This window comes from Salmo trutta, chromosome 28 (assembly GCF_901001165.1).
Source record: "Salmo trutta chromosome 28, fSalTru1.1, whole genome shotgun sequence".
NCBI classification, from domain to species: Eukaryota; Metazoa; Chordata; class Actinopteri; order Salmoniformes; family Salmonidae; genus Salmo; species Salmo trutta.
In genome coordinates, this window is record NC_042984.1 from 14609604 (window position 1) to 14739570 (window position 129967).

General features: G+C 42.7%; 7 protein-coding genes and 1 pseudogene across 12 annotated transcripts; 5 read left to right on the plus strand and 3 right to left on the minus strand.

Annotated features, from left to right (window-relative positions):
• Positions 1-6466: 6466 nt before the first annotated feature.
• LOC115165579 (CCN family member 2) lies at positions 6467-16173 on the plus strand. Its single transcript, XM_029718778.1, has 5 exons — positions 6467-6715; positions 7780-7996; positions 9178-9426; positions 12507-12730; positions 14581-16173. Exons 1-5 carry the CDS (start codon positions 6644-6646, stop codon positions 14929-14931), a joined length of 1113 nt encoding a protein of 370 aa, XP_029574638.1. The 5' UTR covers positions 6467-6643; the 3' UTR covers positions 14932-16173.
• Positions 16174-16488: 315 nt separating this feature from the next.
• Positions 16489-17789, plus strand: LOC115166477 (P2Y purinoceptor 1-like; annotated as a pseudogene).
• A 9315-nt stretch (positions 17790-27104) lies between these two features.
• Positions 27105-48178, plus strand: LOC115165581 (6-phosphofructo-2-kinase/fructose-2,6-bisphosphatase). 3 transcript variants are annotated; one of them, XM_029718784.1, is made up of 14 exons: positions 27105-27259; positions 34236-34361; positions 34501-34597; positions 34866-34932; positions 39344-39418; positions 39598-39654; positions 39760-39881; positions 40190-40397; positions 44876-45022; positions 45292-45396; positions 46989-47118; positions 47247-47309; positions 47398-47462; positions 47567-48178. In XM_029718784.1, exons 1-14 carry the CDS (start codon positions 27223-27225, stop codon positions 47624-47626), a joined length of 1359 nt encoding a protein of 452 aa, XP_029574644.1. In that variant the 5' UTR covers positions 27105-27222; the 3' UTR covers positions 47627-48178. The 3 variants fall into 3 exon arrangements, with proteins under 3 accessions (XP_029574644.1, XP_029574645.1, XP_029574643.1); XM_029718785.1 differs by lacking the exon at positions 27105-27259 and adding an exon at positions 27329-27584; XM_029718783.1 differs by lacking the exon at positions 27105-27259 and adding an exon at positions 31628-32954.
• Positions 48179-48550: 372 nt separating this feature from the next.
• Positions 48551-89659, plus strand: LOC115165580 (inter-alpha-trypsin inhibitor heavy chain H6). Of its 3 annotated transcripts, XM_029718780.1 has the most exons (18): positions 48551-49346; positions 52852-52887; positions 55755-55909; positions 72299-72409; positions 72711-72958; positions 73864-74033; positions 74193-74309; positions 74697-74868; positions 75105-75565; positions 75724-76888; positions 86728-86760; positions 87066-87083; positions 87260-87301; positions 87442-87465; positions 87579-87629; positions 87717-87830; positions 88075-88476; positions 88613-89659. In XM_029718780.1, exons 1-18 carry the CDS (start codon positions 49224-49226, stop codon positions 88870-88872), a joined length of 3702 nt encoding a protein of 1233 aa, XP_029574640.1. In that variant the 5' UTR covers positions 48551-49223; the 3' UTR covers positions 88873-89659. The 3 variants fall into 3 exon arrangements, with proteins under 3 accessions (XP_029574640.1, XP_029574641.1, XP_029574642.1); XM_029718781.1 differs by lacking the exon at positions 86728-86760; XM_029718782.1 differs by lacking the exons at positions 48551-49346; positions 52852-52887; positions 55755-55909 and having other exon boundaries at positions 72339-72423.
• A 160-nt stretch (positions 89660-89819) lies between these two features.
• Positions 89820-97685, minus strand: LOC115165582 (rab GDP dissociation inhibitor alpha). The gene is made up of 11 exons (XM_029718786.1): positions 97313-97685; positions 96379-96486; positions 96072-96171; positions 95596-95730; positions 95236-95434; positions 94934-95065; positions 94606-94705; positions 94106-94277; positions 93539-93683; positions 92948-93002; positions 89820-92828 (listed from the first exon to the last, which is right to left on the minus strand). Exons 1-11 carry the CDS (start codon positions 97355-97357, stop codon positions 92676-92678), a joined length of 1344 nt encoding a protein of 447 aa, XP_029574646.1. The 5' UTR covers positions 97358-97685; the 3' UTR covers positions 89820-92675.
• A 1717-nt stretch (positions 97686-99402) lies between these two features.
• Positions 99403-103953, plus strand: LOC115165583 (V-type proton ATPase subunit S1). Its single transcript, XM_029718787.1, has 10 exons — positions 99403-99569; positions 99843-99969; positions 100509-100583; positions 100782-100975; positions 101089-101126; positions 101268-101353; positions 101550-101794; positions 102176-102229; positions 102451-102682; positions 102900-103953. The coding sequence occupies exons 1-10, from the start codon at positions 99445-99447 to the stop codon at positions 103113-103115; spliced, it is 1392 nt and encodes a 463-aa protein (XP_029574647.1). The 5' UTR covers positions 99403-99444; the 3' UTR covers positions 103116-103953.
• Positions 103954-106194: 2241 nt separating this feature from the next.
• Positions 106195-115288, minus strand: LOC115165586 (transcription initiation factor TFIID subunit 8). Of its 2 annotated transcripts, none has more exons than XM_029718791.1 (8): positions 115112-115288; positions 114103-114262; positions 113813-113899; positions 113653-113715; positions 108292-108416; positions 108003-108150; positions 107674-107816; positions 106195-107004 (listed from the first exon to the last, which is right to left on the minus strand). In XM_029718791.1, exons 1-8 carry the CDS (start codon positions 115157-115159, stop codon positions 106864-106866), a joined length of 915 nt encoding a protein of 304 aa, XP_029574651.1. In that variant the 5' UTR covers positions 115160-115288; the 3' UTR covers positions 106195-106863. The 2 variants fall into 2 exon arrangements, with proteins under 2 accessions (XP_029574651.1, XP_029574650.1); XM_029718790.1 differs by having other exon boundaries at positions 113813-113911; positions 115112-115286.
• A 585-nt stretch (positions 115289-115873) lies between these two features.
• On the minus strand, positions 115874-117152 carry LOC115165587 (G0/G1 switch protein 2). Its single transcript, XM_029718793.1, has 2 exons — positions 117074-117152; positions 115874-116827 (listed from the first exon to the last, which is right to left on the minus strand). The coding sequence occupies exon 2, from the start codon at positions 116810-116812 to the stop codon at positions 116474-116476; it is 339 nt and encodes a 112-aa protein (XP_029574653.1). The 5' UTR covers positions 116813-116827; positions 117074-117152; the 3' UTR covers positions 115874-116473.
• Positions 117153-129967: the final 12815 nt, after the last annotated feature.

Here is a 129967-nt window from a genome sequence, read left to right on the forward strand (position 1 = left end):
GTCTAGTTTGAGAAACAGACGCCTCACAAGTCCTCAACTGGCAGCTTCATTAAATAGTACAGGCAAACACCAGTCTCAACGTCAACAGTGAAGAGGCGACTCCGGGATGCTGGCCTTCTAGGCAGAGTTACAAAGAAAAAGCCATAGACTGGCCAATAAAATGAAAAGATTAAGATGGGCAAAAGAACACAGACACTGGACAGAGGAAGATTGTAAAAAAGTGTTATGGACAGACAAATCTAAGTTTGAGGTGTTCGGATCACAGCGAAGAACATTCTTGAGACACAGAAAAAATGTCAAGATGCTGGAAGAGTGCTTGACACCATCTATCAAGCATGGCGGAGGCAATGTGATGGTCTGAGGGAGCTTTGGTGGTGGTAAAGTAGGAGATTTGTACAGGGTAAAAGGGGTCTTGAAGAAGGAAGGCTATCACTCCATTTTGCAACGCCATGCCATACCCTGTGGATGGTGCTTAATTGTTGCCAATTTCCTCCTACAACAGGACAATGACCCAAAGCACAGCTCCAAACTATGCTATAACTATTTAGGGAAGAAGCAATCAGCTGGTATTCTGTCTATAATGGAGTGGCCAGTCAACCTTATTGAGCTGTTGTGGGAGCAGCTTGACCGTATGGTACGTAAGAAGTGCCCATCAAACCAATCCAATTTGTGGGAGGTGCTTCAGGAAACATGATGTGAAATCTCTTCAGATTACCTCAACAAATTGACAACTAGAATGCCAAAGGTCTGCAGAGCTGTAATCGCTGCAAATGGAGGAAGTTTGAAGGACACAATTATTATTTTAATTAAAAATCATTATGTATAACCTTGTCAAAGTCTTGACTATATTTCCTATTCATTTTGAAACTAACTTCATGTATGTTTTCATGTAAAACAAGGACATTTATTAGTGACCCCAAACTTTTGAACGGTAGTGTACATTGAAATTCAGAGAGCGATTCAGACTGGATTTCTTCCAAAATATCATTGATGATCTGATGCTCTGTTTGTCATTGATTGTTTTGCTCCTTTGGATAAATAAAGCAATATTTTTTTCTTATTACTTTAATTAATGCTTTCAGTAGGACAAATAATGACATTACATTTATATTTATAATAAACTTGAACTTGATCTTTGTAATATCTTTGCTCTACTTGTATGTTTGAACAAGCATGGTATGAAGTATGCATACTCTATTGCATAACAAAACAATATTGCCTCAGGTTACTGTAGGCCCATTGTCTTCTGCACTGAAGCAAGGTCTCCTCCAAATGTCCAATGTACACTGTGATATGCGTCCCAAATGGGACCTTATTCCCTATGAAGTGCACTACTTTTGACCAGGGACCATTGCGCTCTGGTCGAACGTAGTGCACTAAATATAGAAAAGGGTGCCATTTGAGGCGGAATCAATGTCTCCTCCAAATGTCCAGTGTACACTGTGGGTTACAGCAGGGCTATTGCCTTGCCTATTAGCTTGGGGGCATTGCAAATCCTGTATTTCGTGGACAGTGTGAAACTAAAATAAAAAGGTGTTGAAAACAAAGTTTAGAGCAAACTGGAGTTCACATTTGGTCTGCTGTAACTGGCTAACCACATGACTCCCACCTGTGTTGGACATGCATCATTTCATCTGTGTCATTCTATTTTCAAACAATCTGTCTTTTCTTTTCCCTTCACTCCCCTGTCCCAGCCTTCTTTCTCCATGTGAACTGTTATCAAGAATTCTCATAGTTGAATGGAATGTTGGACCAAGGCATTTAAACGGCATAATGATGCCCAAGTAATACTCAACGTATTGTTCTTTATTAGATCCATTTCTTAACCAAAAATGTTTCAATGGTATGTAACGGTTATGGTAGGCCTATTTAATTCATACATTAAGTGAATGGTCCAGACTTTTGCAGAATTCTTCACCCACCCCAAGAAGATATTTCTATCTCTCCGGTCATACTGTTATGTTGACCGTTATAGTAACAGCCTCTTATTTAGACTAGATGTTAGCCTTCTCTGCTGCTTTGCTGTAGTTGCTGGGCAGTGCTACTCTTCACTACAGAATATCTGCATCCCAAATGGCACTCAATATAGTGCACTACTTTCGACCATAGTCCTACTATGGGTTTGGTCAAAAGTAGTGCACTATATAGTGAATAGGGTGTCATTTCAGACACAGATTTGTTTCCTCATGGTTCCTCAAGAGTGGAACCTCTCTGTCTCTTTCACAATGGGACTAGTCATGGACTTTCAAGTTCAGACCCATGCTCCAGACCATGGCAACCACAGGACAGATGAGGTTGGCATTATAAGAGGTGACTTAGATATCAATGAATTCGTTTCGGTTGCATCTAAAGTTTTGAAATTAAGAAATAATTAACAACTACCTGTTTTAATGTTATTTTCTAGGATTGACTGTCACTATAAACAGCTGTTTATATATACAGTACCAATCAAAAGTTTGAACATACCTATTCATGTAAGGGTTTTTCTTTATTTTTACTATTTTCTACATTGTAGAATAATAGTGAAGACATCAAAACTATGAAATAACACATGGAATAATGTAGTAACCAAAAAATTGTTAATTGTTTGATTCTTCAAAATAGCCACCCTTCGCCTTGATGACAGCTTTGCACACTCCTGGCATTCTCTCAACCACCTTCACCTGGAATGCTTTTCCAACAATCTTGAAGGAGTTCCCACATATGCTGAGTACTTGTTGGCTGTCTTTTCCTTCCCTCTTCGGTCCAACTCACCCCAAACCATCTCAATTGGGTTGAGGTCGGGTGATTGTGGAGGCCAGGTCATCTGATGCAGCACTCCATCCCTCTCCTTCTTGGTTAAATAGACCTTACACAGCTTGGAGGTGTGTTGAGTCATTGTCTTGTTCAATCAGATGGGATGGCGAATTGCTGCAGAATGCTGTGTTAGCCATGCTGGTTAAGTGTGCCTTGAATTCTAAATAAATCACAGACAGTGTCACCAGCAAAGCACCCCCACACCATCACACACCCTCCTCCATGCTTCAAGGTGGGAACCACACATGCGGAGATCATCTGTTCACCTACATTGCATCTCACAAAGACATTGCAGTTGGAAAGAAATATCTTACATTTGGACTCATCAGACAACGGACAGATTACCACCGGTTTAATGTCCATTGTTTGTGTTTCTTGGCCCAAGCAAGTCTCTTCTTCTTATTGGTGTCTTTTAGTAGTGGCAATCTGAGGTGCAGTTAACTCTAATGAACTTATCCTCTGCCACAGAGGTAACTCTGGGTCTTCCTTTCCTCTGGTGGTCCTCATGAGAGCCAGTTTCATCATAGCGCTTGATGGTTTTTGTGTCTGCACTTGAAGAAACTTTGAAAGTTCTTGATATTTTCCGGATTGACTGAGCTTCATGTCTTAAATTAATGATGGACTGTCGTTTCTCTTTACTTATTTGAGCTGTTCTTGCCATAATATGGACTTGGTCTTTTACCAAATAGGGCTATCTTCTGTATACTACCCCTAACTTGTCACAACACAACTGATTATACTTTTGTAACACTTTTTTTGGTTACTACATGACTCCATATGTGTTATTTCATAGTTTTGATGTCTTCACTATTATTATACAATGTAGAAAATAGTAAAAATAAAGAAAAACCCTTGAATGAATAGGTGTTCTAAAACTTTTGACTGGTACTGTATATAATATATATATATATATATATATATATATATATATATATATATATATATATGAATCAGCACATTTTCATCTTCCTTATGTTTTGAGATTGTGGTTTCGCTTTTCCTTTCCTAAACATATATATCTAAATGTTTATAAATGTTATATATATATATATATATATATATATATATATACACTGCTCAAAAAAATAAAGGGAACACTTAAACAACACATCCTAGATCTGAATGAATGAAATAATCTTATTAAATACTTTTTTCTTTACATAGTTGAATGTGCTGTCAACAAAATCACACAAAAATAATCAATGGAAATCCAATTTATCAACCCATGGAGGTCTGGATTTGGAGTCACACTCAAAATTAAAGTGGAAAACTACACTACAGGCTGATCCAACTTTGATGTAATGTCCTTAAAACAAGTCAAAATTAGGCTCAGTAGTGTGTGTGGCCTCCACGTGCCTGTATGACCTCCCTACAATGCCTGGGCATGCTCCTGATGAGGTGGCGGATGGTCTCCTGAGGGATCTCCTCCCAGACCTGGACTAAAGCATCCGCCAACTCCTGGACAGTCTGTGGTGAAACGTGGCGTTGGTGGATGGAGCGAGACATGATGTCCCAGATGTGCTCAATTGGATTCAGGTCTGGGGAACTGGCCCGACAGTCAACAGTCACCAGAGCTGCCCGCCAGTCAACAGTCACCAGAGCTGCCCGCCAGTCAGCAGTCGCCAGAGCTGCCCGCCAGTCAACAGTCGCCAGAGCTGCCCGCCAGTCATACGTCACCAGAGCCGCCCGCCAGTCATACGTCACCAGAGCCGCCCACTAGTCAGGAGCCGCCAGAGCCGCCCGCTAGTCAGAAGCCGCCAGAGTGGCCAGACTGCCCGGAACTGCCAGAGTGGCCAGACTGCCCGGAACTGCCAGAGTGGCCAGACTGCCCGGAACTGCCAGAGTGGCCAGACTGCCCGGAACTGCCAGAGTGGCCAGACTGCCCGGAGCTGCCAGAGTGGCCAGACTGCCCCGAGCTGCCAGAGTGGCCAGACTGCCCGGAGCTGCCCCGAGCTGCCAGAGTGGCCCGCCTGTTCGGGGCTGCCAGAGTGCCCTGCCTGTCAGGAGCTGCCAGAGTGGCCCGACTGTTCGAGGCTGCCAGAGTGCCCTGCCTGTCAGGAGCTGCCAGAGTGGCCCGTCAGTCAGGATCAGCCCGAGGGGCCCTCCTGTCCTCCGGCCCAGCCCGAGGGGCCCTCCTGTCCTCCGGCCCAGCCCGAGGGGCCCTCCTGTCCTCCGGCCCAGCGCGAGGGGCCCTCCTGTCCTCCGGCCCAGCGCGAGGGGCCCTCCTGTCCTCCGGCCCAGCCCGAGTGGCCCTCCTGTCCTCCGGCCCAGCCCGAGTGGCCCTCCTGTCCTCCGGCCCAGCCCGAGTGGTCCGTCTGCCAGGGTCAGCCCGAGTGGCACGTCTGCCCGGCGCAGCTAGCGGCGCCACCAAAGTGGGCGACGCCAAAGGGGGAACGAGGTCCACGTCCTGCACCTGAGCCACCTCCAGGATAGGTGGGTTGGGGAGGGAGGGTGTAGCACAGTGCCGTCGGTGACAGCAGCCACCCTCCCTTCCCTCCCTTATGGTTTAGGGGTTATTGTTTGTTGATTTTGTTGGGGTATTGGGGATTTTCTTGTGTTTTTCTTTTTTAAGGTGCATCCCGGAGTCTGCACCTTGAGGGGGGGGGTACTGTCACGTCCTGACCAGCAGAGGGCGTTTTGCTTAGTCTTGGTCAGGATGTGGCAGGGGGTTTGTGTTTGTTAAATGTTGGGTTGATGATTGGGACTTCCAATTGAAGGCAGGTGTGTATAGCTGCCTTTGATTGGAAGTCCTATATAGGTGTGTGTGTTTGTCTTTGGGGTTGTGGGGAATTGTTTTTGCACTGCGTTTTAGATAGCCTGCAAAACTGTTGTAAATCGTGAGTACCGTTCATTGTTTTGTTTTCCCTGTGGATGCTTTTTTTCATTTACCAATTAAAAAAATGAGTGTCCACACTTCCGCTGTGCCTTGGTCCTTCTCTCTCCTGTATGACATTTTCAACGACGAGTACGACTTATTTGGTGACATGACCGCGGTCCGCGAGTTGAGTACTGTATAATAGACTACTATGAATTAGTACATTTTCATCTTCCTTATGTTTTGAGATAGTGGTTTCGCTTTTCCTTTCCATAACATACATATATATATATATATATATATATATATATATATATATATATATATATATATATATATATACACACGTAAATGTGTGACATAACACACACACATATATATATATATATACATACATATATATATATATGGAAAGGAAAAGCGAAACCACTATCTTAAAACATAAAGAAGATGAAAATGTGCTAATTCATAGTAGTCTATTATACAGTACTCAACTCACGGACCGCGGTCAGATAAACACACATAGGACATGGAAACATTTGTAGAATTGCAGGAAATTTGCTTTAAAACAACAACAAAAATGTATTTTTCTCCCCTCAACTTCTGTTAAGCTGTTTAAACTTAGCAGCACACCAACAGACTGAGACGGAGGGAGTGAGGGAGGGAGGGAGGGAGCGAGGGAGGGAGGGAGGGAGGGAGGGAGGGAGGGAGGGAGGGAGGGAGGGAGGGAGGGAGGGAGGGAGGGAGGGAGGGAGAAAAGAAGGGGAGAAAGGGCTGGAAGTGTAAATGGATGACAGGGAGAAGGAGGAATGTGAAACATTCCTGATCTCGCTCCAGTGACTGTTTACACGGCGGTCAGCTCTGTGACATCACAGCAGAGACTTTATAAATGTCAGCCATGCAAAGGAATGAGTAGTTAGCCAACAGCAAGCAGCACTGGTAGCTAGCTAGCACCACTACCAACAACTTCATCACTTAGAGGTCAGACAGACAGACACAACAGAGCAGTCCAATCAACCTACAGTCATTTCAATGGAAATTTCAAGACAACTCAGTGACAATGTGATAGCCTTGGCTTTACTGCTCTGTATGGGTGCACTGCAGGTGAGGCCATACTGGTTTTCTGCTTTTCTCGTTGTGTGTATGGGGAGGTGAACTGTACCTGTATCTTACACCTGTTTCTCAGGATGTGGACTGTCTGTGGAGACCAATGTGACTACATTCCATTGATTGTATCCATTCATTCCATGGAAATATCTATCACAAGCTTCCAGGTGGCTGTGTTTGAAGATTAAACTAAATCTGTTTTGATAAAACTGATTGTTTGTTTTTATGTTAGTGTTGTTTTTATTTGTAACTTACTCTATAGCCAATTTGTAATATTTGTAACTTTCTCTGTAGCCAATTTGTAATATTTGTAACTTTCTCTATATCCAATTTGTAATATTTGTACAATAAGCTGTTCATTGCATGATGTACCAGTATTGTACACTGCATATTCCAATCCTAGAAATGGGCAACAAAAAAAAAGAAAATGTTTCTACACTTTGATCATCATGAATAATAATGATCAATATTGATGTTTTAAGAATATTGTGAATGTTTGATGTTAAATTGTATAGTTGCCATAGAGAATAGTTTGAGATGACAAATTATGTTTAAAACAATGGTAGAGTCCAGGGGGATGACATTGCTCCGTCAGTGAATAATTGAGACCAGTATGTCCAAAGACTGCCTGCTGTGAGTTGGCTCCATTATCTGCCTGTAATTGAAAACAGGAGTATTTTGACTAGACTGTGTTGGACATAGTGTACTAGATAGTGTACTTTGACTAGACAGTGTTGGACATAGTAGACACATTACTTCTACCAAATACACATGCTTACAGTTGGTCAAAGAAAGGATGTTTTATTTCAGAACATAACTGCAGCATTGTTTTAATTATGATGAAGTTGATGACAATTATGATGATGGCGACAATGAAGATATTGTTGATACTTATGATGGTGATAATAATGATGAAGATGATTATGATGACGATGATGACGGAGATAATGATGACGATTATGACGACAACAACAACAACTGACCAACAATTGGCCTCCTACTCCTCTTGCTCTAATCTCAGCCTGCTCTAAACTCTAACCTTTGCCCCCGTGTTACTCTAGGTGTGGTGTCAGCTATGCCCGGGACCATGCCAGTGCCCCAGCCCCGTGCCCCTGTGCCCAGCTGGAGTCCCTCTGGTCCTGGACGGCTGCCAGTGCTGCCAGGTGTGTGCCCGGCAGCAGGGTGAGGTCTGCAGTGATCTGTACGTGTGTGACAGCCAGCGAGGACTGCAGTGTGACTACAGCACTAGCTTCCCCGGCGACCCTGGAGAGTGTTCCAGTGAGTACCAATTGTTTATTGACTTTCAGTCATAAACAAACACAACAGTGCCACCCTTCCTAACAGTAAACAAGCAGCCTCTGCCCAAGCCAAATCCAGGCCTGAAAGATTCAGAGTCAGTTTAGACCAGGTGTGGTTTGCCTTTGCAGTCTGTGTCTGTGTGGGTGGGACAAACAGACAACTCTTTTCTGACACTAAACAACCAACTTCTGCCCATGACAATTAGCAAATAAAGGGAGAGGGTTTGAAGCTGCACTCTGTTTGACTGTCTGCATGTAAGAGAGGGACAAACACACACTCTGTTTAGGGCATTTACTCAGCCAGCTAGCCAGCCGCAAAGCGGAGGGGCTTTAGTTTGCCTGTATTTCAAAACACCTCAACCTCTATTTTCAGTGGTGGTGTTGACACACTTCCCATTGAGAATGATAGATTGCAGAGACAACACACACGGATTGCAAAACAGACTTCTCAGTCTCCCCAGGCCTGAGCTATGTCCCAAATGACAACCTATTCGCTACATGGTGCACTACTTTTGACCAGAGCAGTGCACTTAATAGGGAATAGGGTGCCATTTGGGCCACAGTCTGGTTTCCCATAACATCACATAACAACCCACAGGCTTGGTAGTAGACATGAGCCTCTTGTGTCCTTACCTCGCTCTTTCATAAGCTCTGTCACTCTCTCTCTCTCTCTCTCTCTCTCTCTCCCCCCCCCCCTCTCTCTCTCTCTCTCTCTCTCTCTCTCTCTCTCTCTCTCTCTCCCCCCCCCTCTCTCTCTCTCTCTCTCTCTCTCTCTCTCTCTCTCTCTCTCTCTCTCTCTCTCTGTCTCTCTCTGTTTGAGGTTTTCCTTTCCTAATTGTATTTCCTTCAGACCAGAGCAGGGGCCATGTTCCAGGGTATGGGTTAGGATTAGGGTGGGGATGCCAGTCCAGGGTAAGGAGCCTAAGAGGATCTCTCTGTCCTGTTCCCACATCATACTGGGGTTCAAATACTATGTGAAATCCTTTCAAATACTTGATCTGTGTTTGATTGAGCTTGCCTGGCTTGATGGAGCAATAAAATAGTCCCAGAAATACAAACTCTGCCCATCTGGACTCCAGGCAGGCTAGAACAAATGCTCAAACTATTTGATAGATTTGAAATAGATTTGAACCCAGCTCTGTTCTGTTCATACCCGTCCAGGTCAGAAGGAGTTGGGCTGTGAGATGAATGGGGTTTCTTACCTGGATGGCCAGGTGTTCCAGCCCTCCTGTGCCACCCAGTGCCGCTGCCTGGGGGGAGGTGTGACCTGCGTGCCCCTGTGCTCTGAGGACATCCGTCTGCCCAGCCCAGACTGCCCACACCCCCAGCGGGTACAGCTGCCTGGGAAGTGCTGCAAGGAGTGGGTGTGTGAGAACACGGACAATACTATCCTTCAGGATGCCATCACAGGTAACATCAAGCTTGGATAACAGTCATACACTAGTCTGGTCCAAGATCTGTTCGTGCTGTATAGCCCACTACTATGGTGGTTGTCATTGACAATACAATACAAACAGATCTGGCACCAGGCTTGTCATCCTCTGTTCTGACGCAGGTTTCTGCTACATCTTTAAACTGGACCATATTTAAAAGCCACTGTGTATTCCAAAGGTTATTTTCTGGTTTTAGACAAGCTACTTGACATACATAAGGAAATGTTCACACAATTGGATACCACAATGACAAATGTTATTTTATTGATCAAGCTGTAGGACAATATTAACTTCCCACAACTTAACTTCCGATGACGCTGTCCCACAGTGACTGTACACACATACCCCAACCAGAAGCCATATATTACAGGCAACATCCACACTGAGCTAAATGGTAGAGATGCTGCTTTTAGGGAGCGGGACTCTAACCCGGAAGCTTGTAAGAAATCCCGCTAATATAGGACTAATATAGGACTAATATAGAATCGTACTACACCAGCACCGACACTCGTTGGATGTGGCAGGGCTTGCAAACTATTACAGACTACAAAGGGAAGCACAGCCTCGAGCTGACCAGTGACACAAGCCTACCAGAAAAGCTAAATTACTTCTATGCTCACTTCGAGGCAAGCAACACCGAAGCATGCATGAGAGCATCAGCTGTTCCGGATGACTGTGTGATCACGCTCTCCGTAGCCAATGTAAGTAAGACCATTAAACAGGTCAACATTCACAAGGCCGCAGGGCCAGATGGATTACCAGGATGTGTACTCCAAGCATGCGCAGTCCAACTGGCAAGTGTCTTCACTGACATTTTCAACCTGTCCCTGACAGAGTCTGTAATACCAACATGTTTCAAGCAGACCACCATAGTCCCTGCGCCCAAGAACACTAAGGTACTGTAACCTGCCTAAATGACTACCGACCCATAGAAGTCACGTCTGTAGTCATGAAGTGCTTTGAAAGGCTGGTCATGGCTCACATCAACACCATTATCCCAAAAACCCTAGACCCACTGTAATTTGCATACCGCCCCAACAGATCCACAGATGATGCAATCTCTATTGCACTCCACACTGCCCTTTCCCACCTGGACAAAAGGAACACCTATGTGAGAATGCTATTCATTGACTACAGCACAGGGTTCAACACAATCGTGCCCTCAAAGCTCATCACAAGGCTATGGAACCTTGGACTAAACACCTCCCTCTGCAACTGGATCCTGGACTTCCTGACGGGCCACCCCCAGGTGGTAAGGGTAGGTAACAACACATCTGCCACGCTCATCCTCAGGGGTGCGTGCTCAGTCCCCTCCTGTACTCCCTGTTCACTCCTGACTGCATGGCCAGGCACGACTCCAACACCATCATTAAGTTTGCCAATGACACAACAGTGGTAGGGCTGATCACTGACAATGATGAGACAGCCTACAGGGAGGAGGTCAGAGACCTGGCTATGTGGTGCCAGAATAACAACCTCTCCCTCAACGTGATCAAGACAAAGGAGATGATTGTGGACCACAGGAAAAGGAGGACCGAGCACAACTCCATTCTCATTGATGGGGCTGTAGTGGAGAAGGTTGAGAGCTTCAAGTTCCTTGGTGTCATCACCAACAAACTATCATGGTCCAAACACACCAAGACAGTCATGAAGAGGCACAACAAAGCCTATTCCCCCTCAGGAGACTGAAAAGATTCCTCAGAGTCCTCAGATCCTCAAAAAGTTTTACAGCTGCACCATCGAGAGCATCCTGACTGGTTGCATCACTGCCTGGTATGGCAACTGCTCGGCCTCCGACCGCAAGGCACTACAGAGGGTAGTGCGTACGGCCCAGTACATCACTGGGGCAAAGCTTCCTGTCAGAGAAAGGCCCTAAAAATGTCAAAAACTCCAGACACCCTAGTCACCCTAGACTATTCTCTCTGCTTCCGCATGGCAGCGGTACCGGAGCGCCAAGTCTATGTCCAAGAGGCTTCTAAACAGCTTCTAACCCCAAGCCATAAGACTCCTGAACAGCTAATCAAATGGCTACCCAGACGATTTGCATTGTCCCCCCTCTTTTATGCTGCTGCTACTCTCTGTTTATTATCTATGCATGTCACTTTAACTCTACCTACATGTACATATTACCTCAATTACCTGGACTAACCTATGCCCCCGCACATTGACTCTGTACTGGTACCCCCTCTACTGTATACAGCCTCGCTACTGTTATTTTGCTGCTGCTCTTTAATCATTTTTGAAATGATATATATTTTTTTACTTGTCTATTTTTTTCTTAAAACTGCGTTGTTGGTTAAGGGCTTGTAAGTAAGCATTTCACTGTAAGGTCTACACCTGTTGTATTCAGCGCATGTGACAAATACAATTTGATTTGATTTGAGCTATGTCACTGACATTCACTGTCTGAGGTCTTTTATTGACGGATGTTTAGCATTTAATTGGGGTGAGTTTGGCCAAATGAAAAGACACAATGTCCAAATATAACCACAGCATTTCAATGGAAAAGTCTTTCCAGATGAAGATTCACATTATTGTTAAAATAATAAGTCCTCTTCCAGTGGACCATGTTTCCCATATGCATCCCATATGGCACCCTATTCCCTATGTAGTGCACTACTTTTGACCAAACCGATATGGTTCTGGTCACAGCGGACCAAAAACACAGCTGGTTATTATGACTCACAGATCCAACCAGAGTTAGGGAGTGATCTCCGTAGATCACACTGCTTTTCTGTGATACAAAAAGACAAAAAGTTCCTGTCCAATTTGAGGCCAATTGAGTCATTAAGAGACATTATGACATCTGAAACACACTGATACATTTTTTTCAAATAAAACTGGGAATTCATGTCAGATTAGTTTTTTGTCTCTGATTGAGTTAACAGCAGGATGTCGTGACAAGTCACTCATTCCTCATTGTCCTGTTTGTGTGCCTGCTCAAAGCGCACTGCTGTTATTCCCCATACTTATTCTTATTTTTAAGACAGCTGAAGCAAGCCTTCTTGAGGAAATTCATCATTCAGTCTCATCTCTCTCCTGGTCTCCTCTCTCCAGCCTCCAGATCAGACAGGTTGTGGCCAGGCATGTCTGGTCCCCAGCAAAACCCAGCCTTTAACTGTATAGACCAGAGTACAGAGTGGAGTGTCTGCTCCCGGACTTGTGATGCCGGGGTCTCCACTCGGGTCTCCAACAAGAACCCAGCCTGCCGGCTCGAGATGCAGAGCCGTCTTTGTAAGGTCTGGCCCTGTCAGCTACTCCAGCCACACAGAAGCCACATGGTGAGCCCATACCTGCCCATATAACCTCTCATAACCCACTCCCCAACTGGCCTACCTCACGTGTCATAGGTTATGTCAACAGGGATGTTAGGTTATGTCAACAGGGATATTAGGTTATGTCAACAGGGATATTAGGTTATGGCAATAGAGATATAAGGTATGTCAACAGGGATGTTAGGTTATGTCAACAGGGATATTAAGTTATGTCAACAGGGATATTAGGTTATGGCAATAGAGATATAAGGTATGTCAACAGGGATGTTAGGTTATGTCAACAGGGATATTAGGTTATGTCAACAGGGATATTAGGTTATGGCAACAGAGATATTAGGTTATGGCAACAGGGATATTAGGTTATGTCAACAGAGATATTATGTTATGGCAACAGGGATATTAGGTTATGTCAACAGGGATATTAGGTTATGCCAACAGGGATATTAGGTTATGTCAACAGGGAAATTAGGTATGTCAACAGGGATATTAGATTATGTCAACAGGGATATTGGGTTATGTCAACAGGGATATTAGATTATGGCAACAGGAATATTAGGTTATGTCAACAGAGATGATATGTTATGGCAACAGGGATATTCGGTTATGTCAATGGGGATATTAGGTTATGTCAACAGGGATATTAGGTTATGGCAGCGGGGATATTAGGTTATGTCAACAGGGATATTAGGTTACGTCAACAGGGATATTAGGTTATGTCAACAGGGATATTAGGCATGTCAACAGGGATATTTGTCACACCCTGACCATTTGGGGTGGGCATTCTAGATTTTGTTCTATTCTATGTTTTCTATTTCTTTGTGTTTGGCCGAGTATGGTTCCTATTCAGAGGCAGCTGTCTATCGTTGTCTCTGATTGGGAATCATACTTAGGCAGCCCTTTTTCCCCACTTTCAGTTGTGGGATCTTGTTTTAATATAGGTGTTAGGAGCCTGCAAGACTTTTTGTTCATTGTGTTGTTTATAGTTTTTTTCTGGTTCACCTTAAATAAAATGATGATGAACCCAACTCACGCTGCGTCTTGGTCTACCCAAAACGACGATCGTTACAATATTAGATTACGGCAACAGGGATATTGGGTTATGTCAACAGGGATTTTGGGTATGTCAACAGGGATATTAGCTTATGGCAACAGGGATATTAGATTATGTCAACAGGGATATTGGGTTATGTCAACAGGGATATTGGGTTATGTCAATGGGGATATTAGGTTATGTCAACAGGGATATTAGGTTATGTCAACAGGGATATTAGCTTATGGCAACAGGGATATTAGCTTATGGCAACAGGGATATTAGGTATGTCAACAGGGATATTAGGTTATGGCAACAGGGATATTAGGTTATGTCAACAGGGATATAAGGTTATGTCAATGGGGGTATTAGGTATGTCAACAGGGATATTAGGTTATGTCAATGGGGGTATTAGGTATGTCAACAGGGATATTAGGTTATGTCAACAGAGATATTAGGTTATGTCAATGGGGGTATTAGGTATGTCAACAGGGATATTAGATAAGATCAACAGGACCCATGCCATGCATATATGCCTCATATATGTGCTAAAATGTGTGCTCCTGTCACCTCGACTCTAATGAAATGTGTGCAGTCCTTTATTAAATGGCCGTACTGTATGGTCTGGAGTATGCTTGTGTTGGAAATGCATATGCTATGTATACAACATTGTACAAAAAATGATGTATTATGGTGTTATATTTTTTCTTCAGTAAGTGCATTTGAGTTCATTCCTAATTTAATAAAACATACATGCAACTCTATTCTCAGCAGCCATGAGCTCATCTAGTAGGCTAACATTGGTGATCTGTGTGTGTTTTTTCAGTCGGGCCAGCGCTGCGAGCCGAGCTACAGGTCAGTGGTGCCAGTGAGACTGGTGCACCAGGGCTGCTACAGCACACGAGTCTACCGGCCCCGGTACTGTGGCCAGTGTACCGACGCCCGCTGCTGCACCCCCTACAGGACCAGCACGGCCACGGTGGCATTCCGGTGCCCCACAGGCAGGCTCCTACACCGGGCAGTCATGATGATCCATTCCTGTGTCTGTCACTACAACTGCCCCTACTCAGCTTCAGGCCCCAATGCAGCTGTACCCTACTCAGCTTCAGGCCCCTATGCAGCTGTACCCTACACAGGCCCTTCACGCTCATACAGGAGCCCTGCCATTTGGGGCTAGACTTGCATTTCGATTCAATCCTTTAGCCCCCCTTGAGAACCTAGGGCGTCCACCGTGGCTCTCCACCTCAATATTTTCTGCATAGGGCTTTTGCCCAGGAGATCTCCACTTTCCTACTTACTGTAAGTTATTGTTGAGATCTAGAGCCCTATCCTACCCTCCTTCATGCACTGACACTCCCATACTGAGACATGGGAGCAACACTTATTCTGTGTCCCAATGTCCATACTGGTACACTACTTGCCAAATACATTGCTGAATACATGCCAATTACATTTCTTCCTTCTAAGTGGTATACAAGTATGGATATTGGAACAGAGCCTCTCTCTATCACGGCTGGATCCAGCAGGTGTAACCTATACTTCTTAGGATAGATAGGGAAAGTGAAATGGTCTTCTAGGTAATAAACTGGGACTGAGTTTTAGGGATAAAGCCCTGACATGACTGGACAAGCTCTGTCTGCACTAAGACCTCTACTCTATTCCATTTTATCACCTGTCATAGGGTGACCTCATGAGGAATAGAATAGGTCAATAAACCCTAATTAGCTAGGCTGGTCCCAGGTCTGTTTGTGTTTTTCTCTACTACGTGGTCATTGTCAAGCCAAAAATGTGGCATGACGTTTCCATAAGGAGTTGGCAAGTGAGCAGAAGCAGACTGATAGAGCTACTGTTCAGCATATGGAAGTGAAATACTGTAACACAACATGTCTTGTTTACTGATTGACCAACTGTAGTATCATATGACTAGACTAGATGACACCTGACCAGAGTCATTTGTTGCCTTTCTTGACTCATCTTAGGTCCTAGTGATTCTCCTGGACTCGTGACCTGACTTAGTTGAGTGGATAAGTGTTGTTACTTACATATTCGTGAATTTATTTTACAGAATGACACCATCCTTTGAGTTGATAGATACTGTATCTTGACATGCAAATTCCATCTGTTATATCAGTTTGTTTGTTTGTTTGTTTATAAATGTGTCTATTTTGTGTTCTTAGTCAGATGAAATTGTACTTTTATTTTCTATGTTGTTGTAAATATAAACCATTCTTATGCTTTTTGAAACGTACAATTGTATCGCTGATTTTATGCATTGTCCAAACTGTTTTCCATCCACAATGCCTTTTGTGTAAAGCTTGAGCTCATTTGTACATTGCATCTTATTCAATAATTATATTGCTATATTGAGATGTTGTTGTAATTTCTTCTGTAACTTTCCCATAAAACTCCTTATGATTGATTAGTGATTTGTGTGCTGATATTTCAACATACACACTGTAGAGTCCCAAAATCAGAAAGCCATGTAACTCCATTGACATCTAGTGGCTTCTATTGGACTCACAGTATCAGTGCAAATAGCTGTGTGATATAAAACTGAACAGGAAACTGACCGGCTCTAAATTGATGTCATTTATTTTGATATAAAATGACAATGTTGACCTTGATCAAAAAGTTCTGTTCTAGGCTTTCCACAAAAAAGCCTCTTGTTTCAAACCACCGTTACAAAACTGAATGAAATAAGGGGTCACTGTGTGTGTGTGGTGTGTGTCTAGACATGTATGATTTCCTGTTTGTAGTCAGGAAACAAGTCCCTACTGGTAATTTCAGAATTCTTCTGTATAGAGAGTCAGTGTTACAGCTTGTCATAGAGCAAATGGCACTTTCACACAAAACATTGTAAGAGAAAACCTACCTCTACCTTTTGCAATCTCAATGTGGAGCTCTGAGAATAACTGAGAAGTGGTAGGAAACTGAGCGACTGACTTCTTCATTCATCTTGAAGGAAATACTTTTTTTTCATTCAACCTCTATTCAGGTTATTCTCACCCGTATAAGATCAATTTCTGTGGGGGAGAGAAAATGAAGGCAAACTCTTCCTGAGGACAAGTTAACAAGGCCTTTTCACAGAAATTCTTACCTGCAGTGTATATATCAGTATTCATCATTGGTCTTGTTGCTAACTGTTTGGGACTAAAATTATTGTTCGCGAACTGGAAGAAATTCGGAAATATCAATGTTTTTGTTCTGATCCTTGGAGTGGCAGATATTCTATATTTGATGACACTTCCATTTCTGGTTGCGTACTACTCAGCAGACAGTCACTGGAAATATTCTGCAAGATACGATTCTGCTTCAATTTGAACTTGTATGGAAGTATTGGTTTCCTCACATGTATTAGCCTATACAGGTACCTGAGCATTGTCCACCCACTGAGAGTGATGGGCAGGATAACTGGGGGTCACTCTGTAGTTATCACTGCTGTAGTTTGGGTTTTAGTCTGCATACTGAGTCTTCCTGATGTGTACTTTGACAAAACAGTACCCAACTCTTCTTCAGGGACAAAAACATGCTTTGACACCACCTCGGACTGCTTTACCAATGATTACCTGAACTACAGTATTGCATGGACAGTATGTGGATTCTGCATCCCTCTGCTCATCATATTGGGTTGCTATGGACACGTGGCTGTGGTTCTCTCCACCAAAACCAACATCAACCAAGTGATGAAGCAGAGATGCCTAAAACTGGTGTTCCTTGTGACTTTACTCTTCTCTGTTTGTTACACCCCAGAATCATATATTCAGGAATCTAAACCTGAAAACTAGGATTTTGAAAAGAGAACAGATGTGTCAGGATTGGTTCACTGGCATCTACATTGCTCACCAAGTCAGCCGAGCCCTTGTATGTCTAAACAGTGCCATCAACCCATTGGTCTACCTCCATAGTAATGATGCTCTTCTCATGCAGATCACCAGACTTTGGGAATGAGCTCAACAGTCTGTCCCTCAGATATTCAACCATCGCATCCAGGGACAAGCTTCAGCACCATTATGAGTTCAGCACAGCATTCTCATTGCAATACCAGACAGAGCTTTGTTTGCGTGCTCTCATTTCTCCCCCACTCATTTATCTATTTCTGCTGTGTTTATTACTGTGCATTGATTAACTGTAAAAGCACGTTTGGCAGCGATTCCAGCTGTGAGTCTTTCTAGGTAAGTCTCTAAGAGCTTTACACACCTGGATTGTGCAACCTTTGCCCATTATTCTTTTCAAAATTCTTCAAGCTCTGTCATTTGGTTGTTGATCGTTACTAGACAACCATTTTAGGGTCTTGCCATAGATTTTTAAGTATATTAAAGTCAAAATTGTACCTTGGCCACTCAGGAACATTCACTGTCTTCTTGGTAAGCAACTCCAGTGTAGATTTGGCCTTGTGTTTTAGGTTATTGTCCTGCTGAAAGGTGAATTCATCTCTCAGTGTCTGTTTGAAAGCAAACTGAAGCAGGTTTTCCTCTAGGATTTTGCTTGTGTTTAGCTCAAGTTGGAATTTTTTTTTCCTGAAAAACTCTGCACTCCTTAACAATTACAAGCATACCTATAACATGATGCAGCCACCTCCATGCTTGAAAATATAGAGAGTGGTACTCAGCAATGTGTTTTATTGGATTAACACAACACTTTCTATTCAGGACAAAAAGTTCATTTCTTTGCCACATTTCTTGCAGTTTTACTGCAACCTTGTTTCAAACAGGATGCATGTTTTGGAATGTTTTTTTCTGTACTGGCTTCCTTCTTTTCACTCTGTAAATTAGGTTAGTATTGTGGAGTAACTACAATGTTGTTGATCCATCCTCAGTTTTATCCTATCACAGCCATTAAACTCTGTAACTATTTTAAAGTCACCATTGGCCTCATGGTGAAATCCCTGAGTGGTTTCCTTCCTCTCCCGCAACTGAATTAAGAAGGACTCCTGTACCGTATCTTTGTAGTGACTGTGACTCCAAAGTGTAATTAATAACTTCACCATGCTCAAAGGGATATTCAATGTCTGCTTTTGTTTTACCCATCTACCAATAGATGCCCTTCTTTGCGAGGCATTGGAAAACCTCCCTTGTCTTTGTGGTTGAATCTTTGTTTGAAATTCAATTCTCGACTGAGGGAACTTACAGTTAATTGTATGTGTGGGGTACAGAAATGAAATAGTCATTCAAAAATCATGTTAACCACTATTATTGCACACAGAGTGAATCCATGCAACTTATTGTGTGACTTGTTAAGCAAATGTTTCCTCCTGAACTTATTTAGGCTTGCCATAACAAAAGGGTTGAATACTTATTGACTCAAGACATTTCAGCTTTTCATTTGTTATTAATTAGAAATAATGTCTACAAACATAACTCCACTTTGCCATTATGGGGTTTTGTGTGTAGACCAGTGACACATTTTTTAAAATGTCTTTCCATTTTAGATTCAGGCTGTAAGACAAGAAAATGTGGAAAATGTCAAGGGGTGTGAATACTTTCTGAAGCCACTGTATATGCATAAAGCCTCTTCTGTGTTAAAGTGACTTGACTCTGTTTATCATCTATCCTTATGCTTTGTTACAAATGCTCAGTCACTGTAACGGTCGTCGTATGGAGTAGAACAAGGCGCAGTGGGTTGAGTGCTCATATTTACTTCTATTTAACACATAAAGAAAACGAACGAACGAACGACAGTCTTGCAGACTAAACAACTTCCCACAAACCCCATGTGAAAAAAGGGCTACCTAAGTATGACTCCCAATCAGCAACAACGATGTACAGCTGTTCCTGATTGAGAGCCATACCAGGCCAACAAAGAAATACACAACCTAGAAAATCATAGAAATACAAAACCAGAACAATACCCAAAAACCCCGGAACATCTAAAACAAACTTACATAATTACATATCCCAACAAACCCCGAACCACATAAAACAAACACCCCCTGCCACGTCCTGACCAAACTACAATAACAAATAACCCCTTTACTGGTCAGGACGTGACAGTCACTCTCCCACCATTGCCCCTTGTACCAAATGGTGGATTGGACCTATCTTTATATGTGCAGACAGCTATATTGGTACGTGTTCATTTACAAAACCATATTGGATAAACTCCCTCTCTACATCTGTAGCCTGCTCACCTCTACCACTAGCAGTTACCAGACCTGGTCTGCTAGGTGGTTGCTACTTAAAGTCCCCAGGGCCTTTACCGAGTTAGGCAAGAATGCCTTCTGCTATTGTGGACCAGAGGCATGGAATAGTCTACAATATATGCTTCACCTAGATGTATTAGTGCCCTTAAAGGATTTAAAACTCTGATGCAAGACTGTTCATGAGGAGTGTAAATATTTCCTGTAGACTGGATTGTGCTGTTGATGTGCTGATTGTATTGCATGTTTTACATGTAGTAATGTTGTAATGATTACTGCTGCCTTCTTGGCCAGGTCTCCCTTGCAAAAGAGACTGGGTGTCAATGAGCTTTTCCTGGTTAAATAAAGGTTAAATAAAACAAAATAAACATTGTTTTCCATGTATGGTAATATGTATGAATTGACTTTCCTGGTTATTCATTGTATCTAATAGATGTAAATATATTGTAAATCACATGATGCCACTGAGGGGAGGCTCATAATAATGTCTGGAATAATAATGCTGCTGAGGACGGGCTCATAATAATGGCTGGAATGAAGTGAATGTGTGTTCGATACCATTCCATTGATTCCATTCTAGTCATTACTATGAGCCCGTCCTCCCCAAAATATTCGTAAGAGTCTATTGACACAACCGTGTGTCAATCTAAGTAACATAATAAAGAAATCCACATCACAATCCATCAGCTTAAACTAGAGATACTGTATCATTGCATGGGCTGCATCTCAATACACCTCATCCACCTATATCGGCCTTCTGCATCTGCAGTGGAAGGTGGCCAAGCTACAGTGGTGTTTGTCAGACCATGAGACATACCGAAAATCGGTCTGCATCCGAATGGTTTGGTCTACAAAACTACACTGAACAAAAATATGTATAAGGAAATCAGTCAATTTAAATGAATGAATTAGGCCCTAATCTATGGATTTGACATGACTGGGAATACAGATATACATCTGTTGGTCACCAATACATTTTGTTTTAAAAGGTAGGGGAGTGGATCAGAAAAACAGTTAGTATCTGGTGTGACCACCATTTGCCTCATGCAGCGTGACAAATCTCCTTCGCATAAAGTTGATCAGGCTGTTGATTTAGGCCTGTGGAATGTTGTCCCACTCCTCTTCAATGGCTGTGCGAAGTAGCGGGAACAGGAAAATGCTGTTGTACACGTCGATCCATAGTACCCCAAACATGCTCAATGGGTGACATGTCTGGTGAGTATGCAGGCCATGGGAGAACTGGGACATTTTCAGCTTCCAGGAATTGTGTACAGATCCTTGTGACATGAGGCCGTGTATTATCATGCTGAAACATGAGGTGATGGTGGTGGATGAATGGCACGACAATGGGCCTCAGGATCTCGTCATGGTATCTCTGTGCATTCAAATTGCCATCGATAAAATGCAATAGTTTTCGTTGTCCGTAGCTTATGCCTGCCCATACCATAACCCCACCGCCACCAAGGGGTACTCTGTTCACAACATTGAGATCAGCAAACCACTCGCCCACACGACGTCTGCTATCTGCCCGGTACAGATCAAACCGGGATTCATCCACGAAGAGCACACTTCTCCAGTGTGCGAGTGGCCATCAAAGGTGAGCATTTTGAGGACAACGAGTAAGCAGAGCAAGCAGATTAACTTCCCTGAGACGGCTTTTGACAGTTTGTGCAGAAATTCTTTGGTTGTGCAAACCCACAGTTTCATCAGCTGTCTGGGTGGCTGGTCTCGGGCGATCCCGCAGGTGAAGAAGCCGGAAGTGGAGATCCTGGGCTGGCGTGGTGACACGTGGTCTGCGTTTGTGCGGCCGGTTGGATGTACTGCCAAATTCTCTAAAACAACTTTGGAGATGGCTTATGGTAGACAACTTAGCATTCAATTATCTGGCAACAGCTCTGGTTGACATTCCTGCAGTCAGCATGCCAGTTGCACCGTCCATCAAAACTTGAGACATCTGACAACTGCACATTTTAGAGTGGCCTTTTATTGTCCCCAGCACAAGGTGCACCTGTGTAATGCCCATGCTGTTTAATCAGCTTTTTGATATACCACACCTGTTAAGTGGATAGATTACCTTTGAAAATAAGAAATGCTCACTAACAGGGATGTAAACAAGAAATAAACTTTTGAGCGTATGGAAAGTTTCTGGGATCTTTTATTTCAGTTCATGAAACATGGGTCCAACACTTTACATGCTGTGTTTATATTTTTGTAAAGTATATTATGAAAGGGGGAGACTCTCAACATGATGGTGTTCTCCATTGTGCTCTACGACCCCCACAAGTGTCATTGGACTCGTCTGAAGGTAACCCATACAAAAAAATGAAAGTATGGAGGTAATTTTGTGCCAACAAAAATAAGGGGTTAAATATTCCAAAAAACTAAAATATTTCCTGAGCTTTCTTATTCTCCTAGATATAGAACAGACATTTCAAAACCTTGTTCCTTGTGATTTCCTTTTTTATTGTATTTTTTGGCCATTTATGAATGTGTTATTCAATGCGTTTCTACGGCCTATAGTAGTAAAGGTCAAATTCAATATTTTATAAAATCATTTTAAAATAAAAAATGTTTGATCAAGGCACAAGGCGAGGCCCAAATGCACACACAGGAGGCAGATGGTTGGAGCCTTACAATGTTTATTAATCCAAAGGGGTAGGCAAGAGAATGGTCATAGACAGGCAAAAAGGTCAAACCCAGATCAGAGGCCAGGAGGTACAGAGTGGCAGACAGGCTCGTGGTCAAGGCAGGCGGGTACAAAGTCCAGAAACAGGCAAGGGTCAAAACCGGGATGACTAGAAAATGCAAAAAGCAGGAGAATGGGCAAAACACTGGGATAAATACACTGGGTAAAAACAAGCGACACCTGGAGGGGGTGGAGACAACAACGAGGACGGGTGAATCTGATCAGGGTGTGACAAAAGGGTTATCTAAATCAAATAGCTACATGATACATGGTATGACCATCTTAAAACAATTCCATAGGTTAGGTTAAGGTGCCAATTGTGTTTTAAATATATTATATGTTAAACTGATTTAAAGCAAAGTGTAGACTGTATTGGTTTATGGCACATGGTATTGAGGTTACAGAGCAATGTGAAATCACAAAATGCTGGTAGCCCTTTCCTGCAGTTACATGACCTAGTGGCCTCATTGGTGGAATGTTATTAATATTGTTCATAATTTCATAATTAATAGACATAAAAAAACGCTTAAAATCCTATATTTCTTTGTCAAACGGTTTTGTTCTATTTCAGTCTTCTGTGATGCATATGAAGTGTAATATTGGGATGCAAACTCATAACTGAATGCATTTCAATGCTATATCTGACATGATATCGGTGTCTTCTTTTTTTAAAACGAAATAACCATGTAAGTGAGGTGTGTACTTTCGTTTCAAAGTAGATTTGTTTAAGACTACCAGGAAGCACTCTTTGTGACCCTGATTTAGCCGACTGCAGTAAAAAGATAATGCATGTGCAGAGGAACAGGAAACAGACTAACTGCCAGCAGAGTTTTTAATATAGGTGTGAAACTCCATTCAAAATGGAATATTATTATAATGTGGTGATCGGCTTTAAATGTGGTGAAGGTTTAAAAAGAACACATGATACTGTATATATTCTAAAGTGAAAATGTTAATTTAAAGAAGACTTTTGAACGTATTCTTATTTCATGAAACATGTATCTCATCCTTTATATGTATGGAATCAAATGTTACAATTTATACTGTATTACAAAATGTATAACATTAGTTCAAATACATGGCGAAGGTACATAATTACAATAACCCAACAAAAACTTGATTCAAAAGATGAATGTAATAATTACACATGACTTACATTTTTTACATATTAGAAAGGTTCTCTATGTAAAATACCAGACACTATGGAAATCCCATTATATCAACCTTCAGGTTTTTTCAATTGCTTTCCCTATATCTGAAATACACTGCGTTACTTAACAGGAATGACAGGCCCACTGTCACTACAATCCATACATTAGAACTGATACATGGGAATACATTTGAATCCATAAACTAAGAATGTACAGTACTTCACACACCATAGTTCCTTATCACTTCGATTCACATTTTGCTTAGAAATGTTCTGCAATTTGATGTGACATAACTGTTCTGCCAAGAATAGCCTTGTGTTCCTCAGTAAGAACATTCGGTAAAGAACACACTCTAGTGCTTAGCAGTCATTCGGCAGCAGACAGGAACACGACCTATTTACGCTGCAGGATGTGGCAAGGTCCCAAACCATCTCTAATGACGCACGGTAGTATTGTATAGCATACTATGTTTAGTTTAAACAAAGATCTCCTAGATTAGAGTGAGAAGTGCAAGACCAGATACAGCACAGGAAAAGCTTCATAAAAGGGATTAAAAATGATTGAGGGCAAAAACTAAGTGAACCAGTGCTATTCAAATGTCACTGTACAAATATATTTTCTCTGAAAATTTGATAAATCAATGTCATGACCTCAAGCAAAAATAGTGGTGTAATATTACAAGAACAAAACTTGTGAAGTGAGATAAATTACTGTGCATTCAGGTCAATTACTGTGAATTGAGATCAATTACTGTGCAGTGAGGTCAATTACTGTGTATTGAGGTCAATTACTGTGCAGTGAGGTCAATTACTGTGCAGTGAGGTCAATTACTGTGCAGTGAGGTCAATTACTGTGCAGTGAGCTCGATTACTGTGCATTGAGGTCAATTACTGTGCAGTGAGGTCAATTACTGTGCAGTGAGGTCAATTACTGTGCAGTGAGCTCGATTACTGTGCAGTGAGGTCAATTACTGTGCAGTGAAGTCAATTACTGTGCAGTGAGATCAATTACTGTGCAGTGAGGTCATTTACTGTGCAGTGAGATCAATTACTGTGCAGTGAGATCAATTACTGTGCAGTGAGGTCAATTACTGTGCATTGAGGTCAATTATCTATTGAGTATCATCAACCATTTAAGTAGTTGGATCTGTTTGTTTTATAAATGGAAACCATCAATAGTGTTTAGGCCTATGGCATAAATACTAGAACCCCTCTGAAAATCCATTGTCTCTGTGCTTATCCTATGTCCGGGCCTCACATACAGGATACTGTAACCTTTGTACTTTGCTGAGGAGTCCATCACTCATGAGGGTCCTCGTTAATAAACCCGACGGTCAGTGAGCACAGAGCAGCCCATCAGTCATTCCCTCTCTCTGCCCTCTACTCTGCCTATTTTTCTTGCTTACTTGGGTGAGTGTTTTTTTGAAAATGTTTTACTCTAGTTGTCAGACTTCAAGGTTTCTTAACCAAGGGTCTTGTCTCAGTGTCCTTGTTGATATACGTATATTGCGGACCCAAGGAAGCCTAGCGCTCGCCGAGGCGGCTGCAAATGGGGATCCAATACCTTTCGTTCGCTTACAACCCGCGCCATATGAAGTCAACCCGCAACATATGAAGTCAACCCGCGCCATATGAAGTCAACCCGCGCCATTTGAAGTCAACCCGCGCCATATGAAGTCAACCCGCGCCATATGAAGTCAACCCGCACCATATGAAAGGCCACACTTGTGTGGTGACCCAAAGGATCATTACAGTACTGTAACACACTGTGCAAGCAGCAACTCATTACAACAAAATACACCCAACAGTCTTATTGAGATTAGGGAGGCAACGTCCTGAGGGAGTACTGATTGTGATTAAAATCAAACAGATTATTATTTTCCATATTTGCTATTGTTTTGGTGCGCTAAGGTTTTTACTCAGTAAATGAGCTGTAGTGATATATTTGAGTTTTGCTGGCTGCCATCCATGACTGTGTGAGAGATAGGGATAGTGGTAAATGAGTTGATCCTGACAAAGTAAGTGGAAAAGTTTAGTGAAGGAAAATGCCCCTTTACAATCCAAAAGGGTAACATGAGATGGTACCTTACTAAACTATTTACAATAGGAGCAGATCATTTGGGGCTTGTTTTTAAAATGAGGCCTGGCTAGATGCTTTGTTTTGCTGCTTTTTACATTACCACTGTATATCGAGACATCCCAAGATTTCACTGGATTCTTTTGGGGACTCACGTCAAGAATGGAGCTTGGGTATGGTACTGACTGCAGCAACACCATGCTTCTGTAGCAGACGTTACACGTACAGCTAATGGTAAGCTAAGCATTTTGATGTGCATGCAGTAATATGCTGTATAATTCATCATGTGTCATATTTTTGAATTTGTCTGCTGCATAACACAGTCAGTATTGGTTGGATAGAAAATATTAATGTGTTTTGTTGGTTTTATGATTGCAGCACATAGTAAGCTCCAGTCATTAAAAACATATTTGTTGAAACGTTTAATGTTACACACCCTTTCAAATCAAATCAAATCAAAATGTATTGGTCGCATACACAGATTTGAAGATGTTATCGCAGGTGCAGCGAAATGCTTGTGTTTCTAGCTCCAACAATGCAGTAATAGACAAAATACTGCAAAGTTGTCTAGGAGCTAGAAACAGGGTGTCCGTGTCTGTCAGTGCCATCTTGCCAGAGAAACTGTAGTATATGGAACACAATAACAAGAGTCCAAGACATGGCCTACAAGTCCTTACTTGTCACATTCTCATGTAGTAGTAACTACTGTAGGCCGTGTTCCATATACTACTATATACTACTTTGCAGTATTTTGTCTATTACTGCATTGTTGGAGCTAGAAACACAAGCATTTCGCTGCACCTGCGATAACATCTTCAACAATCTTTGACACGTGTGTGTGCATGATAAGTGGCTGACCTGGGCTCAAATACTATTTGATATTACTTCAAATAGTTTAGCTGGGCTTGATTAAGTTTGCCTGGTGCAATTGAACCAATAGAAGAGTCACAGAAGGGTAAAACCAGCCCGCCTGGCACTACAGGCAGGCTAAAGCTAAAGCTAATAGTATTTGAAAGATTTCAAATGCTATTCAAACCCAGGTCTGAATGATAAGCGAAGCCACGGAGTTGTAAACGTTCAAATCCCCTCGGTGACCTTTGCTCCTGTTATGAGCTCACTTCCCTGGCTGTGTGTGTGTGTGTGAGTGTGCGTATATGTGAGTGTGCGTATGCACGTGCGTGTGCGCGTGTGTGTGTGTGTGTGTAAGTTGTGAATGGTGAACCCAAGACCTGGCAAACATTAAAGGACAAGCCCAGCGTATGTCCATGTGTCGTAGAAAGAGGGAGAAGGTGGTGAGGGGGGAGAGAATGCTTTGGCGGAGGGGTTTGGTTACATTAATAAGAGCATCTGACAGCAGAGCCATAGGCATTAGTAAGTCTTCTTCAGACAGTGCACCCTGCAGGGATAGAACTGCTCCATATGGAATACATAATGAGGTGCCGCTGTGACAGCGCAGGTGAGAGCATTCATTGATAAACATGCACTCTCTTGAGAGAGAGGAGTAGGAAGCGCTAAGATGATATGGTAAAGTCCAACTTTACTATGCTGGTTCAGTTCTGTCTATGCACATGTTGTTATGAGCACATGTTGTTCAGGGGGCTAAGTGCAGCAGCACAGAAATACACACGAGCAAAATAGACTTGGTGGATTGGTGTTACACTCTAGGATTTAGACAGTGCAGCAGACACTGCTACAGACTGGACAACATCTTCTCTGGGTTTCAAGCTGCCTTGATTTAGAAAGGATGGACACACAGACGAAAATGGAAAGGACTTGGGAAGGTCTGTCACTCTGGTAACTCTGATATCTTCTGTTGTTTCCCTCTATTTCCTTATACAGAAGTGGTATCATCTTTGTGCTCTGTTACAGTATGATTAGCACAGTCAAGTATAGTAGTAGCCTATCACTGAATGAATGCTACAGTTGTAGGATCTTAATTGGAGCCAGTTTGCTATAGCAGGAAATTAATTCTGCAGCAACAGGAAATGTGAATTATTATGTGGATTATAAATAATGGTATAGAACAAGAAGGCCCGCACACTGTTAAAGCTCCATCTGAAGCGGATCTTGGTCAGGTCATTATAAATAATGGATATTGTTTGTAGAGGTTGATACATTTTTTGTATCACAAAAAGGAAGCCTTTTTAAACCTTGAATACACTAGAAGTTAACATTTCCTGATGTGGAGAAAAAGTTTATATACTGTTTTAGAAACTTCAGATGTATATACTGTATTTTATTCAAGGCTCATCCTATATAACTTCACCTGTACACACCTTTTCTATTAATATACTGTCTATACACACCATTACACACTGAGTGTTTAAACATTATGAACACCTGCTCTTTTAATGACATAGACTGACCAGGTGAATCCAGGTGAAAGCTATGATCCCTTATTGATGTCACTTGTTAATTCCACTTCAATCAGTGTAGATGAAGGGGAGGAGACAGATTAAATAAGGATTTTTAAGCCTTGAGACAATTGAGACATGGATTGTGTATGTGTGCCATTCAGAGGGTGAATGGACAAGACAAAATATGCAAAGGTATGGTAGTAGGTGCCAGGCGCACCGGTTTGTGTCAAGAGCTGCAACAATGCTGGGTTTTCCATGCTAAACAATTTCATGTGTGTATCAAGAATAGTCCACCACCCAAAGGACATCCAACTTTGGGAAGCATTGGCGTCAACATGGGCCAGCATTGGTGGGGTGGGGTGGCGGTGGTGCAACTCAATATTAGGAAACTATACTTAATTTGTTGTACACTGAGCATATATACAGTTGAAGTCGGAAGTTTACATACTGTCACGACTTCTGCCGAAGTCGGTTCCTCTCCTTGTTCGGCGTCACCGGTCTTCTAGCCATCGCCGATCCATTTTTTATTTTCCATTTGTTTTGTCTTGTTTTCCCACACACCTGGTTTTCAGTCCCTAATTACGTGTTGTGCATTTAACCCTCTGTTGCCCCCATGTCTTTGTGTGGTATTGTTTATTGTAAGCGCACGTGTTGACTGGTGTGCGACGGGTTTTGTACCCATGTCTTGTTATTTTTATGCTGTTGGTTTTGCTATTAAACTGCTCCGGCTATTACCTAGTTCTGCTCTCCTGCGTCTGACTTCCCTGCCACCGGTTACGCACCCCTTACACATACACTTTAGCCAAATACATTTAAACTCAGTTTTGCACAATTCCTGACATTTAATCCAAGAAGAATTCCCTGTCTTAGATCAGTTAGGATCACCACTTTATTTTAAGAATGTGAAATGTCAGAATAATTGTGGCGATCGTCGTAAGGAGTAGACTAAGGTGCAGTGTGTTTAGTGCTCATGATAAATATTTATTATTAACTCAAAACACTATACAAAAACAATAAAACAAAGAAACACAAATGTCACGTTCTGCAGGCTTCACTGAGCAATACAAAAACAAGATCCCACAAACCCAGGTGAAAAAAACCCCTACATAAGTATGATCTCCAATTAGAGACAACGAGGACCGGCTGCCTCTAATTGGAGATCATCCCAAACAAACCCAACATAGAAATAGAAAACTAGAACCTGAACATAGAAATACAAAACATAGAAAAACACCCCCTGTCACGCCCTGACCAGTCTACCATAGAAAATAACAGCTTACCATGGTCAGGACGTGACAATAATAGTAGAGAGAATGATTTATTTCAGCTTTTATTTGTTTCATCACATTCCCAGTGGGTCAGAAGTTTACATACAATCAATTAGTATTTGGTAGCATTGCCTTTAAAAACGTTTGACCCAAGTTAAACAATTTAAAGGCAATGCTACCAAATACTAATTGAGTGTATGTAAACTTCTGACCCACTGGGAATGTGATGAAACAAATAAAAGCTGAAATAAGTTATCCTCTCTACTACTATTCTGACATTTCACATTCTTAAAGTAAAGTGGTGATCTTAACTGACCCAAGACAGTTTAAATGTATTTGACTAAGGTGTATGTAAACTCCCGACTTCAACTGTAAATATAAATAATATATATATATATTATTTATATTCAGGACTCTGACATTGCTCGTTCTGATATTTTTTATTTATTTCTTTTAACTTTTTCGATTATGTGTATATTGTTTTGTATTGCTAGGTATTATTGCTGCACTGTTGGCGTCGTGAAAACCTGTGAAAACATCTGCAAATCTCTGTAACCGACCAATAAACTTTGATTTTAATTGATTGATTGAAAATTCTCTGCAACAAAAGAGTGATCATCTTTACATCTGTTGTAGCCTATCAGTGAATGAATGGTTAGGATTGGGTTCAGTTTTCTGCTAGCAGCCTATATGTGAATAAATGAAAGAAGCTAGTCAACTGTACTGGGATAGTTATCCAAGCAGGACCCTTCATATGGAACCTGATCAGCTCTTTGGGACCTGTTACGGAACGGGACGGTCTGTCTTCTGAAGGAATCTTGCATAAACCAACTCCAAAATGTAATGTACCCTCTTGCCATCTTAATATCTCATTCCATATTCATATGGAATGTAACCTCAACCTCAACCTTAAAGGCCCAGTGCAGTGAAAAATGTGATTTTCTGGGTGTATATATATTTCCACACTATGAGTTTGGAATAATATTGTGAAATTTTGAAAATTATGGTAATGCCCTTTTAGTGCAAGAACTATTTGAAAAGACTGTTTGAAATTTCAGCCTGTTCTTCATGGGATGGAGTTTTGGCGAGACTGGTGACATCACAAGTTAATAGACCAATAAGAAAGAAAGTTTCAAACCTCTCTGCCATGTCTCTGCCATAGAAGCTAGTTTTCTGATAGTCCTAGCAAGATTCTTGCTTGAGAAATTGCTCTTTGTTAGGAAGCTGTTTTTGTTCATTTTTGACCATTTAAATTGAAAACAATCACAGTAAGAACTATATTGTTACCGAAAAATGATTTGATATTGAGATAAACATTTCTGCATTGGACCTTTAAGTACAGTATGTTCCATGTAAACTTTTATTATGCAGTTTACAGTACCTCAGAGAGAGAGAGAGATGTTTTCAGGAACACACTTACATTTAGCTGTGGTTTACAGCAGCTGCCCAATCATAGCTCATTGCTCAGCAGCTACAGTGCAGTCAATCCCTGCCATTCTATTTGGAGCAGGGAGGCCAGGCTACATTCTTGCCAGGCCAAACTCTCAGCCAGCAGGGATAGCATGTTCCTCTCTCGCTTCTCCTGGGCTCTACTAACAAAAACAGGTCTAGACTCTGTGGTCATTACTGTTGCTGAAAGGCATAAACATTGTCTGTACTGCAGAATATCAGGTTTGATGCTTAACCTTTTTAACATATGCCAACATAGGCCTACGGTACGATTTGCCCAGAATGTGGTCAGTTAGGTAGCTTAGCAGTTGGTATGAGGTCTGACACTTAGATGCAGAATGTCCAGCTGTGTTATGGGAATTACATGTTCTGTTGCGGAGTAATGGCAGAGGCCAAGACACTGTAAGACTAACTGCCAAACTAACTGTCTGTCTCTGTTAGAATTTGACCAGAAAGTTTTATTCAAAGTATCCTGTTCCAATGCCCATTTCACCCTTGCTAAGTTACTGCAGGTCTAAGTAAAAATTTGTTACAGCAAACCCCACAGTGGAAATGTCTAAACAATGTTGCCACTGCATGTAAAACCTGATACTATACGGTAGGCCTACACTCGTAGAAAAAAGCGTTCCAAAAGGGTTAATTTGCTATCCCCATAGGAGAACCCTTTTTGGTTCCATGTAGAACTCTTTTAAAACAAAAAGTTGTTTCAAAGGGTTCTCCTATGGGGACAGCCGAAGAAGCCTTTTTGGTTCTAGATAGCAATTTTTTTTCTAAGAATGTATGGACATAACATAAATAAGAATTGAGGGGGTAACAATTCCCAGCGGGCCCAGTGGACAAACTGGTTGAAATGACATCAATACAGCTAGTTTGCAACCAGCTTGTAATGGTGTAGTAATGATGTCCTTTCAACCAGTCTTGCTCGCCTGCTGGGAGGCTACATTACGTATTGATGACATTATCTAACCCATGACGCCTCTTCCCTTAAATACTCCACTGCATTAAGTTGTAATGAGATCAGGGACTGTCCATGTCTCTCTCATAGGTTGTTAGATGTCTAATTCCTTAGTCAGGTCAATGCCTCATTGCCTTGGTAACCTCTTGAAGTACTGTCAACAAAGTGAGATATTTTCTGAATGAGAATGATTGCACCAGAGCAGAAAAACAGCAGAGAACATGGGGAGGAGCTGTTTTGTCAGTTTATTTGCTTCCTACAGGCTACAGACAGTGAGTGTATGTAATGATAGAGCCAGTTGATCTTTCCTCTGGATTAACATTTCAAAAGGAACTGTGAACTCTGACTTCCAACTGCCACCTTGTGGTATAACTGAGCAACACCACACCGTTGCCAAATACAAGTCAAGCGACATATATGTGCTGTACTATAGCCTCACAACATATATTGTTTTGATCAGTTCATCATAACAGTTAACTATGGTAAACTGTTACTCTGTGATGAGCTTGTTCTTCAAAAGGACTGATATATTTAATGCTTTAGTGCCATGTCACCACCACAACACAGACTTGTGTAACTTTGTGATTCCTCCTCCCTACTGGCTGATATCCCAGGATATTTTAGATCCCTCTAAAGTAGTTGGCCTCTGACCATGTTCTACGCTAACTGCTGAGTAGCAGTGAAACAGCATGGCATCAGTGAGCTAACATGTGTCCCAAATGGCACCAAATTCCCAATGGACCCTGGTCAAAAGTATTGCATTATATAGGGAACCAGAGCCCTATGGACCCTGGTCAAAAGTATTGCATTATTTAGGGAATCGGTCCTCCCCTTCCAGCGTCCCCTCCGCCTTCTGCTCCTTGGCAACAGTCAGGTGACCCCGCCAGAGTTCACTGAAGCAAGCGGCTGTGTTGCTCCTCTTGTCTCCCTCACTCCCACTCGCTCCGCTGAACAGGGCCAGGGGGACTGTGCTGTGTTGCATGACTCTGTCTGTCTGGGCTCTGCCGAGTGCTGACATGACCACAGAACAGGAGAAGAATGAGCTCACGCAGACTCCTCTGCTCAAGATATGGGTGCCATGGTTGGGGATGGGAAGCTGCAAGCTAAGTCGCCGGAGAGGCTGTAAGTGTGAAGAACCAATTTCTGTCTAGTGCTGTCTTTCTCTTTTTCTGCCTGTTTCTGTCTGTTTCTGCCTGTTTCTGTCTGTTTCCGTCTGTTTGTCTGTTTCTCGCTTGCTCTCTCTTTGTCTCTGTCTCTCTCTCTCTGTCTCTCGCTCCTTCTCTTCTCCTGTCTGTTTTCTCTGTCTCTTCTTTCCTCTCAACTTCCTAATTCATTCATTAGTATAAGCCACGGAAGTTATCTTCAACAACAGGTGGATGAGTGCTCAAGTGTTGATCTTGTTGCCATGTTAAGACTATGATTGATTGTTTCCTAGTGTAAATCGTAGATCTGTTGAATGGCTTCCCTCCCTCCTCCTCCATGCCCCATGTGAGAGAATAAGATTAATCCTACTCTAACATTGTCCTGTGACCTGTAATGCATGGATACTGTATACTGACGCTGCAGTCAGTCATCATTCATACAGACTACCAGCTTCTATATCCTGCAATATGTCCTGGTTCTCCTATATCCTCCCTCGTACTACCTATTGTACTGTAACGCTCTTCTAAAGTCTCAGTTAAGTGGAGTTACTTCCTGACATGTGAAATGATATCTGGTGCAGTGTGTGGATATGCAGTTCGAACATTACTTTATTGAGAGGTCTGATGTAGCCTGTGGAATGATTCTGTTCCACATGCTTTGACTGTTATTTTGTTTCTATGATGAAATCTCATGCTGAACAAGAGGTACTGCATGCTGGTACTGTCTGCAATGGCACCCTTGTCCCAGTGTGGTGTTGTCACCGATGTGACTGGCTGCATGGGATACTCTGTGGTTCTCAGGATATACTCTGAAGTAGTCTTACACTCTTAAAGGAGTTGGCTAATTACTCTAGGATTATTATGCAGAACACATTACCTCTTGCGATCTTGTTGACGAGGTAAGTAAGACACAGCATGGTAACAATGAGGGCTCAACCAATCCTTGCCTGTTGGGAGATGACTCATCTGATAGGTGTGCCCTGGTTAACAGATATTTGATCTCTCTGTCCCCTGGTGTTCTCTCTCTTGAGGAGATGGTGAGGATTACCTCGGCACTTGGTACACACATGCACGCACACACACACGCACGCGCACACACACACACACACACACACACACACACACACACACACACACTGTGTGTGGAAGTGTTTACTCTCACCATTGATTTGTGCCTTGTTAAAAGTGTTCACAGAGAACCATTCTATTTACTGACCAGGCATGTACAGTAGATTCCTAAGGTCTGTCTTGTTTTCCCCAGCCTCCGTGCCCCAGCTCACCAACTCCCCCACTCTGATTGTGATGGTTGGACTGCCTGCCAGGGGGAAGACATACATATCCAAGAAGCTCTCCCGCTACCTCAACTGGATAGGGGTTCCAACAAAGGGTCAGTTCACACCCACACACTAGCCAAGTTAAATGACCTGAGGTGTGCTTGAGTACTCATACACGTCACTGAGGATTGGAGTTGATGGTCTTTCCCTTATCTATCCTCCATCATCTATCATCAATCACCTATCGTCTAGTCTTCAACTTGGGCCAGTATCGCAGGGAAGCAGTCCAGAGCTACAAGAACTTCGAGTTCTTCAGACCGGACAATGAGGAGGCCATGCAGATTCGCAGGTAAGAGATTCCTCAGGTTTGAGGGGTTGCTCTATCTATGTGATGAAGCTATGGGTGGGACTGCGTCTGAGATAGCACTCTATTTTCCCACTACTTTCATGGTCAAAGTAGCAGTGCACTGTATAGGGAATAGGGTGACATTTCAGGTGCAGACTAGTGGTGGTTTGTGTAAAGTATTACGTAACAACTGACTTGCTATGTCCTTTTGTGCTGTGAATTATCTTTCTGTGGTTAATCCAACGATTTCTCATTGAATTTTCTTTCTCAGGGCCTGCGCTACAAATGCCCTTAAAGATGTAGTTATCTACTTCTCAAAGGAACATGGACAAGTAGCCGTGAGTAAGAGTTTAAAACTGCCCCTCTGAGCTGACTGTCAATAGGGCAAACACACCATACCTCTTACACATGACTGAGACATACTGTACTCAGGGTGGACAGGACATTGAACTTCAAACACACTGTACATGATATACTGGACACTTCCAGGTCTCCATGGGTAAAAATATATTTTGACCTCTATGGACTTACAGATTAAATAAAGGTTAAAGAAATATACACTGTGCCAATGTTCCCTCTAAGCTGCGGGTGCACAGTAGTCCCAAGACTGCTGCTCAGCTCCCCCGGGACTGCCACGCAGAAGAAATATCAGCCCACAAAGAGAAGTACGAGATTGAACTTCTCTCAACTTTCTAGAGCAGTGGTCATCAAACTCAACTGATAGATCTCCAAGGCATTCCTAATCGATCGCCAAACATTTCTGTAAAAAACCCAAAGATAAAGCCTTGTGTTCCTATTTTGTTTTGCCATTTTGAACAATTTCATGCATCTGAAGGTACAAACTCTGCCTGCTGGCGGGACCGGAGAGCAAATCAAGTGCACTATAGGCCTACCATGGGCCAATCGGATGTCTCAGTTCACGTGTCTGCAGTAACGTAGCAGGCATAAAAGAAAGCTACAGCAAAATGGATACTGTGAGATTTCAAAACGTTTAAAACCATGACTAGAGAGAGACTGTCAATGAATATAGCAAAGAGCTGCTGTTTTACAAGTGAGTTCATGTTTAAGTTCTTACTCAGCACTGTCAACACTTCGTATTCAACATAAAACGTGCGTTTTTCCTATTTCCACTCAGCGCTACAACAAGCACTGTAGCAGTAATGAATGAGTAGGAAAGTATATATATATATATAGGCTTGCGTTGTTGTTATAATTAGAGGCTTGGGTCTTTTTAACATTGAGGAATATTTCCCTGTATCTGTTCATAAGAGTAACAACATACATTTGTGCATGAGGTGCGGTGCAACTCCAGTTTCACCATCAGCTGGAAGACGGTGTCCCTTTTTGGTCAGTGTCAGTGGAGGAAAGGGAGAGCAGAGGGATGTTGAGAGCCAGACCCTAAGTCTGCTGCTCTCTCCCTCCATTGAGACTGAAGATCAGATGCAGGCACCATCAGCCCAGTAAAATATTTAAATGTTTGCTCACTCAGCTGTGCCTCACAAGTAATACAACAACGGATCTATTACGGGTATGATCATATAGCCTACCTCAAATTTTTAAATACAATTTTTTTTAAATGCCCGAACAACAATGCGGTGATAATACAGTTGAAGTCGGAAGTTTACATACACTTTAGCCAAATACATTTAATCTCAGTTTTTCACAATTCCTGACATTTAATCCTAAAAATACCCTGTTTTAGGTCAGTTAGGATCACCACTTTATTTTAAGACTGTGAAATGTCAGAATAATAGTTGAGAGAAGAATTTATTTCAGCTTTTATTTCTTTCATCACATTCTCAGTGGGTCAGAAGTTTACATACACTCAATTAGTATTTGGTAGCATTGCCTTTAAATTGTTTACCTGGATCAAACGTTTCGGGTAGCCTTTCACAAGCTTCCTACAATAAGTTTGGTGAATTTTGGCCCATTCCGCCTGACAGACCTGGTGTAACTGAGTCAGGTTTGTAGACCTCCTTGCTCGCACATGCTTTTTCAGTTCTGCCCACACATTTTCTATAGGATGGAGGTCAGGGCTTTGTGATGGCCACTCCAATACCTTGCCTTTGTTGTCCATAAGCCATTTTGCCACAACTTTGGAAGTATGCTTGGGGTCATTGTCCATTTGGAAGACCCATTTGCGACCAAGCTTTAACTTCCTGACTGATGACTTGAGATGTTGCTTCAATATATCCACATAATTTTCCTCCCTCATGATGCCATCTATTTTGTGAAGTGCACCAGTCCCTCCTGCAGCAAAGCACCCCCACAACATGATGCTGTCACCCCCGTGCTTCACGGTTGGGATGATGTTCTTTGGCTTGAAAGCCTCCCCCTTTTTTCTCCAAACATAATGATGGTCATTATGGCCAAACAGTTCTATTTTTGTTTCATCAGTCCAGAGGACATTTTTCCAAAAGGTACGATCTTTGTCCCCATGTGCAGTTGCAAACCGTAGTCTGGCTTTTTTTGGCGGTTTTGGAGCACTGGCTTCTTCCTTGCTGATCGGCCATTCAGGTTATGTTGATTTAGGACTCGTTTTACTGTGGATATAGATACTTTTGTACCTGTTTCCTCCAGCATCTTCACAAGGTCCTTTGATGTTGTTCTGGGATTGATTTGCACTTTTCGCACCAAAGTACGTTCATCTCTAGGAGACAGAATGCGTCTCCTTCCTGAGCGGTATGACGGCTGTGTGGTCCCATGGTGTTTATACTTGCGTACTATTGGTTGTACAGATGAACGTGGTACCTTCAGGCATTTGGAAATTGCTCCCAAGGACGAACCAGACTTGTGGAGGTCTAAAAAAAAGTCTGAGGTCTTGGCTCATTTCTTTTGATTTTCCCATGATGTCAAGCAAAGAGGCACTGATTTGAAGGTAGGCCTTGAAACACATCCACAGGTACACCTCCAATTGATTCAAATGATGTAAATTAAGAAGAAGCTTCTAAAGCCATGACATAATTTTCTGGAATTTTCCAAGCTGTTGAAAGGCACTGTCAACTTAGTGTATGTAAACTTCTGACCCACTGGAATTGTGATACAGTGAATTATAAGTGAAATAATATGTCTGTAAACAATTGTTGGAAAAATGACTTGTGTCATGCGCAAAGTAGATGTCCTAACCGACTTGCCAAAACTATAGTTTGTTAACAAGAAATTTGTGGAGTGGTTGAAAAACTAGTTTTAATGACTCCAACCTAAGTGTATGTAAATTCCGACTTCAACTGTATATGTGGTGATAATGTATTGGGCCTATAGCTTACTGCACAAACCTCATTGCTACAGTACTGTTTTAATTGGTTAATGTTGCATAGTCTTACGTTTTTTAAGTCATGTTAAAAAAAACAGAGCGGTAGATCTCGGCTAGCATTTTGACTCAGAAAGTGATCTTGACTCGGAAAAGATTGGTGACCACTGTTCTAGAGTTTTCCCTGTTAACACTATCAACGTTTCCCTTTAATGTGGCAATTGTGATCGAATCTATGCATTTTTAGCCACTTTTAATGCAACATATCGAAACAAAACGAACTATGCAAGAGATTTTGTTGTTGGCAGAAAGCATCAGAGTAGGATTCTATTGCATTGACACACACTACTCAGTAAGTACTCTACACAGACCGATCTGTGCAATTTACTTTGAATTGGACTGTGTTTACAGCATGAGGGGTCTAGAGTAGATGCACTTGTTTTGAGATCAAAGTGAGAGCTGCATGTAGCGACGTGTGTACATTTTGTTCATATCCTTTGCTAGTTAGTGAGTTATTAGCCCAGTTATAGATAGGGAGTTATTGCTTCCTACAAGACCACAAAACATGTACATTTCCAGACATCTTTGAAAAGCGATTCAGGTAAAGAGCTTTTTTTGCCTTAAAGGGGCAGTGTTGTATTTTGAGACAGGCTTGAATAAGCTAAGTAGCCAATAGGCAGAGGGTAGCATAATTTCTCTGATTCTCTGTAATAATGGTATGGGAATAATAATGCATTTTACTTTGTAAAGTGGTTTCTTACATCAAACAACACAACAACATTTTCAGTCACCTTCTTGTCTGATGGACAAGTGGATAAACAGGTTAATGTCAAGCCCTGCATGTTTTTTCAAACATCTCATGGAATGTAGGCCTACATTGAACACCACACATTGGCTGCTACTATAGGCTGAATGATAGAACAGGTATTTCCATGTTAAAATGTTATGGGATGTATTTTCTCCATTGTTTTGATGGTTGACCACTCTGGTAGGCCTACATTATGATCAAATAGCCACAGTGGCCTACTTGGCCCCTGTTAAAACTGTAACTTAAAACAAGTACAGTGTTCAGAGTAAACTTTCGCTGGAAGTTACACCGTTTTTTTCACAAAGTTCAAGTTTGCGCTCAGAAGACCTGAAATTTGCTCTGTGCCAAAATAGTTTTGAGGGACCATTGCACTGTGTCCACAGTGCCCACGTTCTGCTACATTGACTGGAATGTACAGATGTAGGATCTTAATTTAAGGCAGTTTGCTACAGCAGGAAAATAATTCTGAAGAAACAGGAAATTATAATTTTTATATGGGTTAAAATTAATGGACCTTTTTGTAGGGGTTGATACATTTTTCGTGGTGGAAATGACAAACTATAGAAGCTTTTAAAAAAATCAAATACACAGGAAAATGCTCAGCAACAAAATAGTGAAACAATTAAGATCCTACATCTGTACAGTCGATTAAAAAATATTTTCTCTCAAATTTATATCCTCTTCCCTCCAGGTGTTTGATGCTACCAACACAACACGGGAGAGGAGGATATCCATTGTGAGCTTTTCCAAGGAAAAAGGCTACAAGGCAGGTTCAAGGGCAGGCCAACTGACAGTCCTGTAGCTGCTACTATACATAATGAATAAACACTTTACTACCACTGCAAAAGCTAAATTACAAACTCAGATGGTGATATGCATTAATGTTCAATTTAAACTGGACAAAACCCCTTTGGTATAATGAACGCAACTGAATTGTCCTTACAGGTATTTTTTGTGGAGTCCATTTGTGATGATCCAGACATCATTGCACAGAATATCACGGTGAGAAAGTCTATTCTCAAACCTTACCAGAGTGCTCTTTGTTTCTAAGATGCTAAACTCTACAAGATGTTAAACTCTACACTGTGACACTGACCTTTGTCCCAGGAAGTGAAAGTGAGCAGCCCAGACTATTTGAACTGTGACAAGGATGAGGCGCAGGCAGACTTCCTGAAACGTATCGAGTGCTACAAGCAAACCTATGTGCCTTTGGACGATGAGAAAGACAGGTAGAGTTCAACAGACTGTGCCAACTAGCCTGGTCCCAGAACTGTTTGTGCTGTCTTGCCAACTCCTTTATAGTCATTGTCAAAAAAACTATCTGGGAGCAGGCTTTATGCCAACAGCTCCTCTCCCTGAATGAGAGAGAGAGTAAAAACTAAACTGAAAAATATACTTGGTTATCCGAAACCTGTGATTAACAAAAAATCCATCTCTCCATCTGTCTTCCTGTATTTCCCCTACATGTTATTGTGTCGGCACCTGTCTTGAATAATAATTGTCTCCCTATGTGTCTCTCTATATTTCCTATACAAAGGCATCTGTCTTACATCAAGATCTTCAACGTGGGCTCTAGGTACCTGGTGAACCGTGTGCAAGACCATATACAAAGCCGGATCGTGTACTACCTTATGAACATCCACGTCACACCGCGCTCTATCTTCCTGAGCCGCCATGGGGAGAGCGAGCTGAACCTGCTGGGTCGCATTGGGGGAGACTCAGGACTCTCTCCCAGGGGTCACAAGGTCAGTAGGCCACACAAGCGTGAATCTCGGCTCCCAGAACCTAATCAGCTAACATTCCATTTTTTTTTGCCTGTCACCAGAGACTAATATTACATCAATCAATCAAATGTATTTATAAAGCCCTTTTTACATCAGCCGATGTCACAAAGTGCTATACAGAAACCCAGCCTAAAACCCCAAACAGCAAGCAATGCAGATGTAAATTTAGAAGCACAGTGGAAGAAACCTAGAGAGGAACCAGGCTGTGAGGGGTGGCCAGTCCTCTTCTGGTTATGCCGGGTGGAGATTATAACAGTACATGGCCAAGATGTTCAAACGTTCATAGATGACCAGCAGGGTCAAATAATAATAATAATCACAGTGGTTGTAGAGGGTGCAACAGGTCAGCACCTCAGGAGTAAAGGTCAGTTGGCTTTTCATAGCCGATCATTCAGAGTTAGAGACAGCAGGTGTGGTAGAGAGAGAGAGTCGAAAACAGTAGGTCCGGGACAAGGTAGCACGTCCGGTGAACAGGTCAGGGCCTAACCGCAGGCAGAACAGTTGAAACTGGAGCAGCAGCACGACCAGGTGGACTGGGGACAGCAAGGAGTCATCAGGCCAGGTAGTCCTGAGGCATGGTCCTATGGCTCAGGTCCTCCATGAGAAGAGAGACGAGAGAAAGAGAGAAAGAAAAAGAGAGAGAATTAGAGGGAGCATAGTTAAATTCACACAGGACACCGGATAAGACAGGAGAAATACTCCAGATATAACAGACTGACCCTAGCCCCCTGACACATAGGCTATTGCAGCATAAATACTGGAGGCTGAGACAGGAGGGGTTGGAAGACAACTGTGGCCCGTTCGACAATACCCCCAGACAGGGCCAACCAGGCAGGATATAACCCCACCCACTTTGCCAAAGCACAGTCCCCACACCACTAGAAGGATATCTTCAACCACCAACTTACTACCCTGAGACAAGGCCGAGTATAGCCCACAAAGATCTCCCCCACAACACAAACTTGAGGGGGGTGCCAAACCTGGACAGGAAGATCACGTCAGTGACTCAACACACTCAAGCGATGCACCCCTCCCAGGGACGGGATGGAAGAGCACCAGCAAGCCAGTGACTCAGCCCCCGTAATAGAGTTGGAGGCAGGGAATCCCAGTGGAGAGAGAGGAACCGTCCAGGCAGAGACCGCATTGTGGTTTGTCGCTCCAGTGCCTTTCCGTTCACCTTCACACCCCTGGGCCAGACTACGCTCAATCATAGAACCTACTGAAGAGATGAGTCTTCAATAAAGACTTAAAGGTTGAGACCAAGTCTACGTCTCTCACATGGATAGGCAGACCATTCCATAATAACGGAGCTCTATAGGAGAAAGCCCTGCCTCCAGCTGTTTGCTTAGAAATTCTAGGGACAATAAGGAGGCCTGCATCTTGTGACTGTAGCGTACGTGTAGGTACGTGTATGAACGGCAGGACCAAATCGGAGAGATAGGTACTGTAGGAGCAAGCCCATGCAATGCTTTGTAGGTTAGCATTAGCAGTAAAACCTTGAAATCAGCCCTAGCCTTAACAGAGGCTAGTGTAACCGATGTGAAATGGCTAGTTAGTTAGCGGTGGTGCGCGCTAATAGCATTTCAATCAGTGACGTCACTCGCTCTGAGACTTGAAGTAGGGTTTCCCCTTGTGTTGCAAGGGCCGCGGCTTTTGTGGCGCGATGGGTAACGATGCTTCGTGGGGTGTCAGTTGTTGATGTGTGCAAGGGTCCCTGGTTCGAGCCCAGGTTGGGGCGAAGAGAGGGACGGAACCTACACTGTTACACTAGCACTGGAGTAATATGATCACATTTTTTGGTTCTAGTCAAGATTCTAGCAGCCGTATTTAGCATTAACTGAAGTTTATTTAGTGCTTTATCCGGGTAGCCGGAAAGTAGAGCATTGCAGAAGTCTAATCTAGAAGTGACAAAAGCATGGATTAATTTTTCTGCATCATTTTTGGACAGAAAGTTTCAGATCTTTGCAATGTTACGAAGATGGAAAAAAGCTTTCCTTGAAATAGTCTTGTTCATCAAAAGAGAGATCAGGGTCCAGAGTAACGCCGAGGTCCTTCACAGTTTCATTTGTGACGACTGTACAACCATCAAGATTAATTGTCAGATCCAACAGAAGATCTCTTTGTTTCTTCCGACCTAGAACTAGAATCTCTGCTTTGTTTGAGTTTAAAAGTAATACCTTTGCCGCCATCCACTTCCTTATGTTTGAAACATAGGCTTCCAGTTAGGACAATTTTGGGGCTTCACCATGTTTCATCGAAATGTACAGCTGTGTATCGTCTGCATAGCAGTGAAAGTTAACATTATGTTTCCGAATGACATCACCAAGAAGTAAAATATACAAAATATATAATGAAAACAGAACCTTGAGGAACACCAAAACTTACAGTTGATTTGTCAGAGGACAAACCACCCACAGAGACAAACTGATATCTTTCCCGACAGATAAGATCTAAAATCAGGCCAGAACTTGTCCGTGTAGACCGATTTTGGTTTCCAATCTCTCCAAAAGAATGTGGTGATCGATGGTGTCAAAAGCAGCACTAGGGTGATTCTCACGAAATCTTGGTTTCAAAGGTTTCAAACATGAAATCTTTAAAAAGACTTGCATCAACAAATTTCCTTTTTAGGCATTAATAACAAGGTCTGAAGTGTTTGTGAGCATTATTTTAAAAACATTTACTGACAATTTAACACTTTTTGAACATATTTTCCAAAACAAGTCCTTAAAAATCTCATTACCACAACGGTCTGAAAACATCAAGACCATTAGGAAAGCTAATACATTTCACTTTTTTTAAAATAGATTATTAACAGTCATGCACAGTTGCTTGAAACTATGAAATAATATATATTTTTAAATTAACATTTTTATTTGATTTTGACTGATTTCTCTCAATCTACAACCTAATATTTTTGACATTTCATTGAAACCTGACATATTTTCAAAATGATGTGGCAAGCCTGAAAGAACATAACGTTTAGATTCTGTACATCCATTTAATGCAAACTACTATTTTTCCTTTCATTAAATGAACATTAAATGAACACCTGTTACGGTAATGATACATAGGTTTTGGAAATGAGGTTGATCATTTCGGTAATGATAATACGTATACTAAGACTGAGGTATAGTTAAAAACATTATACAATTTGATGTAGAAAATAAATGAGATAATATTGGCACAATCATGGATTTTTGAAATTAAATGTTTTATTTCACCTTTATTTAACCAGGTAGGCCAGTTGAGAACAAGTTCTCATTTACAACTCCGACCTGGCCAAGATAAAGCAAAGCAATGCGACAAAAACAACAACACAGAGTTACACATGGGATAAACAAATGTACAGTCAATAACACAATAGAAAAATCTATATACGGTGTGTGCAAATGTAGTAAGATTAGGGAGGTAAGGCAATAAATAGGACATAATGGCGAAATAATTACAATTGAGCATTAACACTGGAGTGATAGATGTGTAGACAATTACTCGATGCCGACACATCTTTCCAGCTGATTTACACGCTGAAGTTATGTTGCGTTTGGTGACCTCTGACTGTTTCATCCTAACATTGTTGGTGCCGACGTAGGTAACCATATCCCTATACTCTCCACATTCACCAGTTTTAGACCTAGCCAACACCATCTTCAGATTAGCCTTAACATCGGTAGCCCTGTCCCCTGGTAAACAGTGTATGATCGCTGGATGATTCTTTAAATCTAATACTGCGGGTAATGGAGTCGACAATGACTAGGGTTTTCAATTTGTCAGAGCTAATGGTGGGAGGCTCAGCCTCTGACTCCGACTCGTTGCTTAATGGGGAGAGCCGGTTGAAAGTTTCTATCGGCTGAACGAGTGACACCGGTTGAGCATTCCTACAGCACTTCCTTCCAGAAGCCATGAGAAAATTGTCCCGCTTTGGGGACTTTGCGAGGGGATTTATACTACTATCTGTACTTATTCCTACACTTAAATTACCCTTGCCTGACGATTGCGTCTGAAGCTGGGCTTGCAGCACGGATATCCTGTATATTATGAGTACAGTGACTGCAATTAGAAGGCATAATATTAATGCTATTACTATGCTTCGGCTGGTGGAGGTCCTGTAGAACCACGTCCAGATAAAGCGTCCGGGGTGAAAAAGTTGAATGAAAAAAGTAGAGTGAGGGAAAAAATTAAAACATAATTGTTTTAATCCAGATATAATGCTATTGTCCCACCCAATGACTTAATGTATTGGGCCCTCTCTTATGTAGAAAAGAAAAACACATAAAGCATAAAGTATATGTGTCTCGGGGGTTGGGTTGAAAGCAGAAATATAAAATGTAATTCTCCGCAAAGAAAGTGGACAATAAAGCTTTCTTCTATAGTAAATGATTGTGTAACCCCCCCCCCCCCCCCCCCCCCCCACTCCCTGTGAACATGGTCTGTCCCTGTAGTATGCCACTGCTCTGGGGGGCTTCATCAAGGGCCAGCATATAAAGGATCTGAAGGTGTGGACCAGCCATATGAAGAGGACCATCCAGACTGCAGAGCATCTGGGGATTCCATACGAACAGTGGAAGGCTCTCAATGAGATTGATGCAGTAAGTCACTGTTTACTGCTGAGTTTAAATGAGATTGATGCATTTAACCACTGTTGAGTTTAAGCATACATTTTATGTGAGTGTGTAATGCATGTATACAGTTTGCAGTGAATGCGTGACCAACTGGGGTAAGTAGCCTACTGAGCTAAAGTCAATGCATTGCCCTGAAGAGCTAATGCAAATCTTTCAGGCTCGGGATAGGTTACTCATCACTGTACATGCCCGTACCACTCATTGACATCTTCCCTGCACTGCTCGTTCCTCCTCAGGGTGTGTGTGAGGAGTTGACATATGAAGATATCCAGGAGAACCACCCAGAAGAGTTTGCACTGAGAGACCAGGACAAGTACCGGTACCGTTACCCCAAGGGTGAGGTAGGACCTGTCTTAATTCACCACACACTGCTTACGAAATACACACAAAATATACAGACACTGTACATTACTCAGACAAACTGTGGAGATCTTAGTACAACACCTAGTGATCACAGTACAACACCTAGTCCTCTTAGTACAACACCTAGTCCTCTTAGTACAACACCTAGTCATCTTAGTACAACACATAGGCCTCTTAATACAACACCTAGTCATCTTAGTACAACACCTAGTCATCTTAGTACAACACCTAGTCCGCTTAGTACAACACATAGTCCTCTTAATACAACACCTAGTCATCTTAGTACAACACCTAGTCATCTTAGTACAACACCTAGTCCGCTTAGTACAACACCTAGTCCTCTTAGTACAACACATAGTCCTCTTAATACAACACCTAGTCATCTTAGTACAACACCTAGTCATCTTAGTACAACACCTAGTCATCTTAGTACAACACCTATTCCGCTTAGTACAACACCTAGTCCTCTTAGTACAACACATAGTCCTCTTAATACAACACCTAGCCCACTTAGTACAACACATAGTCCTCTTAATACAACACCTAGTCATCTTAGTACAACACCTAGTAATCTTAGTACAACACCTAGTCATCTTAGTACAACACCTAGTCCGCTTAGTACAACACCTAGTCCTCTTAGTACAACACCTAGTAATCTTAGTACAACACCTAGTCATCTTAGTACAACACCTAGTCATCTTAGTACAACACCTAGTCATCTTAGTAGAACACCTAGTCCTCTAGTAGAACACCTAATACTCTTAGTAGAACACCTAATCCTCTTAGTAGAACACCTAGTCCTCTTAGTAGAACACCCAATCCTCTTAGTAGAACACCTAAGCCTCTTAGTAGAACACCTAATCCTCTTAGTAGAACATCTTAGTACATCTTAGCCACCCTAGTAGAGGTGGATCTGAGTGACTGGGAAAGATAATTAAAGATGATCTTCTTTATTGTCACATACACCGGATAGGTGTAGTGAAATGTGTGGGTCAGCCATAGTAGTACGGCACCCCTGGAACAGATTAAGGTGAAGTGCCTTGCTCAAGGGCACATACAACAGATTTTTTTTACCCTGTTGGCTCAAGGATTCAAATGTTTTCAGCTGGAACCAAGCCGAGCTGGTAAGGAAAGAAAGAAAATAGAGAGCATGGTGTGGTTCAGGTTAGTGCAATAGTATGAAGAAGGTACATTTCCTGGTGCAATAGTATGAAGAAGGTACATTTCCTGGTGCAATAGTATGAAGAATGTACATTTCCTGGTGCAATAGAATGAAAAAGGTACATTTCCTGGTGCAATAGAATGAAAAAGGTACATTTCCTGGTGCAATAGTATGAAGAATGTACATTTCCTGGTGCAATAGAATGAAAAAGGTACATTTCCTGGTGCAATAGAATGAAAAAGGTACATTTCCTGGTGCAATAGTATGAAGAATGTACATTTCCTGGTGCAATAGAATGAAAAAGGTACATTTCCTGGTGCAATAGTATGAAGAATGTACATTTCCTGGTGCAATAGAATGAAAAAGGTACATTTCCTGGTGTGATTCATTTCCCTCTCTCAACCACAGTCGTATGAAGACCTGGTCCACCGTCTGGAGCCAGTGATCATGGAGCTGGAGAGACAGGAGAATGTGCTGGTCGTGTGTCATCAAGCCGTCATGCGTTGTCTGCTGGCCTACTTACTAGACAAAACCGCAGGTACTTTATAGTAGGATAACAGTCCAAAAGACATGGATTCATTTGGCATCTCATCACCCAGAACCAAATCTCGCATGCGCACTGGACTAGAGACTAGGTCTAAGACATGTTCAACTTTTTTTCCACAGATGAGTTACCATACCTAAAATGTCCTCTTCATACTGTGCTCAAACTTACACCGGTGGCCTATGGTAAGTTGTTGTCCAATTGGACTTTGACAAATTTAGATGTTGTAATTTTATCCAACAATTTCACTCATATCTCTTTCTCCTGGTACAGGGTGTAGAGTGGAGCACATTTGCCTAAACATTGAGGCAGTCAACACGCACAGAGAGAGACCTGGGGTAAGCTTTACAAAACATATCCATTTATTCCAAGCACAATAGGAAAATGTTCTAAGAGATTCCACAAATCTAACGGTGTAACGCCATTTGTGTTGTTGTTGTAGAATGTGGATGTAACCAGAAACCCAGAAGAGGCGCTGAAGACTATTCCTGACCACTTTTGAATATGATTTAGAGGATATGGACTCTAGGACCTTACTGAAACAGCAATATTATATTTTCAAGTTTAAATGTATTGTTCGATCAATTATGTCTTTGTACCTTTTCCGATTAAACTTGTCAAAATCAGCAAGTGTCAAAGGGGAAAAAGATAAGGAAGAAGACTAGATGAATAGAAGATCAAAAATGACAAACCCCACTGCCTAATCCTCTTAGTAGAACACCTAGTAAGGGGGAAATGGACTTTCTGCCTCCTAATGGCAACATGGGACAGCTAAAGCCCAGTACTGTATGAGTGTTGTTGACTGACCTATAATGTCCAATAAATGTGCATCAGTCTGCTCTGTCTGACCCTGGAGTCTCATGGTGAAGTGCAGTCGGACAGGCTGGGTCAGAGGTAGTTTGACATAGTATTGTCACTAGAGTGTGAAAGTGGCCTAACGTTTTGAGGTCAATCAAAGGTTTTCTCAGACAATTCTGACATTAGGCTACAGGATGATGAAAGTAAAATGTCTTCCATTCTAGTGAACTGGTAGATTAATAAACACATCTGTTTGTAGTCATTCTGTGTTTCTTGAAGATACATGTCTGACTGAGTGTCAACATCATGAACAGTTCCCAAACAAACTGTTTATATTTTAGCAGACTCTCTGGTCTTACAGTAGTGAGTGAGTACATTTCAGATTTTTTCCCCCCATACTGGTCCCACGTGGGCATCGAAACCACAACCCTGGCGTTGCAAGCACCATGATCTACCAACCGAGCCACGCAGGACCTGTTGGATGTAAGAAAGCTTTGCTAAAGGAGTCTCTTGGCTTGGCTAGATGTGCAACACTACTGATTACGTATTTTTAAGAAAACTTGTGAACACTACTGATTACATATTTTTAAGAAAACTTGTTGACAATAAATACATTTGTGACAAAGGTATACAATACCACTAGTTAAGACAAAGAGTGTATTGTACTGAATAAGTGGAACTAGATTTATGAAATAAATTGTGAAATTAAAATAAATTTTATGTTTTACAGATCATGCAAACTTTCATTAGAGCCTAGATGTCTAGATAGTCATTTATAAAAATGAAAGATACTTGTTTTACATTTGTGGGCCTATGTTGTAGCCTATTTATATGTATGTCAGTGTGGTATAGCGTCCTTTATAGGGTCCCATTTTGTAATTGAGAAGGGGGCAAGAGCAGAGTTTGGGATGTTTTTCTATCAAACTGTCGACATTCATGGGTTAATAATTTGTCATTTCTTCTCAAGCTGCTGATGGCAACAGTGCGCGAAATATCCAGTTATGTACACTCGAGGATACCCTACCGAACTCAACTCTTGCAATTTTGCGCCCACTGATTTTCTTTTGAGTTTTCATCTGATTATCTGTCAGTTATAAATTATACTTCAACTTATTTTCGGATATTTTTTCATAGGTTTCATAACGATTAAAATAAAACGGAGGGAGGGGAACGAGTCGAATGCCCCTTGCAAAACTAACTTGAGTAATATGTGAGGCTTGTACTCCTACGGCGTGCTCTCACTGACTGGCAACGTGAGACAACTGGCAACATAACGTTTTTCATCTCGGAGACGAAAGTATATGACCATGGGGAAAGTGGATTTAAAAACCCGTTGTATTTTCTTTTTCATCATCATCTCAGTCCAGCGGGGATTTTCAGAGGAATTTGTAGCACACCAGGGAGCAAAAGACATACTTTTACAGGTGAGAATGATTGTATATTCCTATGGGACTGGACTAATATTGGAAATGATTGTATATTTCTATGGGACTGGATTAATATTGGAAATTATTTTATATTTCTATGGGACTGGATTAATATTGGAAATTATTTTATATTTCTATGGGGCTGGACTAATATGGGAAACTCTTGAAAAACAGGCTACTCAGTCAAGACAGCCTCAAAAATCATGTTTTTTTTCTTCATAATTTATCCATGGTCATCTTTTCCCCACTTATACTATGCTACATTCCTTTTTGCACTAAATATGTAATTTTTGCACTAAAGTGAGGGTGTAACTTTACTGCACATTACTTTGGGATACAGTGCCTTCAGAAAGTATTCCACATTCTGTTGTGTTACTGCCTACATTGAAAATAGATTCAATATATTTTTTTATAACCCATCTACACACAATACCCCATAATGACAAAATGAAAACATGTTTTTAGAATTGTTTTGCAAATGTACTGAAAAAGAAATACAGAAATATCTAATTTACATAATTACTCACACCCCTGAATCAATACATGTTAGAATTACCTTTGGCATCATTACACCTGTGAGTCTTTCTGGGTAAGTCTCTAAGTGCTTTGCACACCTGAATTGCACAATATTTGCACATTATTCCTTAAAAAATTATTCAAGCTCTATCAAGTTGGTTGTTGATCATTGCTAGACAGCCATTTTCAAGTCTTGCCATAGATTTTCAATCCGATTTAAGTCAAACTGTAACAAGGCCACTCAGGAACATTCAATGTCATTTTGGTAAGCCACTCCAGTGTATATTTGGCCTTGTGTTTAAGGTTATTGTCCTGCTGAAGGTGAATTTGTCTCCCAGTGTCTGTTGGAATATAGACTGAAGCAGCTTTTCCTCTAGGATTCTGCCTGTGCTTAGCTCTATTCAGTTTCAGTGATGTGTTTTGTTGGATTTGCCCCAAAAATAACGCTTTGTATTCAGGACAAGTTAATTTCTTTGCCAAATTGTTTGCAGTTTTACTTTAGTGCCTTATTGCAAACAGGATGCATGTTTTTGAATATTTTATTCTGTATAGGCTTCCTTCTTTTCACTCTGTCATTTAGGTTAGTATTATGGAGTAACTACAATGTTGTTGATCCATCCTCAGTTTTCTCCTATCACAGCCATTAAACTCTGTAACTGTTTTAAAGTCAACATTGGCCTCATGGTGAAATCACTGAGTAGTTTTCTTTCTCTCCAGCAACTGAGTTAGGAAGGATGCCTGTATCTTTGTAGTGATAAAGTGTAATCAATAACTTTCCATGCTGAAAGGAAGATTCCATTTCTGTTTTTTGTTGTTGTTGTTGCCATCTACCAATATGTGACCTTCTTTGCGAGGCATTGGAAAACCTCCCTGGTCTTTGTTGTTGAATCGTTGTTTGAAATTCACTGGTGTACAAAGATGAGGTAGTCATTCAAAAGTCATGTTAAACACTATTATTTCACACAGAGTTAGTCAATGCAACTTATTACGTGACTTGATAAGCAAATATTTACTCCTGAACATATTTAGGCTTGCCATAACAAAGGCGTTGAATACTTAATGACTCAAGACATGAATTCATTTAATTTGTAAAAATGTCACAAAACATACACTATATATACAAAAGTATGTGGACTCCCCTTCAAATTAGTGGATTTGGCTATTTCAGGCACACCCGTTGCTTACAATTGAGCACACAGCCATGCAATCTCCATAGACAAACATTGGCAGTAGAATGGCCTTACTGAAGAGCTCAGTGACTTTCAAAGTATTCACATCTGCCATATGCAGAGCCTTCAGAAAGTATTCACAACCTTTGACTTTTTCCCCATTTTGTTGTGTTATAGCCTGAATTTAAAATTGAATACATTTTTTGCCAATGGCCTACACACAATACCCCATAATGTCAAAGTGGAATTACACTACATTACCAAAAGTATGTGGACACTGCTTGTCGAACATCTCATTCCAAAATCATGGGCATTAATATGGAGTTGGTCCCCCCTTTGCTGCTATACTCCACTCTACTGTGAAGGCTTTACACTAGATGTTGGAACATTTCTGCGGGGACTTGCTTCCATTCAGCCACAATCGCAATAGTGAAGTCAAGCACTGATGTGGGGTGATTAGGCCTGACTCGCAGTCGGCGTTCCAATTCATCCCAAAGGTGTTCAATGGGGTTGAGGTCAGGTCTCTGTGCAGGCCAGTCAAATTCTTCCACACTGATCTCAACAAACCATTTCTGTATGGACCTCGCTTTGTGCACGGGGGCATTGTCATGCTGAAACAGGAAAGGGCACCCCAAACTGTTGCCACAATGTTGGAAGCACAGAATCTTCTAGAATGTCATTGTATGCTGTAGAGTTAAGATTTCCCTTCACTGGAACTAAGGGGCCTAGCCCGAACATGAAAAACAGCCTCAGACCATTATTCCTCCTCCAACAAACATTTCAGTTGGTTCCATGCATTGGGGCAGGTAGCTTTCTCCTGGCATTCACCAAACCCAGAATCGTCCGTTGGACTGCCAGATGGTGAAGCGTGATTCATCACTCCAGAGAACGCATTTCTACTGCTTCAGAGTCCAATGGCGGTGAGCTTTACACCACTCCAGCCGACGCTTGGTGATCTTAGGCTTGTGTGCGGCTGCTCGGCCATGGAAACCCATTTCATGAAGCTCCCGACTAACAGTTTTTGTGCTGACGTTGCTTCCAGAGGCAGTTTGGAACTCGGTAGTGAATGTTGCAACCGAGGACAGACGCTTTTTACACGTTACGCACTTTTGCACTCGGCGGTCCTGTTATGTGAGCTTGTGTGGCCTAGACGTTTCCACTTCACAATAAAAACACTTACAGTTGACCGGGGCAGCTCTAGCAGGGCAGAAATTTGACAAACTGACTTGTTGGAAAACCGAACTTGCACCTCTGTGTACAGTGAAAGCATTTATTTAAAGTTACCCCTTCATTCATGAATAGCTTCGATTCAACTTATTTTGAAACAGAAATATTGACCCAACACCACACATAGATTCTGGAGATTAATTTAAAAGGAGGGGATTTTGTAAGGTAACTACAATACTTGTTAGAATTTTGTCACTTTTCCAAGTCAAGTTCTCCTCTTTAATACAACTTCTTATCATAGATAAGGACCTAAATGTACTAACTTACATTTTAAATCATCTTCTTTCCCATACAGTGATACAACATTGTGTGGAAGGTTATAGATTTTGGAATAATGATGGCTTTAGGGCAACTCTGTGGTCTTAAGTCACTACTAAGCAAGCTTTTATGAATCTATTAAGATTTTAAATCTTTGCACAATGTTCAGAAGGCATCAGCTTGTTTAGAATACATTTTTCCAAACTACCGGACTCCAGCAATCTGTTACTGTCAGGGCACTGGTGTGAATAAATGTTCCTTACTGCTGCGCTCAATCCCATAGTTAGGATTCATTACTTGTATTAACTTTCTCTCTGTTATTTTCTCTCCAGAGAGTGAGACGCCAGAGCAAAGCAGCTAAATCTGTGGTGAGTATGAGCTACATGAAACAGCCTGTTGTTCATGACCCAGTCCCAGTGGAATGTGTCATAAGCAAAACAAAACATTAAAATCAGGGATATCTGGCTAGCGACAAAAGTGGCGGCTTAGGGCCCCGCGTGACTAACAAAATCAATGGGGCCTCCTGGAGGTCAAGGCCCTTTGGCATGTGCCCTGCGTGCCAGGTCGATCATTCGGCCACGATTACTACAAGTTTACTGTAGATACTGTCGCTGGCTAGACTAACTAGACTAATTTACCAATCCATGTACATTTTTACTAACTTGGTAATTGAGTGACTGTCATTGAGTGACATATAACAAGAGGAAAACTCATCAGTAAGTTGAGTCCCCCCACCAAAAAAGTAGCTACGTCCCTGCTGACAGGCACTCAATTAGCCAGTGGTGTAATGTACTTAAGTAGAAATACTTTAAAGTACTACTTAAGTAGGTTTTTGGGGTATCTGGACCTCACTTTACTATTTATATTTTTGCCAACTTTTACATTTATTTCATTACATTCCTAAAGAAAATAATGTACTTTTTACTTCATACATTTTCCCTGACACCCAAACGTACTCGTTACAATTTGACAGGAAAATGGTCCAATTCACGCACTTATCAAGAGAACCTCCCTGGTCATCCCTACTGCCTCTGATCAGGCAGACTCACTTAATACAAATGTTTCGTTTGTAAATTATGTCTGAGTTTTGGAGTGTACCCCTGGCTATCTGTAAATAAATAAAATGTAAATGTTCCGTCTGGTTTGCTTAATATAAGGAATTTATACTTTTACTTTGACTTTTGATACTTAAGTATATTTTAACAGTTCCATTTACTTTTGATACTTGAGTATATTTAAAACTACTTTTAGACTTTTACCCAAGTAGTATTTTACTGGGTGATTTTCACTTTAACTTGATTCATATTCTATTATGGTATCTTTACTTTTACTCAAGTATAGTAATTGAGTACTTTTTCCACCACTAGCCCTTGTCAGCAACATTTTATAGATAGCTTTAAAATTGCTAAATGTTCTCTCCGTCCTATGGCATAATGTGAAGAACTGCAGGAAATTAGCTTTAAAACTGCAACATTTTCTCTCCATCTCATAGGAAAATGTTTAGAACTGTATTAAATATGCTTTAAAACTGAATTTCTTTCTCTCAGACCCATGGCAAAATGAATAGAATTGCACGAAATTAGTTTTAAAACTGCAAAATGTTCTCTCTGCCCCATGGAAACATTTGTAGAGTTGCAGAAATGTTGCTTTAAAACATTTTTCTCAATGCCCCATGCTATTCCACGTTGGTTCAACGTAATTACGTGGAAACAACTTTTATTTTTGAAAATTCTATTGTCATAATTGACTACAAAGTGTAAAATAGGATAATTTTGGTCATAAAGTCAGTCTCATCAAAACTGAGATTTGCGAGATGATAGGGAAACATTTTATGTCACGCAATGAATGGTCTCATAACAGTTTTCCATTGGTTGGGTTTGTTTTAATCCTGCCCACCTGCTCACAGCTGGCAGCACCCAATAAATATCCCTATGGGGCTAGTGAGGGACCATCAGTAAATTACACACTGTACATGGGGACAATATTTTAAAGGTCAATATCTACAAATAACAATGACTTAAAAACCTCAAACCAACTACAAATTGTAGAAATTCATATTAAAATATTGAAAGCATTTAATGAGACAACTGAAAAATGTGCAACATGAAAATATTGTCCCATTTACATTGTGTAGTTCATTGACTGTCCCTAACTAGCCCCAGAGCTAGGCTTTTCAAAGTCAAAACAACTTTGCCACGGTAGCACACCAGCCGGCTGAAGCTAATTGGCTAAATAATTTGGCTTACGCTTCCCACATGCGAACACACACAAGAGACACCCACATCAAACCAAACCCTGAACCAACTCATATTTGAATTCAGTTTCTTAATGAACCAAATCTAAAACAAGGCCACATCAGGAAATGGATAGCAACATGATGATTAAAGACACTAGTATTAGGTTAGGAAAAAGTCATGCTGCAAGTGAAGATCTACCTATCACTCTCATTGCAATCTGTAGTTATAGCCTGTGTGCCACACAGAGTAAGAAACCCTACAGTACAGTATCTCAATGGAGGCAACACTTTATTTGACGCTTTGAATGTTGCCAGTGACAGAATATAAATCATCCATTATTACTCTAAAGTGATAGGTCTCTGATGTGTCAGAAAGCTTGTCCACTGTCTTTGATACCAGTGAGTAATGAGAAACAGGTCTGTCTTGTCTGTCTTGTCTGTCTGTCTGTCTGTCTGTCTGTCTGTCTGTCTGTCTGTCTGTCTGTCTGTCTGTCTGTCTGTCTGTCTGTCTGTCTGTCTGTCTGTACCTCAGGTCTGTCTGTCTGTCTGTCTGTCTGTCTGTCTGTCTGTCTGTCTGTCTGTCTGTCTGTCTGTCTGTCTGTACCTCAGGTCTGTCTGTCTGTCTGTGTCCTGGCCTAGCAGTAATGTGGCCCAGCTGACCAGATTGGTCTCAGCAGGGCCCAGAATTAGCCAAGTAAACAAGGGGGTGGGAGGGATATCTTGCAGAGTGTGGCTTTGTATCATTTGTATAAACTTGTCAAGCCACTGAAGCCAGGGTAAAAAGCCCAGTAATACTAGGATTTCCAATTCCAAAAGAGCCCGACCACGACTCAAACCTGGGTCTTCTCAACTGTCAGTCAAACAGCCATTACACCAAGAAGTCCAAAGCTCTTCATGAGGTTGCTATTGGTTTTGTACTAGGGTAGCTATATAAAGATTTCATCAGATCAAATGTATATGTTCCTTGCTGACGGTTTGGTGTGTCTTGTGTGTTCACAGCTGAAGGTGACAGACTACCATGTGAGGTGTTCTGTCGTGTCTCGCTACGCCCACACCACAATCCAGAGCTCTGTGTGGAACCAGCTAGCTGTCACCAAGGAGGCAGCCTTTGAGGTGGACCTGCCCTCTGCTGCATTCATCTCCAACTTCACCATGTGAGTCAGAATCACACGCTTCAAGTCAAGTTTACTTTATTATCCTCTCTCTCTCTCTTTCCCCTCTTGTGTTCTTATAAGACACCTCATCACAGATAGTGGGCATGTAATCAAATTAATTGTTCTTTCCCTTGGAATGATATCCTTCTTGCCTGGGTCCCAGTCTGTTTCTGCTCCCTTGCCAACTCCTTATGCTAGACAATGAGGGACGAGGAGTTGGCATTATAGCACAAACAGACTGGCACTCAGGCTATTGTCCTTCAGGATCAAAAGGACTTTTATTTTCAACTGTGAAGGGGATTGTTCACATGCGGGAGACACTATGACTCACCTCAGAGAGTATAACATTAAATTAGTACATAGAAATATAGAAAAAGCAGGGTAAAATAAGGTAGTAAATAAACAAAACAAATCCTGAATACCAGTCAGGTCAGTGGTTCCAAATAAAAACTTCAAAGGAATTATGTCAGGAACTGACATTCCGTCCAGTGTGGAGAGGAGACACATAATTTGATTACTAAGAGGGCTGAAAAGCACTCTCCCACTCTCCTTAAAAAAACTAGAAATATAAACAAGATAAAAAAGTCAACAGTACAGACCCAACGAGGAACCGTAGTCTGTAGTTGGGTTTGGGAGCAGAAGCGGCTCAGAAGGGGGAAGAGTCGGAGGGACCTTAGAAGCAGATGAATACCTGGCTTTATAAATGTACGTCGGAAAGATATAAGAAAAATGACAGGAGGTTGGCCTGTTTTCTTCCCCCTCTCTCTCCTGCGAAGTTGACAAAGGCACTGAGCCAAGGTACATGTGCACGCACACACATACAACTACATACTGACACACAGCCTACACACGTCACGCACAGACCCATTTACATGTCGCTTTAGTTTAACATGCATATAATCTCATAATCTCTTTTTTCTGTCAGTCACACACACACACACACACACACAACACACACTCGACACACACTCGACACAGGGCCGCCTGCTCGTCACCAACTAACTCAGTTGGAAAATAGCCGTGCGACTCTATTTCTTTAGTTCAGTGGCGTTTCTCAACGTGTGACTGAGGGCCTTGTGTTCTGTGTGTAGGTCACTCAATTGCAGCCGTTCCCATTTCCCACTCCCTCTCAGCTACACATACATACAGGCTGCTATATTTTCCACCCTGATAAACCCAACATTCCATTCTGCTCTGTGTCTGAAACAAGACGTGCTTCAAGGCTGCAGTTTATTTCGGTTGGTCCCTGTTGGTTTTTATTTTAATATATTTGTTCAAAGGACCTTATTTTTGCAAAGGAACTGTATGGTTGGGATTAAGGTCTATGTGCGGTTTGATTGGGAAATGGTTGGGAAATTGTTGGGTGTAGATGTAGATTCTCCAGGGGCCACGGATGGGGTTTCCGAGTGTTACTCGATCTCTTTCCAGTAATCAGGCGTAGGTCCCAAATGCCACTCTATTCCCAATACACAGTGCCTTTGGAAAGTATTCAGATCCCTTGACTTTATCCACATTTTGTTACGTTACAGCCTTATTTTTCCTGATAAATCTACACACAATACCCCATAATGACAATCCGAAAACAGGCTTTTAGAAAAAACTGAAATACCTTATTTACATAAGTATTCAGACCCTTTGCTATGAGACTCGAAATTGAGCTCAGGTGCATCCAGGTTCCATTGATCATCCTTAAGATGTTTTTACAACTTGATTGGAATCCAACTATGGTAAATGAAATTAATTGGACATGATTTGGAAAGGCACACACCTGTCTATATAAGGTCCCACAGTTGACAGCGCATGTCCGAGCAAAAACCAAGTCATGAGGTCAAAGGAATTGTCCGTAGAGCTCCGAGACAGGATTGTGTTGAGGCACAGATCTGGGGAAGGGTACCAAAACATTTCTACAGCACTGTGTCTACAGTGACCTCCATCATTCTTAAATGGAAGAAGTTTGGAACCACCAAGACTCTTCCTAGAGCTGGCCACCTGGCCAAACTCAGAAATTGGAGGAGAAAAGCCTTGGTCAGGGAGGTGACCAAGAACTCAATGGTCACTCTGACAGAGCTCCAGAGTTCCTCTGTGGAGATGGGAGATCTTCCAGAAGGACAACTATCTCTGCAGCACTCCAACAATCAGGCCTTTATGGTAAAGTGGCCAGGTGGAAGCTACTCCTCAGTAAAAGACACATGACAGCCCGCTTGGAGTTTGCCAAAAGGCACTTAAAGACTCTTACACCATGACAAACAAGATTCTCTGGTCTGATGAAACCAAGATTAAACTCTTTGGCCTGAATGCCAAGTGTCACGTCTGGAGGAAACCTGTCTCCATCCTCTGTGGAGATGGGAGAACCTTCCAGAAGGACAACCATTAGGATCAATCTTCTTTGGAGAATAAAACACACAGAGATGCATACAAAGCTCTCCCTCGCCCTCCATTTGGCAAATCTGACCATAATTCTATCCTCCTGATTCCTGCTTACAAGCAAAAATTAAAGCAGGAAGCACCAGTGACTAGATCAATAAAAAGTGGTCAGATGAAGCAGATGCTAAGCTACAGGACTGTTTTGCTAGCTCAGACTGGAATATGTTCCGGGATTCCTCCGATGGCATTGAGGAGTACACCACATCAGTATTTGGCTTTATCAATAAGTGCATAGATGACGTCGTCCCCACAGTGACCGTACGTACATACCCCAACCAGAAGCCATGGATTACAGGCAACATCCGCACTGAGCTAAAGGGTAGAGCTGCCGCTTTCAAGGAGTGGGACTCTAACCCGGAAACGTATAAGATATCCTGCTATGCCCACAGACGAACCATCTGGCAAAGCGTCAATACAGGACTAAGATCGAATCGTACTACACCGGCTCTGACACTCGTCGGATGTGGCAGGGCTTGCAAACCATTACAGACTACAAAGGGAAGCAGAGCTAAACTACTTCTATGCTCGCTTCAAGGCAAATGACACTGAAACATGCATGAGAGAGAGAGATTGTTTCGGGAGACTGTGTGATCACGCTCTCCGCAGCCGATGTGGGTAAGACCTTTAAACAGGTCAACATTCACAAGGCTGCGGGGCCAGACGGATTACCAGGACGTGTACTGTGAGCATGCGCTGACCAAAGTGTCAGGGTGGAGACCTGAGCCAACTTCCCGTGCTTACCGTGGGGAGCGAGTGACGAAGCAAGCACCGTGTTATGTGTCGCCAGTGCGCATTCACAGCCCGGTGCGATCTGTGTCCGCGCCCCGCATTTGTCGAGCCAGGTTGAGCATTCAGCTAGGAAGGGTGGTGCCAGCTCAGCGCTCCTGGTCTCCAGTTCGCCTTCTCGGTCCAGGATATCCTGCGTCGGCTCTGCGCACTGTGTCGCCAGTGCGTATTCACAGCCCAGTGCGTCCTATGCCAGCGCCCCGCATTTGCCGGGCGAAAGTAAGCCTCCAGCCAGGACGGTTGTACCAGCTCTACGATCGAGACCTCCAGTGCGCCTCCACGGCCCAGTATATCCTATGCCTGCCCCATGTACCCGGCCTCCAGTGAGTCTATCCACCCTGGTATGCCCTGTACCTGCTCCTCGCACATGTCCTGAGGTGCGTGTCACCAGTCTGGCCCACCTGTGCCAGCCCCACGCATCAGGCCTCCAGTGCGTATTCCTAGTCCAGAGCTTCCGGCGACAGTTCCCAGTCAAGAGCTTCCAGCGACGTTTCGCAATCCGGAACCTCCTGAGACGGCCCGCAGTCCGGAACCTTCAGCGACGGCCCGCAGTCCGGAACCTTCAGCGACGGTCCGCAGTCCGGAGTCTTCAGCGACGATCCGGAGTCTTCAGCGACGTTCCGCAGTCCGGAGTTTTCAGTGACAGTCCGCAGTCCGAAGTCTTCAGCGGCGGTCCGCAGTCCAGAACCTCCAGCGGCGGTCCGCAGTCCAGAACCTCCGGTGATGATCCCCGGTCCGGGTCCTTCGGCCCCGAACCGGAGCCGCCTCCTCTGCTGGAGGATCCGCGGGATGAGAAGGTTCTGAGTACTGCACCAGAGCTGCCATAGACATTTGTCACCCTCCCTAACCCTCCCTTTTTTTTTTTTTTTTTTTAGGTGCGTTCGGAGTCCGCACCTTTGGGGGGGGGGTACTGTCACGTCCTGACCATAGAAAGCTGTTATTTTCTATGGTAGTGTAGGTCAGGGCGTGACAGGGTTTTTTTCTAGTTTAGTTTTTCTATGTTGTTATGTTCTAGTTTTGTATTTCTATGTTGGGTTTTGTTTGGGATGATCTCCAATTAGAGGCAGCTGGTCATCGTTGTCTCTAATTGGAGATCATACTTAAGTAGGTGTTTTTCCCACCTGGGTTTGTGGGAGATTGATTTTGAGTTAGTGTATGTTACTACTCTGAGTCACGGTTTGTTGTTTTTGTTCGTTTAGTTTATTGTGTATGTATTGCATAGTTTCACAGTGAAAATAAAATGTGGAACGACACACATGCTGCACTTTGGACCGCTCCTTCCTACGACAACCATGACAGACTATAACAAATCCTCAAATGAAACATATTGTGCTATTTATCACAGACTACTTTGTGTCAAAGTTTAACAAGGACTCTCTCCTCAACAGTGTCATGATCAAAGATATGATCACGAGCCTCATATACAGTATATCGTTTGGTCATTGTGCTGCTACAGAATGAATTTTGAGCAAGGACTCAAAAAAGCTTTATTTACCAGAGCTGTGAGAAAATGTCTATCTATATATTATTGAAACAATGTTGCGATTGTTTGTGAGAATGCCAACAGGTGTGGTTCCCCTGGGGTAAAGATTCTATTGGGGAAAGGTTCCCGTGGGGTTTGCCATGTAAGCCAAGAAGGGGAGTGAGGTGTGTGGTTTTTATTTTTTTATTTCACCTTTATTTAACCAGGTAGGCCAGTTGAGAACAAGTTCTCATTTACAACTGCGACCTGGCCAAGATAAAGCAAAGCAGTGCGACACAAACAACACAGAGTTACACATGGGATAAACAAACGTACAGTCAATAACACAATAGAAAAAAATCTATATACAGTGTGTGCAAATGTAGTAAGATTAGGGAGGTAAGGCAATAAATAGGCCATAGTGGCAAAATAAAAAACATTTAGCATTAACACTGGAGAGTGATAGATGTGCAGAAGATGAATATGCAAGTAGAGATACTGGGGTGCAAAGGAACAAAAAAATTAATAACAATATGGGGATGAGTTAGTTGGGTGGGCTATTTACAGATGGGCTGTGTACAGGTGCAATGATCGGTAAGCTGCTCTGACAGCTGATGCTTAAAGTTAGTGAGGGAGATATAAGACTCTAGCTTCAGTGATTTTGCAATTTGTCTCTGTCATTGGCAGCAGAGAACTGGAAGGAAGGAGGAGTTGGCTTTGTGGATGACCAGTGAAATATACCTGCTGGAGCGCGTGCTACGGGTGGGTACTGCTATGGTGACCAGTGAGCTGAGATAAGGCGGGGCTTTACCTAGAAAAGACTTACAGATGACCTGGTGCCAGTGGATTTGGCGACTAATATGAAGCGAGGGCCAGCCAACGAGAGCATACAGGTCACAGTGGTGGGTGGTATATGGGGCTTTGGTGACAAAACAGATGGCACTGTGATAGACTACATCGAATTTGCTCTCTCTCTCCCGCTACTCTCTCCTCTTCCATCCTATCATCTCTTCCCTCTGCTCAAACCTTCTCCAACCTATCTCCTGATTCTGCCTCCTCAACCCTCCTCTCCTCCCTTTCTGCATCCTTTGATTTTCTCTGTCCCCTATCCTCCAGGCCGGCTCGGTCCTCCCCTCCTGCTCCGTGGCTCGACGACTCACTGCGAGCTCACAGAACAGGGCTCCGGGCAGCCGAGCGGAAATGGAGGAAAACTCGCCTCCCTGCGGACCTGGCATCCTTTCACTCCCTCCTCTCTACATTTTCCTCTTCTGTCTCTGCTGCTAAAGCCACTGTCTACCACTCTAAATTCCAAGCATCTGCCTCTACCCATAGGAAGCTCTTTGCTACCTTCTCCTCCCTCCTGAATCCTCCTCCCCCTCCCCCCCCTCCTCCCTCTCTGCGGATGACTTCGTCAACCATTTTGAAAAGAAGGTTGATGACATCCGATCCTCGTTTGCTAAGTCAAACGACACCGCTGGTCCTGCTCACACTGCCCTACCCTGTGCTTTGACCTCTTTCTCCCCTCTCTCTCCAGATGAAATCTCGCGTCTTGTGACGGCCGGCCGCCCAACAACCTGCCCACTTGACCCTATCCCCTCCTCTCTTCTCCAGACTATTTCCGGAGACCTTCTCCCCTACCTCACCTCGCTCATCAACTCATCCTTGACCGCTGGCTACGTCCCTTCCGTCTTCAAGAGAGCGAGAGTTGCACCCCTTCTGAAAAAACCTACACTCGATCCCTCCGATGTCAACAACTACAGACCAGTATCCCTTCTTTCTTTTCTCTCCAAAACTCTTGAACGTGCCGTCCTTGGCCAGCTCTCCTGCTATCTCTCTCAGAATGACCTTCTTGATCCTAATCAGTCAGGTTTCAAGACTGGGCATTCAACTGAGACTGCTCTTCTCTGTGTCACGGAGGCTCTCCGCACTGCTAAAGCTAACTCTCTCTCCTCTGCTCTCATCCTTCTAGACCTATCTGCTGCCTTTGATACTGTGAACCATCAGATCCTCCTCTCCACCCTCTCCGAGCTGGGCATCTCCGGCGCGGCCCACGCTTGGATTGCGTCCTACCTGACAGGTCGCTCCTACCAGGTGGCGTGGCGAGAATCTGTCTCCGCACCACGTGCTCTCACCACTGGTGTCCCCCAGGGCTCTGTTTAGGCCCTCTCCTATTCTCACTATAAACCAAGTCACTTGGCTCTGTCATATCCTCACATGGTCTCTCCTATCATTGCTATGCAGACGACACACAATTAATCTTCTCCTTTCCCCCTTCTGATAACCAGGTGGCGAATCGCATCTCTGCATGTCTGGCAGACATATCAGTGTGGATGACGGATCACCACCTCAAGCTGAACCTCGGCAAGACGGAGCTGCTCTTCCTCCCGGGGAAGGACTGCCCGTTCCATGATCTCGCCATCACGATTGACAACTCCCTTGTGTCCTCCTCCCAGAGTGCTAAGAACCTTGGCGTGACCCTGGACAACACCCTGTCGTTCTCCACTAACATCAAGGCGGTAACCCGATCCTGTAGGTTCATGCTCTACAACATTCGCAGAGTACGACCCTGCCTCACACAGGAAGCGGCGCAGGTCCTAGTCCAGGCACTTGTCATCTCCCGTCTGGATTACTGCAACTCGCTGTTGGCTGGGCTCCCTGCCTGTGCCATTAAACCCCTACAACTCATCCAGAACGCCGCAGCCCGTCTGGTGTTCAACCTTCCCAAGTTCTCTCACGTCACCCCTCTCCACCGCTCTCTCCACTGGCTTCCAGTTGAAGCTCGCATCCGCTACAAGTCCATGGTGCTTGCCTACGGAGCTGTGAGGGGAACGGCACCTCCGTACCTTCAGGCTCTGATCAGGCCCTACACCTAAACAAGGGCACTGCGTTCATCCACCTCTGGCCTGCTCGCCTCCCTACCTCTGAGGAAGCACAGTTCCCGCTCAGCCCAGTCAAAACTGTTCGCTGCTTTGGCACCCCAATGGTGGAACAAGCTCCCTCACGACGCCAGGACAGCGGAGTCAATCACCACCTTCCGGAGACACCTGAAACCCCACCTCTTTAAGGAATACCTGGGATAGGATAAAGTAATCCTAACCCCCCCCCCCCTAAAAGATTTAGATGCACTATTGTAAAGTGGTTGTTCCACTGGATATCATAAGGTGAATGCACCAATTTGTAAGTCGCTCTGGATAAGAGCGTCTGCTAAATGACTTAAATGTAATGTAAATGTAAATGAGGCTATTTTGTAAATGACATTGCCGAAGTCAAGGATTGGTAGGATAGTCAGTTTTACGAGGGCATGTTTGGCAGCATGAGTGAAGGATGCTTTGTTGCGAAATAGGAAGCCAATTCTAGATTTAATTTTGGATTGGAGATGCTTAATGTGAGTCTGGAAGGAGAGTTTACAGTCTAACCAGACACCTAGGTATTTGTAGTTGTCCACATATTCTAAGTCAGAACTGTCCAAAGTAGGGATGCTAGACGGGCGGGCGGGTGCGGGCAGCGATCGGTTGAAGAGCATGCATTTAGTTTTACTTGCATTTAAGAGCAGTTGGAGGCCACGGAAGGAGTGTCATATGGCATTGAAGCTCGTCTGGAGGGTTGTTAACACAGTGTCCAAAGAAGGGCCAGAAGTATACAGATTGGTGTCATCTGCGTAGAGGTGGCTCAGAGAATCACCAGCAGCAAGAGCGACATCATTGATGTATACAGAGAAAAGAGTCGGCCCGAGAATTGAACCCTGTGGCACCCCCATAGAGACTGCCAGAGGACCGGACAACAGACCCTCTGATTTGACACACTGAACTCTATCTGAGAAGTAGTTGGTGAACCAGGCGAGGCAGTCATTTGACAAACGAAGGCTGTTGATAAGAATGCGGTGATTGACAGAGTCGAAAGCCTTGGCCAGGTCGATGAAGAAGGCTGCACAGTATTGTCTTTTGTCGATGGCTGTTATGATATCGTTTAGGACCTTGAGCTTGGCTGAGGTGCACCCATGACCAGCTCGGAAACCAGATTGCATAGCGGAGAAGGTGCGGTGGGATTCGAAATGGTGATCTGTTTGTTAACAGGCAGGGCAGGAGAGATATAGGTCTGTAACAGTTGGGGTCTAGAGTGTCTCCCCCTTTAAAGAGGGGGATGACCGCGGCAGCTTTCCAATCTTTAGGGATCTCAGACGATACGAAAGAGAGGTTGAACAGGCTAGTATTAGGGGTTGCAACAATTGCGGCAGATAATTTTAGAAAGAGAGGGTCCAGATTGTCTAGTCCAGCAGATTTGTATGGGTCCAGATTTTGCAGCTCTTTCAGAACATCAGCTATCTGGATTTGGGTGAAGGAGAAGTGGGGAGGCTTGGGCAAGTTGCTGTGGGGGGTGCAGAGCTGTTGATCGGGTAGGGGTAGCCAGGTGGAAAGCATGGCCAGCCGTAGAAAATGCTTATTGAAATTCTCGATTATCATAGATTTATCGGTGGTGACAGTGTTTCCTAGCCTCAGTGCAGTGGGCAGCTGGGAGGAGGTGCTCTTATTCTGCATGGACTTTACAGTGTCCCAGAACTTTTTGGTGTTTGTGCTACAGGATGCAAATTTCTGTTTCAAAAAGCTATCCTTTGCTTTCCTAACTGCCTGTGTATATTGGTTCCTAACTTCCCTGAAAATCTGCATATCGCGGGGGCTATTCGATGCTAATGCAGTACGCCACAGGATGTTTTTGTGCTTGTCAAGGGCAGTCAAGTCTGGAGTGAACCAAGGGCTATATCTGTTCTTAGTTCTACATTTTTGAGTGGGGCATGCTTATTTAAGATGGTGAAGAAAGCACTTTTAAAGAATAACCAAGCATCTTCTACTGACGGAATGAGGTCAATATCCTTCCAGGATACCAGGGCCAGGTCGATTGGAAAGGCCTGCTCGCTGAAGTGTTTTAGGGAGCGTTTGACAGTGATGAGGGTTGGTCGTTTGACCACAGACCCATTGCAGACACAGGCAATGAGGCAGTGATTGCTGAGATACTGGTTGAAGACAGCAAAGGTGTATTTAGAGGGCAGGTTGTCCAGGATGATATCTATGAGGGTGCACGTGTTTTACGGATTTAGGGTTGTACCTGGTAGGTTCTTGATAACTTGTGTGAGATTGAGGGCATCTAGCGTAGAATGCAGGATGGCCAGGGTGCTAAGCATATCCCAGTTTAGGTCACCTAACAGTACGAACTCTGAAGATAAATGGGGGGCAATTAATTCACATATGGTGTTCAGGGGACAGCTGGGGGCTGAGGGGGGTCTATAACAAGCGGCAACAGTGAGAGACTTATTTCTGGAAAGGTGGATTTTTAAAAGTTGAAGCTCGAACTGTTTGGGCACAGACCTGGATAGCATGACAGAATTTTGCAGACTCTCTGCAATAGATTGCAACTCCACTCCCGTTGGCAGTTCTGTCTTGGCAGAAAATGTTGTAGTTGGGGATGGAAATTTCTGAATTTTTGGTGGCCTTCCTAAGCCAGGATTCAGACACGGCTAGGACATCAGGGTTGGTGGAGTGTGCTAAAGCAGTGAATAAAACAAACTTAGGGAGGAGGCTTCTGATGTTAACATGCATGAAACCAAGGCTTTTATGGTTACAGAAGTCATCAAATGATAGCGCCTGGGGAATAGGAGTGGAACTGGGGGCTACAGGGCCTGGGTTAACCTCTACATCACCAGAGGAACAGAGGAAGAGTAGGATGAGGGTACGGCTAAAGGCTATAAGAACTGGCCGTCTAGTGCGTTGGGAACAGAGAATAAAAGGAACAGATTTCTATGCGTGGTAGAATAGATTCAGGGCATAATGTACAGACAATGGTATGGTAGGATGTGAGGACAGTGGAGGTAAACCTAGGCGTTGAGTGACGATGAGAGAGGATTCGTATTCTGGAGGCACCAGTTAAGCCAGGTGAGTACTCTGCATGTGTTTGGGGTGGGACAAAAGAGCTATCTAAGGCATGTTGAGCGGGACTGAGAGCTCTACAGTGAAATAAAACAATAAGATCTAGTCAAGACAGCAGTTGACAAGGCATATTGACAGAGAGAGGCATAAAGCAATCACAGGTGTTGATCAGGAGAGCTAAGACAACAACAGGTAAATGACGATGAATGGGCAGAGCGGGTCAGTTAGGTACATTCAGGACCTGAGTTCGAGACTGGGGTTGACAGGTAAACAATATGAGGTACCGTGTTATTGAAACAGTCCAGGCAGCATCAGCTGTGTAGCCGAGTGATCATAGGGTCAAAAGAGCAGCAATAGGTGAGTCAGGGTGCTGTTCGGTAGTCACTACTATGCTAGGTGAGCAGGGGATACAGCGTTCAGAAAAGCTTGCGGGTCGGGGCTAGTAGATGGTTCTTCGGCGACATCGTAACAGAATAGCCTGTTGGGACCACATCGGGCGGTCACGTCAGCAGTCCAGTCGTGATGGATCGGCGGGGCTCCGTGACGACAATAAAGGGTCCAGGCCAATTAACGAAGGAGGTATTGTAGCCCTAGAATTAGCTGGTATATGGGCCTAGCTCGAGGCTAGCTCAAGGCTAGCTGGTGCTTGCTTCGGGACAGAGGCGTTAGCTAACAGGAGCCACTCGTTTACAGCTAGCTAGCTGCGATGATCCAGTGTAATGATCCAGAGCGGCAGGAATCCAGTGATGTGGTAGAGAGAAGCAGTCCGATATGCTCTGGGTTGATATCGCGCTGTGCAGACTGGCAGGTATTATCCGAGCTAAGGCTGGCTGGTGACCGAGAAAAAGGTGAAGACCGCTAGCCGTGGCTAACAAAGACTTGTAGCTAGTTAGCTGGCTACCTCCTGATGGAAGTTCCAGTTATAAGGAATAAAAATAGCAGATCCATACCACATTGGGTGAGGCGGGTTGCAGGAAAATATATGAGTTCATAGATAGAAAGTGAGATTAAGATATATACGAAAAAGACCGGCTATTTACACGGGATAAGACAAAGACAAACACACACGTCCGACTGCTACACCATCTTGTATGGCATTGTCTGTGTGTGTGCTCAAACACACATGCATGTGGGGTTTTGGGAGAGGAAGTGTGTCCATCTGATGAATGGGCATGTGCCTGAACTCAATTTTATACACTAACTGTAGTATCACCCATTCATTTCCAATGACCGGTCATTTTTGACCGGGAACACCACAGGTGTACAAAAGTTAAATAAAACACCCAGAATATTATGAAAATCATGAAAATGTATTTTGTGTGTTCAGACAAAGTCATGGAACCTTATGACAATCAGATTCAATGAACTACATTTTCCTGAGAGAACTTGTAAATCAGTCCAATTCGACTGGAACACAGCAGGAGGGTTAAACTGCATTGTTGGTTCGGGTCTCATAAGTAAGCATTTCACTGTAAGGTCTTCACCTGTTGTATTCGGCGCATGTACCTAATACAATTTGATTTGATTTGATTTGAAAACCTGCTCCAGAGCGCTCAGGACCTCAGACTGGGGCTAAGGTTCACCTTCCAACAGGACTGCGAACCTAAGTGCACATCCAAGACAACACAGGAGTGGCTCCGGGACAAGTCTCATTGAGAGTCCCAGCCAGAGCCCGGACTTGAACCCGATCTAACATCTCTGGAGAGACCTGAAAATAGCTGTGCAGCAACGAATAAGGCTGAAAAGTAACATAATGTGGAAAAAGTAAAGGGGTCTGAATACTTTCCGAATGCAATGTAGTGCACTACTTTTGACCAGGACCCATAGGGCTGAGAAAGGGTTGGGTGTAGGTTGTAGGGTGCCAATGAGGGGGTTTTAGGGGGTTACTGGATCTCTTTCCAGTAATCCCTTGTACCCTGGTCAAAAGTGCACTATAGGGAATAGGTTGCCATTTTTTTGACACAGACCATTATGTTTTCAGAGAGAAATGACTCCCTCCTCTCACCCTTTGTCTGACACCATCTTCCTTCTCTAGCATGTTTTGAACTTAATATGTAAACCATTATAATACATATAGTACCAGTCAAAAGTTTGGACACATCTACTCATTCCACATTGTAGAATAATAGTGAAGACATCAAAACTATGAAATAACACATATGGAATCATGTAGTAACCAAAAAAGTGTTAAACTAATCAAAATATATTTTATATTTGAGATTCTTCAAAGTAGGCACCCTTTGCCTTGATGACAGCTTTGCACACTCTTGGCACTCTCTCAACCAGCTTCACCTGGAATGTTTTTCCTACAGTTTTGAAGGAGTTCCCACATACACTGAGCACTTGTTGGCTGCTATTCCTTCACTCTGCTGTCCAACTCATCCCAAACCATCTCAATTGGGTTGAGGTTGGATGATTGTGTAGGCCAGGTCATCTGATGCAGCACTCCATCACTCTCCTTCTTGGTCAAATAGCCCTTACACAACCTGGAGGTGTGTTTGGTCATTGTCCTTTTGAAAAATAAATAAAAGTCCCACTAAGCGCAAACCAGATGGGATGGTGTATCGCTGCAGAATGCTGTGGTAGCCATGTTGGTTAAGTGTGCCTTGAATTCTAATTAAATCACCCACAGTGTCACCAGCAAAGCACACCAACACTATCACACCATGGTGGGAACCACACCTGCAGAGATCATCCGTTCACCTACCCTGCATCTCAAAGACACAGCAGTTGGAACCAAAAATCCCAAATTTGGAATCATCAGACCAAAAGACAGATTTCCACTGGTCTAATGTCCATTGCTCGTGTTTCTTGGCCAAAGCAAGTCTCTTCTTCTTATTGGTGTCCTTTAGTATTGATTTCTTTGCAGCAATTCGACCATGAATACCTGATTCACACTAAACAGTTGATGTTGAGATGTGTCTGTTACTTGAACTTTGTGAAGCATTTATTTTTTTTGGTGGTTGATCAGCTTTACTATTGCAGATATTCTCCATATATTTTTTTGCAAATACATATACACAGTACCAGTCATAGGTTTGGATACACCTACTCATTCAAGGGCTTTTCTTTATTTTTACTATTTTCTATATAGTGAAGACATCAAAACTATGAAATAACACATATGGAATCATGTATTAACCAAAAAAGTGTTAAACAAATCAAAATATATTTTATATTCTTCAAACTAGCCACCCGTTGCCTTGATGACAACTTTGCACACTCTTGGCATTCTCTCAACCAGCTTCATGAGGTTGATGTTGAGATGTGTCTGTTACTTGAACTCTGTGAAGCATTTATTTGGGCTGTAATTTCTGAGGCTGGTAAGTCAAATGAACAGCAGAGGTAATTCTGGGTCTTCTTTTCCAGTGGCGGTCCTCATGAGTCCAGTTTCATGATAGCGCTTGATGGTTTTTACGACTGGACTTATTCGCGGAATACTTGAAGAAACATTCAAAGTTCTTGAAATTTTCCGGATTGACTGGCCTTCATGTCTAAAAGTAATAATGGACTGTCGTTTCTCTTTGCTTATTTGAGCTATTCTTGCCATAATTTGGACTTGGAATGTTACCAAATATACCCCCCTATCTTGTCACAATTCAACTGATTGGCTCAAATGCATTAAGAAGGAAAGAAATTCTGCAAATGAACTTGTAACAAGGCACAATTGTTATTTGAAATGCATTCCAGGTGACTACCTCATGAAGCTGGTTGAGAGAATGTCAAGAATGTGCAAAGCTGTCATCAAGGCAAAGGATGGCTACTTTGAAGAATCTAAAATCTAAAATATATTTTGATTTGTTTAACACTTTTTTCGTTACTACATGATTTCATATGTGTTATTTCATAGTGTTGATGTCTTCACTATTATTCTACAATGTGGAAAATCGTAAAAATAAAGAAAAACCCTTGAATGAGTACGTGTGTCCAAACTTTTTACTGCTACTGTATGTCCTCCATCTTAGTCCAACTCAAATGCTGTGAAGTACAGTATATTATTGTTTTGTAACACGTGACTGATAATACAAATAGTTACCATAAAGGAAAGTACATTTATGGTAAAGGAAAGTACATTTACAGTGGGGGAAAAAAGTATTTGATCCCCTGCTGATTTTGTACGTTTGCCCACTGACAAAGAAAGGATCAGTCTATAATTGTAATGGTAGGTTTATTTGAACAGTGAGAGAGAATAACAACAAAAATATCCAGAAAAACGCAGGTCAAAAATGTTATAAATTGATTTACATTTTAATGAGGGAAATAAGTATTTGACCCCCTGTCAATCAGAAAGATTTCTGGCTCCCAGGTGTCTTTTATACAGGTAACGAGCTGAGATTAGGAGCACACTCTTAAAGGGAGTGCTCCTAACCGCAGCTTGTTACCTGTAAAAAAGACACCTATCCACAGAAGCAATCAATCAATCAGATTCCAAACTCTCCACCAAGGCCAAGACCAAAGAGCTCTCCAAGGATGTCAGGGACAAGATTGTGGACCTACACAAGGCTGGAATGGGCTACAAGACCATCGCCAAGCAGCTTGGTGAGAAGGTGACAACATTTGGTGTGATTATTCGCAAATGTAAGAAACACAAAAGAACTGTCAATATCCCTCGACCTGGGGCTCCATGCAAGATCTCACCTCGTGGAGTTGCAATGATCATGAGAACGGTGAGGAATCAGCCCAGAACTACACGGGAGGATCTTGTCAATGATCTCAAGGCAGCTGGGACCATAGTCACCAAGAAAACAATTGTTAACACACTACGCCTTGAAGGACTGAAATCCTGCAGCGCCCGCAAGGTCCCCCTGCTCAAGAATACATATACATGCCTGTCTGAAGTTTGCCAATGAACATCTGAATGACTCAGAGGACAACTGGTGAAAGTGTTGTGGTCAGATGAGACCAAAATGGAGCTCTTTGACATCAACTCAACTCGCCGTGTTTGGAGGAGGAGGAATGCTGCCTATGACCCCAAGAACACCATCTCCACCGTCAAACATGGAGGTGGAAACATTATGCTTTGGGGGTGTTTTTCTGCTAAGGGGACAGGACAACTTCACCGCATCAAAGGGACGATGGACGGGGCCATGTACCGTCAAATCTTGGGTGAGAACCTCCTTCCCTCAGCCAGGGCATTAAAAATGGGTCGTGGATGGGTATTCCAGCATGACAATGACCCAAAACACACGGCCAAGGCAACAAAGAAGAAGCACATTAAGGTCCTGGAGTGGCCTAGCCAGTCTCCAGACCTTAATCTCATTGAAAATCTGTGGAGGGAGCTGAAGGTTCGAGTTGCCAAACGTCAGCCTCGAAACCTTAATGACTTGGAGAAGATCTGCAAAGAGGAGTGGGACAAAATCCCTCCTGAGATGTGTGCAAACCTGGTGGCCAACTACAAGAAACGTCTGACCTCTGTGATTGCCAACAAGGGTTTTGCCACCAACTACTAAGTCATGTTTTGCAGAGGGGTCAAATACTTATTTCCCTCATTAAAATGCAAATCATTTTATAACATTTTTGACATGCGTTTTTCAGGATTTTTTTTCGATTTTTTTTTTTTAAATTGTTATTCTGTCTCTCACTGTTCAAATAAACCTACTATTAAAATTATAGACTGATCATTTCTTTGTAAGTGGGCAAACGTACAAAATCAGCAGGGGATCAAATACTTTTTTCCCCCACTGTACTGTCAATAAACCTTGACGTTTTCAATCTATGAGACCAATGCATGTTTGTTCACATAGTCTGACCATTGTGAGTTACCCAGAGGGCTATTTTATTTTATTTCTTATCCCACAGCACCTCCAATGACAAAGTGTACATCGCCCAGGTGAAGGAACGGAGCGCCGCCAGGAAGATATATGACGCAGCCAAGAAACAAGGAAAAACAGCTGGACTTGTTGCCACCAAGTCAGTCTGAAAAAGTATTTGATACCACGTTCACTCTTTGATATGTGTTTTATTCAGATTTCTATGTTTTGTGTGAAAGAGTAACAAACTACTTCCATTTTTCTCTAGATTTTCTGCAGTACAAATCAGACATCCATCACCCACCCACCACATCCACTCACATCTTTCTATCACTTTAGTCTGGATCCTACTCCATTCCCTCAATGCTCTCTCAGCCATTCTTTCAGGTTCACCATAGACCACTGACATCATCACTCCAACACTGTCTCTCTCTGTTGTTTCTCCTCTGCTGTGGTCTCAGAGAGAGGGAGATCGAGAAGTTCCGCGTGGCGGTGAGTGTTCCCTCGGGGACCCGGATGTCCTTCTCTCTGTCCTACGAGGAGCTGCTGCCCCGCAGGTTGGGTCGCTATGAACTGACCCTGGGTCTGAGGCCTGGAGGACTGGTCACTAACCTCACCCTGGACGTCAGTATTGCAGAGAGGACAGGACTCAGCTTCATCAAGGTCCTCCCGCTGAAGACCAGTCGACTGCTCTCCAACACTGTCACAGGTAACATAGGAAAAGACAACCATCAATGTTCATTGTCAAAGTAGTAGTACTAGTTGTAATACAATCAGCATGTTTAGGGCATCAGTTTGAGCATGTCAAGGCGCAGAATCACTAATGGCAGGTAGCCTAGTAACCGAAATGTTGCTGGTTGGAATAACTGAGCCGACAAGGTGAAAAATATTGAGCAAGGCCCTTAACTCTAAATTGCTCCAAGGGTGCTGTACTACTATGGCTGACCCTGTAAAACAACACATTTCACTGCACCTATCCGGTGTGTGATGTTGGGTTCTAAAAAAAAAAAAATGCATGAAATGAAATGTATGTATTCACTACTGTAAGTCGCTCTGGATAAGAGCCTCTGCTAAATGACTAAAATGTAAATGTAAATGTAAACTCAACGGACACTATGGAAACTTCAAACCAAGTTTATTCTGCCCAGAGGGTCAATACAGCTGCATTAGACAAAAAACATGGTTTTCCCCATGGTAGTAGTAGTAGTAGTAGTTTTCCCCATGGTTTTCCCCATGAGTCTCCTCCTTATCGCTAAACATTGCATCATTATTGCTAGTCAGGGAGCTGAGTGATATGGGCCTTAAACGGTTCTTCCCTTTGTCAGTACTGCCACATGTGACTGTGTTCCCTGCACTCAGCCCCCCCAAGCTTCATTATGGCACCCCTCATGTCTCTTTTATAACTAATGATTAATAATAGTTAAAGCTCAGAAACCAAACCTATCAGTGACAATTAAACTTAAAAAAAAATTATGAGTTGTTATTATATAGTAGTGTGTAGTTATGTGATTGTGTGCAGTCCGACTTCAACATACTGTAGTATATCTCAAACATGCACAGTGACTGTCTGTGAACTGGCTGGGTGTTCTCTGGCCTCCCTTCTCTTCCATCCAGGTGAGTCTGAGGCTCCAGCCTCCACCCAGGTCCAGCAGAACCCTTGTTGTGCCCGTGTGCACTACAGCCCCAGCCTGCAGCAGCAGAGCAGTGCCTCTTCTAAGGGACTCAACGCTGACTACATCATCCAGTACGATGTAGAACTCAGTGACCTCATAGGGGACATACAGGTCAGCACGCACACACACCCATGCATGCACGCTTGCACAAGCACTACACACTGTCTAGGACCAAAGTCCTACACAACAAATACTGTACAAATGACAGTATCTAGTGAGACAATAATCTAATCAAGTGAGTTATTATTCTCTTCTTTTGGCCTCTCTCAGGTGTTTGATGGATACTTTGTCCACTACTTTGCACCTCGGGGGCTTCCTGTTGTCCCCAAGGATGTCATCTTTGTCATTGATGTCAGTGGCTCCATGATTGGCACCAAGATCAAACAGGTACAGTAGAAGTATTACAGATGTATTTATTTATTTGACCTATATTGTCACAGCAAAAGAATGCAACGTTTAGTCCATAATGTTGCTTGATCGGTGATTAGGCTATTAGCTTGACAAAAGTATGCTACATGAAAAGTGAAATATTGTTAATATAACCGTGTGTTAGTGTGGGTTTTCAGTGAATTTGTGTAAATCACAAAGCTCATCTGCATTTCTTGCAAAATTCTCAGCTACAAAGAGTGATCAAATTAAGATCCTACACCTGTACCTCTTTCACATTGCACCCAGCTGCACCTCATTCATTTAGACAAGAATGACAACATTGACTCTACATTATATAGATCAATAAATGATCCTTTCTCTTCTCTCTGCATTTGTGTGGACCAGACAAAGCAGGCGATGTCCACTATCCTGGGAGACCTGCGTGAGGAGGACCACTTCAACATCATCACTTTCTCAGACAAGGTCCACACCTGGAAGAAGGGTCGCACAGTGAGGGCCACGCGGAGTAACATACGAGACGCTAAGGACTTTGTCAAGAGGATCATCGCTGAAGGATGTGAGTGGGATTGAGTCTGATGTACTTGAATTGCATTATATCTGCAGCAAACTGACAAGACCATGAAAACACTGTCGGTATTTCTCTCTTCTTCATTTCATTCCATCTGCTGCCTCCTCTTTTTCCTCCTCATCTGTCTCCTCTTCTCCCTCCTCTTCTGCATCTTCCATTCCTTCCACCTCCACCCCTCCCTCTCTGCTCCACGCCACCTTCCCATTTGTCCCTCTATCCTCCAGGGACCAACATCAATGCAGCCCTCCTCTCAGCCGCCCAGCTGGTCAACCCTCCCTCCTCCTCCGGTGGCACCCGCCGGGTCCCTCTGATCATCTTCCTGACGGACGGTGAGGCTACCATCGGTGTGACATCCGGTGACTTCATCCTGAGCAACGCTAAGAGCGCCCTGGGGGCCACCTCTCTGTTCGGTCTGGCTTTCGGGGACGACGCCGACTTCCCTTTGCTACGCCGCCTGGCACTGGACAACCGCGGCGTGGCGAGGATGGTGTATGAGGATGCGGACGCCGCACTCCAGCTGAAGGGATTCTACGATGAGGTGGCCAGCCCGCTATTGTCAGACATCCAGCTGACCTACATGGACGACCAGGCCTTTGATGTCACACGCTCCCTCTTCCCTAACTACTTCCAGGGCTCCGAGCTGGTGGTCACTGGGAAGGTCAAGCCAGGGGTCAGGGACCTGAAGGTTTGTATCATTTAGATCATGTTGCTTGATCTGTGTTTGTCTATTGTTTATACCGTAAGATGAAAGGAAATGTCCACTTGAATTATTCATATTGTAATGGCCAATAAAGATGTATCTTCTCTTATCTTCTCTTCTCTATTTTTGTATTTTCTTCTCAGGTGTCTCTGACGGCCAGTGGCTCCAAGCAGAAGGTGAAGGTGGAGAATGAGGTGTTGGTGTCTAATGGAGAGGGGAATAGGACAGTGCTCTCTATGGGCTGCCCTGGGGGCATGGACGGGATCCCCAGCTTCGTACGGCGTCTCTGGGCTTACTTCACTATCAAAGAGCTGCTGCTGGCCAAACTGAACACCACTGACCCGAACATACAGAAACTGCTGGGAGAGAAGGCCACCAACCTCTCCCTCAAGTACAACTTTGTCACACCTGTTACTTCCCTCGTTGTAGTCAAGCCTGATGCCGATGAAATTCCTACCTCAGCGTCAACTACAACGGTTCGACCCACCACCACCACAGCTACTACAACAACCACAGTAGCCCACACACCTGCCACCAACATAGCCTCCCCAATCCCTGTGAAAAATCCCAGGATGATCAAAGCTAAACCAGATCCTCTTGTCACAAAGCCTCCACCTCTCCAACCACCTCAACCCAGAAAGGGCTCCACCCCACCAACAAAACCCAACCCAGCGAAAACAGTGGCTCCACCATCCCCCAAGAAAACCACTACAACTACCACCCCCAGCCCCAGTGCTGTCAAAACCGTCCCCGTCCCTCTCTCAGGGAAAACCCCTACCCCTCCTCCCAGCTCTCCTAAAACTGCTTCTGCCCCTCCTGCCAGAATAGTCAGTACCCCCCTGCCCAACTTGCTCAAAACAGACACCGCTCCTGCACCTGGGAAAACCACCACCACTACCACCCAACGCAAAACAGTAAAGACTACAGTCCCTACAACTGTGAAAACCACTACCTCAACTACCACCACCACCTCAGTCAGAGCCGACCCAACCCCTGCTCCACAGCCTGGGAAACCCACTACGCCCCTGCCCATCTCTGTTAGAACAGTCCTCCCGCCAGTTAGAATATCCCTCTCATCCTCCTCTTCCTCAGATAACGCCACCATGTCTGCCGCTGATGCCAACCAACCTCAGGTCACCACACACCTGTACAGTCTTAAGTATGTTCCCCCTACTCTAGCTCCACATGGCAGTAACACAGACACAGACCCAGATGTGGACCAGATTGCCACCTTTGTCTCTGCCACGTTTGCCCCCATGCCAGGTGTTACAGACGGCCCGAAACTGTGGGAGGCTGCAGGACTATTGGGTAGGTCTTCCACTAATCTCGGAAACCCAGAACTAAAATCTTGCGTAATTGTGACAGATCTTAGAAAAGAAACTAGAATGGTAGCTCCTCCCCCCTCTCTCTCAAAGTTCCATGCAAGTCTATGGGTCAAATGTCCCTCCCCTTCCGAAATTGGAAAGATGCAAAATCGTGATTTGTCCAAATAACCAGTGACAAAAAAACAGCTCACTGGAACAATGTTCTTTGTTAGTCATCGCATCCCACAGTCTGTTGACAGATGCTACAATATCAATTATGTGCATCTGTGAATGAGAGATAAGTCCACTCTCTACTGTCTTTTTCACTTGGAACTCCAAAAAGCAGTATGCAAAGTATAGGCGAGGATACATTTTTACTGAATACCAGTATTGCATATTATATACATTTCTTTGTATCAGGTATTGAACATACAGTCCATATTTTGTACCTGTCTATCAGAGAAGTACTAGTACAATAGCTAGAGGATAGCTAGAGGACTCCTGATATCGCCAGGAGGGATAAGTATAATTTATTTTGTCTTTATCTGTTGTGGTCTAGTACTGTCTTTTTGCTAGCTAGGGCCATCTACTTTAAGTGCTGCCTGTTTTCCCAGTAGCATACTTGGTGTGTGAACTGCTGACTGCTTATAATTTTCAACCAGGATCAAGGGGCAGGGCAGTTTATGACTTGTTTTGTAATCAGTGGCTGTATTGGGGGGAAGTGGTTTTACCTCTCCAAGGCAATCAGCAATTAGTACAGGGTGTTGTGTTCTCCACCTCTTCTAGGCAATTAGCAATTATTGTTACTTCTTCAGTCTCCCCTGGTTTCACAGCAGCAGCTCTAAGCGGTGGGCGTGTCAGTGGCGCTTTTGTCATGGAAACAAAGGCGGTTTTGACGAATTGTTCTGTGGAGTTATTGGAGGAAGGAAAGAGAGGGAGGCGCTACACCCCTCCCCCACTTAAGTATCTTACCTAGTTATTTACAGATTATCTCATTTTGCTCTTTTGTAGCTTTGTCAACTTTGTGTGTTTTCTATACCTGTTCGCACCACTCCCTGTAGGCTTCACAGATGTTCCCCACCCCTTGGCTGCAACACTTCTAATTTAGTGTACCCTGCGTGCACAACCGTTGTGGAATTCCGGGTCTCTGGCAGTGTTTGGAACTGCTGATCTGCGGTCAAGAATGTTGAGTTCATCTCAGCCTATGCTGCCCTTCATACCCTTGACTTTTTGGCCCTGACGGAGACATGGATCACCACAGAGAGCACTGCTACTCCAGCTGCTTTATTTTTCACCTGACTATGTTTTCTCTCATAGTCTGAGAGCATCTGGTCGTCCCCGGTGGTGGCACAGGTCTACTAATTTCTCTTAAGTGGAGATTTTCTCTGTTCTCCCTCTCTCACCTGTCCATCTTCTCATTTGAATTCCATGCTGTCAATTGTCATCTATCGCCCACCAGGTGCCCTTAGAGTTCCTCAATGGGCTTGACACCTTGATAAGCTAATTTCCTGACAATAGCTCACTGCTCTTTGTACTTGGTGACTTCCACCTTCCGACATCTGCCTTCAATTAATTTCTTTCCACATCTCCCTTTCCCCTCCTTGCCTCTTGACCTCACCTTTTCACAATCCCCTCCAACTCACAAGGCAGACAATATGCTTGACCTCATCTTTACTTTGTTTATTCCATGTGTACCTCTGTGTTGTTGTATGTGTCGAATTACTATGCTTTATCTTGGCCAGGTCACAGTTGCAAATGAGAACTTGTTCTCAACTACCCTACCTGGTTAAATAAAGGTGAAATAAAAAAAATAGAGGCTGTTTGCCAACTAATCTCACTGCAACCCCCCCCCCCCCCCCCCCCACCACAGGTCTCTGATCACTAATTTCCTTTTTCCTTTTCTGTCTCCTTTCCTCCAACCCTAACCACTCAGCCCCTACCCAGATGGTCATGCGCCTTCACAATCTTCTCTCTCTCTCTCTCTCGCTCTCCCACTACTCTCTCCTCTTCTATCTTATCATCTCTCCCTTCTGCTAAATCCTTCTCCCTTCTGTCTCCTGATTCCGCCTCTTCGACCCGACTCTCTTCCCTTTCCGCATACTACGACTCACACTGTCTACTTTCCTCCCGGCCCTCCTCTCTCCTCTCGAGAGGAGGCCCTCCTCTCGGCCCTCCTCTCCTGCTCCGTGGCTGGGTGACTCATTGAGTCTCCCTCCTCCCTATCTGCGGACAACTTTGTCAACCACTTTGGAAAAAAAGGTGGACCACATCCGCAACTCATTCACTCAGCCTATTGAGTCCACTGGTCTCACTCACACAGAACTACCTTACGCCTTGACCACTTTCTCCCCTCTCTCTCCAGATGACAGAGAGGGGCGAAAGCGCCATTGAGCAAATCAAAGATGGTAGCCAATCAGTCTGTCCGTTTGTATGTGATCCTTGAGATCAAAGTTTTAAGAGTTATGTTTTAATGACCCTGATCCTGTTTACAGAAGCAAATACTTTTGATGTGAAGGTGGATGCTGTATATAACAACTATTTTTAGATCTATTTTACGAAATATACTTCCGATTGAGAAGGCCTTTATTTTTTTCTACACCTTTCTGGAGTTGGAACTCGCCGAGTCAGGAGCATCTGTCTGCGCGCAATGCCTGCTACGCGAGCGCAGGTGCGCACTGAAGGCTAGGAGTGGAGAAGCGGTTATCAGATTGGAAAACCTAATGCACCTTGGGCGGTGGGAAAATCTACGTTCTACAGTCGTGGCCAAAAGTTTTGAGAGTGACACAAATTAATTTTCACAAAGTCCGCTGCTTCAGTTTGTATGATTGCAATTTGCATATACTCCAGAATGTTATGAAGAGTGATCAGATGAATTGCAATTAATTGCAAAGTCCCTCTTTGCCATGCAAATGAACTAAATCCCCCAAAAACATTTCCACTGCATTTCAGCCCTGCCACAAAAGGATCAGCTGACATCATGTCAGTGATTCTCTCGTTAACAAAGGTGTGAGTGTTGACGAGGACAAGGCTGGAGATCCCTCTGTCATGCTGATTGAGTTTGAATAACAGACTGGAAGCTTCAAAAGGAGGGTGGTGCTTGGAATCATTGTTCTTCATCTGTCAACCATGGTTACCTGTAAGGAAACACGTGCCGTCATCATTGCTTTGCACAAAAGGGCTTCACAGGCAAGGATATTGCTGCCTGTAAGATTGCACCTAAATCAACCATTTATCGGATCATCAAGAACTTCAAGGAGAGCAATTCAATTGTTGTGAAGAAGGCTTCAGGGCGCCCAAGAAAGTCCAGCAAGTGCCAGGACCGTCTCCTAAAGTTGATTCAGCTGCGGGATCGGGGCACCACCAGTACAGAGCTTGCTCAGGAATGGCAGCAGGCAGGTGTGAGTGCATCTGCACGCACAGTGAGGCGAAGACTTTTGGAGGATGGCCTGGAGGATGGCCTGGATAGCCTTCCTTGTAGCTCAGTTGGTAGAGCATGGTGTTTGCAACACCAGGGTTGTGGGTTCGATTCCCACGGGGGGCCAGCACAGAAAAAAAAAAAAAAAGAAAATGTATGAAAAAAATGTATGAAATTGTATGAAATGTATGCATTCACTACTGTAAGTCGCTCTGGATAAGAGCGTCTGCTAAATGACGTAAAATGTAAAAAGAAGGGCAGCAAAGAAGCCACTTCTCTCCAGGAAAAACATCAGGGACAGACTGATATTCTGCAAAAGATACAGGGATTGGCCTGCTGAGGACTGGGGTAAAGTCATTTTCTCTGATATATCCCCTTTCTGATTGTTTGGGGCATCCGGAAAAAAGATTGTCCAGAGAAGACAAGGTGAGCGCTACCATCAGTCCTGTGTCATGCCAACAGTAAAGCATCCTGAGACCATTCATGTGTGGGGTTGCTTCTCAGCCAAGGGAGTGGGCTCACTCACAATTTTGCCTAAGAACACAGCCATGAATAAAGAACGGTACCAACACATCCTCCGAGAGCAACTTCTCCCAACCATCCAGGAACAGTTTGATGACGAACAATGCCTTTTCCAGCATGACGGAGCACCTTGCCTTAAGGCAAAGGTGATAACTAAGTGGCTCGGGAAACAAAACATCGATATTTTGGGTCCATGGCCAGGAAACTCCCCAGATCTTAATCCCATTGAGAACTTGTGGTCAATCCCCAAGAGGCGGGTGGACAAACAAAAACCCACAAATTCTGACAAACTCCAAGCATTGATTATGCAAGAATGGGCTGCCATCAGTCAGTATGTGGCCCAGAAGTTAATTGGCAGCATGCCATGGCGGATTGCAGAGGTCTTGAAACGAAGGGTCAACGCTGCAAATATTGACTCTGCATCAACTTCATGTAATTGTCAATAAAGCCTTTGACACTTATGAAATGCTTGTAATTATACTTCAGTATTCCATAGTAACATCTGACAAAAATATCTAAAGACACTGAAGCAGCAAACTTTGGAAATTAATATTTGTGTCATTCTCAAAACTTTTGGCCACAACTGTACACAACGTCTACCTGTGCTGAAATACCTCTAAAAACCGACATTATGTATCTGTTACTGTGCCTGCTCTTTACTCAATGCCATCATGGATTAAATAGGCTGAATGATCAATGGGTGAGTGAATGATCTTCGCCTTATGCCCTACAATTTGCAAATGCTCCGAGACCATGTCAATACCACCAGGAAATTGGTCTCTCTCTGCAATTGCATTTGTACCACTCTCAAACGCAACTGGACCTACACTTGATGGCATACTTCCAAAATCTCAAACTATTGAATTACTTTTTTTCTGTCTCTAAAGACTCAGTTTGTTTTATTGACAATGGTGCTGGCTCCGCCAAGTCCTCACACATTGGGCGACAGATATATTGTTATGCTTTTATTGTTGACCTCTGGTAACGTGCGACCAAACCCTGGGCCGGTAGATACGATGTAATCTCTACCGACTCCCTATGATTTCAAAAACAGAGCAGGTTTTGGCCTCTTCCATGTTAATGTCAGAAGTCTATTTCCAAAAATAGACATGATTAGAATATGGGCCAAAATGACAAATGCAGACAATGGTTTTATCAGAAACTTGACTAAAGAAATCTGTGTCAAATAACTGGATTTCTATTGATGGGTACACGGTTTTTAGAACGGATCGGATGAGTAAAGGAGGAGGGGTTGCAATTCATGTTAAATCCGAGTTTAACACCTCTGCAATTCTTTCGATTACCAAAGCCAAACACTTTGAATTGCTTGCGGTTAAAGTGAACGCAAACTCAGCAAAAAAAGAAACGTTCTCTCACTATCAACTGCGTTTATTTTCAGCAAACTTAACATGTGTAAATATTTGTATGACCATAACAAGACTCAACAACTGAGACATAAACTGAACAAGTTCCACAGACCTGTGACTAACAGAAATTGAATAATGTGTCCTAGAACAAAGGGGGGGGGTCAAAATCAAAACTAACAGTCAGTATCTGGTGTGGCCACCAGCTGCATTAATTACTGCAGTGCATCTCCTCCTCATGGACTGCACCAGATTTGCCAGTTCTTGCTGTGAGATGTTACCCCACTCTTCCACCAAGGCAAGCTCCCGGACATTTCTGGGGGGAATGGCCCTAGCCCTCACCCTCCGATCCAACAGGTCCCAGACGTGCTCAATGGGATTGAGATCAGGGCTCTTCGCTGGCCATGGCAGAACACTGACATTCATGTCTTGCAGGAAATCACGCACAGAACGAGCAGTATGGCTGGTGGCATTGTCATGCTGGAGGGTCATGTCAGGATGAGCCTGCAGGAAGGGTACCACATGAGGGAGGAGGATGTCTTACCTGTAATGCACAGCGTTGAGATTGCCTGCAATGACAACAAGCTCAGTCCAATGATGCTTGACACACCGCCCCAGACCATGACGGACCCTCCACCTCCAAATTGGTCCCGCTCCAGAGTACAGGCCTCTGTAATGCTCATTAATTCGACGATAAACGCGAATCAGACCATCACCGCTGGTGAGACAAAAACACTTTTTGCCAGTCCTGTCTGGTCCAGTGACGGTGGGTTTGTGCCCATAGGCGACGTTGTTGCTGGTGATGTCTGGTGAGGACTTGCCTTACAACAGGTCTACACGCCCTCAGTCCAGCCTCTCTCGGCCTATTGCGGACAGTCTGAGCACTGATGGAGGGATTGTGCATTCCTGGTGTAACTCGGGCAGTTGTTGTTGCCATCCTGTACCTGTCCCACAGGTGTGATGTTCGGATGTACCAATCCTGTGCAGGTGTTACGTGGTCTGCCACTGTCTGTCCTGTCTCCCTGTACCACTGTTTTAGGCGTCTTACAGTTCGGACATTGCAATTTATTGCCCTGGCCACATCTGCAGTCCCCATGCCTCCTTGCAGCATGCCTAAGGCACGTTCACACAGATGAGCAGGGACCCTGGGCATCTTTCTTTTGGTGTTTTTCATAGTCAGTAGAAAGGCCTCCTTTAGTGTCCTAAGTTTTCATAACTGTGACCTTAATTGCCTACCGTCTGTAAGCTGTTAGTGTCTTAACGACCGTTCCACAGGTGCATGTTCATTAATTGTTTCTGGTTCATTGAACAAGCATGGGAAACAGTGTTTAAACCCTTGACAACGAAGATATGTGGAGTTATTTGGATTTTTACTAATTATCTTTGAAATACAGGGTCCTGAAAAAGGGACGTTTCTTTTTTTGCCGAGCTTATATAAGGACTCCCACATCACTGTAGTCGGCTGCTACAGACCGGCTTTGGGAGAAGCCCTAAACTGTCTTTCTGATGTCCTGCACAAGTTAAATGACTCTGAATTTGTTTTTTTTATGACATTTGAACTGGGACATGCTTACATCTGTATCGGACTCTTTTTAAACTGTGTGACTCTGAGTCTCGCTCAATTAATTAATGCGCCGACAAGACCAAATCTCAGAGCACCTAACAAATCTCTATTGGACATTATTCTAACGAATACCCCTCACAAATACACATCGACTGGGATATTCTGTAATGATTTCAGTGATCAGTGTGCAATAGCTTGTGTTAGAAATACAACAATAACCAAAGCCAAACTCTGTTATATTTTTTAAATATATTTTTGACAGTTTGATGAGCAAGCGTTCTTACATGATCTGTACCAAAGTATTGACCGAGTAAGTCTGATTCCCGATGTTGACACTGCCAGGGACAATTTGTTTTTTGTTTTTATATGAAATTTGTGTCCATTTGTGATGAGCATGCCCCTTTGAAGAAATGTAGAATCAGTGGAAGGGGCAATCCCTGGTTTTCAGATAACTTGGCAGAATTAATTAGAAAGAGAAATATCTCTTGGGCTCAAGCTAGACATACAAATGCTCATGTTGACTGGGCCTCCTTCAGAGTGCTAAGAAACAAATGCACAGGATTGATCAGGAAGTCCAAATCAGATTACTATTTAAATGCAGTCACAGAGAACCTAAACAACCCTACCAAGTTCTGGAAGCTAATCAAATCAGTGCCAGGTTCTAATGTATCCTCTGGCCTTCCTGTCCATTTAATGATGGATTCTAATGAAGTGAAAGATAAAGGTTTTTATCAAGCACTTCATATCTGCTGGTTCAGTGTTAGATAATGGTGGGGCCCAGGCCTCTAATGTAAGCTCTGTTACAGTCAACTATGATATAGGCCCTCATGTGAACCATTTTAATTTTGAGCCTGTTTCTTATACTGAGGTCTCGAAAAGCACTAAAGGCAATAGACACAAAAAAATGTGCAGGTCCAGACAACCTGGACCCCTACCTCTTAAAGATAGCAGCTGGTATTATTACTTAACCTGTGGCTCACATTTTCAACTTGAGTCTCTTGACCAATTCCATACCCAGCATTAGGAAATCAGCTTATGTCCTCCCACTGCTAAAGGGTGGCGATCCCTCAGGACGCTAGTTATTAGCATCTATCTCTAAACTCCCTATCCTGGCCAAAGTCTATGAATCCCTAGTGAACTCACAGTTAAACATCTTAATTGAAAAGAACATACTGAGCGGGGTTCAGACTGGCTTTAGATCGGGACACAGCACCACAACTGCAGCTATGGCAGTGGCAAATGACATTAATGCACTTGATAAAAAGTAACAGTGTTCTGCTCTGTTTGTGGATTTATCAAAGGCCTTTGATTCAGTTGACCATGAATTGTTGCTAGCTAGACTCAGAAACATTGGTCTCAGTGAAGAGACAGTAAATTCATTAGAAAGAGAAATATCTCTTGGGCTCAAGCTAGACATACAAATGCTCATGTTGACTGGGCCTCATTCAGAGTGCAATAAAATGCAAATTAATTACTTAAAAATCATACAATGTGATTTTCTGGATTTTTGTTTTAGATTCCGTCTCTCACAGTTGAAGTGTACCTATGATAAAATTACAGACCTCTACATGCTTTGTAAGTAGGAAACACTGCCGATTTTGCAGGTTATCAAATACTTGTTCTCCCCACTGTATATGCAGATGATACAGTCATATATTCATGTGCTCCTTCTCTGGTTCAGGCTGTTGAAGAGCTCCAGACTGATTTTCAGTCAAAGCAGGCCTCCCTTTAGGGTCTCAAACTGGTCTTGAATGTACAAAAAAAAAAAACATGACCTTTACCAGAGCTGGAACTCTGCCAGAGAAGGTTAGCATTGTCACATCTGGTGGCTTAACCATTGAAAAAGGGTCATCCTACAAATACCTAGGTATTTGGTTGGATGACAAGTTGTCCTTTAAAATTCATGTGGATAATCTTGTGACAAAGCTTAAATTGAAATTGGGTTTTTATTTTCTTAAGGCTTGCTTCCCTCTTATGGCTAGAAAGAAGCTTGTTCAGGCCACTTTTCTCTCTGTAATTGATTATGGTGACAGGCTGGACTCTGTTTATCATGCATCCTTGCATTTTATAACAAATGCCAAGTCACTCACCCACCATTGCACATTGTACCAAATGGTATTTTGGACCTCACTTTATATGCACAGAAAGATACATTTGTATGTGTTCATCTACAAAGCCCTTTTGGGTAAACTCTTCTTTACCTCTGTAGTCTGGTCTCCTACACCACCAGCAGTTACCATACCTGGTCTGCTAGGTGGTTGCTACTTAAAGTCCCCAGGACATTTACAGTATTAGGCCAGACTGCCTTCTCTTCTTGTGCACCAAAGGCATGGAATAGTCTACAATCCATGCTTCATCTAGATATGTTAGTGCCACTGAATTAACTTAAAATATTGATGGGAGACTTTGTTACGGAGGAGTGTAAATTCTTTTTTTTTTAGGCTGGATCATGTTGTATGTTTTAATGATGTATTGATTGTTGCTGCGTTCTTGGCCAGGTCTCCCTTGAAAAAGAGACTGGGTCTCAATGGGCTTTTCCTGGATATTTTTTTAATCTTTTATCCTGCAACGAGTGAGGTCTGGCCACCCGACAACCTGCCTGCTCGACCCCATCCCCTTCTCCAGACCATCTCTGGAGACCTCCTATTCGTCACTTCCCTCATCAACTCATCCCTGACCACTGTCTGCGTCCCCTCTGACTTCAAAATGTCTTGAGCTGCTCCCCTCCTCAAGAAACCAACACTCAATTCCTCTGATGTTAAACTATAGACCTGTATCCCTTTTCTTTCCAAAACACTTGTGTGCTGTCTCTGATCAACTTTCTCGCTCTCTCAAAGATCTTCTTGACTCTAACTGTATGTCGCTCTGGATAAGAGCATCTGCTAAATGACTAAATGTAAATGTATAATCAAATGCACCACAGGCACTGTACTATCAATCTGCTTTTAGTTGTGAAATGTTCCACTTCTCTCCACCAGATGTCTCTACTTCCATTCAGCTCCATAGAAAAGGTGAAAACCTTTATCTCTATCTAGAACCTAAAAGGTTTCTTTGGCTGTCCCCATAGGAGACCCCTTTGAAGAACCCTTTTTGGTTCTAGGTAGAACCCCTATGAGTTTCATATAGGACCTTTTACACAGAGGGCTCTACCTGGAACCAAAAAGGGTTCTCCTTTGGGGACTGCTGGAATCCTTTGGGAAACCTTTTTATGTAAGAGTGTGCCAGTAGATTTAATCATTCTACTGCACAAAATATATGAAGTGATGAAGTGGTGCTTTAAACTGTAATTATTTTTTTCTCCCGGGTCTTCCTTTAGATATGGAGGTGGTTAAAGGTGAGTTCTCTCTTACTTCCCTGCCATGAAAAAGAGATTCACTGTAACATGAATGTTGTATATTAAAATCTGTTTCCCCGATAGAGATTCTGACGACAGCCCCCAGACCAGCTCACGGCGAGGGTGTGTTTTAACTGTCTGGTGTCTAATGATGTCCGTCTGATTTCATCTTTCAGATTATGATGCACCCTACGACTATGACCTCGACTATGACTCCTGTAAGTCATAGTTGATAGATCTATATACAGAAATGTGTGTGTATATAACTGTTTAGTTGTGTTGGCCATGTGGATACTTTGTATGTTTCTAAGTTGATACAGATGTTTAACATCTTTTTGGGGAATTTGTATGTTTACAGGGGATGAATCGGCATCAAATCCTCGTAAGTATTTCTATGTAGTCTAGCATAAGATGAATGTACTTCAGAGCCAGGCTCTGACCTGTCATTGGTTTCAGTGCTTCAGATAGATGAGATTGACACTGTTGTCCTTCCAGGGCCGGGCCCCCGCTCCAGACTGAGCTCTGTCAGAGTCTTCTCCTCTTCTGGTAAGGCGCCTACACGACATAACATATGACTGAAAGTTAATGTTTCTCACCTGTTTTTCTTAATGTCCAACATGTTTTATTCTGAAGTTGATGGAGACCCTCACTTTGTGGTCCAGCTTCCTAAACTGAAACAGAATCTGTGTTTCACGGTGGACGGCAGGGCCAATGATGTACTGAGACTGCTGGAAGACCCAGAGAGAGGTTAGTCAGCACAGACTACCAAGACAAGTCCAGAACTCTCACATTATATTACTGGCATGCAATTTCATTTTAGCAATGTGCTGTATAATTTGAGAAGCACACTGACATTGTATAGGAACAGAATTGAATGGGAATTCATTAATACGAACACATTAATCCTGTTAATGCTGCCATGCATATATAATATATATATATATATATATAATCTCACACACAGTTAACCCTTGCCTTCCTCTCGCTTAAGGTATCATGGTGGATGGTCATTTGATGTGGGCTCCGTCCAAACAAGATGTCGAAGACCGTTCCCGTACGTACTTTGACCAGATAACCATCTCCACCAGGGGCGGGACAGGTGTGCTGGGCGCCATAATGATCACCCTCTCATTGGATGCCGTGGTGGTGGAGGGGGAGGGGCGGGACACCCTACACACAGATCAGGAGGGATCTGTGACAAGGCAGGGCGTGATGGTTTCCATGGAAAGCAGAGATGACTTCCATCAGAGCTGTTGGATCGAGCTGACGAAGCACATTCGTTTCCTGGTTCTCTTCCACCACTACAAACAGCCCAGCTACCTGCAGATGGCACACCTCGGATTCTACATCACTGATGGACAGGGCCTCTCTCCTTCAACCAAAGGCCTACTGGGTACATTCCTTTATCCCTCTTAAAGTACTTTCAACTGGTTTCTTTGTATTTTTGCACCTGACCCTAAAGCCCCTGCTGTATAAAGGGATTTAGAAAAATATGTAATGATTTAGTGATTGTTCTCTTGTCCCAACAGGCCAGTTCCAGCATGCTGACATGCGTGTCACGCTGATGAAGGACCCTCGTGACACACTGCGTCAGCCCAGTAAAGAGAGGGTGCTGTCCAGGGGGGTGCTGAGGTGGGGGGTGATACACATGCCCGTCACCCTACAGGACAAGACCCTGAAGGACACGGTGAGGAAAGGTCACCTGGGAAGTTGTTGGGTCGTGCCCAAGGCACAGGTGGAGAGACTGCTGGGGCATCCCTACCAGAGCTATGTGGTGGATCACCTGTAAATACTCACTGGCTCTTTTCAAATGTCCACCCTAGCACTAGTTAGAATACTATACATGCCTAATACATTGCTTTATATTAAGTGGTATGGAGATTGGAACCGAGACACTCATCTAGCTATCCCCTCCACCTCAAAGCTGGGTAGCTCAGGCCATGGGAAACTCTAAGGACAAACAGCACTGGGACTAGGGTGCTGCTGGCTAGCCTTCAATACCAATGTCACATAGTGAGTTATTACTCTCTGAGAGCACCGGTAGCAGTGTGCACGAATGCATATTCATGATTATGAGAGGAAAAAGAGAGACAAATCCGAGACAGAGAAAAGAGAGGGCAAAAGAGAACAAGAGACAGATGCAAAAGAGAAAATGAGAGAGACCGATACAAAGAGAAAAATAGTGAGAGACAGAGGGAGAGTCCAGTAAGTATGATGAGGTAATTCACACAGGTGTCAGACATGAATAAATAAAGGAGATGGGATGATGTCATTGCACCAGTCCTTTCTGAAACAACAATAGTGACAGACTTCTCCTTCTGCCGTTAACATTGCAACAGCAAGATCTTAATTTTCTGTATACTTCTGCAGACAAATGCTGTTTGATCTTCACATACAGCTAATTCCAAACTCCCCTTCACAGAAATCATGTTTCATAAGTACTTTTATAATTCCAATGTTATAACAAATATATTAATAGATGATTTGAGCAATGTGGAATTTTATAAAGTGTCAGAGTTGTGTGTGTATATATATAGTATGTATATTCCTAAAATGACTAAATCTTATAAATTGTCTATGGAACTCGTTTTGGTCTTATTGGGATAGGTAGTTTTACACAAGATTTAGTTCTGTTAAAACACATTGACTCTCAGACACTTTGGATTTGACTTTTCAGGTTTGCCATGTGCTTTTAATTTTTTTTATATCATTTTGTTCATAGTTTAATTCATTTTATTTGTTACACAAGACATTGTTCACATACTAGTGATCAAACAAAGGACTGTAAGTTGTTTACTTCTCCGTCTGCCCTATGTTTTCGGCAATTTCAAGGGATGTCATCAATAATATTAGTCAAAGGCCAAAACTCTTAAATGAATACAGTAAACCACATTTTAGGCTTTCTTTTAAATAAATAAAGAGAAGACAGCGTCTGGTATCGAGGAAGGGGAAAAATGCCCAAATATAACAAGCTACGCTTGCAGAGTAAACTCAACACTATTCACCAAGGTAACAGAATTCCAGTATGAAACTCACACAATGTTTAAACAGTGCACAGTCTGAAACTGTAGAAATGAGTCTAAAAGATGACTGGACTGAAAGGTTAATTGAACCCTATGATTGAGGACCAGACTGTTGCTATCGTCTCACTGTCCTTCATCACAACCTGTTATAAGACCTGTTAATGTTTAACCCATGTAAAACTGTAATAACCACTAAATCAGGTCAAACATGATACAACAAAACTAAGACAATGAAGTCGGCATATATGCATCACTTTGAGATCAGTTATGATAATATAACAAACTAATAGTAGAGAAGCATATTCAGCATTACCTTCCATCACCATAACGTCAGTGAAATCAAATAAATTAGCATTGTACTAAGACACACAAAGCCTCCCCAAATACTTAAAAACGGAGGCGTTTAGAGATATGAGGGACTACATGAAGGGATAGGCAATAATTCCCACTAACGTCATCCATGTTACTGTAATCATATTTGAAGGGAAATGTTGTGGCATCTATCTCAGCATTGCTGCCCACAATTGATATGTACTGTAAATAACTAACCAAGCTGCAGATCCAAACCTCAAAACAATGTCATGCCTGGAAACATATAGATGAAGAGAACCTTAAAGGGTCAGACAGAATGGAGGTTAAGGGTTTCTACAATGGAGGAGATTCACATTAGGGCCCAGCCAAGTCCACAGAACCCCAGGATTTACTAGACCATAGAAATAGAATGACTAGAATTTCTGAGATTCTATCGCTGTTATATTAGACTGTGGGTGGTAGTTAGTGGAAATACAATGTTCACAGTTAGCAGTCATGAAAGACACAAGACATTTGCAGCATCAAGTCAACCAACTGACATCAATAAGCAGAGGAATGATCGGCAGATAACATTGTTTTTAAATATACTGAAATTATTTGAAAACCGAAACATATTGGATAAGACCCCAAATTAAGGCTTAAACCAAGTAAAAGCAATTGGTTCATACTCTGGGGAGGCACTTCATATCGAGGCCTCAGAACCTTTTGTAATGGTGCATTCTGTTAAGTGTTTTACATTTTGGGAGTGTCCGCTTTCCCCTCCACTTGCTACTGTAAGGTTGCCTAGCAGGAGTCTAAAGGGAATTTGTCTCTGTGTGTGACATACAGAACAAGGGTTAGTTAGACCACAACAATGATCTGGAGCTACCTTTCACTACAAGCCGAGAGTTCAGTCTTCCTTCTTTTACACAAAAGCAATACTTTCCTGATCTCAAATCTGTGTCAGTCCCTAACTACATTCGTTTTTATCACCTTGCTTCATCGTATCTCAACATGTAGTGATTGGATTTCCTATTTGAGTACAACTCAGTGCTATCCTTGGGACGTCCCTATCCTAAACCTAACCATAACCCTTACCTAACCTTGACCCTTACCTTAACCATTTTCAACTTCAATGGGGTGACATCAGTTGGGACATCCCAAGGACACTGTTTAGACTTTCTCATTTCATGAAAAATGTATTCATGTAACCTCACCAACATGCCTAGCCTCCAGACAGACCCTCACTGTAACCGCCCTCTCTCACTCTTCTACACAACACATTCCCTTTTCAGTTTGACATCAAAGTCCACTTCAGAGTACTACAGTCCATGTTTCCATTTCAAATTCAGTAAACTTCATAACTTCAGCAAGTGAAAATGCTCACCAAACGTTGAGAAATAAAAACTCTTAACAATGAAAAAATAACGAACGGAAACCATTCAAATCGTAACTTTGACATCACACAACAAACAGAGAAATAAAACGGGGTTTTAGGGACAACAGAACAGTTAGCCACCGGTTAGTTTAACTACTAGCACAGAGAACACAGCAGCACTGCAAAGTGAGCACTATCAGTTTGACAGAACAGCCTATTGATATTATAACTTTTCATTTTAAAACATTTTGTCTGACCGAGAGAGAGATTTGCCAAAAAAAGAGCAGTTGTCTATGTAAATAAGTAACACAGGTTAAATAGTAGGAAGAGAACAGGGTGAAAGCAGGGTTGACAGGAGGGAATGATCAGTGTGAGAATGGCCCAGCCTTCAGAACGCTCTATGTGCAATACTACTGTGTATTCATGCATGTCGAAAAGTGAAAAGGCTTTTGAAATTGCAACAACAATGAATCGGTCTACCTCTAATGATCATAGTTTAGACGTAGTTTAAAATGGAATGAGAGACCATATCAACTCTGCCTTTCAGTGAGAGATAGAGATAGGGAATGTGAGTCTTGGAACAATGTGCTGTGTGTGTGTTTTAATTATGTTTGAGTATGGAGACCTCAGAAGGAGGGGGAAAAAAGGAGGACAACCGGAAGGCAGAACCTCCCTGTCTACTCTAGAACCTTCTAGAACTCCCCTGAACACTCCCACCATCTCCCATATAAGGTACCCTACCCAGTACCCTGCCCCTACAATCTGTAAATGATCTAACTTGTTACCCGTTGTACTCTTTACCCTGCCCTCTACCACCTCATCCATATGTTCTGCCTTCTTCCATTAACCCCCTCTTCTTTCCCTTCTCTGCCCCGCCCTCTCCCTGATGCCCCTCCCTCCTCATTGCTCATCCTCCCCAAACACATCGTTCTGTTTGCGTTTCATGTTCTCAAAGTCAAAGTCGCTTCCGGTCATACGCTTGTAGATGTCCTTGATGTCGTTGCAGGTGGTCTCGAAGTGAGTGGTGGCGTCGTAGGCCGACGAGGCAAATATCTGAACGAGACATAAAATCACACCAATTTTTTTTCACTCCACTGCCTTGTCCTAAAACATGTCTCAGAAAGGTGGTGTTTTAGCAATATAGGAGGTATATCTAGATGTGTTTGACTCACCTGACTCTCAGTACCGTCGTCTGTGGGCTCATAGAGGTCACTGAGGGACACAAACCTACAGATAAAGAGGGAAGACGTCAGTTATTGACTTACAAAAGCATCCTTACTGCTATTCATTTTATTCATTTGTGACAGCACACATCGTACAAGCTCAGTTTAGGACAGTGATGAAACAACACAAGATACACAGTATAATATATATAAATACATAATATGTAAGTCGCTCTGGATAATAGCATCTACTAAATGACTAAAGTGTAAATTATAATATATGCCATTTAGCAGATGCTTTTATCCAAACGCGACTTAGTCATGCATGCATAAATGTTATGTATGGGTGGTCCCGGGAATTGAACCCACTTTCCTGGTGTTGCAAGCACCATATGCTCTATCAACTGAACTACAGAGGACCAAGACAATCAGAGAAGTGGGAGGGAGAAGAGGAGAGGAGGGAGTAGAGAGGAGGAGAAGACAGAAGGAAGAGGGAGAAGACAAGAGGGAGCAGAGAGGAGGAAGAGGGAGAAGAGCAGAGGAAGAAGAGAGTAGTAAAGAGGAGGAAGAGGTAGTAGAGAAGAGGGAGTAGAGACACACTTCTGGTCAATGGGCTCCAGCAGCTCCAGAGCAGGCTCTATCTCAGCCTCAGGCTCGTTGGTCTCCACAGTGGTGCTGACAATGGCAATGTACTTCCCCTGGGCCGCCACATTGTGGGCATAGGAGATCATACACACGTAGATGTCTGGAGGACAGAACACAAGTTAGATCAGTTTAGGGATAAGGAAAAGAGGGTTTGTGATATATGGCCAATATATCACGGCTAAGGACTGTGTCCAGGCACTCCACGTTGCGCTGTGCATAAGAACAGCCCTTAGCCGTGGTATATTGGCCATATACCACACCCCCTCATGCCTTATTGCTTAAGTATAAAATATGCCTGACAAATATGTTCTGTGGCAGTCACTTTGCTTTTCTGATACCTAATTGTGTATTCGATTGAGATTTTACAATTTTACTTTTCTGGACTATTCCAGACTTTTTCAATCTCCAACAACACTGCTATTGTACTTTATGTGAGGTAAACTTACTGGTAGAGAGAACATCTGACAACAGGAAGTCAGAAACATCCCATCTTAGTAAACCTGTATTTGGTCCACCCCTCACCTGACTTGCGGTTGACCTGGTTCTGGGGGATGATGATCTGACAGGAGTTGGCGTCGTTGGTGTCCTTGATCGGGTGGCTGAGGATACAAATGACCCTGATCACCTGACCTGCCTTACGCACGCGGTCCTGGATGTAGCTGGGGTCACAGATCAGCTGTTTGCACCGAGCCACCTGACAAGGGAAGGACAATATAGAAGACAACAATGTCAATCTAACATACTGTACTTTCTCTCTTCTACAAATTGTATATGTGCAGGTATTGTTCACTTTTCTTCAGTGCATTGACTACGTTACTATAAGGTAAAGAGATTAGATCTTATAGACATATTAGATTGTGATTTTATTTATAGTTTAGAGTGATTTTTATAGAAAGATTACATTGTGATTTTATAGAACTGATTAGATTGAGATTTTATAGATAGATTAGATTGTGGTTTTATAGAACCGATTAGATAGATTAGATTGTGGTTTTATAGAACTGATTAGATGGGGATTTTACCTCTCCCTCAGACTTCACTCCCACCACATGGCCATCCTCCATCACTATCTCCTCCACTGGTTTGTTGAGCATGTAGGTTCCTCCATAAATTGCACTCAACCTAACAATGTATGAGAGAGAGACTATGAATTATACTTTATTATAAATATGCTAATAATATGCTAATACACGATTGAAGACATTTTACATTTACAATTTAGTCAGTTATCTTTAGCAGACTCTTTTATCCTTATCCAGAGTGACGTAAGATCAGAATTCAACATGCACAGCTTTGTCTTACTAACGAAAGGACATAGAGATTTAGGGATTACAAATGTAACATACAGACCTGGCAAATCCTTGAGGCAGCTCCCCCAGGCCATAGAGGGGGTACAGGTAGGGGCTTTTCCCATATCGGGCCAGGGATTCACTGTACAGCTTGATACGATTGATAGTCTCCAAACAGGGCACATCAAGGTAGCTGGAGAAAGGGAGACACATGATCAATAGGACTCAGGGTGTGCATTGAGGACATTCAAATTTCCTCAATGCTTTTCAAAGCATTAATTTGGAATTTCAGTTTACTTCCTGATAGGCCCTGGCCCAGGCTAAATCTTATTAGCGAATAGTAATCAATCTAAGTGCTCTTACTCGTCTGTCCTGTAGAGGGCCAGGGCGTGGCCAGTGAAGTCGACAACATCCTGACCCAGGTCAAACTTCTTGTACACATCTCTCATGGTGGTGACTTTGGGGTCGACGCCCTCGAAGGTCTTAGGGTCGTTCTCGTCAAAGTTGGCCACAAACACGAGGAATTTCCGGAACCTTCTCTTCTCAAACATACCCATAAGATCTGGAGGACACGTGACAAAAACAAAAGTGAAAGCTCTGCCTCATATATGACACTATACTGTATATATAGCAGGAAAACGTTAATAAATGTCAACTTTGATGGTTCATATAGCAAACTCACAACACAATCTAAAGTACAGTTTACTGTATATTCAAACTTACTTGAAGCTAGCGCCTCAGTCTCAGTTGAGGGCACCTTGTAGATCTTTCCTCCCTTGTACACAAAACTACCCTCCACTACTTTGAAGTCCAGGTATCGTGTCACTTCTGTGTATAGCAGCATTTTCACAAGCTGACCTGTTTTATTGGATTGTCAGACAGAAAGGATGGTTTTCATTTAATAACTTCAAGGTATCACCATGTTTCGTCAATAGCCATGCCATATTTTGCTTTATTGGTATCATGATGGCGATTTACATTTTTTGTTGGGTAAATTCTGCTTCCTACTTATACTCATGATGTGGTGATGGTCTGCATACATGAATACGTTGAGTAACTGAGCAACATGATTTATGATTGAGGCTATTGGTGTGCCGATTGGTTCTGTATGTATCGACTGGTAACAGGAATATTCATTAATCTAATAGGTTTAATTGTTTCTGTCATTTGCAAACAAAAAACAAAATTGCGCAACTGACCATTGGCCATAAGAAATTTGGGGATGAGGTCCACGTTCCAGTCTCTTCCACGACCCATAGACTCTGGAGGGCTGTCAGGCAGTTCAAACCGCTTGTACAGCTGTGGAAGGGAAATATATGCACGAGTGAAAACATCAATAAATACACTTACAAATGAAGTGAAAGGAAAATAAAGGAGAATGAAATATCTGACTTAAACCATGGAGGGCTGGGTGGGACTTTGGAATATATTAAATATGATTGAATATTTGAGTGGATATTGACACAAAATGATGACCATTAGATCCACAATGTTCTACGGCCTTACCTCTTCCAGAGGGGTGATGGAGGAGCTTTCACCTCCATAGTAGGGGTTCCTGTCCATGTGCAGAACTTTCTTTCCATTCACAGACATGATCCCAGAGAGGATGCATTCCTAAAACGCAATGAAAGGCAAAATATGAATCAACATTCGTATTAAAAAAAGCAATTGTGTGTGTGTATCAGGAGGGAGAGATGGGGGGGGGGGGGGGGGGGGGGGGGTGTAAGAGGGAGGGACAAGATGTATGCAAGCGCGAGCCGATGTCTGAGCCATAACAATAATACTGTACTAATAATAAAAATAATACTATTCATAAAAAAAACGAACAATTGTAGTATAAATAAAGAAAATACACTTTTTATCTCTGCATCTGCCACCCCAAATGAAATGAGTGTAGCGGATATTGTTCATATCCAGGCTAAATCATAAACTGTCTGCACTAAAAAAATATTCATTTTATGTATAATGTTGGCTTTGTCTTATTGTAAACTCTGTACACATGTGCCTCGAATATGGAACAGGGTGTGATGACTGAGGCGAGTCTACGAAACATTATACACTAGGGAGAGGTTCTATTTATTTAAAACCATTCTCAGACCTGCGCAAATGCTGTTCAATGAAGGCCACTACACCATCACTCTGGGGCTACGCCTAAAGATGCTGCACAACGAATGAACAATGCATTGACAACACAAATGTATCCAAATAAATCGTTGCCTACTTGTATCCATTATTCAAAGATATCTTATTAGCTTTGGGGCAGATAGGCTATTTACCATCACATTTTCCTAAAGTCAGCCAGGGATGCAGATGCTCCTATCAATTGCATTATTGGATGAATAAGAAAACATAGGCAAACTTCATAAATGTAAAGTTGAGTATGCTATATCACCAAGCCATGCCTTAATGTGAAGCAAATACAATTGATTAGACTACTTACCGTGAGTCCGGTGCCCAAAACGATCACATCATATTCCTCATCCATGTTGTATCACCGCCTCTCCAGTCTCGCCCTCTTTTGCCTTGTGAAATTTCAGGGAATTGGCAGGAAAGGAAACCAAGTGGAAGAACGGACGCAATTTGTCCCCGTTTCTTTTTAGAAAGTGTATGTTGGTTAGATGCCGTTTTAAGTTAGTATGTATTTATTTATAATCAGTTATAATTTATAAGTGGAATATGGTCCACACTCTGTCACCGGCAAGAACGACCAAAGATGGCCCTAACCATGGAACGCTGTGGAACAGCAATGATGCATTCGCGTCGGAAAGTAGGGCACATCCCTTGCGTCTGCGCCTCACACTAAGGCTACACCCCTAGTCTCACAACAGACGAAACAGAGAAACCTCAAACTGTCCCTCCTCACATTTAAACAGTTATGTTATTGTATGCTTACGCTATTCATAAAAAGGCTAGATTTCTTCTTCTTTTTTTTTTTTTCTTTTTTTTTTACATTTTTCAATGATATTCTATTGCCTGATTAGACATTAGATGTATTTTGTTTTCCCCTTCAGTCATCTTCATTGCGGTAGGCGCAGCAATTGCGGATGCAGTAGTATTCCTCCGCCAACACTGCTGTTATGAAAAAGCTCAGAAGACTGATAAAAGCCTGAAAATAGTTACCGGTAGCTATGTCTTCTATGGGCCTAGTCAACTAGGCGTGTTTATAGGCTAAAAGTAACATCCGCGGTGTAGACTAAAGAATAACATAATATTAATCTTGCTCATTATGTTGGCTACTTTGTGTAGCCTATTCATGGTGGCATATAAAAAAACATTTATTTTAGCCATATAGGCTAATTCCTCCTCAAGATTAGACAGACATGAACATGTCCAACTGCCTAGTTATTTATACTATAACACCACCATATTTGACTAGGTCTAGGGGCCCCCTACATATTGACCATATCGATGACTGACAACAACGAAAACGAAGGCCGGAAATATGCGCACGTTAGCTGTCACTCATATCAGCATTAACGTGACCCGCTCTGACGGTCCACTCAGGTCCTCGTTTCAGGACCAAGGAGAGCGCCCCAGGTTTCTCGGACAACAAAACGTCCGGTTTACTTTAAAAATCCCATATTATTCAACAATATTCTGAGATTAGGCCTAATGAGGGGTCTATAATAAATAGCCTTTCAATTACTTTATCAGATGTTCACAGATAGACAATTGACAGGCCTACACAGATAGACAATTGACAGGCCTTCACAGATAGACAATTGACAGGCCTACAATCAATAGGCCTTCGTTGCTAGGAATCAAAGGCTAATCATAACATAATGATTATATAATCTCACAGATCCTTATCTAATTTGATAAAATCTCAAATATTGTGGTGGTAAATCAATTGCAAAATAATCTAGCTATTTTGGGATATTTTCTTCTTTACCTACTGCAATTCGTTTTATTTCTTTGCAAAAAAAAAGAAGCTTGATGTTGCATTTGTAAGTGTCTTTGCTCTAGGGCAGGGCAGGGGTACGTTCCGTTCGTGACGGTTTACTTAACGACACGTTTCCCCAAAACAGTGCGCACAGTTCCTTTAACAGCCTGAGTTAAAAAAAGGTTTTATTAAACCATTATTTAACTAGTCAAGTCAGTTAAGAACACATTCTTATTTTACAATGACGGCCTATCCTAGCCAAACCCTCTTCTAACCTGGACGACGCTGGGCCAATTGTGCTCCGCCCTATGGGACTCCCGATCACGGCCGGTTGTGATACAGCCCAGGATCGAACCAGGGTCTGTAGTGACGTTTCTAGCACTGAGATGCAGTGTCTTTAACCACGGCGCCACTCGGGAGCCCTATGGTATACATATGGTATACTTACACACTGAGGTATAATAAGAACCATATGGTAACTGCCCTCTGGGTGACCATAATTACGTTTTTCAACTGGTCGTTCAGTCGAGTACCGGTTCCGTTGAATTCAACGTTGCACACCGTTCTGACATACTGAATGCAACCCAGGCTGCATGAGCAGGAACTGTTCCACGCACATGACAGTCAGCTGATTTAATGACGTCGTTTTACCCCACGTGACTTGGACTTTACGGAAAAACAAACTGACGATGGCAGGATCCGAGTCGTCAAGTAAAATGCGTACTAAAATGGCCTTTATTATTATTTTATTCGCCCTATTATCGACTGGAAGTTGTAGCAGTCAGGTACCACTTGTAATGTGGTCCAGTGAAGGGTAAATATGTATTATTAGTTTGAAAGCGAAGGGATTTTGAGCACTGCTAACTTTATCTATCGTGCTACTGTAAGCTAACCAATCCAGCTGTATTGCTAGCTAGCATAGCTATACTGACTTTTATAAGACAACGTTATAATGCTCAAGGCATTAACTCCCTTTCGGATATCATTGTGTTATTATGCATTGCTAATCATTGCCGTGTTAGTTGTTGATTTGAGTAGTTAGATGTACTGTTATTCTATTGAGATAATATGTTGTACATCTTTCCAGGTACACCTTACCACAGCATGCATCTCCCGCTGCTGGTCACATAATATCTCATGTCCAGCTGTTGGCCTACCTAAATTCTGCTCTGGGGTCTGCCCCACACAATGTGCTGCTCTTCCTACAGGACAAGGTCAGGCCTGATATTAATCATATAATTGTATTCAGTTGTACCACGTACAATTGTCTACTACTTGGCAAAGACTATTTAAAGCTAGGTCACATAGTATGCAATGACCATTTATATACTGTAATGTCAAAGCTGAATAGCCTACTGTGCTCTTGCTTTAGGGATCAGTAGTGCAGAGCTTGGCCAGCTACAGTATAGTAACCCACTTGTGATGCCCTGCCCTGGTGTTTCCCACTCTGGTGTCCTGCCCTGGTGTTTCCCACTTGTGATGCCCTGCCCTGGTGTTTCCCACTCTGGTGTCCTGCCCTGGTGTTTCCCACTCTGGTGTCCTGCCCTGGTGTTTCCCTCTCTGGTGTGACAATGCGTCTCAGACCCACTTCCTCTTTACTTTCTGCAGGCTGGAATTTCAGATATGTAGTAATAATGAGACTAGCCATGTAAATGGATTTTAGCTTGTTATATTGTACTGTTTTTAATGAATCTCAAACTCTGTGAAGCAGGTGACACTGACATTGTTGTTGATATATGCATTGTCTACATAGCTGAGCAAAGATGACTTCACAAGGTATGGAGGAGTTTTTGGAAACAAGCAAGACAGTGCCTTTCCTAACTTGGAGGTAAATATTCTGTCTTTTGAGGTGGGGCATGGTATTGAGATACTAATATGATCAGGGCCATAAATCATCTCAGCGTAGGAGTGGTGAATAAGATCGCATGGACAGTGGAGATCTAATCCTACATCAGCACTCCTACTTTGTGAATTTAGACCCGGATGTATGTTGACAACTCATTTTGACTCCATTTCTCTCTCCCAGTCTGCATTACAGTCTTCGTCTTCACTGTTCGTGCTGCCTGCCCTGTCATGGCTAGGTGCTAGTGCGGTCCCAAGCCTGCTACAGGAGAAGCTGGGTGTCTCCCCACTCAGCGTAGACCCAGACACACTGGAGCATCTGCACCTCAATGCCTCAGGAAACACTCTGCTGGTTATCAACCTGCCATATTCTTCTGGGTAAAACAATTAAACCAAATGTTTCTGGAAAAATACTTTTTGATTGATTTGTTCACAATCCCACAGTAACTTGAACATGTATTGTATACTAATGTTCTTTGATTATGTTCCAGTGCTTACCTGTCCTGTAAGGATGTCCTGCGTAACAATGGTACGTTTAAGTTATGGCCATTTGTTGTTCTTGTCAAAACCTTGTTATTTTATGTATTGGTATGTATGTATTCAAAACTATTTCTGTGACTCAACAATGTGTCATGCAGTATGTCTGAGTGATGCATTTTTCTCTCCCTAGATGAGGTCATTGGTAAGGTTCTAAGCATCATGAAAGCCCAGAGTGTGCCCTACGTTGCCATTTACACTGGGCTCAAGCCCTCAAGAGTAAGAAACATAAAAATATGCTTAACAAATGCTTCTAATCTACACCATGTATCAGCACTTTTTCAGAATTGTAGTTTCTAATGTCTCCTCACCTGACTTGAAATAAAGTGGTGTGGTGTACTTTTTGTTATGTTCTATTCATCTTCTCAATAACGTTGTAGCTGTATTTTGATTGTGTTCTCTCCTTGCTCCCTAGGTGATTGAGGAGCCGTCCCTGATTGGCCAGTCTTCTATGAGCCGTTCCTTGCTGCAGGCAGTTGTGGATGAGGTCAAACCTCCTCTGATGTTCAATTCCACCAGAGGCCCTTGCATCATGCTCTGGGCTCAGAATCTAAACGTCAGCTTTAGTGACAAGGAATGGATTGATCTCGGTCCATCGACCTTTGCTTCTGGTGGCTCTGTGAGCACGTCTGGGTCCTTCTGTAATGAAACCAACTCGCAGTGAGCCTGATACTCTTTTTTTACTGTGACATGCCACTTTTTGCTATGTATTACAGTATAGCAGCAGTATAGTAACATCATTGATACTACAGTATAGTGACATCATTGATACTGCAGTATAGTGACATCATTGATACTGCAGTATAGTGACATTGATACTGCAGTATAGTAACGTCATTGATACTAGAGTATAGTAGCAGTATAGTAACATTGATACTGCAATATAGTAACATAATTGATACTACAGTGATTAGTTGCCTTATGTTACATGTGTTGCATATTTTAGCACTATCAAATTACCCAGTTGTGTGTTGACCGCAATAGGGAATCAGAGCTCTGTGGTGGAGGATTTGGATATGAATCCTATTTTGTTTTTCTCAGGCTTGTCCTTGATTATGGGAGTTCTGTTTCACCTTACAATCCCTTCCGTCTCATGTAAGTATATAATGTTAACATTTAAAATAGTTTTTGTATTAATGAGATGCAAGTCAAATATCATAGCAGCTTATACCAACAAAGTGTACACCATCTGTTCCTATGACACCACCACCCTCCTCTACCTTCTTTATCTATATTTTCAATGAATGAACAGTTAATTCCTGGACCTTCCCATTCCGATGTCAAGTGTGAGGTTACTAGAGTCTTATCATTTCCAGCTTCTCCATGAGCCAGCGGCGCTATCCTGTGTCTGCACGGAACTGGTTCACCCTGGACACTGTGGAGTTGGTATTCAACACCCAAACAGCCACCTACAATGGCAGCCACGGAATCTATGCCCCGGCAGAGTACTCTTTCCACTGCCAGAATGTCAACAACTTCCGCAATGCACTTCTAGTGCCCCACACTCAGAATGCCAACCAGTGGAGAATCCTCTTCACTGACTTCCAGGTACGAATGCTTGAATTTCAGCCACGCAAAGGCAAAGAGCCTTTCAATAAACAGGGTTTAACTTCTAGAGGGTTCTGAACTTCTTAGAACAAAAAAGTATTTTTTATGCATCCTTTATTTAACCAGGGAAGTCACATTGAGCTTGACTCATCTTTTTTAAGTGAGCCCCTGCTCCAATCCATTGTTAATAATTTTGCCGGCATCTGTTTAAATCTAGATCCAAGGCTTCAGCATACTGAACGGGACAACAGATTTCTCCTATGCCAGTGACTGTGCTGGCTTCTTCACACCAGGGATCTGGATGGGCCTGATCACCTCTCTGCTGATGCTGTTGATTCTCACCTACGGCCTGCACATGATCATGCAGCTACGCTCCATGGACCGCTTTGACGACCCTAAAGGCCCCTCCATCTCAGTGCCTCAGTCAGAGTAATGAAGACGAGACAATGCCCCCTAGACTGCTCCCAGACCTGTTCGTGCTGTCTTTCTTATTGTCATGTGACAATGTTCCCTCCACTTTGATTTGTTCAATAAATTCTATTGTCAGGTGCTTTAGCCACCTCCCATTCTGATTACCAGCTCAGCCTTCCCATCCCCTTAGCCTTTATTCTGTTTGTCTTACACAGTCATTTAACAGATGCTCTTATCCAGAGCGACTTACAGGAGCAATTAAGGTTAAGTGCCTTGCTCAAGGGCATAGACAGATTTTTCGCCTAGTTGGCTCTGGGATTTGAACCAGCTACCTTTCGGTTACTTGCGCAACACTCTTAACCTCTAGGCTACCTGCTGCCCAAGGGTTCCATTACATCTCTTCATTTGCACTTGCCCAAAGAACTGCATAATGTACTGCAAATGCCTCCCTTTTCCCTTGATACCTAATCAGCTCACGCATGTGCCAATAAAAGGGGTTTGTTTGTACAAATAATAGAGGAAAGCTTTTGATGCCAATTCAGTGACTGAAATATGATTGCAGCATTTTGTGGGACTGATTTTGGGTTATTTCGCTTGCATTGTAAGTTTCTCAGCTGTGTAATTTAAAGACTAATGCAAGAATTGCCTGTAAATATTAAGTTGAATTTATGTGTGCAGACTTGACGTTTGTGTGCGTTTGAGAATGCCTACCCTAAATATTGCTGTTGGAAATGCATAGTAGGACGAAATGTGAGAAAAGAATGCTGTGCAAATTATGCTTTGTTTCAAAAAGACAGTTTTACTCAATGCTGGCATTTTTTCATTGACATCTGTGAAGTTGAAATAAAATGTCAAAACTATCAGTGACCCTCATGCCTCTATACATACAAAATAGTGCTAAAATCCAATGCTTTGCCATTTTATCTTGACAGTGCATTCGGAAAGTAGTCAGACCCCTTGAAGTTTTGTTACATCACAGCCTTGTTTACATACATATTCAGACCCTTTACTCAGTACTTTGAAGCACCTTTGGCAGTGATTACAGCCTCGAGTCTTCTTGGGTATAACGCTACAAGCTTGGCACACCTGTATTTGGGGAGTTTCTCCCATTCTTTGCAGATCTGCTCAAGCTGTCAGATTAGATGGGGAGCATCGCTGCGCAGCTATTTTCAGGTCTCTCCAGAGATGTTCAATCGGGTTCAAGTCCGGGCTCTGGCTGAGCCACTCAGACATTGAGACTTGTCCTGAAGCCGCTCCTGCGTTGGCTTGGCTGTGTGCTTAGGGATGTTCACCCCAGTCTGATGTCCTTAGCGCTCTGGAGTAGGTTTTCATCAAGGATCTCTGTACTTTGCTCCATTCATCTTTCCCTCTCCTGACTAGTCTACCAGTCTCTGTGCGGCCAGCTCCAGGAAGTCTTGGTGGTTCCAAACTTCTTCCATTTAAGAATGATGGAGGCCACTGTGTTCTTGAGGACCTTCAATGTAGCAGAAATGTTTTGGTACCCTTCCCCAGATTTGTGCCTTGACACAATCCAATCAAGTTGTAGAAACATCTCAAGGATGATCAATGGAATCAGGATGCACCTAAGCTCAATTTCAAGTCTCATAGCAAAGGGTCTTAATACTTATTTAGATCAGGTATTAAAAAATATATATACATTTGTAAAAAAATATCTAAAAACCTGTTTTTGCTTTGTCATTATGGGATATTGTGTGTACGTAGATTGATGAGGAAAACAATGATCAATTTTAGAATAAGGCTGTAACATAAAATGTGGGAAAAGGGAAGGGGTCTTAATACTTGCCATATGCACTTTTGTAAAATATTGGCCTCTTACACTATCCTTAAAATCCCACACCCTTCTTAAACGGGCCACACTGTCCAAACATTGCCTCCCAAAAAAAACATTTTTGATTGTCATTATATACAGGAATATTGCATTATGGTCACATTATTCAATTGCAATAATGAAGTAAACACAAGTTAATTCTCATTCGTTGAATGTGGAGAACAGAGCAGCCAATCATGTCAACCTGAAGTTCGCCGCCAAGAATTTGCATAATTTACACGCATCCATTCACCTGGTTACCATTGTTACCCGATAAAAAAGGTAAACAAAAGGAAGACAGAAACATGGCAGCGCGGGATGAAGGGACAATTATTAGCATCTGTCCACATTGCATTTTTTATGTCGCAGTGATTATCTATTTGCATCAATAAAAATGTCGGAGCTTATCGTTTAATTTATAGCTCCCCTGCGAAGCGTCGCATTAGGCAGCGACCAAGAGCGGAAGCCATTTCCGACCCACTGTGCACCTAACCGGCTGGGCAACGACCTGTCATTTCAGGGAGCCCCACACCTGGCCCCAGCTGCTATGACAATCATGTTGTGAGTTTCTCAGTCCTATACTGTCATGTTCTTTCAAAAAGCGTCTATCCCCTATACCTGTTATACTGTTGTTTTCAAATAAACCAATTGGTTGTTTTCAGCATTGTAATACCTAATGCATTGCAGAAGCTACTCAAACAGCCAGTTAAAATAATGCAAAATACATTTTATTGTGAAGTGTTTCGTGTTGGTCATTGTCCCATCAAGTTGCTACCATTCTGTATGATGTACAGAAGAGACCTGAGAGGGATGCAGATTGTAACCTCTACTTTCCGTACATTTTCAGGTCTCTGAATACCCTTCTCTGTAAATGTGTTTTCTTCCCACCACCCAGATAATCACTCCTTCCCCTCAGAAGTATCAGCAGGACAGAACCTGGTGTAAAGTGTACCCTCTTGGAAGAACCCCCTTCAACTACACCACAAAGAGGTTCAGGACCAAGCCTGTTACAGCTGACTCCAACCCAGGGTGAGTGTGAGGTTATTGGTAATGGCACTCTCCAAACTGTCCATGGTAGGAAAACACTGATTATCTATTGTATAAATGCATTGCATGTATCAACCTTCAAATAGATTGACCACTAACAGCTGTTTTTTCTGATGCAGCCCTGGGGCATATGCTCATGATACTACTCAGAGCCAGAATGTGTTGTGGCCTATGAACTTTGGCTCCCCAGACTGGGGTAGACTGCCCCCGACTCAAGAGGAAAGCCTTGAGGACAGAAGTGGGTTTATTTTACTCTGCATTACTATACAAAGTAATACAGAGATTCTTGTAAATTAATCTTCAGCAATAACATCTAATGCCATTACATGTTTGTCTTACATAGCTGCTTTGTGACAAGGAGTTTGCCAAGCAAAGGACATATCTACAGTTGTTGTACTCCTGACTCTGCAGGGAGTCAACCTGATACAAGCATAAATAAAGTGTTTTTATTTTTCAGCTTTAATATAGATATTCACCATTCTCTCCATGTATACAAAGTGGACAATGAAGTTGCCGGATTTTTGCCCTCATGTGTATTTGATGATTGGCTAAAATGTGTCATTTGGGTAAATTAAAGGTTTTCATGTTAAAATACAAATCAAAACATTGATGTCCTACTCATTATTTACCAATGACTGAACTCATAATTTGGAATGTTACATATTTTCTTTCACAACAGAACCACTCCACAAATTTGAAAAAATGTATAGCAAAATGTTTGTTTTCTCATGAATGTAACTAGTGAAGAATGTCATAATGAGCAGTGTTTGCCCTGTAGAAAGGTGAGAGTCCCACTTCTCACAGAGGCACAGAACCGTTGACTGCTTCTTACAATTGACCCTTTGTTGTGTCTGACAGATAGAAGTCCGAATTAGTAGCTAAGTGTAGTAAACGTTCACTTCTTCCTCCTCACTTTGGGTTTCTTGACCGGCCTCAGGTATGGATTGTCAATCATGTTTTCTTCACTGGCCTTCACTGAGGGAACCACACCCCCAGGGGGCAGCATGGAATTCTCCTTATCAGCTCCAGGATCATCCTGAATTTGAATAAAGGTATAGATGAGGAAAATGAACTTAATTTAAAAAAATATAAACTAATTTACAACTAGCCTTGCCATGGACTCCATATTAGAGATGGATACTAGCAGTGTCATCCCAATAAGGATGTAGCAATCAACACCAGGTACAGTTGAATATACATTGTGTATACCAAACATTAGGAACACCTTTCTAATATTGAGTTGCACCCCACACCCCTTTTGCCCTTAGAGCAGCTTTAATTCATTGGGGTTTCAAAAGCGTTCTACAGGGATAATGACCAATGTTGACTACAATGCTTCTCACAGTTGTGTCAAGTTGGCTGGATGTCCTTTGGGTGGTGGACTACTCTTGATACACTCGGGAAACTGTTGAGCATGTAAAACCCAGCAGCGTTGCAGTTCTTGACAGAAACTGGTACGCCTGGCACCTACTACCATACCCCATTCAAAGGCACTTAAATCTTGCCCATTCACCCTCTGAACGGAAGCTTAAAAATCCTTCTTTAACTGGTCTCCTCCCCTTCATCTACATTCACCTGGGCAGTCCATGTCAGGGAAAGCAGGTGTACCTTGGTTTTTCTCATTCTGTATAGGTGTAACCACATTGCACTGCAGATAATATAACTCTGGGTTAAATATTTCCCTTGGCCCTTGTCCCCGACTCACATTGAGGTTGTTGCCTGGCGTGTTCTCGCTGTCTGTCTGGTCATCCTGTTCAGAGGAGTCCGTCTCCTCCAGAGTCTGCAGCTCCAGTTCTGAGGGCAGTAGGGCACTGAGATACGGGATGGAGCTGGGCCGCGCTGCGATCACTGGAAATCACAATAACAAAGGCACAAGTATTATTACCAATGCAAACACAGGCACACAACACTGTCTGTAGTAAGAAATGAGATTAGTGGGAACTGAAAACTTTTTTTACAGATTGAGAAAGAATGAAGGGAAACATATAACAGAATTAGAATCACGCGTGACCACAACGACGAGCGCTCGCTCACAAGGAAAGGCAGTGATGTCATCCTTGAAAAGGCTCTGTGTTTCTCCGGTCTTGGCCATGAAGCGTGTGAGAGCTCGCTCCACGTCTCTCCTCTGAGAGGCTGCCTTCTCTCGCACCACCTGGTAATCTGACACAGGCTCCCGAAACGTCTGTGACAGAAAGACAACAGGGAGGAAACTCACTCATCTTTCAAATCTTTTCAGTAGACTACTGGAAAAAGTCTAAAAGCGTATTAATACTAAGATAAGTATGTTTCTGGCTGGGAAAACTAAGAAGTGTGGTTGACTCACTGGAGTTTTGATGTAGGTGTGGGGATCAGGGAACTCAGGGAAGTGGCTGGGTATGTGGGAGGGATGAGTGCGTTTCTGTCCAGCGATCAAGGCCTTCGGGATCACAGGAGCATTCGTTACTGGAGCTGAAAAACACAAATTGTCAGGTAGGCAACTAGGCGTCACAATTACTTTCATTCTAGGACCAGTCACTACTGCTCTATAGTGTTCTTGTGTTTTGTGCTCAGTTCTAGTCCAAGGGTATTCACATAGTCTTCTTTAAAATAACTTCAGTCCTCTTTAAAGTTAACTTTTCCGTTTAAAAAATGCAAAATAACTTATATTTGTATTCACACTGTCCTTGCCTTTGAATGAGGACTCAACTCTTTTGCAAGTTAACTACACCCATTTTGTGGTCCGAGTCATATTTGCATCCACATTCCTAAGTTTAGAAAGGAACCAATATCTTTTTCCTCAGTAAAACGAGTCCTATAATCGACATAACCTGAAAGGCCACTCAGCAAGGAAGAAGCCACTGCTCCTACAACCGCCATAAAAAAGCCAGACTACGGTTTGCAACTGCACATGTGGACAAAGATCGTACTTTTTGGAGAAATGTCCTCTGGTCTGATGAAACAAAAATAGAACTCTTTGGTCATAATGACCATCGTTATGTTTGGAGGAAGAAGGGGAACGCTTACAAGACAAAGAACACCATCCCAACCATAAAGCACAGGGGTGGCAGTATCATGTTGTGGGGGTGCTTTGCTGCAGGAGGGACTGGTGCACTTCACAAAATAGATTGCATCATGAGGAAGAAAAATTATGTGGATATATTGAAGCAACATCTCAAGACATCAGTCACGAAGTTAAAGCTTGGTCGCAAATGGGTCTTCCAAATGAACCCAAGCATACTTCCAAAGTTGTAGCAAAATGGCTTAACGACAACAAAGTCAAGGTATTGGAGTGGCCATCACAAAGCCCTGACCTCAATCCCATAGAAAATTTGTCAGCAGAACTGAAAAAGCATGTGCGAGAAAGGAGATCTACAAACCTGACTCAGCTCTGTCAGGAGGAATGGGCCAAAATTCACCCAATTTATTGTGGGAAGCTTGTGGAAGGCTACACAAAACATTTGACCCAAGTTAAACAATATAAAGGCAATGCTACCAAATACTAATTGAGTATATGTAAACTTCTGACCCACTGTATGAAAGAAATAGAAGCTGAAATAAATCACTACTATTTTTCTGACATTTCACATTCTTAAAATAAAGTGGTGATCCTAACTAACCTAAAACAGGGAATTTTTACTAGGATTAAATGTCAGGAATTGTGAAAAACTGAGTTTAAATGTATTTGGCTAAGGTGTATGTAAACTTCCGACTTCAAGTGTGTGTATATATTTATGTGTGTATATATGTATGTGTGTATATATATATACATATATATACACATACACACTTTTTTTTTTTAAAACTCTGTCCCCCTGTCCTTGACTTTTCCTAATTAAGTCTATATTTTCATTTAAGATCTGCAGTTATAACCAGTTTGAGGAATGCATGCACGCACACACACACACACACACACACACACACACATATTTATGTTTTTTCTCCGTTGCCCCTCCTTCTCCCAACAGTATGGCCTGCTCTGCTCCTTCTGACAGTTGCAAGTGCAGTGCCCAGCTGATATTGCCTCGAAAGTGAACCTAAATTATACTGAAACTAATTTCACACATAACAGATTAAATAAATGAAGTAAATTATGAAGGGGAGAATGGGTGAGCTGATGAGGGGATACGAACGATGCATAATTATGTAATCACCAATTGTGAATGAAGAACAGGGCGGGCCATTCTATTGTATTGATCCATTCTAATTATAATCTTAAAATGGTATGTACCCTATATCAGTCCACCGAATCAAAGCAATTCTACTTGGAGTAGATTACACAGTGAGAGCGTGCATAATTGTACACGCTGAACAGCTTTCAGTATCTGGGAAAATATCCACATCGGGCAGCTGGTGAGCGAGTGTCAGAGACCTTACGTTGGCAAGGCGAGAAATGATACCATGGACATTTCTTAACTTCACTATGATTGGATAACAATATGCTTGCAAAGAAAACAAGTCTGTCCGGCACCATGAACAAAGTGAGATGGGACCTGGGACCTCCCTCTGCGCAAAATAAGGCACCAGCACAGATGTTGTTACAACGGTGCTGAAGAAAGAAGACTATTGGAACACAATAAAGAGAAAACCGGAGACTATTGCGCACTACAACCAAAGAAAGGTCCTGTGTAGCTCATGTGGTAGAGTATGGCGCTTGCAATGCCAGGGTTGTACAGTGAGGGAAAAAAGTATTTGATCCCCTGCTGATTTTGTACGTTTGCCCACTGACAAAGAAATGATCAGTCTATAATTTTAATGGTAGGTTTATTTGAACAGTGAGAGACAGAATAACAAAAAGAATCCAGAAAAACGCATGTCAAGAATGTTATATATTGATTTGCATTTTAACGAGGGAAATAAGTATTTGAACCCCTCTCAATCAGAAAGATATCTGGCTCCCAGGTGTCTTTTATACAGGTAACGAGCTGAAATTAGGAGCACACTCTTAAAGGGAGTGCTCCTAATCTCAGCTTGTTACCTGTATAAAAGACACCTGTCCACAGAAGCAATCAATCAATCAGATACCAAACTCTCCACCATGGCCAAGACTAAAGAGCTCTCCAAGGATGTCAGGGACAAGATTGTAGACCTACACAAGGCTGGAATAGGCTACAAGACCATCGCCAAGCAGCTTGGTGAGAAGGTGACAACAGTTGGTGCGATTATTCGCAAATGGAAGAAACACAAAAGAACTGTCAATCTCCCTCGGCCTGGGGCTCCATGCAAGATCTCACCTCGTGGAGTTGCAATGATCATGAGAACGGTGAGGAATCTGCCCAGAACTACACGGGAGGATCTTGTCAATGATCTCAAGGCAGCTGGGACCATAGTCACCAAGAAAACAATTGGTAACACACTACGTCGTGAAGGACTGAAATCCTGCTGCGCCCGCAAGGTCCCCCTGCTCAAGAAAGCACATATACATGCCCGTCTGAAGTTTGCCAATGAACATCTGAATGATTCAGAGGACAACTGGGTGAAAGTGTTGTGGTCAGATGAGACCAAAATGGAGCTCTTTGGCATCAACTCAACTCGCTGTGTTTGGAGGAGGAGGAATGCTGCCTATGACCCCAAGATTACCATCCCCACCGTCAAACATGGAGGTGGAAACATTATGCTTTGGGGGTGTTTTTCCGCTAAGGGGACAGGACAACTTCACCGCATCAAAGGGACGATGGACGCGGCCATGTACCGTCAAATCTTGGGTGAGAACCTCCTTCCCTCAGCCAGGGCATTAAATGTGTCGTGGATGGGTATTCCAGCATGACAATGACCCAAAACACACGGCAAAGGCAACAAAGGAGTGGCTCAAGAAGAAGCACATTAAGGTCCTGGAGTGGCCTAGCCAGTCTCCAGACCTTAATCCCATAGAAAATCTGTGGAGGGAGCTGAAGGTTTGAGTTGCCAAACGTCAGCCTCGAAACCTTAATGACTTGGAGAAGATCCCTCCTGAGATGTGTGCAAACCTGGTGGCCAACTACAAGAAACATCTGACCTCTGTGACTGCCAACAAGGGTTTTGCCACCAAGTACTAAGTCATGTTTTGCAGAGGGGTCAAATACTTATTTCCCTCATTAAAATGCAAATCAATTTATAACATTTTTGACATGCGTTTTTCTGGATTTTTTTGTTATTCTGTCTCTCACTGTTCAAATAAACCTACCATTAAAATTATAGACTGAATTTTTTTTGTCAGTGGGCAAACGTACAAAATCACTGTAGGTTCAATTCCCACGGGGGACCAGTACAAAAATGTATGCACTCACTACTGTAAGTCGCTCTGGATAAGAGCGTCTGCTAAATTACAAAAAAGGTATGTCAAGCAAAAGTTACAGAAATTGTGTCAACTGTTAGGACAAGGGATAACAGCTAAATCAAAGTTTATTTGTCACGTGCACCAAATACAACAGGTGTAGACCTTACAGTGAAATGCTTACTTACAGGCTCTAACAATAGTGCAAAAAAGGTATTAGGTGAACAATAGGTAAGTAAAGAAATAAAACAGTAAAAAGACAGTGAAAACAGTAGCGAGGCAATAAAAGTAGCAAGGCTACATACAGACACCGGTTAGTCAGGCTGATTGAGTTAGTATGTACATGTGGTTAAAGTGACTATGCATATGATGGACAGAGAGTAGCAGTAGCGTAAAAGAGGGGTTGGTAGTGGTGGTGGCAGATGTGTTGCTACCTATTAAAGTCTCTGGCCACTCGGAGCGCCGCCTCTGGGTGAGTGGTTGGTTTCCTGTTTGCTTATTTCCTTATACAGCTGACTGAGTGCTGTCTTAGTGCCAGCATATGTCTGTGGTGGTAAATAAACAGCCACAAAAAGTATAGCTGAAAACTCTCCAGGCAAGTAGTGTGGCCTGCAATTTATCACAATATAGTCTACTTCAGGCGAGCAAAATCTAGAGACTTCCTTAGATTTCGTGCACCAGCTGTTGTTTACAAGTATGCATAGACCGCCCCGCCTTACCAGAGTGTGCTGTTCTATCTTGTAGACCAAGAACTGCTGTCATTTCTTCCGTCGCCATTTTAGGAATCTAACTTTTGCTATTGGATAGAAATACACACAATATAAGCACGAGCTGACAATAATTGACTATTTTTGACTGCAGTCATATCAACATTCATTATAATGCTATTATTGCTTGTGTCGAGTTTCACTATTTAAGGCCACTTGGCACTTATAATGGTGTTTAAGCTACTGATGTTTTGGCCGCGTGTATTTTGACTGTCGTTCTGGTGGTTGGGGTATTTTTTGGCCGTTATAAAAATAAACTTTCTGTGATCCAACACATATGCTTTCTGTTTCATAGTTGTAACAATGGCACTCCATGAATAACATTGATTGAACACTTATTTTGTTATTTATTTTTACATATCGTATTCTAATGTTTTTTTTTTTTTCAACTAGGCAAGTCAGTTAATAACAAATTCTTATTAACAATGACGGCCTACCCCCCAGCCAAACCGTCCTCTAACCCGGAAGACGCTGGGCCAATTGTGTGCCACCCTATGGGAATCACAATCACTGCCGGTTGTGACACAGTCTGGGAATGAACCAGGGTCTGTAGTGAAGGCTCTAGCACTGCAATGCAGTTCAATAGACCGCTGCACCACTCGAGAGGCCAATGTTACCTAAGAACTTCAAAAACACAACCAAATGATTACTAACAGTAAAGACATACTAACAGTAAAGACATACTCACGGGCAGTTATAACCATCCTCTGTGATCTCTTGGCATACACTGGCAAAGTGTTCACATTGAAACCTGTGGTGATACATGATACAGTTGATGAAGGCAAATTAAATAGAGATTTCATTTTCAAGCTGTAATTCTTTAGCATCTTTCCTGAAGTTAAACTCACCCATTTCAATGAGTGTGACCACAGTGTCAGAAAGGGTGGGCGTGATTCTGGCTGTGTGTTCACAGTACGCCTTGGCACAACGTCCCACTTCAGATATGTCTCAAAAAGCATAGGGAATAGACACCAATTAGTGGTCAGTAATACAGAAAATTGTGATTATTTCTTAAAAAGCCTAGTCACTTGACATGGCTTGTTGTGCAATTCAAGCCAGCAAAGGGTTATTGTTAGTTTAATCCCAAACTGAAAACATGTATAACATTTAAAAAAACAACAAAACAATGGTTGCATACAGCTCTGGATCATCTCAGTGAGTGATTCCACGGCCGCCTTCTCTGCGCTTTCGAACCCACACTCTGTCAGTAGCGAGCTCACCACCACTTGGAGGGTGCGACGCCGGGCAAGCTGGTAGTTCTCTGCCGGACTGGACGTCGCCTTACCACCCCCTGAACGCTGTAAAACAAACATATGTGGTGAGTGAGAAAACTCTTTCACTCATCCAGAACGCCGCAGCCCGTCTGGTGTTCAACCTTCCCAAGTTCTCTCACGTCACCCCTCTCCACCGCTCTCTCCACTGGCTTCCAGTTGAAGCTCGCATCCGCTACAAGACCATGGTGCTTGCCTACGGAGCTGTGAGGGGAACGGCACCTCCGTACCTTCAGGCTCTGATCAGGCCCTACACCCAAACAAGGGCACTGCGTTCATCCACCTCTGGCCTGCTCGCCTCCCTACCTCTGAGGAAGCACAGCTCCCGCTCAGCCCAGTCAAAACTGTTCGCTGCTCTGGCACCCCTATGGTGGAACAAGCTCCCTCACGACGCCAGGACAGCGGAGTCAATCACCACCTTCCGGAGACACCTGAAACCCCACCTCTTTAAGGAATACCTGGGATAGGATAAAGTAATCCTTCTAACCCCCCCCTTAAAAGATTTAGATGTACTATTGTAAAGTGGTTGTTCCACTGGAGACCATAAGGTGAATGCACCAATTTGTATGTCGCTCTGGATAAGAGCGTCTGCTAAATGACTTAAATGGAAATGGATAGCAAACTACAATAGCTAGTTATACGTTTAGTCAGCATTGTTGACGTCAACGCCAGTTCACAAAACAGCACTGGGATGGAGGCCCTTTCGTTTAAACTTTAGCTACCTACAGCCACTTTAGCTACCTACAACATTCGTTTAAACGTAACGTTAGCTAGTGAATGGCTTTCATTTGATGAGCCTCCCCCAAAATTATAGCGTATTTTAATTTGCTGGTTAGCTAACGGCGTTACATAACTATGACAAAATATTTTATTTACCCCTACTACAGCACTGAATCCACCCGCCATCACCGCAGGGTCTGCCATCTGCACGGTATGGTGATTATTAAAAGCTACAGTTACTTCACAAAGTTACGCCTTTCTGACTAACTAATAAATTATCTAGCTGACGTTACTGTAGCTAGCTAGGTACAGCCAGAAAAACAACATTGACGCCATTTCCGGCAGGACAGGCAGTTTCTGCTTATAAAATAGATTTGCTGCCACCTACTGCATGAACTGTCTAAAAGCAATTATAAACTGGGTGGTTCGAGCCCTGAATGTTGACTGGCAGCCGTGGTATATCACGCGTATGACAAAACATTTATTTTTACTGCTCTAATTACGTTGGTCACCAGTTTATAATAGCATTTAGGCACCTCTGGGGTTGTGACATATTGCCAATATACCACGACTAATGGCTCTGTCCAGGCAATCCGTGTTGCGTCATGCATAAGAAAAGCCCTCGTTGGCCATATACTACACCTCCTTCAGCGTTCCTGTCCCTTTTCAAAATGTGTGTCCTCTCTGAAACCTAGAGTATATAAACATTGGATTGCTGATGCTATGTATTGGCCAATGATAGGCTTTGAAGCCACTGACCTCCATACTGGTACACCTCAGAAGGAGCAGTCCTTCGATGGAATTCTACAATATTTAAAGTAAATGTTTCAAGGACAGAATTACATGTTTTTATGTATTTCTTTCTTGTATGGGAAACAGTAACATTGGACCTCTCTAAAAAAATCTACCTTAAGATTTTTTTTATATCTTTTTATTTATGTTCAGTTCATCTAAGTATGCATGAAGGTGTCTGTAATAGAACATACTTGGCAAAAACGAATGTAGACATTTATAAATGCATTTCTATAACTTTTTACACTAGTGGAGGAGTACAAAAATGTCTGCGCAGTGGCCTTAAAACAGAGCCCCCTGTTAGTCATCTAGGGTTTATATACATTATTGGGCAGGCTACCTTAGGTTACTCAAAACACTGTTTGAAATGAACCACATCATGACCCAGTGGTAACATAAAATAGGTTTATTAGGTCGCCAAAAGAAAATACAAGTTCTCAATCAGTCATAGAGCTTCTGCTGCCCAGCAGCCAGTCATAACTGTAGCCTGTTGTTGCATCGGTCCATCCATCCATCCATCCATCCATCCATTCAGTCTCTTCTCTTCTCATTGCTAATACGTCAAGGTGTCCCTAAACATAGCCAAATTATCATGATAAAATCACCAAGTGCAATCCCTTTTGATTGCCGGGTGGATTTAGCTTATTTCACAACATTTTGTGTTCTAAGTGTTGGTTTCATTAGTGTGTGTAGAGTTCAATCAACATGAGGAGTTGCAGTGCATCTTCAACAGGCATGTGACCTGATAGACGCCCTCCTCTGACGACTTTCCAGTGGCTTCTTAGCATCAATCTCCGTTTGCAACTCATCTACAACATCAGGCTCGTCAGTGATTATCTCTGGCTCCAGCATTTGCCTCTTCTTCTCCTCTGTGATCAACTTCATAATTTCCTCATCTAATGGTTCCTGTTCACAAAATGGCATGCAGACCTTTTCCACCAGCCCACCGACCACTCCAAACAATGCCAGGGTAGAACCCAGCAGGTACACCTTCATCATGCCCCGACTGGGCCTCTGGCTCAGGATCTCTTTAGCGAATGGAATGATCTCGTTCATGGTCTCCATTGTCTTAAGTTGAGTCTATGGAGAAAAAAATGACATTTAATAATTAATAGGCTATTCAATGGCTCTGCAAAGAAAAAAGAAATAATTTGCTAAATGATTAGTATTGACCGCCGATCATTTTATGATCATCATAATGCATGAAGTAAAATATCAGTGAAAATATCTCAAATATTCCGACAATGTAGATTTCACTGTATAATTCTAAATTAGATTGAATAAAGAGTACTCAGAAAAGAGCAGAAAATATTTTAATATACTTACTTGTATAGGGACCTGTTAAATTATTTCCTTAGACTTCGTCTTAGTCGAGCATCCACAAACGAAGATGCAATGAGATGTGCTGGGTTTTATACACAATGAGATCCATGTCAACTCCCACATAGTGTCAAATGATGAATATTCATGACGATGGGTGTTTAGAGCAAGTGCAGTGGTGGAGGCAACTGCTTTGAGGCAATGTTTTCAATGTCTGGTGCAATTGGCATTTGTCCAGGGCTGTTTTAGAAACAGCCAGGAGTGGGTACAAAGGCAAGGTCATCGAAAAACCCCATCTTGCCAAAATATATTGTGCAAGTAATATCACGTGAGTCACATGTGTTTGGGTCATGCAACATAGATGCAATGGTGTGGTTGGACAAGTTAAAATGATACTCTAGAGGTTTTGTATAATTTCAGCTAGTAGTTTTCAAAGTAGCGATCATGAGTCAAAAAGGGTCCCTGAAAATTGTGCACTTCGTCATCCATTTCATATGATATGCTACGTCCTGAAAAATATGATATGCTATGAATTCCAATTTGTATGATATGTTACGAATTTGTAAGTGCTTAAGATCCCGGACTGCATCTTTATTAAGTGTAGTAGTGCTAAATAGGCTACTGTATTACTGCAGTCTTATCTCGTGAAAAGCAGAGTGTCAGTTTGACAGTGTATGATGCTACGTAATACAACTACAGAAACTCATTGATCCTGCTGCTTTTAAACACTGCTATGAGTGTGGCCTGTTAGTTCTACAATGACGTGTCATCAGAAAGAAAAAAAAGTTTAATTATTTCCAAGGTTAAAGTCCTGACCCTCTTTTGTGGGTCTCATCTACCTGCAAAACTTTGAAGTTGAACTAGGCAAATAGTTCATCATAAGAGTGAAACTTGTATTGCCTACTATTCTTTTATATTCTGGAATTGACAACTCCACAATGAAGAATAAAGAGAGCTTAGACTAACACTACACATGTTGCTGAACATTCACCATCATGTGCATTTGGTTGATTGGTTTGTGTCCAGTGTCTGGTTGCTGAACATTGGCCATCATGTGTGGTTGGGTGGTTTGTGTCCAGTGTCTGGTTGCTGAACATTGGCCATCATGTGTGGTTGGGTGGTTTGTGTCCAGTGTCTTGTACATTAAACACCATCAGGAGAGGTTGACTTGCATCCAATGAGAATTATTTCATGTTAAAGTACCTCCCCCATAAAGATCAATCAAATTATCTCTGTGGCTAGCCCTTTATTGGTTGGAAAACCATAGCTGCAGTGTTAGGTTCATCCTTAATCAAACAAAATTGTACAGATAGCTTTGTGTAAGTCCCAATGCCTCTGAGACCTCCTGTGTCAGTGCCTTAGCCTATGGGTATCCACAATAAATGGGTGTATATATTGACATTGATGATAAATCGATGAGGTTACGTTGGATGTGTGTGAAGAACCATGCCCTTTGACATGATTTCCAAAAGGAGGACAAGAGGAGGAAGGCAGTCGTCTGGTTCTGTTGTGAAATAGTCTGTTCCCCATCACTCGTCACAGAGGGCCATGTGTTGTCATTTCAGCATTACTGAAATGGCACTGATGGCGATAATAAAATTCGTATCATATTGTCAGACCTGGGTGACTGTTGAAAAGGCTTTTTCACACTCCAGACCCACTGACATTCTTTAAAATGTGACTGCCAGTCAGACCAAAGGTATAAAGTCCACTGTAAAATTGCATTGTCACACATTGTTATCTGGAATCCTGGGATGCCCACTCATGTTCTTTATTCTCATGCTATGTGCACAGTAAACTCAACCTTTCCCTTCTCACTGGTTCTTGGCAATGGTAAACTCCCTAGAAGTAATGTTGCGTAATGTGGCTGCAATTATGCTGTCAGAAAAACCCTTACGTGTAAGAGGAGAGCTCCGCAGACTCTCTGTTTTAGAAGTGGCTCTGAACTGGCATGTATGTGACTGTGAAGAAACTGGGAGACTGTTTGGGGACCGTTGCCCCATATTTCTGGGTTCTGTGCCACGCTCTTTTGCCTGAATAGGAAGTCTGTCTCGCTAGCTGTGCTCCAAGTCAACTATCTTGGGGTTGGGAGGGGAGGGAGGTAGGGTGGGAAAGAGGGATAACACACTGCATGTAGCGCTCATGTGGGGACCTTTTCATCCATACCACATGAGAGGAAAAGACAAAAGCACACCAACTGGGGTCAAACGTTTTGTTTTGTGTAGCCTTCCACAAGCTTCCCACAATAAGTTGGGTGAATTTTGGCCCATTCCTCCTGACAGAGCTGGTGTAACTGAGTCAGGTTTGTAGATCTCCTTGTTCGCATACACATTTTCAGTTCTGCCGACAAATTTTCTATAGGATTGTGGTCAGGGCTTTGTGATGGCCACTCCAATACCTTGACTTTGTTGTCCTTAAGCCATTTTGCCACAACTTTGGAAGTATGCTTGGGGTCATTGTCCATTTGGAAGACCCATTTGCGACCAAGCTTTAACTTCCTGACTGATGTCTTGAGATGTTGCTTCAATATATCCACATCATTTTTCTTCCTCATGATGCAATCTATTTTGTGAAGTGCACCAGTCCCTCCTGCAGCAAAGCACCCCCACAACACAATGCTGCCACCCCCGTGCTTCACGGTTGGGATGGTGTTCTTCGGCTTGCAAGCCTCCCCCTTCTTCCTCCAAACATAACGATGGTCATTATGGCCAAAGAGTTCTATTTTTGCTTCATCAGACCAGAGGACATTTCTCCAAAAAGTACGATCTTTGTCCACATGTGCAGTTGCAAACCGTAGTCTGGCTTTTTTATGGCAGTTTTGGAGCAGTGGCTTCTTCCTTGCTGAGCGGCCGCTCAGGTTATGTCGATATAGGACTCGTTTTACTGTGGATATAGATACTTTGGTACCTGTTTCCTCCAGCATCTTCACAAGGTCCTTTGCTGTTGTTCTGGGATTGATTTGCAGTTTTCGCACCAAAGTACGTTCATCTCTAGGAGACAGAACGCGTCTCCTTCCTGAGCGGTATGACGGCTGCGTGGTCCCATGGTGTTTATACTTGCGTACTATTGTTTGTACAGATGAACGTGGTACCTTCAGGCGTTTGGAAATTGCTCAAACCAGACTTGTGGAGGTCTACAATTTTTTTCTGAGGTCTTGGCTGATTTCTTTGGATTTTCCCATGATGTCAAGCAAAAAGGCACTGAGTTTGAAGGTAGGCCTTGAAATACATCCACAGGTACACCTCCAATTGACTCAAATTATGTCAATTAGCCTATCAGAAGCTTCTAAAGCCATGACATCATTTTCTGGAATTTTCCAAGCTGTTTACAGTCAACTTAGTGTATGTAAACTTCTGACCCACTGGAATTGTGATGCAGTGAATTATAAGTGAAATAATCTGTCTGTAAACAATTGTTGGAAAAATGACTTGTCATGCAAAGTAAATGTTCTAACCGACTTGCCAAAACTATAGTTTGTTAACAAGAAATCTGTGGAGTGGTTGAAAAACGAGTCTTAATGACTCCAACCTAAGTGTATGTAAACTTCCGACTTCTAGAGTATCTGATTTAATAACATTGGAATAACTAGCTGATTTAAAGCAGTATTTTTGAAGAAGGAGATTTGGTAGAAAGTATAAGAGTGACAAATAAATGTATGTTATGTGTTTTCAGATTATTAAAAAAAGAGTCCTGTATTGCTGATGGTTCCCTTTATCTAATATTAGGTTTTGGTTGAAGATCTGATAATATTCAGTATTAAAAAAAATGCAAAAGTAAAGAAAATTAGAAAGTGGGCAAATACCTTTTCCCGGCACTGTGTGTGTGTGTGTGTGTGTGTGTGTGTGTGTGTGTATGTATGTATGTATATATATATATATATATATCTTGCTTTACGGTGGGAACCACACATGCGGAGATCATCCGTTCACCTACTCTACGTCTCACAAAGACATGGCGGTTGGAACCAGAAATCTCAAATTTGGACTCATCAGACCAAAGGACAGATTTCCACTGGTCTAATGTCCATTGCTTGTGTTTCGTGGCTCAAGCAAGTCTCTTCTTATTATTGGTGTCCTTTAGTATTGTTTTCTTTGCAACAATTTGACCATTAAGGCTTGATTCACGCAATCTCCTCTGAACAGTTGATGTTGAGATGTGTCTGTTACTTGAACTTTGCGAAACATTCATTTGGGCTGCAATTTCTGAGGATTTTAACTCTCATGAACTTATCCTCTGCAGCAGAAGCAACTCTGGATCTTCCTTTCCTGTGGCAGTCCTCATGAGAGCCAGTTTCATCATAGCGCTTGATGGTTTTTGCAACTGCACTTAGTGATAATGGCGCCGAAGGACCAATTGTGCTACTGTGTGTGTTTTTTCACGTTATTTGTAACTTATTTTGTACATAAGGTTTCTGCCACCGTGTCTTATGAACTAAAAGAGCTTCTAGATATCAGGACAGCGATTACTCACCCCGTACTGGATGAATACCTTTTCTTCAATGAGTCGGACAGGAAGGATTTACTTCAGACGCCCGACAAGGCCCTCATCCCCGTCATTCGCAGGAGAAGAGACGGAGGTATCAGGGACGAAGGTCCAGGTGCCTTGTAAGGATCTGTCACTGAGAGGGTAATCTACCTTTACCACCGGTCCTATTAGCCAACGTACAATCAATCGATAATAAAATAGACAAACTACGATCTCGTATATCCTACCAACGGGACATTAAAAACTGTAATATCTTATGTTTCACCAAGTCGTGGCTGAATGACGACACGAATAACATACAGCTGGAGGGTTTTAAGCTTTTTCGGCAGGATAGAACAGTGGCCTCTGGTAAGACAAGTGGTGGCGGTATATGTATATTTGATTTTTTCTTTAAGGATTTACTCCAGATACGACCAGGCCCAAATCCCTGTCATTCGCGCGAAGAGAAGACACAGATACAGGGGACGCAGGTCTGAGTGCCCTGTGAGAATTCTTTGGTGAGTGGGTAACCCACCTCTACCATCCTTCTTATTGGCCATCGTCCAATCATTGGAGAATAAACTGGATGAGCTCCGTTCAAGACTATCCTACCAATGGGACATTAAAAACTGTAGTATCTTATGTTGTGGCTGAACGACAACATGGATAATATAGAGTTGGCTGATTTTTCCATGCATCGGCAAGACAGAACAGCTGCCTCTGGTAAGACAAGGGGTGGCGGTCTGCATCTATTTTGTCAATAACAGCTGGTGCGAAAAATCAAATATTAAGTAAGTATCAAGGTTTTGCTCGCCTGAGGTCGAGTATCTCATGATAAGCTGTACACCACACTATTTACCAAGAGAGTTTTCATCTGTATTTTTCGTAGCTGTCTATATACCACCACAAACCGGGGCTGGCACTAAGACCGCACTCAATGAGCTGTATACAGCCATAAGCAAACAGAAAAACGCTCATCCAGAGGCGGCGCTCCTACTGGCCCGGGGACTTTAATGCAAGGAAACTCAAAACCATTTTACCCAATTTCTACCAGCATGTTAAAAACTTCTAAGGGCTAGACCCCTTTTCTCTCCACTTCCTGCCTAAATGATGTGCCCAAAGTAAACTGCCTGTAGCTCAGGCCCTGAGGCAGGGATATGCATATAATTGGTACCATTGGAAAGAAAGCACTTTAAAGTTTGTAGAAATGTTAAAATAATGTAGGATAATATAACACAATAGATATGGTAGGAGAAAATCCAAAGAAAAACCAACAGAAATGTTTTCCTTTTGCGAGCCCATCCTCTTAGAAATGCTTGACAAAGGTCATATTGAAAATAGCTCCCTGGATGCAATTCCCATGGCTTCCACAGGGTGTCAGTAGTCTATGTTCAACGTTTCAGGCTTGTAACTTCAAAAAGGAATAAGCATATCAGTTTTAGTAGAAGGACACAGTCTTGGAAATTAGCATTTGCGCGCGCCATGAAGACATTATGCACCTGATAAAATCGGTTTTCTATTGAACATACTTCTTTCCGAAATAAATATTATAGTTTTATTACATTTTAGGGTATCTGAGGAGTAAATAGAAACGTATTTTGACTTGTTGAAACAAAGTTTAAGGGTAGATTTTTGGATTCCTTTCTCTGCAAATTGAACAAGTGGATTACTCAAATCGATGGCGCCAACTAAACAGACTTTTTGGGATATAAAGAAGGAAGTGAATATTTAATTGTTATATGTGAATGTATGAAACCTGTGCCGGTGGAAAAATATTTTGATGTGGGTCGCCGTCCTCAAACAATCGCATGGCATGTTTTCACTGTAATAGCTACTGTAAATCGGACAGTGCAGTTAGATTAACAAGAATTTAAGCTTTCAGCCGATATAAGACATTTATATGTATCTAAATGTTTAATATCCATAATATTTATGATTATTTATTTGAATTGCGCGCCCTCCAGTTTCACCGGAAGTTGTCCCGCTAGCGGGACACCGATCCTTAAGAATTAAATGTGCAACCAGAGGGAAAAAAACTTGAGAGCACCTTTACTTCACACACAGAGACGCGTACAAAGCTCTCCCTCGCCCTCCATTTGGCAAATCTGACCATAATTCTATCCTCCCGATTCCTGCTTACAAGCAAAAACTAAAGCATGAAGCACCAGTGACTAGGTCAATAAGAAAGTGGTCAGATTTAGCAGATGCTAAGCTACATGACTGTTTTGCTAGCACAGACTGGTAATATGTTCTGGGATTCTTCCGATGGCATTGAGGAGTACACCACATCAGTCACTGGCTTCATCAATAAGTGCATCGATGATGTCGTCCCACAGTGACCGTACGTACATACCCCAACCAGATTACAGGCAACATCCACACTGAGCTAAAGGGTAGAGCTGCCGCTTTCAAGGAGTGGGACTCTAACCCGGATGCTTATAAGAAATCCTTAGATGAACCACCAAACTGTCAAAGCATTAATACAGGACTAAGATTGAATCGTACTACACCGGCTCTGACGCTCGTCGGATGTGGCAGGGCTTGCAAACTATTACAGACTACAAAGGGAAGCACAGCCGCCAGCTGCCCAGTGACACGAGCCTACCAGACAAGCTAAGTTACTTCTGTGCTCGCTTCGAGGCAAGTAACACTGAAGCATGCATGAAAGCATCAGCCGTTCTGGACGACTGTGTGATCACGCTCTCTGTAGCCGATGTGAGTAAGACCTTTAAACAGGTCAACATTCACAAGGCCACAGGGCCAGACAGATTACCAGGACGTGTACTCCGAGCATGCACTGACCCACTGGCAAGTGTCTTCCCTGACATTTTCAACCTGTACCTGACTAAGTCTGTAATACCAACATGTTTCAAGCAGACCAACCTAGTCCCTGTGCCCAACAACACTAAGGTAACCTGCCTAAATTACTATTGACCCGTAGCACTCAAGTCTGTTGCCATGAAATGCTTTGAAAGGCTGGTCATGGCTCACATCAACACCATTATCCCATAAACCCTATACCCACTCTAATTTGCATACCGCCCCAACAGATCCACAGATGATGCACTCTCTATTGCACTCCACACTGCCCTTTCCCACCTGGACAAAAGGAACACCTATGTGAGAATGCTATTCATTGAGTACAGCTCAGCATTCACACCATAGTGCCCTCAAAGCTCATCACTAAGCTAAGGACCCTGGGACTAAACACCTCCCTCTGCAACTGGATCCTGGACGTCTTGACGGGCCACCCCAGGTGGTAAGGATAGATAACAACACATCTGCCATGCTGATCCTCAACACAGGGGCCCCTCAAGGGTGCGTGCTCAGTCCCCTCCTGTACTCCCTGTTCACTCGTGACTGCATGGCTAGACATGACTCCAACACCATCATCAAGTTTGCCGATGCCTGATCACCATCAACGATGAGACAGCCTATAGGGAAGAGGTCAGAGACCTGGCCGTGTGGTGCCAGGACAACAACCTCTCCCTCAACATGATCAAGACAAAGGAGATGCTTGTGGACTACAGGAAAAGGAGGGCCAAGCACGCCCCCATTCTCATCGACGGGGCTGCAGTGGAGCAGGTTGAGAGCTTCAAGTTCCTTGGTGTCCACATCACCAACAAACTATCATGGTCCAAACACACTGACAGTTGTTCGAGGGCACGACAACACCTTTTTCCCCTCAGGAGACTGAAAAGATTTGGCATGGGTCCTCAGATCCTCAAAAGATTCTACAGCTGCACCATCGAGAGCATCCTGACTGGTTGCATCACTCCCTGGTATGGCAACTGCTCGGCCCCCGACCGCGAACGGCCCAGTACATCACTGGGGCCAAGCTTCCTGCCATCCAGGACCTCTATACCAGGCGGTGTCAGAGGAAGGCCCAAAAAATTGTCAAAGACTCCAGCCACCCTAGTAATGGACTGTTCTCTCTGCAACATTACATTTCCATTTCCATTTTAGTCATTTAGCAGACGCTCTTATCTAGAGTGCATACATTTCATACATTTTTATTTATTTATTTTCCGTACTGGTCCCCCGTGCTGCTGGACTCGCTCCGTGACCACATAAGGGGGGGTTGTCTGCTCCTGCTGACTCCATTTAGAGGTGTGTGTTTCTGTAATGGTCTGGGTGTAGCTGGTGCAGAGGAGTCAGGCGCAAGACAGCAGAGATGAGTAATAAAAAGTAACTTTACTCAAAATTACCAAATACATGTAGTAATACCAAGCCCACACAAAAGGACCGAAATACATAAAACAAATACGCACAAAAACCATGGGGAAAACAGAGGGTTAAATAATGAACATGTAATTGGGGAATTGAAACCAGGTGTGTAAAACAAAGACAAAACAAATGGAAAATGAAAAGTGGATCGGCGATGGCTAGAAGGCCGGTGACGTCGACAGCCGAACGCCGCCCGAACAAGGAGAGGGACCGACTTCGGCGGAAGTCGTGACAATGCGGTACTCTAGGAAGGAGACGGACTGCTGGAAGAACAGGCACTTCTAAGCCTTGACGTACAGGTAATGCTCCAACAGGCGACCAAGCACCCTGCGCACCAGGGACACATGCTTAGCGCGTGTAACGGAGTATATCAGAATGTCATCAATATACACCACTACACCTTGCCCGTGCAGGTCCCTGAAAATCTCATCTACAAAGGCCTGGAAGACTGATGGTGCATTCATCAACCCGTATGGCATGACGAGGTACTCATAGTGCCCTGAGGTTGTACTGAAAGCAGTCTTCCACTCGTCTCCCTCCCAGATACGCACCATGTTGTAAGCGCTCCTGAGATCTAGTTTGGTGAAGAAGAGCACCCCGTGCATTGACTCAATCGCTGTGGCTATGAGCGGTAGCGGGTAACTATACCTCACAGTGATCTGGTTCAGACCCAGATAGTGCAGACCTCACTCCTTCTTCACAAAAAAGAAACTCGAGGAGGCGGGTGAAGTGGATGACCGAATGTCTCCGCCTGTGAGAGGGGATACAGGAGATTTATCGCGCAATCGCCCCGTCGATGGGGTGGTAATTGAGTCGCCTTCTTTTTGGAGAAGGCGAGAGCCAAATCGGCATATTCAGGGGAATGCGCACGGTGGAGGCCTGGTCTGGACTCTCCAGGAACCCCTGGCAGTTCGCAGCCGACCTCTTCTCCTTTTGCTGAATAATACATATAGAGGATGAGGGTTCATATTTATACTAATAAAACCTGCATGAGATTAAAAAAAATAGGTACATGTAGGAAATTCACCTTGGTAAATGTACATGATTTTGCAAGGAGAGACAATTAGCAATAAAGGTTATAATAATAAAGAAACATTTGCAGTATAATGCTTCACCTGCCCTCTGTTGGAACTGCAAATGGGGCTTTGTTTGGCATCAATTAGGCTGCGTTCACACAGGCAACCCAATTTGGATCTTTTTCCACTAATTTGTCTTTTGATCAAATCAGATCAACTCTTTTGGCCAATCAGATCAACATTTTGCCAATAATTGGGCAAAAGATCAGAATTGGGTTGCCTGTGTAAACGCATCCTTGGTGAATCTGGCACATTATTATACAATAATTGAACATTAACTCATTAAGGCTTCAGGTCGGTTAATTTTGTTTTGTTGCAGAGAGTGGATACATTTGCATAACACTTCAATAAGAGGCCTATTTCTATGCAAGGTGCTCCTGTTGTGTGGCTAAGTGAGTTGGTCCAATTTGAGCTCACCTCTGCACCTCAGAGCACCAGCTCCTTCAGTAGGTGACATAACCTCTTTTGTTACTTCCAGTATTATATTCAGGTTACTAAAAACAGTCCAAGAGGCTGGATATAGTTGTTTTGCACTGCTAGCAGGCATCACTGAGCATGTACCAGATTAGATACTAGATTATGTCTTGAAAGTCAATTCATCAGAATAAACTGTAGATTACAGCCAACACTCGCTGAATTTATAGTTCATGGGCAATTTGTGAAGTCACGTCTCTACAAACTCTGTCACACAATGTATGTATGCTCTCTAGTGGTAACCATTAGGACCAGCAACAAAACATGGAAACATGATGGAAAAACAGTCAACACACGTCTTATAAAGCAAACAACTCCAATACTGTACGTGTAATCTAATAACTAAGGGTTCTAGTCTATTCAATCTGTATTGTGGAAGTTCAGCATTACAGCATGATTGACATTTAAAGGCAAGGTTCCCGCGTTAGCGGAGACTGCATTCACGGCAAACGCTGCATATGTCCGCTAAATCGGAAATTACCTTCACATTTCTATCAAACAATCTGTAACGCTTCAGCGATACAGATTAAATAGAGCCCTTAGTAAAAGGAGCTGAAACTGCATTATCTTTATTTGATTTTCTGCAAAGTACTGTCCTGGCAGCACAATAAGGTACATAGGCCTAAGGCTGGGTCTCACTCAGAACAGTTTCCCTATATTAAACTTGGCCATACTGTTAACATGAAGGCTTTAACATCATATATATTTACAGAGATTTGCAAATGACAAATGATGGCTAATGGCTATAGTCAACAACAACAAAAATACCCGGTCACTTCAGAATGTATTTCACTCATACACTATCATAGGCTGCGTTTAGACAGACAGACAAATTCTGATCTTTTGACCAATCAGATCAGCTCTAAAAAAGATTGGGCAAAAAAAAAAATTGGAAAAAGGATCAGAATTGAGTCTTAGTACCTCACATATCCACAAAGTGACCAATATATAAAATCCATCCAACATGGATTCCTAGAGAGCACCATTAACCCCTGAGAATATTTTATTTATTTTTATTTAACTAGGCAAGTCAGTTAAGAACAAATTCTAATTTACAATGATGGCCTACACCAGCCAAACCCAGATGACACTGGGCCAATTGGGCGCCGCCCTATGGGACTCCCAATTACAGACGGTTGTGATACAGCCTGGATTTGAACCAGGGTGTCTATAGCGACACCGCTAGCACTGAGATGCAATGCCTTAGACCACTGCTATATTGTAATTACTTCACCACCATGGCCTATTTATTGCCTTACCTCTCATCCTACCTCATTTGCACATGCTGTGTATAGATTTTTTCTACTGTATTATTGATTGTATGTTTGTTTATTACATGTGTAACTCTGTGTTGTTGTATGTGTCGAACTGCTTTGCTTTATCTTGGCCAGGTCGCAGTTGCAAATGAGAACTTGTTCTCAACTAGCCTACCTGGTTAAATAAAAGATGAAATAAAAAATAATTTTCAAAAATGCGCCACTCGGGAGAATAACATTAACTATCAATGTAACATGCAAAGCAATCCACAACGTGAGGCACTGAAAAGTGCTAACAAAGTGAAAAATAATTAAAAATAGTAATAACAATAATAAAATCATATATTTAAAACCCCCATGCAGTCTTAATGTTTTTTTTTTTTTAATCACTGTACGTCTAATAAAATCACTGTTTTATTTCACGAATATAATATATCTTTTTTTATAATTTATTTCCCTGAGCCTCCTTTTGCCACTGAAATGCTCAGTCTGATTGTATTAATACAAATGTTTGATACAAATATGTTTACATACACAGCCCTGATTGGTGGTTAGCATCGTCTAGACAAAGGCTCGCCAACCCTGTTCCTGAAGAGCTACCGTCCTGTTTTTCAAACAGCTCTTACACAAAAAGGGCACTATCATTTCATAATTTCATTGTGTAATTTTGACATCAGTGTGGAAATATCCTTAAAAAACTGGAAGGGTCAGTGCAGTTAATGTGATTTTCCAGTATATATATATATAACCATTCAAAAGTTTTGGGTCACTTAGAAATGTCCTTGTTTTGAAATAACTTTTTTGTCCATTAAAATAACATCAAATTGATCAGAAATACAGTGTAGACATTGTTAATGTTGTAAATAACTATTGTAGCTGGAAACTGACAATTTTTTATGGAATATCTACATAGGCGTACAGAGGCCCATTATCAGCAACCATCACTCCTGTGTTCCAATGGCACGTTCTGTTAGCTAATCCAAGTTTATCATTTTAAAAGGCTAATTGATCGTTAGAAAATTGCAAAAGGGTTATGTTAGCACTGTAAACACACTAAAACTGTTGTTCTGATTAAAGAAGCAATAAAACTGTCCTTTAGACTAGTTGAGAATATGGAGCATCAGCATTTGTGGGTTCGATTACAGGCTCTGAAACTCGTCAGTCTATTCTTCTGAAACTCGTCAGTCTATTCTTGTTCTAAGAAATGAAGGCTATTCCATGCGAGAAATTGCCAAGAAACTGAAGATCTCGTACAACGCTGTGTACTACTCCCTTCACAGAACAGTGCAAACTGGCTCTAACCAGAATAGAAAAAGGAGTGGGAGGCCCCGGTGCACAACTGAGCAAGAGGACAAGTACATTAGAGTGTCTAATTTGAGAAACAGATGCCTCACAAGTCCTCA

Excerpts from the sequence above, each read along its gene's own strand:
- LOC115165587 (XM_029718793.1), bottom strand. The coding sequence starts at position 116,812 with ATGGAGACCATGAACGAGATCATTCCATTCGCTAAAGAGATCCTGAGC.
- LOC115165582 (XM_029718786.1), bottom strand. The coding sequence starts at position 97,357 with ATGGATGAGGAATATGATGTGATCGTTTTGGGCACCGGACTCACG. Across the intron at positions 96,172-96,378 it reads CCATCACCCCTCTGGAAGAG|CTGTACAAGCGGTTTGAACT; the intron begins GTAAGGCCGTAG and ends TCCCTTCCACAG. Across the intron at positions 93,003-93,538 it reads CTGGAGCCCATTGACCAGAA|GTTTGTGTCCCTCAGTGACC; the intron begins GTGTGTCTCTAC and ends CTTTATCTGTAG.
- LOC115165579 (XM_029718778.1), top strand. The coding sequence starts at position 6,644 with ATGGAAATTTCAAGACAACTCAGTGACAATGTGATAGCCTTGGCTTTA. Across the intron at positions 6,716-7,779 it reads TCTGTATGGGTGCACTGCAG|GTGTGGTGTCAGCTATGCCC; the intron begins GTGAGGCCATAC and ends GTGTTACTCTAG. Across the intron at positions 12,731-14,580 it reads AGCCACACAGAAGCCACATG|TCGGGCCAGCGCTGCGAGCC; the intron begins GTGAGCCCATAC and ends GTGTTTTTTCAG.
- LOC115165580 (XM_029718780.1), top strand. The coding sequence starts at position 49,224 with ATGACCATGGGGAAAGTGGATTTAAAAACCCGTTGTATTTTCTTTTTC. Across the intron at positions 52,888-55,754 it reads GCAAAGCAGCTAAATCTGTG|CTGAAGGTGACAGACTACCA; the intron begins GTGAGTATGAGC and ends GTGTGTTCACAG. Across the intron at positions 74,310-74,696 it reads TTGGCACCAAGATCAAACAG|ACAAAGCAGGCGATGTCCAC; the intron begins GTACAGTAGAAG and ends TGTGTGGACCAG.
- LOC115165583 (XM_029718787.1), top strand. The coding sequence starts at position 99,445 with ATGGCAGGATCCGAGTCGTCAAGTAAAATGCGTACTAAAATGGCCTTT. Across the intron at positions 99,570-99,842 it reads GTAATGTGGTCCAGTGAAGG|GTACACCTTACCACAGCATG; the intron begins GTAAATATGTAT and ends ACATCTTTCCAG. Across the intron at positions 100,584-100,781 it reads GTGCCTTTCCTAACTTGGAG|TCTGCATTACAGTCTTCGTC; the intron begins GTAAATATTCTG and ends TCTCTCTCCCAG.
- LOC115165586 (XM_029718790.1), bottom strand. The coding sequence starts at position 115,159 with ATGGCAGACCCTGCGGTGATGGCGGGTGGATTCAGTGCTGTAGTAGGG. Across the intron at positions 108,151-108,291 it reads ACACCTACATCAAAACTCCA|ACGTTTCGGGAGCCTGTGTC; the intron begins GTGAGTCAACCA and ends TTTCTGTCACAG. Across the intron at positions 107,005-107,673 it reads CGCCAGGCAACAACCTCAAT|GATGATCCTGGAGCTGATAA; the intron begins GTGAGTCGGGGA and ends ATTCAAATTCAG.
- LOC115165581 (XM_029718783.1), top strand. The coding sequence starts at position 32,813 with ATGACTCTGTCTGTCTGGGCTCTGCCGAGTGCTGACATGACCACAGAA. Across the intron at positions 45,397-46,988 it reads ACCGTTACCCCAAGGGTGAG|TCGTATGAAGACCTGGTCCA; the intron begins GTAGGACCTGTC and ends TCTCAACCACAG. Across the intron at positions 47,463-47,566 it reads CGCACAGAGAGAGACCTGGG|AATGTGGATGTAACCAGAAA; the intron begins GTAAGCTTTACA and ends TTGTTGTTGTAG.